Genomic DNA, 142503 nt, shown 5'->3' on the forward strand with positions numbered 1-142503 from the left:
TGTGGGGAGCAGAGTTAATAACGACATTGAGGTCAGAGGACTGGGGGGGTGGGTCAGCCCCGTCCCTCCTCTCTGTCCCTCCTGCCATCGACGAGCACAGCTCAGGGACATGGAGGCTCCCACCATCCTGGCGCCCTCCATCCCCTCCCAGGTGGAGAAGCTGGTGTTCATCTCCCTTCCTGATGGTCCTTCTCCCCAGGAGATCTCAAGCCCCTCTGTGTCAGGCTCCTGTTAGCACCAAGCTATGGGTGCCCTGTGCTCCCACCCCCAGGACCCAGGGCACAGATGAGGTCCCACCCGTCAGAGGAAATGCGGGAATGGCCCCATCTCCTTGTGTTCAGCAGATCCATACACTACACTATGTTTCCATTGAAATGCAGCAAATAACTGGTGTCAGTCCAGCCTGCCCACAGCTGGAAGAGCTGAGCAGACACCTCCCGGGCCGCTCAAGGGGTTAATCCCCAGCAGAGTTTCCTCCTGCTCACCCAGCTCTATTTCACGGGTAAACTGACATTGGCAGGAATCACAGGGATTGGCCTCCTGGTTCTGCCAGCACTAAGTCTTGAAATTGGGGAATGTTTTGCTTCAGTGAAGACTAAATAAAATCTGATAAAGGGTTTTAGATTTAGCAGCCTGGAGCAGCACAGGCTCACCTGACTGGGAACCGGATGAGATGGGTTTATTACCTCTCGGCTACTGGTTGCGGTGATCTCTGGGGCAAAATAATCCTAATAGCTGCACCTCCCTTTCCTCTCCCATAAAATGCACATAATAATAATAAAAAATACACCTGGAAAGATGTAAAAATTATGCTATGGAGAGGATGTTTATGGTATTAATGCTTTTAGTGATTTTTAATGAGTCTCTGATGAAACTATTTTTCTCAAGCTTTTCCTTGGGAGGCAGCTAATTTACATGCAGGTAAATTGCTTCAAGTTTTGTTTGTCTTGCTGTGCTTTAAGAATCCTGAGCATTTTGGGATAGTTTGTCAGCCATTAGTGCTGTGTTTGCCATGGCAGTCCTGCTCCATGACTCAGCACAGCACCAGCACTGCTGCAGAGCTGGATGTGCTCCCAGCCCTCGGCTGCCCCGCAGCTCCCCGGGCCTGGGCTCCACCACTGACGTGGGCACAGGAGCAGGTTTTTGTGGGAATGTCACCCACAGCTTTGTGATCCAGCTGCCCACACTCCAGCATGGTGGGGAGTCTGCAGGACAGGGTTGGTATTTTGATTCGTATGTTCCAGATGGAGAAGGAAAGCTAGTGACTGTGTCTGGAGAAAGCCCTGAGCTGTGGTGCTGCGGGGAGCGGCCGGGGCTCTGGTGCTGCCTGCCCTGCTGCACCACGGGCCAGGGCCAAGGATCAGGGCTGATGGATTCCTCTGGAGTCTTCATTAACTTTTAACAGCTTATGTATACACATATATAAGTTTTTGTCTTTTGTGACAGAAAATGCTTGTTTGCCTTGAAATTCAAATTTTGCATGATATAGGAGTGGGATATAAGCCGATCACAGGAGTGGGTGTGTGCTGCCAGGAACAAAGAGCTAATATCTCAGTGTTCTTATTGGACAAAGTGCCTCTTCCACCTGTCCTGGTGGTGGAAGAGAGACCGAGGAAAGACAAGGAGATGATGATGAAGCATCTTTGTTGCTTTGATGCAGAGTCCCTGATTTATTCCATGGGCTTGTGGCTGGCCAGGTGACAGGTCTGTATCCAGCACCTTACTAGTGTACATTCAACTAAGAGCTTTGAAGAAATCAGCTCTCAGACTGTTCATCTAAACAGTGCCAGGGCTGTGCTTTGCCAGCACGTGAGGGTAATCCATGAGGATTAGCCATAGTGAGACCAGCAGCTGAGGATGGGGTCTCCTGTGGTCACCTCTACTGCCCCCCGAGGGGATGTGAAGCAGGGGGTGAGGGGCAGTGGTGTGCAGCTCCTCCTGGGACAGACAATGTCCCTTGTCCAGGCCAGCACACCTGGCTCACTCAGGGTCACACACACCACGCCAAATGTCTTTTTTTTTTTTTTGTCTTTGGTTGACTTTTATTTATCGATAAAACAATACTACAAAACATGGGAAACATCTGCATTAAATACAGATCTGTGTTACTTTGCCAGCTTTTAACCTGCTGTATTTCCAGAGTTCTCCTGTGCAGCCCAAGGGGGAGGCAGGACAGGGCAGCCCCAGCTCTGTGGCCATGGGACGGAAGGGTTGAGCAAGGAACCAGTCTCTGCTGCCTCCTGCTCCTACATGAGGCAGTCTCACCAGCTCAGCTCCCTGCAGCAGGTTTCACCTTTGTTGCAGTGGGGAGAGGCTGGAGCTCAGGCTGAAGGGACACAGGTCTGTGTCCCCAGTGCCTGACAGCCTTCTCCCCTGGACGCTGTCGAGCTGCTGAGCTCCTCTTTTGCTCTGGTTTTGAGGCACAGTAATAATTCATCCCCCTTTCTGTTCAAGGCCATGGATGACTGGCAGTCACCTCACCATGCCTGACCACCGTGTCTCGTGGGGCCTGCTGGACTCAGCCAGCACAAAGGGTGACACAGGCACTGACTGGTGGCTGTCCCAGCCCAGACCTTCTCTGTACACTGAGAGCTTCGACAGCTTGTCCTCTGGGGCACTGGGGGGTCCCATCTGGGGGGAGAAAGAGAGAGAGTGTCTCCTTCATGAGGGGTTTGACCAGGTGATGCCTTGGGACTGTTCTTCCCACAGCCACTTCCCCAGGTGGGCAGCAGCAACACCCCTGGGTGCAGCAGCACCCAGAGCTGCTCTCCCTGCCACGGGCTGGAGCGGCTGTAACGCAGCCAGCAAGAACCACAAACATGCAGCTGTGCGTGTAGGTTGCTCTGGATAAGCTCCTTAAATTATATAGTTGTAAGGCAGGTTAAAATTATTGTCTGATGTCACCTGGTCTCAAAGGGCCTCTCGCCTGCTTTCCATGCGGCTCACCCAGTGAGATCCCTGTGGTGACTTGTGCTGGTGTTGCAGCCTGAGCAGCTCCTGCCCCAGGATCCAGAGCCTGGCTGACCCACCACCAGTTGTGCCCAGAGCCTGCAGCCCTGGCACCTCTGCAACCAGGCAGATTTGTAGAGCTCAGCTGCTCAGGAGCTACTCCCCCAACCTGACTTAAGACATAAAGTATTCTAATAATTAAATAACATTGCAAGAAGCACCAGAACAGGTACAGGGCTGAGCTCTGCTGTGGTCTCTTGAGCCACCAAGGGGAAAGCAAATAATTTTTTACAGAACAACCTTTGATGTTAAATTGATTTCTTTCATTTTGTCTTCATTTTTCTGCCCAGGGACTGGAAATAGTCTCAGGCAGCTGACTACACCTCCCAAAGACTCAGCAAGTTTAGAAGTTTGTAGTTTTTTTTCCCTGGGACGAAAGGGGATGTCCATGCTCAGGTGTCTCAGCTTGATGTGCAGCTGCCTGAGCACTAAGGAGGTGACACGTGCTGGCCAGGGGAGCTGCTTAAAATATTTTCAGCAAAATGTGCTGTTTGACAGAGTTCCAGTGTGTTTCAGGGCATGTGGCTCTTGGAAGGAGGGTCTGAGAGGGGTGAGCAGGGGCTGTGCTCCCAGGGGCTCACACCCAGCCCCTCGCCTGCCCGAGGTGCTGCGTGGGGGGACAGTGGGGGCCAGGATGGGGGAACAGGCTGTCCCCAGGTCTGTGGAAATGAGGTTGTGCAGGAATGCTGGGGAGCTGGGGAAACAGGCCAGGATGGGGGAAAAGCAAGCATGGAAAGGAGATATGCTGAAATGTGCAAAAAATGCATACATTGCCATTCCAGAGGTGAAGGATTTAAACTTTTGTTTTCAGAAGTTAAAACTTTTCAGCTCAAAACAAACATAATCCAACTAAAAAAAGAGCAAAAATATGGTTGCAATAAGTCATCATTAATTTCTTTTTTGTTTGAAGTGAAACATTTCTTTTCAGGTGAGACAAAGTCATGTTTGCAGTTTCACGTTAAAAAAGAAAGGTAAAACCTTCAGCTTTTTTTGTTTATTACAAACAGTCATTTAAAAAAACCCTAAATTGGTCAGCCAAGTCAAAGCCCATCAGTCACAAAGCTCTTGTCCACGCACACAAGGGCAGCATCCCAGCAGGGCTCTGCAGCCCAGCAATCCACAGGGACCAGTTCCTAAAATAACTCAGAAATAACCCAGCAGGGAAAAAAAGCCTCCCAGAGGAGTAACCTGTGCCATTTCTAATAACAATTGGTGAGAGCAGCATTGCTACTTGTTTTCTTTGTGTGATGATGAGGGCACGACCATGTCAGCTGAGCTCTGGCTTCATCCCCCTCCCCAGGCTGCAGTGCCCACAGAGTGACACTGCCGGGGATGGACTCGGGGCTTCAAATGCCCCCCAGGAGCAAGCAGGAGGGTACAGAGGGCTGCAGCCCCCTGAGATGGCTGGAACAGCAGCAGGACCAGCTCCTCATTCTGTTCTGGCCCTTCACCCCATCTCCTTGGCTCCAGCCAGGAGATCCTTAACGTGGGAGAAGCTCACCCGAGAGCTGTGATGGCAGTTTAGGGGCCGTGTGGCCCCACTGCTGGCCCCCCAGGTGTTGGGGTGCTGCCACCAGTGCCGAGGACAAGTATCTTCTGCAGGGCCACCTGCTGGGATGGGCATGGCCTCATCAGCTGGCTGGTGGCTCTTCCAGAGCTCAGCGGCTGCCAGAGCAGGGCCTGTGGCAGCAGTTGTGCCTGCAGCAGGGCCAGCATCCCTCCCTGCCACCTGAGGGGACCCAGCTGCCAGGAACACTTTGCTGTCCATGTGTCTGTGCAGACACCATGACATCCAGAGCCCTTCTATGGTGGAGCACCATTCTGCAGAGGCAGATCCTTCACCTTCTCCCATTTAGGAGCTGCTGGAAAGTGCTTCCTCTGAGGAACAGCCAAGTACCACGGACTAATAATAATAATAATAATAATAATAATAACAACCATTCCAAGGTTCTCAGCCCCACAAGAGAGCAATTCCCTGGGTGTCTGACTCTTCCAGCCCCTGTGGTGGCTCCTGACTGGAGCAGGGGCAGTGGGTGACATGGCTGGCAGAGTGAGGAGCACCTGGGGCAGCAATGTCAGCAGCAGCCAGACCCCGTCACCCCAACAGCTGTGTGCAGGGAAGGAGATAGGACAATAAACCCAAATTATATCTGTCATTGCAAGAACTGGACTGCTGGGGGAGAGGGCTGCACACAGCCTCTTCCCACCCCAACAGCCATTCTCCCTCTGCATCTCTGCAGCAGCTGCTGAAGCCTTCCCACCACCCGAGGCCCCCCAGGCCCTGCTGGGGATGGGTGGCATGGCCATGGAGAAGGCCCCAACTGGCTGCTTCTCCACAGCCAGGAGAGATATCCCACCTTTCCCTCTGTATCCTTCTCCTCTGTGCTTTCTCCATTTGTGGCCCAGGCACTGGCTGTAAGGAACCCGTCCCTTGCCAGGGTGTCTGTAAAATGGCAAGAAAATAAAAGTATTTGAAGTATTTTCAGAACTACTCTGGCAGAAAAACCCATGATGCACTGATGGCCTTTCCAGTGGCATTGCTCCTGGGGGACAGTACTTGCAAATCATGGCATCAGAAGCTCTCTGGCCAAGACAGGGAGGCAGAAGGATCTCACCCTGTGACCACTGAACTGTTATTTTCAACTCAACCTCAGGAAAAAAAGAAAAAAAGAAAAAAAGAAGAAAAAAGAAAAAAAAAAGAAAAAAAAAAAAAGAAAGAAAAAAGGTGGTGAAACCTCCCCCACAAAACACCTTCAAGGGAGAAAAATCTCCAGCCTGTGGGGGAGTGGGTAACATGAACCAATGCTGGATCACAGTGGGTGGGAAAGCATGTATGTATCTAGCTATACGTGTGTGTGTGTATGACAGTTGAAGGATACCAACGTATTCATTCTTGGCTGTGCTCTTGCAGTGCATATGCACTGATTTATTGGAATGGCAAGACACAAGTTAGCTGCAGTTTTCAGCCTCCCAATGCCACAACACCCACAGCTGCATTTTTCACCAGCACTTTGGACAACCCCTGACCTGCAGAGGGGAATGACCAATGTGGAGTGGCTGCCTTGGTTCCTCATCACCCCAACAAAAGGCCATCCCTCCCACCAGCAGTGACGCTGGAGCAGGAGGCACTAGCAACACTTCCCTCCACCACCCACCAGCCTCCATAAATAGGCTTTTTTTTTTTTTTTTTTAGCAGTTGGCCCACTTTGACCTGGCAGGTGCCACGGCAGGAATGGCTCCACACAGGTCACAGCTACAACTTGTTTGGCTCTTTCCAGTTATTTGTACCAGGGAAATACAGCAGGCTAAAAGCTACATGGGTTTTTTGTTTGGGTTTTTTTTTCTTTCTTTTTTTCTTTTACATACCACAGTAGAAACAGTTACTGAGTTATATTTGTCAGAGTCACAGTAGTTTATGCATATTTGCTATTCACAGACTGCAGAATATTGCCAATAACCTCACTGGTGGGGACTGACAACACGGAGTTACATGCATTCATGTGAGACCATAATCAATGATGTCTATTCTGTATTAAGCACATTCATTTTTTTTTAAACACCTTCCAACAAAATCGATTCCTTTAAATTTGTAGTTAAAACTCTTTTTTTTTCCTTTTTTTTTTTTTCCTCCCACAATTACGCACAAAATAACCTGTAAACAATTCGACATGACACTTATGTACAAGTGAACCACGTTGGAAAGTAGAGAGGTAATTCAGTGGGTGCCATTTAATCTACATCGTTGTGCAACAGACTGACTCGGCCTCAGCCAAGTCATCAAGTGCTGTATGAGGTCTGAAAATGTACCACGAGCAAGGCCCCCAGTGGACCACACCAACAACCCCCTCCAGCTCCTGTCTTGGCTGGGAAAACGTTGCCCTGGCAGCTCTGGCTGCTGAACTGTGGGGATGTCTGTACAAACCAGCCCCCTGCTGGGCATGGGTCCTGTGGACACGGGAAGGGGCCGGTCCCCCTCTCCCCTGGGGCCAGGGCAGGGGGTGTCATCTGGGCCCTCTCATCCCTCCGCTTCACCCTGGTAGGTTCTGTCTGTTGAATTCTGAAGTCTGCTTCCTCATCTTTGCTTTACCATTGCTATAGTTTAAAATCTGTAATATCATAAACTGATTTTCAACTAAGTTCTATCATTGCCAAGAAAAATAAAGAATGTCTTTTTATAATATAAATAATTTAAAAGTGCTCTTTTGTTTTGTTTTTTTTACTATTAATCTACAAAACCCCGTTGGGGCATAAACTATCCATAAGACTGGACAATTATTCTGTACCATGATACACATGGGGCCCACTGCATAAAGTTCTCTGAAAGTCAAGCCCAGGTGCATACTCACAATGGTGGAAAGGGCTTCGTGGCAGGGTGAGAAGTTGGAAGGGTTTCTCCAGCCTTTCTAGAGCAGCGTGAGATAGGGCTGGAGGTCTCAGTTACATTATGGCCATTGCCAATAGAAATCAACCTTGTTTTCTCCTTAATCCCTCAGCTTTGCAAATAAAACTGACAAATGGACTTGGAAAACTAGAGTTAAAACCCAAAATGTGTCTCCCAGAGAGCGGTGAAAGACCAAGAGGGTGTGTCTGGATGATCTAGGGAAAAAGATGAATTTGGTCCCCATGAGTCCATGCAAACTCACGTTCTCCCTTTGTCTCCCCCGACGCTCTGGGTCCTGTCCCGAGGCATTTGGGCATGTAACAAAGCCCCCTGGAAAAGTGCCATTTCTGACCTGGAAAGGCAAAAGCAGGTGTGGGTCACCCAGGCCAGTGGGAAGCTGAGCTGGGCTGAGCTGTGCTGAGCAGTGCTGAGCCCAGGGTCCAGCAGCTCTCGTGGCCAGGATGGTGCTGAGGGGCCCGTGTGCCTGCAACGCTCCTTCAGCCCAGTGTCCTGTGCAAAGCTTGAGCAAGACTACAAACAGCCCCCAGTAACTACAGCCCATCTGTAGTACAACCCAGCTACAGCTGGCTGTGCCAGCCCATCACCAAATGGCCAGACCTGCTCCTCCCACGCAGAACGGATGAACATCATGAGCAATGTAAGGGGATGTGAATGTTATTACATTTTAATGGCTTTCCCTCTTCCTCACTGATGCAAGTGCCCATTTTTCTTGAGAAAAGGTGTTTCAGGAGAGTCTCAGTCCCACTAAAGTCAGTGTAAGTTTTCAAACTAGTTTCAACAGGTCTCTGTTGTGCATGGAAAGTAGCTCAAAGCCCAGTTTGCTCCCCAGACACTTTAGAAAGAATAAAGTACCCTGTTAACTGAGTTTCATGTTGGCTTGCTACCAATAAGTGACCAGCAATACCCTAGGGGTAGACATGGATTCATTCACTGGAAGAAGGCAGAACAGAGTATTTTTACAGCTCACAACTCAGCTGCCCTTCACCATTGCCCCCCCTGCTTTGCAGCCATCTCCTTGTTTCCCTCATTGCCTGGTCTCAGCGGGTGGGCAGAGGGGGCTGCAGCCCCTTAGCCCCCCTGCCTGCTGGTGGCAGAACAAAGGGCCCGGAGTGTCGCTTTTTGGTGGAGTGAGGTTCTCACCACATATTGGTGGTCTGGAGGAAGCAGTGAGACAAGGAGGGAGAGAAAGGGACCTCGGAGCAGCTGTAGGGAATGCTGCACAGCATCCAGCAGTCAGAACCTCCGACGAGTCCCCACCACGGCCCAGGCTCCTGTCCAGCAGAAGCCGTTCCACCCTGAGCCTCCTAGCAAGTCCAAACAGTAAAGATGCTGGGAACATGCCCTTAACTCCCTTTTGCACCAAACCACCCTGTGAAATGCTTGCAAAGTGCAGCCCAGAGGAGACCCTGCAGTGCCACAGCAGGCAGTGCAGACCAATACGTGTGTCCCCACCTCTGGGCACCGGCTGCCCCTGCTCCATCCCACAGAGCCACCAGCACTGCCTTTCCTAGCAGGTTTGGCCTGCCTGTGATTACTGAAGTTTAAGACCTTAATTTCTGTAGCACAGGAGAGTAATAACCATTTCATCTAAAACTGAAGACGTGAAGGCCACATAAATCAAGCCCGTTGGGGCGCATTTCATTTGGTCTAATTTTTCTACAGTTATTAATCATCCTGCAGTCCTGAACACTGCTCTGGGAAAACACACACACATCCAGTGCCTGTTCTCCCACTCTGTCACACATATTCCATAGCCTAAAGATCTGTGATATTAAAGAGAGACAGGAAGTGGTCTGGAGCTGTGGCTGTAGTTGATGATCCATCCCGACCAGCGTACTCATCTGGAAATCCCGAGGGGGAGCCTCATCTGTTCCCCAGTTCTCTTCGCTTGGTGCCAGAGCAAGGGGGCAGGATGCAGGAAATGTTGAGTAGGAAAAGAAAAAAACCTAACAACAACAACAACAAACTAACAAAAAAGAACACCTAAACAAAAAGTAATTAAAACAGGAGGAACCAAATCTGTGGATCTTACAAAACATGGAGTTCCAGGTGAAAAACTGCCTTCTGAGCAGGGGAGTGCAGGGCTGCACAAATACCATGCCTGAACTCATGGCTGAATGAATGTCTTAAAACCTGAATTGGTTCTAGAGCCCGATCCCAAGAAGTGCTGACTTTCCTCACTGAGCTCAGCATTTCCCAGATCATCCCTTTATTTCACAAGCCTCCCTCTGCATTACCAAGCTACACTTTTGCTGAGACAAACAGCACCCTTCTTGTGTGCTAATCCACAGCAGAAATGGTGCCAAGCTCCCACAGCCAAGACCTGTTCTCCAAAGATTGGGAGATGCACTGCTGGGAGGGTTCTTTTGCCCCTCCCTACAGCTATCTCATGCCTAGGGATCACTCTGGACAAGTATCGCTTCCTTTTGCGCTGGTGAAATCCACATCCTCACCAATAAACACCTGCACATCATCTGCAACTGAGCAAGGGGTATGAACCCATGTGCTCCTCCGGAACTCATGATTCTTCTGGCAAACAAAGATGTCACAGCCAGGTGAACATTTTCAGCCTTGCTGAAACTGCACAAAGATGAATAGATATCACCTGGGCACACCTGACATCACCTGCCACAGCAGCCTCCACGACTTAAGAGGTAAGGAAGCCCTGGAACCTCCAGGTTGCTAAAAAGGTCAGGATCAAAATGCTCTGTGTTACCAGCACCATCACTTCCCATGGGAAAGGCTGCTCCCATCCTCCAGCAATGCATCCCCTGCCAGCCAGAGCACTAACCATGGCTTGGGAGGATAATCTCTGACACTTGCTCCTGTGCTGGACAAGCCCACAAGACCCCTGGCCCTGCCTGCTTCAGCCACCCGTGCCTGGCCAGCCTGTTGAAATCAGCCCCGCCAGCACGGCTACCACACTCCACCTGGAAGAATTCCTGCAGCTTTCCAACTGGGATCATCACGCTGTCAACCCTCTGGCACCAGGGAGCACTGAGAAATACAACAAGAGGCCCTGGGAGGACACAGGGGGAAGGAAATAATCAAAAACAAATGGAATATTTTGCTGACGGCAACAAAGCCCCACACACGATTCCCTGCTCTCCACTGAAATGTTTGCAGTGTCTTGGGAAAGGGGGAAAATGGATAGTGAGAGGGAGCTGGGGAGAGACAGCGAGAGGAGTTTTCTACTGTTCAGCCCTCAAAGACCTGAAGAAGAAACAGAACATCCACAGACTGCTAAAAAATGCTCTTTTCTGAGAAAGTGCAGTTACAAGGAGAGAGACAGAAAATCTTTAAGCAATATATATTGATATATATATATATACATATATATATACACACACAGAGATATATATATATACACACACATATATATATGCACATATATATATACACATGCTTAAGGTAAACTGTCATGGCATAGCTTGGCTTTCAGCTGTGCACCTCCCTCCAAACCAGCATGGGACAAGGAGCAGGTGGAAAGCAGGAGGCCCCGGTGTGCATGTCCCACAGACCCCCCAGACCCTGCTGTGCAGGTCCCACAGACCCCCCAGGCCCCGCTGTGCACACCCTCTCCCACCCAGGACAGGAGCATGGGTGGGCTTGCAGCCCCCAGCTGCCCCTCCCTGTGCAGCAGCCATCCCCGCTGTGGGAAGGGTTGTGCCCTCAAGGTGTTCAGCTTGTGTGAGATGCAGAGTTTACAAATAAAAGCATTTGTGCTTCCACGACTGGAAAAATACCCTTACCCTATGAGTATACATGTTAAGGTGAAATAGGCAAATTAGGCAGTACTATAGAGATGGATTTTTTTGATTTTTTTTTTTTGAATTTTTTTGTGTGTGTGTGACCTAACAAATAATTATTATTGGGAATTATTTTCATATGACTTAGAATGTTAATCTAAGGGTAACAAGGTCGTGTGCTCTCCCCACCCTGAGCCTATAGGTGATACTTCCGCAGCAGTTCGGATTGCCAGGGATGTTTCCTTTCCGGAAACCTGTCTGGGATTTTGATTTTGAGGAAATCCTGGATACACTTCTCTAGCTCCTCCTCGATGGAGAGCTTCTCCTTCACCGCTTTCTTCTTGCTGGAGTTGGACTCCCGGGAGCCGGAGGTGAGAGTCCGGAGCAGGTCGCTCTTCCTGCGGATCTCGGACTGTTGCAGCAGCTGCACCGGCCCCTTCTTGGCCGGCCGGTCCAGAGTCTGTATGTTGGGCTGGCGGGTGACGGGGCCGCAGATGACGGTCTCCTGGGGCGAGCTGGCCTCGGACTGGCTGTCGCAGCTGGAGGTGGACAGCTCGTTGCAGGAGGTGCCGCTCTCGCCCTCCTTGTCGCCCTTGCCGTTCTTGCAGCAGCAGTCGCAGTGGGACGAGGACCAGCGGGAGGGTTCCCCTGCAAGAGGAGCAGAGCGCCCGGGGTTACCGACACCTCCGAACCCACCCGACCCGCCAGCAGCCGCGTCCAGACTATATGCTTCATGACCACAAAACAAGCCTTTTAGAACTTAATTAAGAGCTAACAGATGCTAATTCCACCTAATGAATATTCACCAGCAATGGTCAGGCTGCGGGTGAGCCGGGAGGCAGAAATTCATCTACTCAATTAGGCAGAACAGCAAAACGGGGGGAGATGTGGGCGCGGGGCACGGCCGCGGGGTTTGGAGGCGCCCCCGGGCACCCACCCCGGGCACCCACCCCGGGCACCCACCCCGGGCACCCACCCCGGGCAGCAGCAGCTCGGAGCCCGCCGGGCTGGGCAGGAGCTCGGGGTCCCACAGAGGATGCTCTGGGTAGGCGGAGCGTCTCTGCAGCAGAGTCTGGCAGGGATCTCCAAACCCCAGGGAAAGGTGAGGGCCCGGCCGGGCTGCTGCTGCCACCGCAGGGACAGGTGAAACCAGGGAGCTCCTCTCCGCAGCCTGAGCGGCTGCCGCACTCCACAAAAAAAGAGCAGCAAAGGTGAACAGATTTCTTTTTGATTCATACACTTTTGACACCTTTAGAAGGTGGGAAGTCCGTCTGCACAGTTACACATGCTCTCAAAACCAGCAGGGCCAGTCTGGTTCCAGCCTGCCTCCCCCCTGCCCCTGCCAGCATCTCGCAGCCAGACCCAGAGGGGTGGGCAGGGGCAGGACCAGCCCTCTGCTTTCACTTGCAGCTGCAAAATGAGTTTAACTTGTGTGCTGGAAAGACCTTGATACAATCGTTACAAGACCAGAGCAACCCATTGACAAGATCTAAGGACAGAGGGAAAGTTATGGAGAAAACCGAATTGTCCTTTAGCATTTAATGAAGTAGGGGGAAAATATAATTTTCATGAGGCTATCTTCAGGTACCAGAGGAACAGGAAAGAGAGGTTCCAGTATGAAGCAATAATACATGAAAAATACATCTGTGTCAAGCAGGATCCAAGTCAATTACCATGCTAGGAAGCTGGTTCTGTTAGCTAAAACAGTTCTGAGCTCCACTTTGCCGCAGGTGCCCGAGGAAAAGCGGGGCTGCAGCTGCCTGGTTCACGCCTCACCAACTGCCCTTGCTGCGGGTGACAGGGTCAGACAAGGCTGTGACACCCTCTGCTCCCCCACGCTTTGACAAACAGCTCCAGACATGGGCTCAGAAACTGCCAGGGAGCCAGAGGACACGGGGTGCTCCAGGGCCAGAGTTGCCAAAGCACTTGCCATGGCCTGGATCTAAAGCCTGATCCACGGCCTGGTCACCAGTCACACGGATTCACCAGGTAAAGGGACGTACTGAGGATGCACTCATGGGGCCACAGAGTTTCAGAGACTGTGGGGTAAGGAGATACACCCACAAAGTTCTGACAAGGAAAGCAAGTTTGACATTCTAGATACTTCGCACTGGACCTAATTTTATAATTTTAAGTAACTAAATTACTCTCTGTATGACATCAATTAGTTGACATCCAAGCAAAGCAAAATGATTGGTCAGTCTGAGAGAGACTTTGACCACCTTGGGAATTACAGGTAACTGCATGCACCCAGTTTGGGGTGTTGTGAGGATGATGGGCAGAGCTGACAGGAAAAACAGAAATCTTTCTCTGCATTTTGCAGTGAGAGGACAACACCTGCAGAGGCATCAACCCTCACACGACCCCAGCCAAGCAAGGACAGGTGCTGAGACCTGAGACCGGCCACCATCCCAGCGGCAAACTGAGCATCATCCTGATTTACCACACAACTCATTAATTAACGTCTAAATGCTTTGAGATTCTCGGATAAAAGGGGCTAATTAATTCTGGCCTGGCTCTCCAGCTTTTTTCCCTGCGCTCAGCACATTTCTCTCCCAGTGCCCTAATTATAATTATTATTATTATTAGAAGCTTCTGAAGAAGCAGCAAAGCCTCTGATGTATAATTGACACACAAACCATCAACCATCCAGTTTCTCTCTTCTCCTCTCCCACTTTAATAACAAACACACTGCAAATGGGGAACAGGGAATCCCTGCAAAGAGGGACAGCTGGCATGCAGAAAACTGGGGAGGAGAGAGAAGGTTTGATACAAAATTACATTAGTCCAAGACCTGCAAACCAAAATCCATGAAGACTTCTTAGTGTGAGAAACTGCACACAGCCCCTGAGCCAACCCCTCATCCAGCCCCTCTCACGTACGATGGAGTTTTGTAGTGCTGAGTAAATTTACTGTGTAAATGCATCCATGTCTGGGACTGGCACCAGCTTCAGCCCCTACCTATCCCAGCTGATTCTCCCAGATTTAATAAATTATCCAGCTGCTACACTGGAAAGAAATCACCTCCCTTCCACTGCTCCCCAAGCCCCCCTGGGAAATGCAGAGGGAACATCACTAAATGTGTGAAACCTCTGGATCCCGGGAGAAAGGGATGAACACTTCAGAGGCAATTTTTCACTGTCAGATGCTGTTGTCTTGAAACAGAAATATTCTAAAAGAGCTTGGTGATGTTGATGACATTTGCACCAGGAGAGAGCTCAGCTCCATCACTTCAACACCTCCCTTGATCTTGACACCCACATCCCTACATTACAAATTTCTATTAATAACACACTACATAGAGTTAATTTTCTGTTATGTTTCAGACTTATAACAATGCAATGTTGTGATATTCCAGAATGAATGTTACAAATTACTATTCTAAAGGAAATTTCAAAAATTTTATTTTATTTTTTGCTACTGAATTTGAAATGAAAGTAAATGTTGATGAGTGAGCAGCTGCAGGGGGATGGAGGGGCCTTCCCAGGCAGCTTCGGCCTCACAGGCGGAAGAGCTCATTGCTCTCACAATGATATCCCTTTTATTCAGGTTCTCTAGTTTTCACAGACCTTTTTCCTGAGGTTTTGGGGGGTTTATGGTTGGTTTTCATGTTTTAAGGAGTGGGGTTTTCTGTGTGTTTTGTGGTTTTTTTTTCCCAGGGGAAGAGGGATGGCTGAGCCTGTCTTACAAAGTAACGAAGGGCAGGTTTGTTGCTACACTTATGGCCATAGCAATGAATTAGCAACAACAGGTGTCAGGGAGTCCCTTGCTCAGAAGACCCCTCAGCAGCTGCAGGGCACAGAGGAGACACACCATGCACTTGCTGAGGCAGACAGAGGTATTTTCAGCACCCAGACATTCATTGCCCTTATGTGTGTGGGCAGCACTAACCTTTCAGTCTCTGACCATCCTACTTTGAGCCATTTTCCTACCCTATTGTTCTCAATCCACTCTCATGCATTTATATTTTCCTTTTATTCTTTTTACTGCATCTTATACTTTAGGGCTTTGTTGTTGTTGGGTTTTTATTTCTATTTTTCATTCTTTTTCTTCTTTGGTGTCCCTATGACTGTTCTCAGTTTTTGCTGTCTCACACTTCATCTCTTCTGCTGGGGCTGATCCCCATTTGAGCAGGAATTCATAGCAGTGCCCTGGTAGCCAGGACCAGCAGCAGGTGGGACAGGGTAACCCCCACACTGAGCCAGCTCCCCATCACCTCCATCCCACAGGGCTCCCATCACCTGAGAACATGAGGGGCTGCTGCCTTCTCCTCCACACGCACCTTAGTTTCTAACCTTGTGGAGCAAGCATTCTCTTTTCAACACCAAAAAATGAAGTGTTGAAGCTTTTAAAAACATCACACATTATTCATATGGTAAATAAAAAATGGATTGCCTCTAGGCCTGAAGCTCAGGTAGTGCTGGTAAAGTGACAATTTGATTTAGATCACTCACTCATGCATGCACGGTGCCTCAGTTTTTTGCATCCATGCATGAATTAAAGGTGCCATGATTGATGAGAGACCAAGGCCTAATTGGTGTTTTAATAAATACATTCTGACTTGGTAATCGAGCTCGATTTATCAGCAGAAAATGCCCCTGTCTAAATAAAATTGCCAAGGTAAAGCTTAGGAACAATGACAAACGCTGTGCGAGTAATTGGCTCTGGGATCAGTGCTGGCAGCAGGATGGACGTGTGGGAGCTTTATTTGCATTTAGGATCAAGCATCTTCAGTAAAATTTTAGCAAGCAAACAAAACCAGGGAAGGACTTGACAGAAATGTTATTGGTTTGAACTCTGCCATATGCTCAAAGGCAGCAGGGAGGGGAGGGAATGGGCAGAGGCTGCAGCCAGGCACAGTCAGAAAGCTCAGCCCCTTTTTCACCCTTCTGGGTGCAGCTGCACAGCTGGGTGCTGCCTTGGCCAGGACAGATCCCTGGTTCCTTTCTAGTCAATTCTATTAAAATAATTTTCTATTTTAAAGCTTTTTCCATTTGAATGTTTGGAACTTGCCAACCCAGTGCAAAACCCCCAAAGGGTTTGCTCATCATCTCTCTGTCTGGGGAGGGCTACAGTTGGTGCAAGAGAATTTCAGCCAGTCCCTGTCCAGCACACACACTTGTATCAGGAGTCTCCCAGTCCATTGTTGCTTTACTATCACTCTTGGGATCTTTCCTAAAACACCCAATTCTGGAAATGAACTTCTCTAAGCGTATCAAATTTGTTTGAATATAAAAATAAGTTCCCCAAATGGTGGAGAAAATATGAGACTTGGTGTTAAAATACCAGAAGGCATATTAAATGAGCCAAAATATTTATAAACAAATCTTTCTCAAAGTAACATGGGATGAAGTTAAGATTCTGGGTGGAAAGAGATGCACAGGATGTAAGCAGCAGTACAGGAAAAAAGTGTTTGGAGAAACAGGCCAGCGGTGCTCACTGACATTGTCAGACTGTTTCTGAAAGCTGTGATGTATCCCAAGTCATACAGACTTCTTCTTGCACTTTATAACAGATGCTTTTTTTCTGAGGAAACCCACCTCCATCGTCAGTTTATTCTTTTGGGCATCATGTAACTCTGCAATAAACATTTTGGCCTCTCCCTGCAGCCCCCGTGCTGGCTCGGCCGCAGGCACAGCCTGTGCCCTGGCTGCTCAGCACTTGTCTGGAGCAGAGAATAGCTCCTGGGGGGACTCTCCAGCCTCCACACCCTCTGATCTAGGACATGTGGTGAAGCTTCAGCCCAGGGGTGACTCCAGGCAGTTTTCCAGGCAGGCTCTGCTGCAGCCCACGGAGCTTTTAAACAGAGACTGGAGCGTGGCAGGAGACCCTGAGCTCCACACACCTGACCCTGCACTTGGATATTGCCATGGTCAGGAAACTGTTCTGTCCCTGACTAGGAAGATGTGTGGTGATACATCAGCAAAGGTTTCCATCATTAATTCAGGTCATCTGTCAGCTTTCCATTGTTTCTGATCATGGTCTCTTCAAATCTACCAATTTTTAAACCTCCTTATCAGCCTAACCATAGCTGGCTGCTTAACCAGGTTCTCCTCTGGTGCCACTGAACAAGTCTTCCAGGCTTGCACAGCCCAGATCTCTCTGCTTTTCCACCTTGTAGTTCTCATCCACAAAGCAAAATCTTTGGCCAGACCAAAGCAAGAGCACAGCTGAGCAATACCTTTCCATTCTCACCTACATTATTCAATGGCAGCTTAGCAGGCATTTAGCCTGAAGAGAAGAGTGAACAGGCTGGTTTGGGGAGGAGCTGCAGAGGTCTGACTGCTCAGCATTCCCAACAGAAGTAGTAATTCAGGGAGCAAAGCAGTGCTGCTGGCTTACTTGTGTTTTACTCCCCTCTCCAAACACTGGGATTAGAAACACTATTTGGCCATCAGGACTGTGGCATTTAGGTATATCTTCCTCTGGGAAAATTACATTGATATAAAAAACTGATGCAGAAGTCTCTTCTGCCAATGGTGTTTGCTTTTCCTGTCCTGTCAAACATCATCAAGCTCATTTAAGTTTGATGCACAGAGAATTAATAGCTGCTACTACCAGCATCTTCCCTCCTCAAGTCCAGCCTTGCCCCCTCAAATTTGACTTTTCTGTCTTTTAATTTATTACTCCTGTATGAATACAGGACAGGAACCCTCTGGCAGGGGGACTAGAAACCAGGGCAGTAAATGCAGGCAGATCACAGATCCAGCTCCCACAGCTGTTTTGCCCTGACATATTCCTGATGTTTATTAAGAAAGAAATTCCAATAATCCATTAATTGAAACACAGGTAAACCCAAATTAGTCTGAATAATCAGAAAACTCCTCCCCTAACTCTAAAACTACTCACACAAGCTTGGCTGCAGATTCCTCAGCTGCTAAAGCACAGAAATTCAGAATTAGATGAGTGTCAACAAAACATTAACTCCTAAATGTGAAGCTTGGTCAGTTCTCCCAGCACCCTGACACCCGCCAGGCACCCAGCTGGGCCCAGGAGCCTCCCCCAGAACTTGATATCCATGACAACACAGCACTGATCTAGGATGAGAGACCTGGAGGTTCATATGCAGTTACAGACTTATATGTAAAAAGCAGTTTACATTCAAACTTGAGCCCCGTTTTGGAGACCTGTTTTAATTAGCAAAGCCACAGTGTGTATGACTCCTGCTTCTTGAAGATAGATATTATAAATTGGTGGCAGATGGTTATGGTAATATGGGAGCCACAATTTTTGAAAATTAGAACTCATGAACTAAAAAATGCTCTGGAGATATGGAGATATCATGTCAGCCTGTGTTGTTCCAATTAATTGCAATCAATTGCTAATTGAGAGCTATTTTAAGACTTGTCATTACTCTGAACCTAATGTAGAATAATTTGTGAGCTCCCCTTTACCCCCACCACAAATTACATTGATGCAAAGAAATCTCAGGAAACAGAATTGAAAAAAAAAGAGTAACAAGAACCAGATTCCTGATTTTCTTCTGCCTCTTTGGCAGGTATGATAAAATTAGGAACTGTAAATTTAAAAAATGAAAGAGACAAGGAATCTCAGGCACTTCTTGGAGCTTCATCTCTAAAACTTTCAAAAATGGCAGCTCTGACATTACTGAATAAAAATATTTGCTTCCTTTTTGGATTTCCAGACAGCACAAACATCTCATTTGTTGAAACCAAAGTGTTCAAAGAACACTGCACCACAAATCCAAGCAATCATGGTGGCACAGTATTAAAGGCATAAGGTGAAGTGGAGCCTGTTTTTTCTGTAACAACATGGGAAGGGCTTGTCCAGAGACTCTGGAGAGGAACTGCAAAATTTGGTTTTAGAAGCAGAACAAAGAAAAGCTTAAATGATACCTAAATGAACAGGTGCCTGCCCAAGGCACCGCCTCGAAACCCACCGTCCTGTTCAGCAGGCATTTTAGACAAGTGCATGTACTGATGGGGAAAGGAAGCACCTCTTGGAATTCATTTAGTGGGCAGCACAGCAGTTGGGTTTGTGCCTTTAGCTTGACTGGTTTCACAACAGCCCCCAGATCCTGGCACAGGTACTTCAAAATAAAAACCAAACAACCTAAATGACTGCCGAGTGTTCAGCAACAGGCTGGATGCTTCCTGCAAAAGCTGGTGGAGCCAGCAAACCCAGCAGGGGTTGGAGGCAAGAGGCATTCCCAGTAAGACCAGTGAGCCCAAAAACAGCAAGTCTGTCACTCAGCATCCACATCCAGACACTCACCAGCTTGACAAACTGTTTCATGATGTCAAGTAGAAAAATTCCCAGGCAAAGTGATAACTAATTCTTAAATTGGGAGTTTCTGCTAACAGTGGTGGTATCACCCAACCAGTAAGTCTTTTTTTAAAAAAATCAGTCTACAGTTCTGCTGACTTTTCATTGTATCTTGTTATGCTGACAGTTGGAGCAAACTCTGCTCTCGTTTTAAAAGACTCAAGACAAACATTTTTTCACCTGATTATTTAACTTCATACTCTCTTCCTTTCTATTTTCCATCTCATCCCCATATATAAATATACACTATCTACAAATATACATCTCCCTGGATTCTCTCAATGGCTTCTGTGGATAATTATGCTTGCCATCATCACATGGACAAACTCACCCCCTTTCACCTCTCATTTGTTCTGCTCTTTCAGTCTTCTCTGTTGCTCCAGTTTCTTCTCTCTCATCTTTTACTCTTAGTATCAAGTGATTTACTATTCTTGGAGTACCCTCCCATCACCTCTTTGTCTCTGCTCCAGTGCTGTTCACAGAAGTCACCCTTTCCATGAACTGTTTACAGGGGCTCCTTGGTCAGGTCTCCATCTGGACTCTGCAGTCCAGTTTGTCTTCTCCCTGGGGTCACCAACTTCTTGTCTCTTTACCAGTCCTTTTCCTTCACTTTACACACACACAGCACGGGGGTTTATGACACTATAAATTAATAATTGAGCTGCAATGCCAGGCAGTGAGCCGTTATAACGCATCACTGAAATGACTCAGTTGAAAAAGGTGGGAGGGAGATGATACGAATTTAAACCCAAGGTTCCTAAAGGTTAGTTAGCAGAGCCCTGCTGCTCACCCTTGAAGAGCCAGGTGGGCTGAACAGCCCGAGCCAGGAGCGGTGACCTGCTGGCTCCTGCTGGCTCCCAGGAGCGCTGCAGATGGCTGCAGTGAGCCTGGCTCCTGGCTCCAGGGCTCCCCCCTTGCTGGGACAACCACCCAGGGTGCCAGAAAACCCAACGCCAGTGCCGGATGCTGGATGGCACCCGCACAGGAGGAGCACAGAGTTACCAACCCCCCGTGAGTTTATTAGCAGCGCTTCTTTTCTGCCCCGTTTAGCCCTGATTGCTGTCACCTCCCCCGAGGCTGATGGCACCGGCAGAGCCAGGGGGAACAGCTGCTTTCCGGCTGCTGAGCAGTGACATGATGTATGTGGCTATTACGGAGTGAGATGAACCACGGCTGGAGCACCTGGACCAGGCGGCAGCGAGAGGGCACCGGCCCAGCTGAGCAGCAGAAACGGCTCTACCGAGACATCCAGCTGGAAAAATTGCTCATTTAAAACAATTCCTTTGGAAATGGCTTTCTCCTTCCCTGTTTAAAGCCACTCCTAATTGCCATATGGTTTTATTTCTGCCCGGGGCTTGCTGTACACGGCCTGCCATCCTCCACTTACCCGGTGTTGCGCAGAGGAGGCACACGAGCCCCCAGGGACACCTGCTGCCCGGGCAGGAGCTGCTGGGGCTGCTGCACCTCCCGCCCCAGGGGTGGTTTCCCCAGCCAGCACAGGTGCTGCTCCTCCATCGGAAGGCTGAGATCCCAAAGGAAGTCAGCAGTCACCTCTGGCTCCCTGGCACAGACACGGCCCAGCAGCTCCGGCGGCAGCAGGTGTGTGCGGCGTTCCCTGCACAGGGGGCTCTTTGCCCCACACTGACAACGGGCGCTAATAAATAGCTCTTGTTCTGTGCTGTAACAGAAGATTTCCAACAGCACTGAACCAACCCTCATTTTTCATATGGGGGTCCTTAAAACAACACAGCGTGGGGCTGGCCCTGCAGGCACTGGCTGCCTACTGGTCTGTGCGGGGACTGTGGGGCTCATTGCCCACCCCAGCCCACCCTGCTCTGCTGGATCCTGCTCTGCTGCACTGAGGGAAGGGCTGTGGCTGCCAGGAGAAGCAGAAGGCAAGGGGCTGCTAGACAAGGGACAGCTCTGCTGCTGATTCAGTGTTTAGGGCCTGACTGAGGCAGCGGGTGCCAGGACCAAGGAGGCAAGTGTGAACCCAGGCAGGGGCACGGGCAGTGCCCCAGCTCCCTCGGGGCTGTGGTTCTGGGAGTATCCAATATCCCTTCTTGTAGGGGCAGGTGCCTGGTTTTTTATGAGCTATTTAAGACACTCTCTCTGGAATTTTTTGTTCTTATTTTTTCCTGTCTGAACCTCATAAAATAGCCTTCTGCTCTATTGAGATAAATTTGGTTTATGGGAGACAAACACTCCCAGCCACCCTGGGCTTTGCCTTAAATCCCATATTGTGCAGTTTAATGCTGCCGTGGCTTAGCTTGGCTCCTTCTCTAAGTGGTGAATTGAACTTCTAGAAATGAATGGTTTGGTTTATCAATTTGAGCATCTCAACCAAAGCACTTTTGCATCAAATAAATGCATGCAGTGGGAGACCCTCCAGGTACTGCTTAAAAAAAGTCCAGCAGTATATTCCAAACATGCTTAGCACCAGCTTGAAGACAAACTAAGCTATCCATGCCTGAGCACTCCTAAATGCTGAGAGATCACAAGCTTTTCCCTCCCCTGAGGCAGAGGGCCTGCAGGGGGGTGAGGAGGGAGCTAAGCCACAGCAGCAGCCTGGCAGGGACAGCAAACCCACAGCTGGGCTCATCTCCCATGTCAAGACAGGTCTCTATGTAGGTCCCTGGAGCTCTCCAGCACACAGGGCAGCACAGATGGAGCACCCCACTATTTCTGTGTTTGCAACGTATACAGAATAAAACTAGAAAGCAAGCAAAGCCCAACCTGCCCCACCACTTCTGACTGTGAGGAAGGCACAGTGCAGAGGGGGGACAGACTTTGGAATCAGTAACATTTGTGAACCTGCTTCGTGGGAGTAAATCCAAGGGAAATCTGGAATAAGTGACCTTTAGAGATGGAGAACTAAACAAAACACAGCCCCAGTGCCTCAGTGAGAGAGGGGATGTGCTGGAACACACTGAGATAGAGAAGTCCTACTGGGAAGTGAGAGGGAGATGGGCAGGAAGAGCAGCAGGCAGGGACATGACATCTCTTGATGTCCAGAGCCACAGGATCCACCCAAAAAATCTTGAGGCAGTGACACCAGTGGCTACTGAATGCCAGCAGCTGCAGCCATCCTACAGAGAGGGTTTTCTACCAGGTTCCCTAGAGTTTTTCCCTAATGGGTCTAGAGGATAATTTTATTTTTTCAAGGTGGGCACACTGGTTTGGATTAATATGGGGAAACTAAACTGGTTTTGGCTAACTAATATACAAGCTCTACCCTGCATTTATAGAAGAAAGCACTTTTTGTTTTCTTTCTATCAAATGTAACAGATCACGAGATATATATTTCTACAGGAGAATGCAAAAATTCTTTACAGATTTTAGCCAGGAGTTCAGGTCCTCACCTGCTGCCCTAGGAGCAATCCTGCACCACAGGGGGTTGGGTTGGTGACAAACCAGTGCCCCCGGTAGCACCCTCTGATAGTGGGGACAGATCCCAACTGAGGCATCACCCTGCCCACGTATATAAAGACTTCCTAAAATACTAAAACACATATAGCTGCTCAGCTGAAGTGACAAATGGGCAACAATTATTTCAGCAGATACCAGATACTGCCTCACGGCTCCACAACAAGACACCAGCTAGTTCAGTTAGAGTTCCAGCAAACACCTTGCCATGTTTCTAAATATTTGGTATTGGAGAAAAACATACTGTCCCACGTGTGCCTGAAAGACTCAGAATAAAACAGGCACATTATGGTTGTTTTCATATTTTTTGCATATTTACTTCTGGCACTGTGAAAATCATTTCACCTGTTGTTAGAGCCTGGAAATGTCACTTGTTAACTCATGTAGGGCCCTTCTCTTTTTTTGCTATAGTCACAATAGATTTAATTGGATGAGTAGGCTGGGAAAAAATGCCATCAGGAGTATCACACACAGCTTGGGATGGCAAAACAAAAAACCCTCACAAGAGTCCACCTTGACTACAGCTGCTCCTTCAGGGTTTGTCCTTTGGCTCAGGTGAAGAACAGCTTAGCAGATCCAATGATGAAGAAACCAACTGCATTCTTTTGTTGCCCTCTGGAAGCCATTTGGACTTTGCAGGCTGCCCATTGCAGTGTGCTTGGGGGCAAGGGAGAGCCTGGCTTCCAGGGCTGGTCTTTTGGAAGTAAGAAACACTCTGTGCCCTGAGGAGCAGGAGCTGTGCCCCTGGCCACCTGGCTCCACAGCACCTGGGGACACCAGCCCCAGAGGTGCAAAATCCAGACACCCTCCTGACTCCTCTCCAGCTTGTGACTAAGCAAGGACCTCACCAAAAGTTGCTTTTTTTTGCCATCTTTACACCTCCCATCAATTCTGCCTTAGTGCAGGCTTATACTTGAACTCTTGGTGGGTGCATGTTGGGCACCTGCAGCCCCTGGGGATGGTGTCACTGCTGCAGCACGAGTGGGTCAGCTCAGGGCCTGGGCACTGCCAGCTCTGCTCTGAGGGGTTTTGCACCTTATAGACAGAACAGGAGCACCACCAGGACGGGAGGGACTGGGGAAGGCAGTGGCTGTGCAGGCAGCTGGAGCCCTCATGCCCAACATTCTGCACACTCCAGCCCACAGACCCCACCAGGCCCTGCCTGCAAAGGCAGTCTCCCATATAAAAATAATTATTACAAAACATGATTTCATGGGTGGTATCAAATAATGCCCAAGGAGTAAGACAACCTCACAAAGGCCTCTCTCACTACCCACAGGGTTCAGGAAAATGGGCCATGCTGGAAGGCTCCAGCCCCCACCAGCTGGAAGCTTTCATGCTAAAGCCACGCAGGCCAGGAGACAGTAAAACCTCCTGAGGAAGCAGCAGAGTTTCAGCAAAGCAGTGTGTTCAGCTGCTCTCATCATGCTAATTACTTGAGACATTTTCTGTCTTCCCTCCTGAACCCTCTTGGGCCTCTTTGCCTTCAAATCAGCTACAGAAACAAAGTCATTTGATCAAGTTAGAAGCTTATTAACACAATGCAGCTCAGCAGCACGAGAAAACACAGAACAACAACCAAAAAGGAAGGTCCATCCAGACCAACCCAAACACAGCAGAGGGGCTTCCTGCCACAGGAAAGGACCCAGTGGGGAGGAGGAGAAGGGTCTCATTCTGCCTTGAAGGGCTGCAGGACCCAGCACGGGCTCAGACAGCCTTGCTAAAGTGACCAGTGTCCCTCTCCACCTCCCTGGGGCCCAATGACTGACCCAGCCCAGCCACGGCCAGGAGGCTTGGAGCTAGCACAGACCCTGCATCAGTTCCCCCCTGCTTCCTCAAGTGTTCTCTCCTTTTTCCTCCATACTTCAGCAGCCCATGGCTTAAAAAAATCTCCCTCACCTTTCTTCTTCTCAACTGAATTCCCAGACACAAGGAAGTGGTTTAGGGATAGGTCTTAGGGGTAATATCCTTGTGCATCACTGACTGATGCTAACACGGGCTGGCTGCTCTGGTCTTTCCTGTTGTCTTATTTCAGCTTTGACTGGTGAAAACCAAACACTGCAACCTAGTTCTGTTGTTCAGGGAAGAGAAATTATATTCTAAATGCAAGCATGACCTGCTGCTCAAGAGGCTTGTTTCAGTGCTTTGTGTCTGTATCTATTGATCAGCTGGGAAACCCAAGCCCAGTACTAAGAGCTGCTGAGTGGGGCTGGGAGCCCTGGGAGGTGCTGGGAGCATCGGGGTCTCCCCCATGGCAGGGCCGGGTCCCCCACCCATTGCACCAGCATTTCAGCATCTCTGAAATCCGAGGCAGCGAGCAGGGGACCCAGCTCTCAAGTGGTGCAGACAACTAGAAACACAATCGTTAAACTGAAGATAAAGGCCCAAACTGTCATTTAAGGAGTCTAAACATTTCACATCAAACTCGGTATGTTCCCGTGTAAGAAAAGCTACAGCTCGCGCCCTTCTTGTCCTCCCCACGAGCTGCGGCTGCCCCAGCCCTGCTCCCGACCTGTCCCCTTGGCAGCCCGACGGCGCTGCGGGCAGGAGCGAGCCCGGGCAAAGGCAGCTCCTGCTCCCGGGGGGCCGATGCTCCCGCAGCTTCCTCCGCAGCCAGCAGAAGCAGCTGCAGCCCGGGGCTGGTTTCTGCAGGGAGCTGTCAGACCCGAGCTGCCAGGGAACACCGCGGAGCTCCCGCTGCGCTGCCCGGGCCGCCCCAGAGGCGCGGGGGGTCCCCGGACCGGGATAACGGGAGCAGCAGCAGGGCCGGGACTGCCCCATCGGGAGCCAGGAGCAGGGGGGTGGCAGGGAGGAGCTCGGAGCTCGGCAGCTTCCAGCAGGAGAAAGAACCACGGACACCTGGAAAGTGGCAGGAACCCCGTGCTCTCAGCACAGGCCCCGGGAAGCAGGATTGATGCCCTCTCAAGGGCTTGATATTGCGTTTCACACTCTCAGAGTTCAGCCTGTTGCCTTCAAAAAACGCAACGCACTCTTACTCAACGTGGGGGATTAATCCCTAACACAAAATATTTAATTAATACAGTGAAATTTCATTTCACGGGTACTTGCATTTCTGCCATGATAAGCAGGAGTTGAAGATCAGTGTATCACCAACTCCTGCCTAAGACAAAGGAATCATTCGTCTGTGTTGCAGTCAAGCGTGACAAATAACCAAGTAGGATTTTGGCACAGCTCTGTAATGTTTGCTGTATTAGTCCTTTACATGAATAATTTACAGCTAAAGGTCTGTCTCTTTGCCATCACCAAATCAGAAGCCATTTGCACCAGTTATGATATCACAGTGACATCTTGGCTGGAACAGTTTTCTCTTTGCCAGCCGATGTATTTCACTGAGTTTAATGGATTTCTCTTACATACTAAGTGAAAATAAAATCAAAACAAACATTGCCTGTATCCAAGAAAGATGCACAGTTTGTTTGATAGATGTTCAGCCTTAGTAAGGAGGGGCTTCAGTGCACAGGGACTGAGCCTCCTCACCCCAGGTGGTTTAGCTGCCATGGGGAGGGACAGAAGGAGCCAACCTGAACACAGCATTCCCCAGGGCAGAGCCAAGCAGGACAGATCTCCTCCTGCCAGCCTGGAGGCAAACAAAAGCAGGGACATGCATGTCCAGGACCTGCTCTGCTCCTCCACTGGTACCTGGCCCTTTGGACCAGCAGAGAGGGCAGATAAAGCACTGAGACCTCACCCAGGTGCTGCCAAGTCCTGTCCCACCACTGGTTCTCTAAGCAGGAGCCCAGATGAGCAGCATGAGCACAGATATTTCTTGCAGGACAGTCTGTAATAGCACCCACCAGGATGCCAGGGAGTGTTTTCCTAGGGAGCCACTTTATCTCCAGTGCTGCTAACTCAGTCCTCTCTGGTCTCCTGCCTTCCAGCATTAACCAGGCCCTTCTGAAGAGGTCTTACCAAGCTCAGGGGTTCAAGACAGACCTGTGTTCCCAGTCTCTAGGCACTGCTGTGAACCAGGAGGAGGTAACTCCATCTGTTTCACAAAGCACAGCTGGGGGGGGAATGCTGGACCTGTTTGAGGTTGTTTTACAACACAGATGTTTGGTCCTTAACAAGGGGGTGGAAGGGGCTGTAAGGAGCACAGGCTAATGATGTGCCAAGCCTAAAACCCACCCCAACTTGTACTCATTTTTAAGACATCGTTTGACAGCAGCAGATGAGCTGATCTGAGTCACCCTGCAGCAGCCCTGGGGTTACCCTGTCCTCCCAGCACAGCTGCTGGGTCTGGGGTCACCCCATGGGGGGCAGTGGGTGCCCAGCAGGGCTGGGGGGGCAGCAGGTGGGGAGGACCCTGGGACCCTGCCAGGCTGTGGGATGGGGCAGGGGCTGCTCTGCCACAGCACACGCTGCCTCTGCCCAAACTGCCCCGGCCCACAGGGACTGTCGTTGGGAAAGCTTCACAACTCCAGGAGCAGGGAAGTCAGGTTCTCATTTACACATTATGCCTTTTTATGCCTCTCTTACTACATATGAGGGCTGTAAAATAAGCAGCAATCTAATTTACTTGGGCTTCAAGGCCACTTTACAGAGCCAGAATGATTTATGGCTCCTCCGTGCACATGACCAACAGGCCCTTAATATTTAACAGCTGTAAAAATATGGCACAAATGTGATGCATTGCCCGTCAGGTTTGGCCCACAAACATACTAAGATAGCTCTGCATACATTGCAACTGGTCAAATATTAATCATTGAATAATTTATCTTGTGAATTTACTTTGTTTTAAAAATATCATTCAGCAGATACATTTGTCCACTCTAGTGCAAACACATATTTATGATATTGTTACTGGTCTAATGTATGTTTCCTGATATTGCCATTTCAGGATATACAGAAGAGTCGAATCCCTCCCCGGGAGAAGGAAGGGAGGAGGGCCCAGCAGAAGTTTTACACGCAAGGCTGCTGCTGGTGGAATGCTGCTGCCTGCATCCTGGGAGCTCTGGAAATGAGCAGTTGCAGCCTCTTGAAAAATTGATGGCCTTGGTGGAACTGTTATGAAAGCCCTGGCGAGAGCACTGGAGCTGATGCAAGAACCCCAGCACGTGAAGCAGAGTCCAGAGGAGCCCTGGCCAGGCTGTGTGGGACGGGGGCTGCCAGCACCAGCTGCCCCATGGCCAGGCCCAGAGCCCCTTCCTCCCTCCACCTCTGCACACATTTGTGCAAAAAAAGTGAACTGGAAATTGAAACAGAGAACAGGTACACATCAAAGTACCAAAAGGTATTTGTCCCCCAGCACCTGCACAAGAAGGACAGGGTTCTGGTGGTACCAAAGCACTCCTGGGGTAGGAAGCAGGCCCCCAGCAGTGCTGCCCCAGCCTTGCCATGGGACAAGTGCTTTAGACACTCTCCAGCCCTGCTGCCCCATGCAGAGTGTGGGTCCCTGGGTCCCTCTGTCCAGCACAGCACCCACAGCTCTGGCTTCAGGGAAACCCTCTACCTCCCTGTGTCCTGACCTGGGGCTACGCCAGGTCTCATCCAAAGACTTTCACCCCACACAGCCAGGCTCCCCAGGGCTCAGGGGAGCACTGCTCACACCAGAAATGCACCCACAGGCTGTTAGTCCTTGCCTGGAAGCCCCTGTTTACTACATTTTGAGGGGGGTGGAAGGAAAAGCCCTGTGATTTCAGCAGTCATTAACATCTGGGAAGAGCAAAACCAGCTCAGAGTCTGTGCTGGACTGCAAGTCTGTGAGGTCCCCTGGCACATCTGAAATGTCACGTAGACAAGCTCAAAGGGACCCACGTTCAGTCTTTTGCTGCAAACAGGTTGTGCAGGCAGCCAAAAGCAGAGAACATCCTCATGCCTTCTGTGTCAGACCTATGGTGCTACGTGAGTCTGAAAGCACGTACCCGGGTGCCCTTTAGGGAAAGAAGATTCATGGGGAAAGCAAGTGCTCAGCTCGGGCTGGGCTTCCCCCTCCTGGAATCCCACCTTGCCCCAGTGCCTTACAGTTAGGAACTGCAGGGTCATGCTTGGTAAATGCACGATTTGCACAAAGGAGCATTAGAGGAAGGCTACACAGATGACACGGCCTGATCACCCTCAGCCAGGAGCTGAATTCAGATCACCAGAAGTGGAAGATTTCAGCCACGTTCACACCAGACGGTTCAAAGAAAAGGTTCCTCATTAGAGCAAAAAAGTACCCTGGACGCAAGTCCCAGCTCCTCACTAGCAGTCTGCGCAGCTTTGATATTTAAATGGGTTACAACGTGAGCTGCGAACTCAGCCCATCTCCGGGAGAAGCTGCTGGGACCTGCCTGGTGCCCCTGCCGGCACCGCACGGCTGGGCGGGACCTGCCCCTGCCCCGCTCCCCGGAGCGGGAGCCGGACCCTGAGCCACCGAGAAAGCAGTTTAAACTTCTAGCAAGCCATGAGACGTCCTCCAGCTCTCACCACAGCAACGAGCCTGACCTCTTTCAAGAAAATATAAACTTAATTTCGAAACATCTGGGAAATTCCATTAAATGATGTATCATGCAAGTGATGAAACTGCAATTTAACTTCAAAGCCCTAAACAGCATTAAAGAGACTCATGTGTTCAGATTAACAGCAAAATATTTGACACTGAAGATTATTGTAACAGCAAATACTGTTGTTCTCTAATTAGCTGCTGCAGGAGCTGGCTGCCCGGGCAGGGCTCCCAGCCAGAATTCCCGGGGATGTGCAGGGCCAGGGGGCACAGGGGAGCCCGTGTCCTGCCCCAGCCCAGCTCCCACTCCTCACAACCTTATCCTCAGGGAACCATCTAAACGCAGCAACCATCACCTGGAGGCTGCAGCTCACCCACCCCCAGCCCCCCCTCTGTGGCATCCCGGGCAGCAAGAGGGGTTTTTGCAGGAGTTGAGGTTGCAAAAAGCAGCCCCCTCCTGCAGGAGCTGCTCCCGGGACAGCCCCTCCTGCACAGGGAGCCCAGGGGCAGGGCTGGAAGCATCACTGCTCAGCCAGCACCTGCCTCGTTAGCTTACAACTGTCTCTTTCAATAACGGCTGAGTTATTGATCTAATTAACAGCAAGAGAATTCTTGTTGGCAGTTTCCAGGTGACAGCCGAGGAGCTCAGTTAGCTCCATGCCTGCCTGGGTGGGCAGCAGGGGGGACTGGCCACAGAGATGGAGCATCTGCCTCCTCCAGAGCACGCGCTCCGGAGGGCTCAGCACTACCCCCAGCCCGGGCAGAGCCCACCTCCCTGCCCCATAGGACAGCCCTGCCCCAGGCCACCGGAGCCACCAGCTCCTCCTGCAGAATCTGCCTTGTCCAACCACCCCAGCCCTGCCATGGCAGAACCGAGCCAGCAGAGGAGACAAGTCTTCATGTCCACTCCTGAGCTCCTTCACGCCCTCCTCAGCTGCTCCCAGGGCTGCTCCAGTTGAGGCCACCCCAGCTGCTACACCCATCCCACCACTCCCACCCCAGGGCTGCTCCAGGGATCACAGCTGGGGCCACCCTGTGCAGGGCTGACAGGGAAAGCAGAGTGGGTGACTGATACCAGTTCCTGGAAAGGTTAGTTTCAAAAAGGGGTGAATTGAGGAGGGAAGGAAGAAGAAATACGTTGGTAGATTATACTTATTTATCTTCTGAAAGGAAACAAAGACTTCCCAGGACTGAACAGCTCAATCAAGCAGTTGCTGGTGTGACAGATATACTGCTTGCTCAACAAATACATTGCAAACCAGAAGTAAAACTGGGATGAGAGAATTAGCTAAGTGATAAGGAGAGCCTTAGATAACCCAGGAGAGAGGATCTCCCACTCTGCAGAGAAACCAGGAGCTGCTACAGAGCCAGGTCAGACAACTTTTGCAGCTTTTTGTCCCTCGGAGGGGGAGAATCAACCTGAGGAGATGCTGTGGCTCCCCAGTCTCTGCTCAGCTGGACAATCCCAAAGAATTAGCCAAAGGAAGGCCCCAACAAACCACCCCAGCCCCAAACAGGCTGGGGGATCCACCACAAAGGGATTTCAAACAAGATTTGCTCTATCAAGTTAAAGATTCAATCCAGCTGTCTCTCGTGGAGACAGTTTTCCCTAAAAACAATCACAAAGCAATTACTTGTTTTACTTTTCATTAGTTCTTGTGTTCACTGAGAGCCTGTGAATGGGGCTGTGATGAAGCTGTGAACACACCAAAGCACCACAGCAAAAAAAATGAGCTGAGCCCTCCTTCCCCCAGTTACACAGGGGGCAGAGCAGAGCCCTGGAAAGGCTTCTCACCTACACCTTGACAAATACTCTGGTAGTTATTTAAACCTCAAAAGTTAGGTGCCAGTCCTTCAATTTAACCTGTGCCTTCAGGGGTCACGGCAAGTGCTCGAGCAGTTCTCCTGCAGGAGCAGTGAAGTCTGTGCTCTTTATTACGGGTGGTCTGCTGAGCAACCAACTCCAGCTCCTCTGAGGGGATTGCTGATGAAGCCAGCAGAGGATCTCCTGCCTTAGTTAAGGTAAAACTGTTTCCAGCCAAGCTATCTGGCAAACATTTTTTATTTCAGCAAACCAGCAGCCATGGCAGGAATTCAAGATTTGCAGGTGCCCAGACAGAAACTGAAATCCTCCTATTACTAAACCTCGCAGCAATTACAGCAGACAAATCACTGCCCCTTCCTCAGTGCCCGGACTTAGGAAGGATTCATGTTTGTTCCATTTCAGGCAGATCTGAAAGCCACAAAAACCATTGTGTGTAAAACTGCCCATGCTAATCAATGTCATTTGGATCCTTATCAATCATTATGTTCTCAAAAATCTCACTTTTGTGATTAACATTGTTTCTTTGGCTCTCTTCTTGATTAACAAGAATCCCAGAGAAACAATCATGCATCCTGTTATTACTCTCTACAGGAGCTCCACAATCACATTTTAATCAATAATTCTTGTTAATTTTGGACAAACTTTGGGTTGAAGTCTACACTTTTGGTAACCACATTGTATCCTTAGCACAGTTTGAGAGCTTTCCTCCCCCAGCCTGGGGAAAAGTGCAAATGAACCTCATTCATGAACACTTCTCAAATGAACATTTTTAATTCTCACCCAAGACAAATAGTGATCTATTTCACATACCTCTGGCTTGCACAAAAACCTCAGGTTTTTGCAGTGCAACAAGTTTACATTTGCAGATCTTGGGGAGCTCACCATGACAACTATCAGAAGTCAACCATCAAAGACCTGCCACTGCACCACAGAGCACGTCTTAAGCTGGTTTTCAATTATGTGACGTGGGTCAAAGTGGATCTCTGTGGATCTAGGACCTGGTCTGGGTCTTGGCCAGATGTTGTGCTGCACTAACCAGGTTGCAGGAGGGAATCTCAGAATTGGGGTTTTAAAGCTGAGCATGGCCAGGACCTGTGATGTGTCACAACTCCCAGAGCCATCCTCTCTTCCCCCCACTTGGTCCACTCCCTGTCCTTCTCATCCTCCCCTTCCACCGCCACCTTTTCTCTTCAGCCTCTTCCTCTTGCCTTCCCATGGGAAAGCAGGGGATGCAGCCAGGAGCTGTGCCCACAGCCAGTCCCTCGGGTGTGGACCTGGAAGGGGTTCTGCAACCAGGGCTGGACACGGAGCAAGAACCCTCCTCTCAGCCACCTGGCCCAGCTCACCTGCCTGGCAATTGGCTCAGGGGTTCTCTGCTCGTTCAAGACTCTGATTGTACCAGGAGTTCAGTGCAAGGAACAGTTGCACAGAGCCCATCGAGTGTGAATCAGAAGCAAATTGTCCCTTCAACTAGAAACCAGACAGGGCTGTAACTTGCCTGGCAAGAAAGTCATGCACTCAGAAGCAAGGCAAGAAAGGAACTATTGTTAAAATAGGGGAACATTTCTGTGGGGAAATAGAACACACTTTCAATTTGGAAATGTCATTTTATAGCAAAGTCTCCCAGTGTGAAAATTATGGTCTTATCTCTGCTTATTCACATTTTACTAATAAAGATGACCCAGCACCAAATTCTGAACTGAGGATTGTCAGTGCTTGGATTTAGGATCCAGTTTGTCCTGCTGGAAAGTATCAGTCATGGGTTTCATTTTAGGCATCCCTAAGATTAAAAGATTTTTTTTATCCTAAGTAAGAACTAAGCCAAGCAACCAGGGAAGCTACAAGCAACTTTTGATACAAGCAGCCATTCTGCCACCAGCCTGCAGGTAATTTCCCCTAACCATGTCCCTTTGCCTTGGCAAACAGGCTCAGCAGCTGGGGGCAGGAGCTCCCCACCTCTCTGGGGTCTGCTGCTGTTGCTGCTCCTCCTGGTGCTCCAGGGTGGCCTGGTAGAGGTGCTGAGGCCTCCACTGAGCCCTCCCTGGTGCTGGGGCTGCTCCCCAGTCACAGCTGCCTCCCGTGGCATCCGTGTAAACACTGTGTGCCCCACGCAAAACCAGTCAAAAAGCCAAGGGCACTTACTTACTTGCTTTGATCTGTGCCCTGGTGAGATCCACAGAGCATAATTATGTTCTTGGTTTAAAAGGAGTGAAGGAAAAAGCCTTTATTTTGACGTTTCAGTGTTTGCTTCTCAGCAATATGTGCTTAAAGGGAACTACAGTAATCTATCTTTCCAGTGGCTGCTTTCTACATCTGAGGAAACCAGGAATAGCTGCTGTACATTTGCATCTCAATTTTAGCTCAAGCAACTTGACAAAGATTCAGCTAAATGAATCAGCAGAGTTTTCAAAGAAAGCAGCTGAAGTAAATAAATCCTCCAGGGATGCTGACAAAAAGAGGCATTAAAATCAAGATCTGCTCTTTCACACGGGAAGAAACCAGCACTTAGATCATGAGCTGAAGTTCACTGAAGTCCCTCCCCCAGCTCCAGGAGGCTGTAGATGGCACCCGAACGGTCTGGCCACCGATCGCAGCCCAGGGGCAGAGCCTGCTGAGGCCAGATTCCTACCGAGACCCAGGACCCGCCACGGAGAGGGTTGGGAGGAGAGGACAAGCCCCTGCCCGACAGGCTGGGAACGGCTGAAGGAGCAGGAGCGCAGAGACGGGCCCGGCCGCCCGCGCGCGGACTGCCCCGCTCCTCCCGCCCGGGCCAGCAGGGGGGCTGCAGGGACCACCGGGGGGGCCGAGGGACCAGCTCGGCTCCCAGCCAGCCCCGAGCTGCTGCTCAGAGCAGCTCTCTTGCAGAGCTCCATCCCAGAGCGGGAAAAACGCCTTAATTTTCAATTCGCGAAGGAAAACACTGAAAAGCCAAAAATACCGGCCGGCTGCGCTTTTTATGGGTAAGTTATGAGCGCTGATCTTTGAGAGCCGAAAAGTACGTCCCACTTTTGCATAACAGTTAACTTCCATGTTTTTCAGGAGGGCAGGTCCCTTCCCTGCCTCAGGCTGCCGCCCCAGCCCGGCTCAGCGCTTTGCCCGGGGGGCTGTTCCCTCCTAACCCTGCGGTGTCTGAAGGTCGCGGGGGCTCAGAGGGGGATGTTCCAAAAGCACCCAGGACTTGGCTGGCTCTTAATCCCCAGCTTCCAGGGGAGCAGAGCAAGCTGCTGCAGCCTGCTTTCAGCCCCTCCCGGGGCCCGTGGGCCCCTGACACGCAGCACGTTGGAGGCTGAAAGCAGAGGTGGGGCTGATGCGGCCGGTGCCGCGGGAGCGGAGCACGCCCGGCTAGGGAGCAGGGCTGAGCCCAGCCGGAAAGCTTTCATCCTTTCATACAGCGGAGAGGACGCAGAAGAGGCAAGTGATGCGAAAGGTGCCCGTGGCCCCAGGCTGGCTTTCACTGGGGACACTCCCTTTTGTTCCTGCCTTCCTTTCGGTCGGGAGCATTCAGGCGCTCACAATGGTTTGCTTATTTTATTTGAAAGAGCGGGAGGAAAGACTCCTGCGTGCAAGCCGGTGGTCAGGCTAGATCAGGAACAGAAGCAGCTCCCAGGCTCTGCTTTTTTCATCAAGGCTGCCCCAAAATCACCATCTTGGGGACAGCACGATGAGCTGAGGGCTCAGTGGGAAAAGCCACCACCACAGGTTTCGTTCCAGGGCAGAACAGCAACAGGCACGGCTTGCAAAGCCTCCGTGTAGATCCAGATGACACGTGGCATTACTCCAGCACAAAGCATCCACAGAACCCATGGCAACAGCACTCACTGTCCCTGCTGGTATTTATGGGTCCAGGCTCTTATTTTCATTTTATGAAGTATTCATGCTCATATACATGCAGTATTTTTGAGCTTTGGCAGCAAAGCCAGAGCCCTCCTCATGGGGCCATCATCACCTTGGCATTTCCAGGTATCCACAAGGAAAAAGAGGCATATGACCAGCCCCCCTCTTCCCTGTCTGCAGGAGCCCTGGGTGCCAGCATGGCTGCTTGTCCCCAGCAGCCAGGGAGCTGGCACTGCAGCACTTCCCTGCAGACCAGTGCAGGTGCACACCCAGCTTTTACTGCAAACACCGCTCAGAACAGCTTAATTTTATACTGTCTAGGACACGTGTCAGGAAGGTTATTGGGAAGGCTCAGGACATTACACAGTTAACCCAGGCTGTGCAGGAGCTGGATGTCAGCATCACCCAGCACTCCCTGTCACCAGGTGACACCCAGCTCAGCAGCAGGCTGGTAACTCAGGTCATCAATCTAGTAACTCAGGTCATCAATCCTTCACCAGCCTTTGATGATGTTTGTCCCTCCAGCAGATGTAAACAGCCAAGAGACTGGTGTCAGGCCAAGCTGCCCACTGTCCCTGCCACCCTCTCAGCTACAATAAAGCCTTCGTGTCTGTTGCAAACAGCACAAGCCCAACCCTACTGCACAGCTTGTTGTGCTGCCCATGGTAGAAAGAACCTAAGCAAAATTTTTGCCATTTTTTGAAGAGAAAGACAAAACAATCAAAGCATTTAGTTTTACTAAGTAAAGCTTCACACAGACAAAAATTACCTGCTTTTCCTTGGAACCACCTTAGGACAGTTGTTTCTCCAGAGTGTGGTGAGGCAAGTGACATGAGAAGCTATAAATGATTCTTTTCAGAGAGCACCTGTATGGCCACTTTTATCTGAGGCATGAGGAAGGAAAGGCCTCAGACATGGCATTTTCAGTGAAATATTTCTGGAGTGCTTTGAGCTAGAAATGAATACACAAGCTCCCCTCTAGCAACAGATTGCTTTCTAATTCACAGAATGCAAATGCAGATGCTGTCCTTGGCACTTCACCAAACTATTGCACAACAGGTTTGTTTCTAGAGTACCAGTATTTAATACAGTAGCAATGAAAGGGAAAATACCTGGTCTTGCAAGAATAAGGCCCAGAACAGACCCAGACCCCACATCTAGCACAGGTCCATCAGCATGAAGGACACAACCAGAGGGTTCTGAATTGCTGCAGCAGGGACCTTGCTCCTGCTCCCGTGTCCTGGGCAGCAGGACCCTGGTGGGACATGGGGGTGAAGGGACTGGGCTGCCCGGGGGTGGGTTTGGGGCAGGGGGAGCAGGGGGGAGGCTGTGAATGCAGGCACAGGGCTGCAGCTGCCCAGGTGCTAATGGGGCTCTTACTGACTTGTCACCCCCAAAAAACATCAGAGGAGAGAGAGAACAGAGCAGCACACAGGGATACCCTCCCAGTGGCACCAGCAGAAGCACCACAAGGTTCTTCCACACAACATATATGTCATGTATTTTATACAGGTTTTTTATGTATGTATAAACATACATACATGGAATATGAATATATTCTGCATTGCTTAAAAATTAAAACCTTTGGTGCTTGTGTTCACCAAATTAACCTGACTTTTTGAATCTTTGTGGTCCATTTCATGACCAGGACCTTGGGCCAATATGGCACCAGCTCTGGCTGCCACACACTGCTCAGGGTGATCACAGCCTCACTGCACAGTTCAGGACAGGCAACACCACCTTCTACATCTTCTCTGTTGGTTAATCATAAACATTATTTCTAGATTTTAATCTATTTAATCAGATTGATATACATACAATAACCTTATTTACCTACAAAGGATATTGCATAGACAAGTAAGCAAACATGTTACAAGTATTATCTGAACCTCAGATGTTCTCAGTAATAAAAATGTCAGCTTGAAAAATCAATTAAGTCCCATGGAACCAGATTCTCAGCAGAGATGAATTGGTTTATTTTTGTGGAAGTCAATGAAGTTAAACTAATTTACATAGCTGCTAATGCCATATAGATTTCTGAAGAGTAATAAATAGTCTAGTCTTTCCTTTATTTAAACAAAAATGCATTACTTGCTTAAAAAGGAAAAACCCTTGCTGTAATAGCAGGTTTTTTGTCTAGATGAGTTGCTGCCTTTGTTTCTTTTTAAACCAAGAAGCTAAAACTGTTTCCCGATTTCTTTGCCTTATATAATATAAACTACACTTTGCACAACAGTAATTAAATCAATGACAAAAAGGCCAACATGCATCCTGTTTTGGTCTCTGATCGATTTCCCTTTGTTCTCAGAAAATCCCACTTGCACCTTGAGCTAACAAAACAGTAACTTTTAAGCACTCCTTTCTCTGTGCTGCACAGGGAGGTGTCCTGCCTGCCCTCCTGCAGCAGCAGGGAGAAGTGACTGTGCTGTGGGCAGGTTGCTGCTGGGGGCTTGATTTTCATCTTGGGAAGCCCTTCACAGGAAAGAATGAAGATCCTTTTTTGTCAAGCTGTCCCTTTTCTAACCAATTTGCAGAGTCAGACAAGAGCCTCAGCTGAAGGAGCCTCCTTGGCAAGGGTTGCCTTGGGTCAGCTGGCACAGCCAAGGAATAGAACCAGGGTCCTGCAAGACGAGTCTGACAGACTATTTCATGTCACTAATTAAATCTAACTAAACCTCCCAAACTTTATGGCCCTGAGAGGTCTACAGCACAAGTATTTCTTGCCTGTTTTACTAGCCTGAGTTACAAACACTGACAATGTGATTTAAGCAGAGAAATGCCCAAAGCCACAACTCCTGATAAACTAGCACACACCCCACCCAACAGGAGACATTAAGAAGCAGGGCACAGCCCAGGCAGGCAAGGTTGCTGCCAGGAAAGATCTCTGTTCCTTGTTCTTCCTGGCAGCTGGGTTTGATTTCTTAATGCTCATGGCCCAGCTGGGCGCAGGGTTGGGCAGAACCCCCAGTGTGACAGAACCTTGGGCAGAGCAGAACCCAACACTGCCCATCCTCAGCACCCGCTCGTCCCTGGGGGGCCCAGGACCAACCCACCCATGTTACACCCCCCTCTACATCTCTATTAACCTAGTGCTCCATTTCCTGAAAACATGCTTCCTTTCTGCTTTCAATATTTTATAGAAATGTCAATATACTGTATCATAAATATTTGATTACAGGCAGCTAATGAAAACACTGAAGTTAATGAAAAGTGAAGGTAGGATGCACAAACACAGCAAGGAACATTTTCACATATACTGGGGGAAAAAAAAAGGCAGCATATACTCTGGGTAAAACATTTAATGCCTGCTTAACTAAACCCACTCAAGTTAAATACTTCCAAGACAATTGTTTGTTTCCTATTTGTTACGAAACACCTTGTAAAGCATCTTCCTCCGCTGCAATTATACCTACAGTTTGATAATTGTTTTGTCTCGCATGTCACATTTTGTTTAGACTTTCTAAACTCTTGCAAAACACAAAAGAGAGCATTGAAGTGTTCCCACATACGGCTTCCAGAAGCTGATATACTGAGCTTGGTTTAAAAGAAAGTGCAAGTGCAAGATGTGAAGTTTTTGTAAAGACCAAGTTTTACCGTTCATGCAGTTGTGAAACGTGATAAACAAGGTATTGGGAGATATAAAGCAAGCAAAATCCCATGTTTCAGGGCACAGAAGAGTCTTAACAAGTTACTTCCTGTGAATATCCAATGCCAGAGTCACCCATGGGAAATAAAACTACTTGCATCTGCCTCCAAAGCAGCCCCAGCCCCGCTGCCATCAGCCCTCCTCTTTCAGAAGATCCTGCATTTCTCCCCAGTTTTTTAATCCAAACTTTGTGAAAACGGGAAGTTCGGTTACGAGCAGAACATGCGGAACATAAATGAAGTTTTGCAAATGTTCTTCTCTGCATTTGACAGCCAAAGAAGCCATTAGAAGATGTGGCAAGATATGATGGTGAGATCAATCTCATGATGCTGATCAGGACAAATTTAATTTTCTCTCCCATCGGGAACCTGCTTCTGAAGATCACCAGGACAGTACAGGCATGGAAGGACAAATGGCCAAGGACCTTTCCAAACCAGGACCATTGGTGCTTGCACATGCAACCCAACAGTCTTCAAGGCCCATCAGCTTCTGTGCTCCTCAGAGCAAGCCTCAGCAGAAGGAAGAATTAAGCTCCTTGTTTCACAGCACAACAGCTCCAGTGAAATGGCATCAGAGCCCAGAGGGAGCTCCAGGTCTCCCTCACCACATTCCTCCTGCACTTGGCTGGAGCATCCAGCAAGGTTCAGTGCCTTATTGTTGAGACATAAGAAATTGGATTTTTTTTTTTTTTCCCATTTCACAGTTAGGGAGTTAAGAATAGGTCTAATTTTGGGAAAGAGTAATTAGGCATTTGCAGCAAAGCTTAGAGGCTGGTGGAGATGAGGATTTCTTCCCATTCATCACACCAAAACTTTACCTGGGCAAAGGGAGCCTTAAAATCAAGTTTAAACTTTTCTGTGGGCTACAGTAAAAGTTAGTAACAGCTCATACAATGAGGTGCTGCATGTTATTCATTATCTTTAAGCTACTATCATAATATGAAGCAATTATCAACACACAGAGAACAAGAATAATTAGCACATCATTGCTAATAGAACAGGGTCATGAAATAAAAGATTCAAGATAATTGCATTACATAACTGTGCAGTTAAAGAGGCCCAGGAAACAGGGAAGATTAGTTAAGACCAATAAATGACTAGGCTGACTGGAACTACAATGATGCAATTGCAGTAAAACAAAGCAAATGTCACTGTCCTTCCTCAGAGGCAGCAGGAAAGTCACTGTACCTGCACTCTGCACCAGGGCAGAAGTGGCTGGGAGCTCCACTATCCACCCTGCAGCAAAACCTGCTCCTCCCTGAGCCCATCACACAGAAAATGCTCATGGAACAGGATGAGGAAACTGGTATTTACCAGGTCCCAAGCTAATTCCTTGAACATGCCATTATTGCACCCTGAAACACCCAAAGACAAGTTGGAGAACAAAGCAGTTAATAGAAATGGTGTAATCAAATAATTACCTATACTGTAATCAACCTGCAGAAAAACCCACATAGGCAGGACCAGGTAGGCAGGATGTACCTGCAGAGCTACAGAGGCAGCAAACACAGGAGCCTGGCTCCAGAGCCACACACCAGGGTCACTTACCCTGCTCCTCCACAGCCCTGTGCCCACATCCCATTTGTTTTGCTCATTAGGGAGCAGCGAAGCAGGAAGTGCTATCAGCCCTCAGCCCCACAGCAGCAGGCAGGCAGGATTGCTGCTATCTTAGGACACGCTTCGCTGAAGCTGCTGCAAAAAGGAAACTCCACAGAACTAGCAGATAAATCCCTCCTGAGTGCAGGAGCCAGGAGAGCTGGCTGGGCAGGCCTCCCCTGCATCCCAGGGCTGCACCCACTGAAAGCAGCTCCTGGGGAGGGGGGATGCTGCCTGGGGGCTGGAGGGCAGCTGGATGAGCCACAGGGGCCAGGGACTGTTACAGGAGTGACTTTTTGAAGGAAAGGCAGCCAGAAGAGGTGGCACCATCAAGGCTCTGGCATGGTGGACCTGAGGAGTGCAGAACAGCAGTGTGACAGCACAACTCCATCCTCATAACAAAGAACGAGCTCCCTCCTGCAGCCTGGCATTTGCCCTCGAGGGCAGGGTGACCTCTCCCAGGCCACTGGAGAACAGCTTCTCATACCAACACCTACAAACTGTGACCTGGCTTGGAAGGGAGCTCCACAGCCCACATTTATCCCTGCAGATGCCCAGCCTGCCAACCTGCAGCAGCTCTGCTCTGGGGACCACCAGCCAAGATCAGGGACCATTCTGGTTGTCACTTGTCATCAGAAGCAGAGAGAATGGCAAGCTCTGAGACAGCTGACTTAACTCCCCAAAAATAGTATGGATGGGTATGGTGGGGGTGTCCTCACATTTATCCCATGCACATGGAAGGAAACTAAGCTCTGGGATTAAAGACATGTCAAGCAACAGGGGAGGAGGTCACAGGCTGCACTGGCTGGCTAAGGAGACCAGGAAGGAGAAAGAAGGAAAACTGAGAATGGCCAAAGGGAATCACAAATGTCTGATTATTGTAAAAATTAAAAATATTTAAAAAAAAAAAATCACTTCCAACACTGTTTTTGGACTCTGTGCTGTAAGCAGGCTCATAAACTCACCAGCTGCCTTTTTCTCTGCTGTCCCACTCATCAGGAAGCTACAGCCCCCTGGGAACAGCTCTGCCAGAAGTAGATGAGAGAACATATTGCCTGGTGCCAGCATTCACCTTTTTCCAAGATGGAAACAACCAGGGACATTTTGATTGTTAGGGTGAGAAAACTGTTTATGATGTGTTGATGAAGTTAATTTTCCAATACATTTCCTACAAACTGTTTCTTTAGGAATTCTCCCCAGAGCCCAGGAGGCAGCGTTAAAGAGCTGTTGCTAATTACTGACTGCAGCTCCAGGATGGTTACAGACCATGTGTTTGGGCAGGACTGTCCAGGGCAGGCTGAGGGGCCTGGGTGGTTGCTCTCAAGAGAAATGTCATTTCTGTTCTAACAAGAAGAAGAGGGAAGTGGGTCAGACTGAACTCGGTTGTTGTACTACACCCAGCAGCTACCACACATTCTGCTGAGGGGCTGCAGATCCCCTGATTTTTCAGGCCTCTTAAGCCCATAATGAAGAGCCCATGTCAGGGATTTGTTGCCTGCAGTCAGGGGCAGGAGCCGTTCTTCCTTGCTAGAAGGCAGGAAACACAGTTCTGCACTTGGGCAGCACATGTCTCTGGAAAATACAGATCTTGGCTGTAGATGAAGGCCCGTGGAGCTGTACATCAGCAACGCCTGCTCAGAACCCAGCAGCATGAAGCAAATGGCTCAATCCATCACACTCCAAGAGGAAGCTGGCAGCCCTGCTCTTCATGGCCCTGCTGTGGAGGGGGAGGAACCCAACCTCATCATCCCCAATCCTGTCCCTGGGGGGATTCAGCATCTTCCCAAGAGGGTGAGAAGCAACAGAAACCAGTACCTGGCTCCTTTACAGCCCAAAAAGCAGGAGCGGGGACAGACCTGGCTTGTGCTTGCCTTGCCATGGGCACCAGTGTCAAGCCAGCCAAGGCAAACACCAGCTGTCCCCCAGCCCCAGCTTATGATCTGATCTCCAGTTTTCCCCAGCACAGAAATATTTGTGATGAAGGGTGGGGCAGAGACAAGTAACCATGAATATCACAAGCTGAAATGCTTCCTTTTCTTTCTCAACTACTGATAGATGCCAGCTACAGCACATTTTGTCCTTCTCAAAATTATTTGGGCATGACATTTATTTTCATGTAATACAAACAGTATATGGAGGAGGGAACAACCAGATTCATTTTGTACTTTGGATTAAATTTTATTTAGATGATTCTGTCCAACACCTTTTTTTTTTTTAATCATCATTGAAAACATGGAAAAAACCCTTTTTCCTTTAAAATTAAAATTCACTGAGGATACATACTCAGCAGTAAAGTAGCTTGGGCTTGCTCATCATCATCAAGAAACATTTGAGTGACAGAGTCAAGTTAAAAGGCCCTGATTACAACATGAAATAACATAAAAGATAGACAAAAGCAGAGCTTCAGCTCCCTCAAATACAAATACCCCCAAAAACCCAAAACCTTGGTGTTGGCAAAGCTTGTTTGTGGGATGGCAAGCTCATGAGAGAAAACAATCCCCAAAGAGAAAAGCTTCTGGGGAAACTTCAGATGTTAGTGCTGCAGCAGCCACTAATGAAACCCAAGGCGACCAACTCAACAGGACCCCCCAGCAGGGTCCCTGTCCCCTTCAGCCCAACTAAAGCTGAATAAAGCAAGCCATTCACAAACAGGTGGAATAAACAGCTCGAGTCACACATTGCTGTTCCTTTTGGTGACACATGGGACCCTTCCTGTGCCATGACAGCTACTCTTTGCTCTCCTTTTGACACCCCTGTTTTGCCCATCTGCTGCAGGAACACACTGCTCCCAGCCAAGGAGCTGGATGGACACAAGGAGCAGGAGAAGTCCCAGCACCAGGTTAGGAACCATTCCTGGTGCAGGAACACACAGCTGTGCCAGGCATGGTGACAGCCTGCACCTCAGGCAGCATTTTCACCAAATCTATTGGTCCTAAATTCCTGGCACACCTCAATCTCATCAGCATCCTCCAAACCCCATGGAGAGCCTAGAATACAAGAGTTTGCTTTGAAAATGGCGCCTCTTATTTCTAAGAGAGTCCATGGACTGAAAGAAGCTGTAAGAGAAAACCAGTTTCTTGCTGTAGCAGCCAGCACTTTGCAGTCAGGGCAGCAGCTCCTCTGCTCTCTCCCTGTTTAAGAAGGCACTCACGCACTCCCCAGCTCCAGGTCACTTAGCAGGGACAGCAAAGCCTAAGGGGAAGCAGCTAAATAAATTCATAGAGGGGTGAGAAAGGACAAAAAGAAAAAGCAGCGGAAAAGCACCTTTTACTCCCCTTGAGTCTTTCTGAAGGAACTTGAGAGGCACAGCAGAGCAGAAGAAAAAAGGTCCTCATTCAGTTTTAAAGGCATTTAAAGCCTGTTGTTCCTAATGGATCATCATACTTTAAAATACAGCAGATGAGATGTGTTCAGCTGAGCTGTATCCCATAACACCAAGAGCTTTTAGAGCTGGCCTATTAAAATTCCATCAAATAATTAGCATCAATTTGGCTGGGGGTAGAGCTTTAACCTCAGACTGCATCAGTTGGGGGAAAATTCAAAAAAACCTAGCTGTAGCTTCTTACTGAAGGGGTTTCTCACCAGGCAGCTCTGCTGCCTCATGTGCTCCCACTTGTATTTCCTGGGCACTGATGAGGCCAAAGCTGCAGAGGCAGAGCTCAGGTACCTTTGCTCCTCACACGTGGATTATGTTGAGAATGCCCAGACTGGACAAAGAGGGGCTTGGTGCCAGCAGGGACTCTTCGTAAGAAACTCCACTAGTCCAGACCCATGTCAGGAGCTTTTGTCTCACCAAAGACAGGTCTGACCCCACGACATTCCCATGGTGGGACACAAGAGCCCAGTGACACACCCCACACAAGCAACATGTCCCACCCTGCCTCTCTTGCAGCCCCAAAGGCCAGACCAGCCCCAGGCAGAGCTGCCTCCTGAATGCTGCTGAAGTGGCTCTGACTGTGTGGAAACTTAGAAGGTGGTCCCATTTTAATTTCAGCCTGTGGATCAAATAATTGTTTGGATTTTAATATTGAGCCTACGTTTCAGTGATTTGCATTTAAATGTGTTGTCAGAGAACTTCCAGAAATCTTTAATAAGACGACTGATTTGCATTTTAATGTGCACTTAAAGGATTTCAAGAAACCTTTTCCTGTGAATAGTGTTATCTGAGCAACGTTCATGTTTGAGGGGGAACGAGAGCTGCTGATTTGCTAAGTGCAATTCTAACAAAGCCACATTTTAGAGACAGCCCAGCTTTGGTGGACTTTGTTTAAAAAAAAAGTCAACCTGAAGATGTGGTTTGCAGGAAAAGATGGGAGAGCTGGAACAGCAGTAGGTGGTGAGACCTGGGCTGGTGCTGGGAAGGGTGAAGAGGCTCAGCCCTCCTCAGGACTGGGGGCACTGGGTGAGCCCTGAGCCCGGGGAGAAATCCCCCCAGAGGGACCAGGAGCTCTGAAGGGCTAATTCTGAAGCTCCTGGTCCCTACAGCTCCATGAACAACTCAGCTGGGTGAGGTCTCACTGGAGCTACCCTGCCAGTTAAAGAACCAGCAGCTTGTCTTCTGCATAAAAAGCAAAAATAGACAAAAGAGACATTTCTTTCCCATTGTCCTCAATAAAAAGGATATTTTACCCTCCTTGGGACTCCCCCCATCTGTTCAGGGCATGATGTTTATTTAAGCCATGCTGCTACAGCTACACCTTTGGGTCACAGGGCAACCACCCTCTCTTCTATTCAATCCAACACCACTGACACCATCCAGACTATTGGGAAAAGGAAGCAGAGAGGCTGGAGAGAGCTTCTGAGGACAAAAAACCTACGTATTTACAAAAGCTAGTAACAAACACAAGCTAAGGCAAAAAATAAGAGAACAGGAAGAGAAAACCCCTCACAAACCCCAGAAACATCCCTGTCAGGGCACCCCCAGCCTGCTCAGCCAAGCCTCTCACCACCAAGGGACACAGACCCCACTCCCCAGGTTTGGGGAGCAGCTGGTGGCTGCCCAGGTGCTTCACCATCCCAAGCTGCCATCTCCCCAGAGCAGCCCAACACAAGCACGTGTCTTCCCTGTGTTAAGCAGCACTAGCAGTGGGGTCTTTGGAGCCAGGACAAGAACCTGTGCTGCTGTTTATTGGCTTTACCTCACACTCATTCCTAAGCAGAGCAAAACTCTAGACTGATGTGAAAACAAATTCTTTCTTCCACCTGTAACAGCAGCAAAGAAATGGCTCCTTTGGTTGGGGCTTTCTTATGAAACACTTGTACATGCCTGCAGAGAACCTGAAAATTAGGTTTCTACACTATTCAGGTTTTTACATTCTCATTAAAGCACCAAATATATTAAATATGTAGAATAACTCAGCTGATCATACAGTAAAATCATGCATTGAACTTTAGGTTTCACCGAGTTAGCTTATGAGAACAGACACAGGCTCCAAACACTCGGGTTAGGTTCATCTTTAAAACAGACCCATAAAAAAAAAATCCATACATAAATCCTGAAAGCAGCCAAGGAGCCCATACCCCGCAGAGAGTTGCAGTCTTACCTCCAGCTCCCGCACTGCCCGCACTCCTCTGTCCCGCACTCCACCCCACCCCTCGCTCCCCAGGTAAACAGGCTCCGTTTAACCTCAGCTGTGCCCAATCGAGAAAGTTGGGCTGCGAGTGCTGGGAGGGGCTGTTTCCAATCAAGAGGTGTTGATGGGCTCATCACTAGCAAGGGGTGGAGATCCTCGGATTAGAATCCTCAGGTTACAATGAGCTCCTGTAGCAACCAGAAGTTACTTGTAGTTCAGAAAATGCCAGTGGAACACAGGAATGCCGTCCTGCTGCCAAACAAATGCAAGGCTGAAGCATTTATCAAAAATACATTAGTGTAGGAACCGAAGACACTTATTTTTAGCAGACAACTCATTCCCTGCCAGGGCTCCATTCAGTTCACATCACTTCACCGTGCCCAGAGCTCAGGGTGTTCAGCACCATCCCTGCCTCTGGCTCTGCGAGGGGAACTGAAGAGCTCAGGTCCAGCCTCCCCTCCCAGCCCAGCTTTGCTGAGGTGCAGAAAGTCACTGTCCTGTGCACAGCAGAGACAAATGTGACCTGCCTATAGACACAGGTACATGTGCTGCTCCCAAGCACCTGTGCTCTCCCAGCAGAGCTTGCAACTCCTCCCTCTGCAAACCTGCTGGAATTTCACAGTGCAACCTAAAGTTGGAAAACTGCAATTAGCCAAGTGGAGACATATGCAAGGAGACAGCACAATAATTAGTGGAAAGCAAACTGGATACTGCAGAGCTTAATGTATCTAACACATAATTGGTAAATAAGTGAGTATATTTGTTTGTTGACTCTGGGGTCACCCACTGAACAAAGCTGTCAGTGACTCTCAGTGGAAGAGGCTTCTGCTGCTTAAGCCAATTATTTTCTCACTGGAGATCAGAGCATCAATAAAAATGAACAAATGAGCCATGTTTTGACCAGCTGAAATACTGGTTCATGCAATGAACATGAGCAGATACCACACGTGCCCCAGCACTGCCAGTTCTGGGCAGGTCTGAGGGGCTGGTGGCAGCGGGTGGGTGTCCCCACCCACCTCCTGAGGACCAGGCTGTCACCCCAGGGATGGGCCACACGGCTCCCTAGGGACACTAAATCCACCAGGGATATCAGAGAAAAGGGGCCTTTCTGTGTTCTTTTAGAGATCTGCTCATCCATGTCCCATTTCCAGATTTCCTACCTTGGCAGCCAGTGGTGCCCAGTCATGAGCTGGTGAGGAGAAAACGGTGACGAGGTTTTGTAGTGTCCTGGATCTAAACAACAGTTCCAAGCCCAGGGAAACCTTCCTGGTGGTAGAAGCTAGCTCTTATTTCTGGTGAATTTGGGAGGGTCAAATAAATGCAGGTGTAATCTGGGACATTGCTATCAGGGTGTGCAATACACACCAACTGACACTTCTGCTTGAAGGCTGAAAATAATGGAAATGTCTCACTGAAATCATGGAAAGAATGGTAGTGAATGGGCACAGCAATCCGGATCCCTCAGTCACCAAGAAGTTTATGCACTTCTGCTCAGGACCTTGTGATGAGTATGTGCCAGCTCCAAGAGCCCATCAGAGGGATTCAGTCTCCTTTAGGGACATCTGGGACGTGTCCCTGGCCTGCAGAAGGGAACTGCTTTAGGTGAGGTTATATCCGGGTGGACGTGTTCAGAACAGCTCAGTTAAAATGTGACTCCTGTACATCCAAACAGCTTTTGGCAACCTGTGTCGTGATGAGTTTCTCAGAGCTGAGCTGTCTCTCCCAAGTGCCCGTGTCACTGCAGGCAGGAGATGATGGAGCACGTTGTGTCAGGCAGAGGCACGGATGAGAGCTTCAACACACAACACGCCTCCCGGTTTGTGGTTTCAAACAGGAGTAAAAGAAAATGCTTTGAACTGACAACGCAGTGTCTGCTGAGGTCCATGGGCTCCAGCCTGCCTTCCCCAGCTCTGGAAGGGACAGAAAGGGACAACCCTGCCTGGGGAAGGGGATCGGAGTGGGATGGCAGGGCAGGGGTCAGGGTGCCCCCTCCCCACGGGGAGGACATGGTGGGAACAGCCTTTCCTGCAAGGCTCAGGAAATACCCTTCACTTGGGTCAGGCAAGTTTATGCATTTGGGCTTATGCACTGCAGTCAGAAAATTGATAACCATGCTCTGGCCATGAACAATGCTTACATGAGTAGTAAGAAACACAAACAATCAAGTATCTAATAGCCTTATGCAAAGCTGCTCTAAAGGAAATATGATTTTCCCTAACGAAACATCCTTCAAGGTTTAACTGAATCTGTTCTCTTCAGTTACTTCTTCCCTTGGGAATAAGCACATTAAAGGACTGACGATCTGTACAAGCAAGAAAAGGCATTACAATGCCATTATCAACACAAACCAATTTAAAATGCTTCCAATATTTAGAGAAGAGCTACAGCACGATTGCAAACAAAACCTCTGATCACTTTTTCAAACAATGTTTAATCTGTCCTATAGCCATGGCTCTGTAAAAGCTGCATCTGCAAACAAAAACACCGTGTGTCACTGAAGTTGTCACTGCAGCTGAGCAAACACATTCTGGCCAATATTTTACTTATCAAACTTCACTTTTTTCTTTATGGAATATGTTCAAAACCAGGTCACAGAACTTGCAAATATCTTCATCCCTGGTATTTTTTTCTGGGTTTCCCTGTGCAGTGGGGAAACCTGGCAGGGTCTGGTGCAGGAAATTCAGGCACAGGAACTTTTTTCTCTCCCCCGAGCAATGGTTTATGTCACAAAACAGTATGGTGGACACTTGGAACATGCTGTTTGAACTCGGGATTGGTTTGATGGCTGGGTAACGTCAGCAGATGCACTGACGTGGATTTCAAGCCCTGGTTTGATTTCAAGCCCTGGGGATGTGGGCGGAGCGGAGCGTGGGATGATCTGTGTGGGATGATAATCCTGCAGACACGGCTGGCAGGGAGCGGGCAGGAGGTGGGACACGTGCTGAGGGGACGTGGGACATCGTTGGCAAGGAGGAAGCATCCCTGTGCCAGGCTGTGCCAGCAGACAGCTTGGTGACAGCTTGGAAACAGCTTCACCTGTCTGGAGAAGAGCGGGTGGCAGCAGACCCCATGGCAGACTGGCCACTAACGCTCAGTCCCACAGGGACACGCCACTGGGGGATGGTCCCCGGGGTTCCCAGCAGGGAAAAGGGACACTGTAAAGCCAGGAGCTGCTCCCTGCAGCCGGGACCCAGCCACCAGTGAGCAGACCACAGCCCCACCAGCCCCAAGATCTCCCCCAGGGCTGGGGAGATGGGCTCATCGCTGCTGTGCGTTCCGGGGGCAGAGGAGCCCTCTGCCTGCCTCACGGACCAGGGGGGCTGTGGTTTTGAAGGCAATATTTCAAACATAGCATAAAGTGCAAGAAGTTAATATTTCAGAGCTCTGTGATCCCCTCGTTCAGCAGCAGCAACACAACCTTTCCCAGCTCTGTGCCTGGAGGGAGCTGGTGGCTGGCAGGAGCAGGACACTGCCTTGGGCTGCCACCGGCTCCTTCCTCTGCAGGTAACCAGGGAAAACCACCTTGGCCAAAGCCAGGAGGCAGCTGGGGGCTGCCATGGAGAAGGTTCCTGTACAGTAGTGAAATGGTTTTCCCCTGACACATTCATTACTATCTCCCCCCCCTTCACCTTATTCCCATTTGGATTTGGGCACCCGCGGGAGCGCGGAGCAGAGGCCAGTGGTGCCACGCTCAGCCTGCCCTTCCTGCTGCTCCTGGGAAACCCGGCTGCTCGACACCTCTGGCTGCAGCATGGCCTGCATGGTCAGTGTCATCTTATCCAGGTAATTATGGAACATACTAATTATCAGAAATAGGTGGGAGGGCAAGCTTTTTGTACTGCAGGGGATCCTAAAAGCCTTTTCTGCATCTGCACGGCTGCCCCAGCAGGAGGGGACGTGCCAGCCCGGCAGAGACAAGGCATCCTGCAGCCTGTGGAGATGTGCTCCAGAAGCATTCTGGTCTGCAGGCTGCTGGGGTGCCCCCAGCCCAGCCCTGAGCAGGGATCTGGGGGTACAGGGTCCCTGGGTGCCGTGTCCCTGCAGCAGGAAAGTGGCTCCATCCCAGCAGCACCGCGCTCCCAGCGCTGCTGAGCTGTAAGGACAGGAACAGTGTCTTCTCAAACACCGTGGGCTTGAAGGAGCACAGGGAGATGTGCACATTTGCATGCAGGAGGAATGAGTAATGGCAGCAGGCACGAGGGAGGCAGGAACGAACCCAAGCCTACCTACACCTGCCACTGGGGGTTTTGCCCTCATGCCACATGTTTGCATCGTCTTTTGCAGAAACCTTCCCTGCAGCCAACACTGCCAGGATGAACATGTGAGATGTATCAAGGACAGGGAACAGACTAAGATTTATTTTTGCTGGTCCAGTCACTTGATCACAGTCAGACCTCAGAAACCTGTTCCCTTGTTAGGAGTAAGCTGGATAGACACTAACTCAATGATTTAACCCTTGGGAAAGATTGTTTTCCCCAATCCAAAGATCTCAAATACCTCCAGCTTGTTTCAAGTGCAGGAGGCACTGGGACTCACCTGCTTTCTGGACTGGGCTCTAAATTACACACCAGCACCACAGGCTGGCACAAGCTTCCCCGTGCCCAGCAGCACACAGCAAACACCCTGCAGGGAGGGACGAGCAAGGAGGCAGGTCAAACCTCGCCCCTCCGAGAAGGTGCTGCCAGCTGCAGCCCCAGCAGGCACGAAGCCAAAGCAGAATCAAGGCTGGCACCCAAGAGACCTGCCTGGACCACGTGCTGCCAAGTCCATCCCCTGAGTATGTCACAGGGGGTAGAAGAAACAGTACGGAAAATGTAGCAGGTGCTTTCTGCAGAACACCAGAGTCTTTGCATGAAAATTAGTACCATGTATTAGGTGTAAAATATTCAGGTGGGCACTAATAATTTGTAGCAGTAGATTTTATTTTTTTCTATAAAAGATTAATTAAGTGAATCAATTATGATTAAAATATAACCCTGTATTTCACAACAGGATGAGACAGTGAGTATCAGATCCTTAGAGGTGTAAAAGTGGAGTCAATCCAAATTTATTCCAGTGCAACCTAGCAGGTTTCCCTGGGGGGAAACAGTAAACATAGAGAGAAAGGAGAAAGAAACAGACAAAAATGGTGCTGTTTTCAACCTGAAGTTACAAGGACAAGAGATTCTGAGAAGACTTGCCCAGGTGCAGAGACACACACGTGAAAGCACACGCTGAGAGGGGAAGGGAAACTGTCAAGTCGAGCAATAATAACAATAGTCAAAAAGTAATTTGTTTTTAATCTGTTCAAAATAAAAATAACTGGTGTACAAGTTCACTCCGTGGACCATCTGCATCTCATAAGCATAAGTTAAAATCCTGACACCATCTGTTCCCTGCTGTACCACCGTGCCAAACCCCACTCTGCAGGCGAGGGCCGCAGCCTCCGCAGCCACCCAACAACTCACTGGGTGCTGGGATGAGCTGAGCAGCCAGCTTGGAGCAGAACAACCCCACACCCTCCTGCCCAGGGGTCCAGGCCCTCAGGGGCCCTCCAGGAACAGCTCTCACAGCAAAAGGCAATTTGAGTTGGACAAACGAAGACTAAAAAATAAACAGAGAAAATTCTCCGGGTTCTCGTGGGATAAATGTTGTTCCCAACACCAGCAGCATGTTTTGCATCCTGCAGAGCTGGCAGCCCCAACGAGGCCCTTCCAGAAGGCAGATCCATCACTGCTGGGATGAGGTTCAGGTCCCCTGGCACCACCCCAAAGCTCTTTGTTGAGCCACGGTGGTGGCTGTGCCTGTCTGCTCCTTCTGCACCTCTGCCAGGCACCAGCAGTGCCCAAGGACTTTTGCTTGTCTCTGTGATGGACCAAAGAAGAGACACTGAGATCCCAGCCAGACCCAGAGAGGTTGGATTGTGAGTTCAGGGATGAGCTTGAATTGAATGGCAAAAAGAAAATAATTCTTGTGAAGCGTCTAAAAAAAACCTACCCTGTTAAATTAGCCTAGCAAGATTTATACCATCTTTTAACTAATTATTACTAGTGAGGCAGTTGAAAGCCTTTGCATGATTTTTATTGGTCCTAGTGGGAAAAAATCCATTTTAAAATGGAAATTAATGTAATATCTGCCCAGCCTTCTTCAGTGATTTGTTTTTGCTTAGCAATATTGTAGAGTTACAAACCATACATCATGTCCTGTGCTTCTTAGGATCAATTTCTTCATGAAAGAAACCCAGAAATGTGTTCCCTTACCACTGCAGGGTATAAAGTGAATGAAGCTGAGGGAGGGGAGGAAAGCAAAACTCTGTCCAGAGAGTAAATCTGACAGATGTAGCACATATCCATTTTTTCCTGATCAATGGAACTATGTGGGCATGTTCACAAAATTTAATTAAGTTCTGTTCCCCAAGAAATCTATGTGCAATGTTTCCCTGCAATAACTTATCTGCTACAGGGGCTGCTCCTGCAGAGACACTTCCCTGACACCCGGGGCTCCTGGACTGTGGATACACAAACTCAAACCTTGGTGCCACCACAGCCAATCCACCTGGGCAGGGCACAGCAGGCAGCACCTGAGCAGTGGGATGGGAACCACCTCCTGGGCAGGGCACAGCCCAGCCCCAGGCACGTCCACATCCCTGTGGAGGTGGCAGAGCACGGAGATGCTGGGGGAGGCAGAGGAACCTGCCACCTGCCCACAGGAACAGGACCTGGCTGCTGCTCCACCACCTGCCAGCCCAGCAAAACACGTGGGTGCTGCTGGAGAGGATGCAACTGGTGCGAGTTGCAAAGGGATCCTGTTTTCCAGTCCTTTGAGTTTCAGCATAGGAAAGCTTATGCTGATCTCTTAAACCCAGAAAATACTTATAAAGTAAATACTGACATTTCCTAGGTACAAGTCAAGTATTTTGAAGATTTAGAAGTAGAAGCAAGTTAGAGCAGGGTGGGATTCTCCCCATTAATGGCCTCGAATTGATCTGCTAAGTCTCCATGGGATGCAAACTGCCCTGGGCTGCCCAATCCCACACCTCGGAAATCCTGGTTTATCTTTGGGAGGTAGGTTCATTTGTATGCACTGCCCATCCTGCAGGCAAAAAAAATTTCAAACCAGCTAACAGATATAAAACAGGAAAAAACTACTTGTGACATCCATTTCTATTTTAAGTCCAAATACTGTGACAATACTGTCCTTCTGGGAGGGAGGTTATTTTATTTCTTTATTTCCATCATGAAGGACATCAAAACCAGTGCACAGGGCAAATACTATTGCTACTAAATGTTCATCTTTACCATAACATGTGAAAACATTAATTTGACTTCTGAAATCAGAAGCATCCTTGCCCGGGTTGGCAGAGGTGAACTGGCCTTAGCAAAAAGCCCCCCTGGGGGCTGCAGCAGAGGAGCTGGTGAGTCCACAGGAGGGACCTGAACTCTCCCCAGCAATGCAGATGTCACCAAGTTGTGGAAATTCTTCCCTCAAACCAAACTTAAACCAACTTCTCAATTTCTCTGCAAGAAATGGTGTCTTTTGGCTTCTGCCTTCACCTACAGGACTCTTTAAAGCAACAGGTTCTTTAATCAAATCTGTACCAGTGAAAGCGTTTTTATCAGCATCCTGGTTTAAATATTCTTTGTCTACCTAAAGCAAGGCAGCCCAGCTTTCTGTCTGCAGGCTCTGAGTTGAAGGAAGGGAATGATTTATTCCTCACATAATATAAGTGCATTGACTTGGGAGAAAAGAGGATTTGTTCTCTTGAATGCTCATAAATGAGTGAAATCAAGAATACCCAGAAACTGCTCTCCCCCAGGTAAGAAATGCAGGCTTTTGCATCTTGGTAATTGTGGCTTCACTGGGGAAAGTAAAGACACCCTTGAGCTGCACGTGGTTTAGGTGAAGCAACATCCAAGAGAATGAAAGAATTCGGTCAAGCCATGGGTACGAAACCTCTCTAACCTCAAGTCGTGTGGTTTAAGAGGTGATGGCAGGATTGAGAGAAGGTCACTCTACCCACAACAGGCAGGAGTGAGAGAGGTGAATCAGGCAGAAGAAAGCAGGTTACAGCATGTCAGGACCAGACCACTGAGACAAAAGGAACCCAACTTTCAAGAAACTGCCAACAACGTATTTCCAACAGCGACCTCCCCAGAAAGCCCAGCTGCACTGAAACCAGGTACCTTGCATACATTTGCTGTGCCAAGCAGGGAGATCTGCTCCACAGCAAACCTCTCGAATCAGCCAGCCCCCCAGGGAGCCCCCACGTTAGTCAGGGAAGAAGCCAGAGCAGGAAAATGTGCTGCAGGATTGGGCTTGGGCAGGTCTGCCCACGGGACAGCTGTTGCAGCTCTGCTGGGCTCAGCAGGGCTTTTGTCATTGACCTCAGCTCTTTGCATTTACTCTTCTGCCTATAAATACAACATACAGCTACCAATATCAACAATAAAGATAATAACATAATAAATAGTATTATTTATGCATAAAATAAATATTACTGCTAACCACTCTTGGGCCATGAATTCAGAAGCAGGATTCCCCCCCTCACTCCCCAAGAAGCAGTGCTAATTCCTTTCCCCCCCACAATGATGCTGCAACATCAAACCAAAGGAACAGCACCAGATGCCCTGGAGGACCAGCCTCCTGAGCTGGCTCTGATGACCACCTGAAAACCAAGAGTGCAAACCAAAGGAAACCGAAGCCAAAGTACTTGTAAAATAACCAGCAACTCACTAAGCTCCTCCTTGCTGATTTTTGCATGTTATCAGCCTGGGGGGTTAGATCTGCAGTGAAGCTTCTCCATTGCCCCAGCCTCCTGCCCTGCTGCCCACCACCCCGAGGCTGCCAGGGAAACCTGTTCCAGCTCCACATGGAAGCATCCATTAGTGATACAGCTGATATATTCAGTTTCCCTGATGATGACTAATCACAATTTCCTATGAGCACGCAAACAGTAAATTTGCAACAAGTCGTCTTCACTTCCCACTGCCAGGATCAGCCTCTGCCATCCCTCTGGTCCTTTGTGGAACAAAATGTTGGGCTTGCCCACAGTACCAGTGAAAATCCTGAGCTGAGAAAAAAATCAGTAAAATTCCCTTTGTAGGAGCCCAAATAAACATGTTTTCGAGCTCTCTGATGGCATGCTTTTTGCTCACTCAAGCTTTGCTCTGAGTTTTTGGCTTTGAGAATATTTAAAGTGCAAAATTCAGTCAAAATCAGCATGTTCCACTGGGTTATATTTCAGCCTGATTTAATTCTGGTGTAAAAATACACTCTGATTCAGTTTGATGGAAATTCAATCTGAAGTCTTGAAATGAGTCTCCTCCAAAAAATGCAGAGAAATACTTTTTTGTTTAAATTTGGCTTTCAGGCCCTGCCAGAGACTAATGCCCAAAAAGCAGCACTGGGTCTCCATTCCCACGCCCAGCCCAAGCCTGCAGAGAGGATGGGGCTGTTCCCCAGGCTGCTGTTCCCCCAAACACAATTCTGTCCTTCTAGAAGAGCACACCAAAACTTGGCTTTGTTTTCCTGTTTGAAATTGAAGGTTTGGGACTGTTGTATCTTTTCCCAACAGGCTCCAGAGCCCTGTGCCTGGAGCACAGCTGTAGAGATTTTCACATACAGACTTGGAGGAGTTTGTTTTCCAGGTTTGGGATGGATGGCCAGCCAGGGCTCTCCTCACTATATTTTCAGTAGAGGAATTTTTTTAGCTGCCTGAGCAGGTAATCAATGAACTCCTATAAATCACTAATCACTTTGTTAGTAGATTCAGACACAGCACTGGAAAATTGTTCCCACTGGTGATTTATGAACCAGCCTCCTCAGCCCAGCCAGTTGCACCAGCAGCAGAGGCTCCCACCAGCACAGGGCTCACGGGGGGAGAGGCATTTCACATGGCTGAGGGTCCAGAGAATCACACCCTAATCAAGCAGTTTCTATTTATGGGTATTGCAGCAAAGCTCCTACCCAGCTCTTGACATGTAGAAAGTATCCTCACAATTCTAGACTTCATGCTTCCCTTAAAACATTATTAAAACACTAATTTAACAAGATAATTTGGGGGTGGGAAAAAAAAAAAGGCAACCAGCCTCCATGGCACTCTGGTGCCCAGTAAACTGCTGCTCATTCTCCATTTTATCTCCCCAGATCCTCCTAGCAGAGATAAAACCAAGGGACCTGCATTCCAAAAGAGAAGTCCAGAGCTCCCTGCAGGGCCTCAGCAAGGACCACCAGCACAGAAAGCCCAGCAGCCTCCTACCCTGCACAGTGGAGGGAGATGTCACCTTCTGACTGAGCTTTCCCAGTGCATGTTGGCCATCAGACCCGAACCTCAGTGGACTTGAGGCACTGCAGGTGTGCAGCACTTCCCAAACCATCCCAATAACACACTCCCTTGCATCAGGCTTGAAGCTGAGCTCCACTCCTGAAGCACTTGGGTCAACATGAGGAGCCCTAAGAATGCAGCAATGTTTGATTGTGTTCCAGCGTGAGCTTGAGCACAGCTTCTGAGAGGAGCAGAGGGAAATCCCTGGAGCAGGGCTCTTTGGACTGGCCAGCACATCCAGCACTGCACCTTAGTGACAATTTAAGCAATTCTGCCAAGTCTCAATCACTTCAGGCTGTTTTCTTCCCTGACCAAAAAAAAATGGTTTTGAGCGAGCTTCAAAAACAGTTATTCCTGCTCCTTGCAAAGATGTAATTTAGATTTTGCTTCTTCTCTCCATATTTACTATATGTTAGCCTTGAACTTGAAAAGCTGAAAAAAAGGCGAAGAAACTGAGAAAATGTTGTGGTTACAAATCTAAACAAATCCAGGATGGCTGGAGGAAAAAACCTCAACCTGCTGCAAGAAAGTGTTTGTCTGCGTGTACAATATGTTGCTGGTATTTACTGGATGGCAAATAGCTGTGCTGTGCTTTCTTATTTACTCTCCTTTGCTCTTTCTGATTTTGTTTTCAGAAGAACCTCAACTAGGTTTCAGCAGATGTTGACTCAGGCCAGACTGCCCCAGGCTGGATAAAGCTGCAGGAAAGGGGCTGGTGGGATCCATTCCATGCCACCCTGCAGGGCAGCCCAGGACCCTGGGCCTCTTCTACCTGGGACTCTGCCATCCCAGGGCAGCAGACGGAGCATTCCCTGCTCCCCCACCTCCAGGACACCAGTGGTGAGTGTCCCACTGGCACACATCTACTTTTATTACAGCAAAACCCTCCTCTGATCAGTCTACTGAAGTGGTGCTGTGGGACCTCATGCTCGTTCTTCCTGGAAAACATCCAGCTGCAGGCTGCAGTTTAAAACATTGATTTTTTTTTTTTCCCCTAAATGCCTTCCTTGGTTAATCCCTGAGTCACTACAGTCTCTTTCTGGATCACAGAGTAGCAGCACCAACGCACTGCTCAGGTGAGGCTCTGCCTCCAGCCCATGCCTGTTGATCCCACAGCAGCAGCACTGGTGGCTGGGAGCTGTGAGGACACGGAGCCACCTGTGTCCCTGGCCAGGCCCTGCTCCACAGCCCCTGCACCACTATCTTCATTGGCCCAGTACCTGCACTGCCCAAAGCAAACACAGCCCTCCCGCCAGCTGGGAAAGAGAGAGAAGGCAAAACCCACCCCACAACCTCTCTGGCAGAAACCTCCTCCCATCCCAGAGGCCTCCACAGACCTGGGGCACCGGGGAGGTCTCTTCTTTGCAGGGTTCTGTCCAGCTGCTCTGTGGGGGCTGTGACAGGAGGAGGATTTTCATCACCAAGTGGTATTTTGGAGCAGCAAGGTAATGATCTGTGCACTCATGCTGAACATCAATCTGAAACATTCAAACTAATGAAGATCATATCCAAAGGGCTATGAAAGAACCAGCCATGCTGTGAGTACCAGGTAGAGGTCAGTGCCCAAAAGCCACCCTTGCCCGTTCCTGATCATCACTGTCCATACATTGTTGGAATGAACTCAGAGTCCTATATCCAACCAACTTTTTCTACCAATTTTTACTTATCCATTAAGCTGGAGACTTTCATACTGATCTAACAATCAAATTTGACACTATTGGTTTCCAATAAATAATAGTGTTTTTCCTCTATGGAATAACTCCTACCAAACCAACAAACTCTACAGGCTTTTCAGTCTGCCGTGCCAAACAAGGAAAAAAATGAACCATCACTCAAGTCTGACCAAAAAAAGCCAGAAGCAAGGTCCTTCTGCCATGAATACACCATGGATGCTGCCATGAAGCAGGCTTGGCTGATCACAGTCCCTCTACACGCAGACCATTGTCCTCCTAACTGAGCATTTTGCTTGGCAAGACGGACCAGATTCACTGATGGTGACAAAAATTACCTGGACACAGAAGCATCTCCTGTCAACAGGAAAGGAAGCTTGCAATATTCATTGGATTAGACTTCATTATGTTATCTTTTGGGTCATTTTGATCTTCAGGGATTTTAAACCAGATAGAACCAACTACTAGAGCACAGGAGAGTGTCATTTTAAAGAGAGGGGAAAAGAGGTGATATTCCTCTTCCCCATCTAACCCACCTGCCAGTAGAGCTGTGGGTGTCACTGTGCAAGCCTGTTCAGTTGTGTGAATCAAATTTTTACCACAGGATTAATTTCTGAGTCAGTGACAGGTGCACCATGATGGGATCTTTTAGCTCTGCTCACACATACCAAGTGACAGGTCGCAGCTGGCTGCATTAATCCCAAGTGGATCAGCTTGTATAAAGGACACTAGGATCATCCCAGAGACACGTGTCCAATGAATGGCCTTTGGAGCACATTCACAGAGGGTTTCACTGGGATTTCTCTCCCCTCCTGCACAGCCCACCCCAGGGGAATCATCTGTTTCACCCAGGATAATCTGAAACCTTCTTCACAAACTTCTCTGCACACCAGCCTCCCACCAGCAAGGGAAAAGCACACCCAGCAAGCATCTTCTCCAAAGAAAAGGTGAGGAGGCCACAATTCACAACTGTCCCCAGAGTGAGAGCAGCCAGCACACGTTCAGGAGGAAGAGCCTTGTTAATTAAAGTTTGACTTTCAGAGGTACAGTGCCAGGAATATCTCACAGTTTCCTTGGAGCACCTGCAGGTGCTTGAGCTGCCCCATGTGTGCACAGAGGAAGGGGCCAGCACAAGGCAAGGCTTGAGCAAATCAGAGCATTGTCCTGATTTTCTTGTGCTTTGAAACAGAGCCTTAGGAAGGGCAAGGACAGTTGTCTGTCTAGAGCCCCATACTCTTTTCTGCTAGTAAACCTGAAGGACCGTTTGCCCACCCCTCTCTGCCTGCTCATTGTGGGACAATATTGGGGTCAAATTCAAGGCTTGATGAATCTAACAAATTCTCCCTCACTGTGTCACCATGCAGTTCTCAGTACCCTCATCTTTCCCCTAGCTCTTTCTCTCCAGATCATGTGTGATATTTCTCTCCTTTTCCTCCATCTGTACTTCTATATTTGTTCCTTTTTGCCTCGCAGCTCTCCTCTCCCCCGCTTTTGTTGCTCCAGGTGAGCAGAGGACAACCAGCTCTTTGTGGTGCCAACTGTGCTCCTTGTCAGCACTAACCACAGCTCTGTGGGAGCCACGGGGGGAAAAGCAAGGGTGATAAATTGGGGTCAAGGTCCTCTGCACTGAGAGCTGCTCTGAGAGCCTAGTGCAGTCTTGGCCCCTGACAAGCAGAGACAAGGGATGTGGTATCAGGGGGTTTGGGCAATACTGATATGCAGACAGGGTCTGCCAAGGAGCTTCTCCCCACCCCATCCCACTGCCATGTCCCTCTGCTCCTCACTGCTCAGCAGACACAGGCACACGACCTGCCGTGGTGCTGACCTGCTGCCTGAGGCTCCAGCCTTCTCTGCTTCCAACCTGTTCTTTTGTTCTTCCAGCAACCACAGTGTCCACCTGCGGGACTGTCAGCACAGCACAGCACAGTCCTGGCAATGCTGCCAGCTCAGAGCAGGCAGAAAGGGCTGGTTGGTAGGCTAAGAGGGGAGGTGAGGACTGAGCTGTGAAGCCAGGAGCGGGGCCAGGCTGCAAGGGGCTGAGCCAGCCCATATGCTGCAACACCCCCGCCCCTGCCACAGCAACCAACAGATGTTCAAGTGCACATTTTTTATTCATCCCATTGTAAAGGCTGAAAACATTTAAAAATGAAGATCCAAACACAGGCTATCACCCTTTCCAAAAGTGAGAGAGTTCGAAGATGAGGTTTTACTTCCTGATCATCAAAACAAAAGAAGGAGGGGGGAAAACTCCACAAAATCGAGTCAGAAATCCAACCTTAACCAGTATAAAACTTCTGTAAACACCCTTGATATAAGAGAAAGAAAATGCATGAGCAGGACCTGACACCCTTAACTCATGCTCCAGGTGTGAGCCGGAGCTGGGCTGTGAGTCCTGCCCACCCAGGGGCAGGAGCTGCTCCCTTCGGGCTCTCATGGGTCTGCCCAGCCCGTCTCCAAACCCTGCTCGAGGCTGTCGTGGAGCCCAGCTGCTCTCCCAGGATTGCACTGTCATCCTGAGTGCTCTGCAGCCCATCCTGCCACCCACTCAGCAGAACAGCTGCAGCCCTGCTGCTCCAGGCTCTGCCTGCCCTGCCTTTCGGGAACACCTCCTCCACAGAGAACCTGGATCTCCCATTAGCCTTAATAGCACCTACATTTGGACAAGGGGAGAAAACCTCATGCAATATTAATCATGCAGTGCTGGTAACAGCACACGCTGTGCCCATGTGAGTAGCTGCACAGCTTCCACACCCCGCTGTCCATCTGAGCTACTTTCAAAAGGATTTGCACATGAAGAATGTTCTATATCTTCATGCCAACCACAGGTTTACCTTCTGAGTAGTATTTGGAGGACAGACAGTATCTGCTGTATCAAAAACCTGTCCCTCCCTCTACTCTTCCTCCTTTGGAAACAATTGCCCTTTCCCCACCCTGAAGGGTCCCTCAGCTGTTCAGCAGCAGGAGCTACCAGACCACTTCTGTGCCTGCCTAACCGTTTGTGTTAGACACCTCCCATGTTTGGGACCATTAACCTGATCACAACAGCTCGGTGAGTTAATGCTTACACAGGCACAGTTGGTGGCTTCTAATTACAGCCAGGCAGCCGCAGAGAAGTTGCAATGTTCCACTGGAAAGCCAGATGTCAATTTTATCAGTCCTCTAAGTTTCTAAGGGAATCTCCTCACGAGCTTCGGAAAGGGGTGTCTTTGGCTCCAGGTGAGTCCTGTAGAGGTGATGCCTGCTCTCAGGTGAGCTGATGGCAGCCAGACCCCAAGCACGTGGCCAGAGAAACTCAGCATCCCACCAGCAGCTCTGTCCCAGCAAGCACACAGCACCAGGGACCGAGATTAAAGAGAATGATTTGGCATCATGATCCCTGCTTTAGCTTTTCCTTAGGGAAGGGCCCTTTGAAAAATCCATCTTCAGGCTGTATCCGTGTCAAAATCCACAAAACTGATATGAGCCAAATGCAAAACCTGTTGAGCTGTATAAGAGTCTTTCCAGGAACTTTAATTGGATTGGGCCTTCCCTGCATTGGTGAGAAGTGATTCTGTGACACCCACTACAGACTTTCACTCTCCAAAAATCTGTAAGGCACCTCTCAGCTCGGTATCTTATTACTGCCAGGCTACAGTGATATGGAAGCAAGGAGCAATCCTTGAAGGTAAAAATTCCAATAATATCAAAATCAGGAGTCTGTGGTTGTTAATTTGTGCAAAACCCACCTTTGTCCTCTCTTCAACTAGCAAACCATCGTGCCTAGAAAGAGCTCACTTTTTTTCCTGGTCTTAAATAAGAATGCAAATAAAATTTCTTTAAATCCATTCCTTTAACTACATTAATTCTCCTCCTGTAACTTGTACAGGACACTATGATTTCAACCACAAGGAGCCTAATAACAACAAATCAACCATATGAAATGTAACCATGGAATATAAGCAGATCCATGACCTTAGAACCATTTTGCTAAGAAATCCAGTGAGAAAACTAATTTTAAGTAAATCTATGCATGTCAAGAATACAGATGGCTCCTCAGGATGCTAACTTAAGCATCCTTACATAAGCAGATTAGAGCTGCCTGTTGAGCCCAGACACAAGAGTGGATGGTGCTGAACGCAGCATTACACACCAACTATTCCCTTCCTGATCCATCTTCCACCTAAAACTTTTGTCAGCTCCCCATGCTCCCCAGCCTGCCAGCTGTCAGCACAGCACCCAGGGCAGAGCACTGTCCTTCTCCACACCCCTTGGCCAAAGCAGCATCTGGCTAAAGCCCATCTCTACAAATGGACCAGGGAAATGTTCCCTCCTTCACCCTCTTGAAACGAAAATGGAGGAAAACCAGCCTCATGAACCTCTCAAATGTATAAGCACAGTAGTTGTGGAACGATTTGCTGTTGCAGAATTACAGAGTCAACATCACCCTCGTGTTACTGTTGGTAACAGTGTCTCTACCTGAATATCAACTTAAAAAGCTAATGAGCCTGCTAGAGCTATCAGCTGAAATTACCACAACAGGAGGTGATCTGCTGTGATTGCAGTAAGCAGGGCAGCTCCTTCCCATCATGAGGATAGTTTGTTTTCCATAGCCGTGTTGCATAACAAGGCACAGCAACTTGCCTCCCCCTGCTCCGAGCCCTCATTTCAGAGCGCAGCAGCTGCCCCGAGGAGGCCCCTGCTGCAAAGCGGCCAGGGGGGCGGGATTTTGTTTTCCCTTCCCTCTCTGTGCGTGTGTGTGTGTCAGGTTTGTTGACAGATGGCTTGGCTGACTGTGCTCGACTATTATCAAGCAGCTATTACCTCTGCAAAGTGCATCCCGCGTGAGGATCCTGTGTCACCGCACCTGCAGCGTTTGCGAGCCCGATCCCGCGCCCCGCGCGCTCTGGGGGCAGCGGGGCGGGCGCGGGGCGGGCGCGGGGACCCCGCACAGCCACGGGCGCTCCGGGCAGCCTCTGCTGCCCCCTGCCCAGCGCAGCTCAGCCCTGCTCGCGCGTCCAGAGCTGAAACTGAAGCGTATCAGATCTCAGTAAAGCCTCGGTCCTCGGCAGACACAAGGAAATTTGCCCTCCGTGCTTGGAGAACTGTCAGTAGAAGAGAGAAGCTTAAAACAGGCAGTTGCATTTCCCTGGGAAATGTCTCGTACTTACGGTAGAAGACATATTCAGTGTAGCTGGACCAGACCTTGTCATCTGTGTACTGGTTGACAAAGGAAGCTGTCACCGAGGAGTTACAGGCCACCATGTGGAATCCACACTCAGACAACATGTCAAAAGCCCTCTCCAGGTGCTTGAACTTGAGATAGAACCTGGAGGTGTACCTCTCTGGAGCCCTGTCTGGGTCTCTGCTTTCATTCAGACTTTCTCCAAAGACCTCTTTGACCAGAGCAATCCTTCCACAAACCAAAATCCTCGGGACCCTCCTGAACTTGGCATCTGCTTGGCTCTCCCTGCCAATGGTGCAGGACCCCCGGTACCCGATGGTGATGAATCCCCACTTGCGGTCAGGCGGCAGGAGCGACGAGGGCGGGCATATTCTTGTGTCACTGCCCTGGGACACCTCCTCATAGTCACTGTGGCAATAATCGTCGGGGCTTTGCTTGTTGTCCTCAGGAGTCAGGAGTTTGACCAAGTCTGGGAGCTGGAAGTACTCAGCCTCCCTCTTGAGCCTCCCCTTCTCTGGGAAGTGGTCGGGTAGAACCACCTGCTTGTCCCTGAGATAGTCCAGAATGTAGCGGAAAAGGAAACCGTCTCTGTCAATGAAGAACCTTCCCTTGGAGTCCTTGGCCAGATCGTTGGCTGTGTCCCTCTTTGGGGTGAACATTTTCCAGAGCAGGGAGTGAGGGGTGCCAACCAAGGTGGAGTGGCGAGTGAAGTAAACCTGGCCACCCACGTTCAGCTCCACCACCTCTGGGAAGGAGAGCAGCCCAGTCCCCTGCTCTCGAGCAGGAAGGTAAGTCCTGCAGTTGCCACTTAGAGCCATTGTACTTTAAAACAGAAATCAGCAGCACGAAGCAGCAGGACAATCAGTCACATCAAAGTACAGAATAAGGCTCCCAATGTTAAGGAGAAATGGAGGGAAAGGCAAAAGGAGAAAAGTAAAATAGCCAAAAGGTTTGTTTTTTAAAAAAAATATCTGAATTGTCCGTGAGTGACAGTGTGGCAGAAGTGGCTTAAACCCTAAGCCAGAGGGGCTGGAGAACAATCACTTCAAGAAATGCAATCACATCACCAGATCTTCCAACAAAGCCATCAAAATCAAGGTCAAGCCAAGCCTATGGTCATTCACAGGTCTGTCAGAAGGCAAAACAAAATAAGACACAAATTACTCTTTTAAACACCACAGAAGCTGCAACCGAGAAAAGCAGATCAGTTTAGAAAGCCAGGCTAGGTCTCCTGCTAAATAGGTCTAATTTTTTGTCAGTTCTAAGCTTCTTTTTCACAAGTATTGATCAATGGAAGGACTAGATATGACTGCACCGTTTAAAAGAAAACACAAACTTCATCTTTAAAGAAACATCTAATTTAGACATGCACATGAGGGAACAGGAACAGCAGGTCTTACCTTGGCTACAGTGAATGCGTAGCTCTTGTAAAGGGAAAGCAAAATTTCAAGACACTCAGAGCACACAGACAGGCACCCCGAGTCCGGTTAGTGTGAAGTCCGATCCCAGCGAGGGACAGCGAAGGCGAGAAAAGTGCTCTGAGCAACATCCATGGAGATCTCAGGAGTTAAACCGAGTCACAGGAAAGTTACGCGTGGCAGGTGATGAGAAAACCCAACACATACAGCACGATGGGGGGGAGGGAAACACAAAAAAACCACCACAACAAAAAACCCCGAAGGAATCCGCTGGGGCTCCGGCAGCGCGGGGCAGGAGCGCGGGGCAGGAGCGCGGGGCAGGAGCGCGGGGCAGGAGCGCGGGGCAGGAGCGCGGGGCGCGTTCCGGCTGCCTCAGATGACTTGCAGAAACCCCGCACCGCGCTACGGGCGGGCGGGCTCCGGCGGCTCCCGCGGCCGCAGCCAGCCGGGCAGCGCGGCCGGCCGAGAGCCCATCATCTCCCCTCCGGGGCCGGCGGCGGGGCCGGGGCTCGCCGGGGCCGCCCCGCTCCGCTCCGCCCCGCTGCGCCGGGCCGTGGGGCCGCTCCCGCGCAGCGCTGCGCGGCTCTGCTCAGCGGCGCGGGCACGGGAGCGCGGAGGGCGATGCCGATTGCATCATCTTAAAGGAGTCGGGTCGGGATGGGCGCCCGCGCCCCGCGCCGGGACCGCGCCGGGGCCGGTGTCAGCACCGGGACAGCGGCAGCACCGCGGGCAGCGCCGGGGCCGGGGGGGCCGCAGCCCCGCTCCGCTCGAGTTCGGGGAAGTTCCTCCCCGCCCCGCTCCTCTCCTGTCCGTCCCCTCCGGCCGGCAGAGCCCGCGCCCTGCCCGGCTCCGCGCAGACACGGCGGTGCGTTCACCCGGCGACGCGGGCGGGCAGGGCGGGAGCGCCCGGCGGGTGGGGGCTCCCGGCGCGCACGCCCGTGGATTCCAGGCAGGACCGTGATTTTGTCACGCTGCTGGCACTCCTCATCTCCCCAGCAGCCAGCCCGGACAGGCAGGAGCCGGCAGCGAGGTGACCCGCCACCCGCGCGGGGCGCGGGAGGGACGAGGCGGGACCCCGCAGGAGGCTCGGCGCGGCGGGAGGAGCCCGCCCCTGCTTCATTCGTCGGGTCTTGAACGGGGGGGGGTGCGGAGCGGCGGCCGCGGCCCCGCTCCCTTCCCGCTGCCGCGGCCGGTGCCGCCACCTCGCGTCCGCGCCCGCGGTGCCGCAGGGCCGTCCCCGCCCCGCGCTGCGGGAAGCGGAGCCGAGCAGCCCCGGGACGGCGGGAGGTGCGGGGCGGGTGCTGCCCTGCTGGCGGGGGGCTCCGGGCCGCCACAGCCCCCAGCCCCGCACGCTGTGCTCAGCGGGACGTGGAGCAGCCTCCGGTTACAGAAGCCCCGCACAAGACGGCCGCGGAAATGAAGCCACGAAGCTGTTTAAACAACCCACCGAAGCGGCACCAGATCACGCCCCCGTTGCGGCTTCGCAGCCGGGCACGCAGCGCTAGCAGGGAGCTCCGGCTCCGTGTCCAGCACGCGCCAGGTCGGGCGAAAATAGGTTACACAGAACAATAAGAGAACGGTACAATGAAGCCTTTTACTCAAGCATGAACCAAAACCCGGGGGGGGCAGAGGGGGGACGCTTTAGAATGAAGAGTCTTTCTGTGAGGAAGTCACCACGTGCAGACTTTTTTGCTGACCACACTGAAGCTGCAGGTACTTGAGGGAGATTCTTCTGAAAACATGGCAATAGGTAGGGAGGTAGATAAGTTAACAGAACAGGCTAGTGTAAAAAGTACAGTTTTCAAGGCGAGGAAGAAAAATCCTCCATTTGTGCACTTACAGACTTCAGATTCAAACCTGAGAATGGAGCAGTTTATCAAACCCTCGATTTTTACCTTAATCAACTAATAAATTCTGAAGCGATGACTAGGCCTCTGAACCAAGGCTCTGATATTTCTGGATCTGGTTTCTAATGTTCAAACCTGCAGAGCATTCCTACAGAGGCTGTTCACCACAGCTCTGAGAGGGAAAAGACCAGGTATTGTGCAGTCCCACTAGACAAGCTGCAGAAGTGCTCTTGCCATGCTCCATGACCCTCACGAGGAGGATGTCCAGGTGAGATGTGAGCACCTTTACCCACATGTTCTGGTGGCAGGTCTGGCACAGGGATGCCTGTGTGCCCAGCCAGAGGAAATGGTGGCTGCCCTTGGGCTTTGAGCTCATTAGTGCTGCCCCTGTTCAAAGCACCAAGTATTGCATCAGCTTGTTCAAATACTTTTGTTATTAATGCTAGCTAATATTCCATTGTAAGATTTAACTCAATTTCATGAAGCCAGGGATGCCACATTGGCAGGGCTTGAAGAATCAATCCACTCTGCACAGTGAAAACTAATCTTGTTCGAGCAAGCACTGAAGCCATTTGTGATCACACAGGATCTTGAAGATCCAAACTACCAAGTCACCTGGGTCTCCTGGTAAAAGGTGATAATTTAAAAGGGATATATACATATATATATATATTCACATATATTTATATATATTATGTATAAAACCTGGTAAAGGAAACCTGGGCAGAAGCTCTGGGGGCTAAGGCTGATGTGCAGGTGCTTACAGAATGGAGCAGTGACAAGGGAGTCTTATAAAACATTGTGATTCCTGACAAGCTTGTGTGAAACACCCTGACACAGATGCCATGTGATTAGTGAATAAAGAGGTATTCAAGCTCTAAGTCTTTTTGAAAAATTATATTCAGAATTGCCCTTTGAAAAGAACAAAAACCTTAGAATTTTAATCACAACACCTTTAGAAATGCACCTGCACTTTTCAAATAACAAAAGAAAAATATTCAACTCTAGCTTTTATTTCTTTACAGGATGTTCCAGTAATTTTCCTGTAACATAATATAATTTCCTCTGATTAAATACTTCAGTAGTAAAAGCACCACCTAGTGCTTCCCAGGTAAGGACAAGCCATTGGTCAAATCCATCAAAACGCAGCCTGAGAAGAGCGAAACTGGGAAATCTGGGCCAAATACACGGGTGACCTAAATGTCAAATGTGTGTCAAGACCATGCTCAGGTTCTTACCTGTTCAGCTGCAAACTCAACACAGCTCATTTGAAGAGCAGCTACAGCTCTCGGATGGAAAAGAAAAGCAGCATCTATCAAAGGGAGGAGAGTGAGGCATGTTCCACTTTTAACAGCTGCCTACGTAACCTTCCATAGAGCTGGGGGGAAATTTAGCCTGAGCTTAAAGTGTGTGTCCCAGAAGTCCCAGCAGAGCTAAGCCTAACCCTGGTATACTGGTGAGGTGACATCATTCACAGGTTTGAGGTCATTGCTTACGGCAAAGCTCTAAATTAGCACCCAGGCTCTCAGGAAATCATGGGACCACTGACTTCATCAGATTCCACAGATGCTAAAAAAAGGTGTCTCAAAAGAAGCAGCAGGAGAGCTAGGAAGGAAGGAAGGGCAGTGTGGAGCCAGGTCTGTAGTAGCAGGGATGCGTGTCCGTGTCACCACGCAGCTCCCGGGGGGAACACACGAGCTATAAATACCAGTCAAGTCACCCACACATCATGAGAGATGTAGGAACTGTTTATCAGTATTTAGCAACACCATGCAGAGCTTCAAGGCACACAGAGAAGTGGCAATAATCTCTGTCTGAAATAGAAGAAGCAATTCTGGGAAGGAAAAGAAATCTCTACGTTGGATTTTGGGCAGATTTCAGCTAAAAAGCTACATGGGAACTTTCATCACCCCAGGTGGTTTTTACAAACAATAGTTTAAAAGGAAGAAAGGAAAACAGTACCAGTAGTTCTAGGCTGATGCTTTGATCCAGAAATTACTTCAAGGTACCACCTAAGGATCCTCCAGCCACAGCTCCTGTAACACTCAGTGCTCCTCGGCAGCCTCACACCTCAGAGCCAAGGCAGCATTTCCCCAGGGCAAAGCTCCATCGGGCCAGGGAGCAGAGCAGCTTCTGGGAGGGGTGGCACAGCAAAAGAAAGAGGTGTCTGGCCCCAGCAGATGTGTTGGGCCCTTTTCTGGCTTACTGATGGAGCACGGTGAAGGGACCGTGCTCCAGTGAGGATCAAACACTGCTCTAAAAGGGATGCATCCCTCCTAGGCTGGGGGAGTCTTTCTATCCCTCCAGTTGCTCTAGAAACTGTGTTCCCAAGAAGAGAGCCAGGCAAGGAAAATTATGATGCTGAGCTAAAATCACACATTTTCCCCTGATCCAGCAGTGTGAATGACACAGTGAAAATCTCATCCCCTGAAATCCAGTAGTAGGTGTGAATAAGCCCTAACAAATCTTTCACTTTGAAGAAAAAGCATAAAGAAACACTGAACGGCAGAATCTCCCTAAGAAAAGGACCCGTTAGCAAAAGACCCCAAGTGCCATGAAGTTGGGTTTATTAACAAGTTCATAGTGAGGCCTTATACAGATCAGCCCTTGCTCTTTTATTCCTAACTCCAGCACACGAGGTACTTTCATCAGAAAAAGACAAAGGGGAGGAACAGCTTCCACAGCTGCTCAGCACAGGAGCACGGGCACAGTGCAAGGCAGACAACTCAGCCAGGAGACACGTGAATCTGACAGGGTTTTTGCCATCCTGTCACATTGGGAGTGCAACCAAAGAGCGTGCTGCTTCTGGCAGGCACCAGCTCCATGGCAAAGGCATCACACAAGGTTCTAGGCTTTCAAAACCTGGCAGTAAGGGGAACCCTGTTCCACTGATTTAGATGACAGTCATCGTACCTCAGATAACATTTTGACCAAGAATTGATATATCCAGTGCTGACAAATCCTGCAGGGTTTCATGGACACTGTTCAACAAAGAAATCTACTGCAGAAACAGTCCTGGGGGTCTCTGGCACTTCAGTAGACCCAGCAGGTAGAGGCAGACAGGCCCCACGTGCCCTCCGAGCAGCACCCAAGGATTAAACTCATACAAAAAATGCTGTTTTCAGCCACTGTTCTGTCAGGGGATTCCTTGCCCCTTACAAATTCTGCCCCAGCAAAACCTGCTTCAGCAGACTCCTGCTCCCCTTCTTTGTCCTTTCCTCCAAAATCATTCTTTGAATGATGCTTTTATTCTCAGTGTGGCTCAAACTGTGCTGCTCTTAACACTGGTGTAATTAGATTGTGGTTTTTTATGTTACAGCTAAAACAATGTTCTGTCCTCACTAGGTAGCATTATTGTGACATCAGCACTGTGAAACCCAGGTACTCATTTTGTGAGTATTTTTACTCTTTCCCTCTTGGAGCCACTTGAAGGCCTCTTGCCAAGCCAGCTCCCCTGTTCCAGATAACCACAGGAGCAGCTGGAGCTGGAGCTTGCTGCCTTATGAGGTTGTCCCTCTGGGCACGCTGACACAGGCTCTTCACCTCATGTCCTTTCCACTTCATGCTGTGCAGTGTCCTGCCTTCCCTTGAGCCCACAGGCTGCACCCTGTGACAGGTGAGTGTGAGCTTGTCCTGCAGAGCTGAAAGCAGCGATAGCCCAAAGCAAGGCTGGGCGGCCAGCGCAGAGGGAGCCAGCTGGAGGCAGCGCAGCCGCGCTCTGAGTAAATGCTAATCATCCGAGCAAACGCAAATGGGTTTCTAGCCACAGAGCATCTTGCCAGCAGATCCCAATTACACAGCACACTGCCTGGGATTGGGGTCTCATTTCACTGCCCAGTGAGCTGCAGCGAAGACACCGAGCTCAGCACCGGGCCAGCAGCACCCAGCAGCCTGCACCCTCCACGGGTCCCCCAGCAAAGCTGGGAGCATCTCAGCCTCCGAACACTGATTCACCTCCAGTGGAAATGTGCAAGAAGCAGCTTGTAACACAGTTACTGGTCTCTGCGTCGTCTGGGGCTATCAGCCCTCCACCCTTCTGGCATTCTGCCCCACAACCACCCGTGCATCCTGGGGGGCTGTTCCCAGGAGGAGCCGGGTGCCCGCCCCAGACCCGCCCTGCAGGAGGGGCGGTGACGGGGCTGGACCTCCCACAGCCACCACCGTAGGACCTCACACACCGGAGAGTTTGCACCTAAATCCCTGTGATTGTGTCGGGAGCCAAAACGTTTTTTTCAAAAGAATAACGACGCACACGTGCTGCAGAGCAGGGACCGGTGCTTGCAGGGGCCCGGGAGCCCGAGGGGCGAGCCGTGGGTTCCAGCACCCTATGAGGAGTGAGGCTCCACCACGCGTGGGATTCCGACTGTTTTCCTTCTCCCCTGGCCCTGCGTGGGAAAAAGAGCAAAATGATGCAGCTAGAAGGATAAACGGCGTGACTGACACAGGGCTGGGAAAGAAAGGAACTCCTTCACACGAGCGTCTTCACAGTTCCAGCCACGTTTCTCTCAACTCAGCCCATTCCCAGCAGCCTGTTTGTGAGGGACAGGCTGGCAGCTGCTCTGTGGGAAAGATGAGAAGGTTTGTGGCTCTAGCAGTGGCTTTTGGCTGGCCTCAGGAAAATATTACCTGCATTTATTGCGGGCATATGGCCGGCTATGAAGGTCTAACATCAGACGACAGCAATTACTGCCTCTTCACTCTGCAGCCCCATCCCCGCCTCCACTGCCTCCCGTCCCCGCAGTTTCAGACCGACCCGCCCGTTCCTGTGGGAACATCCTGTTCCCTCCAGATCCCCGGGCGAGGCGCTGACCTTGCAGGCAAAACCACTCCATGGAACTCAGCTGTGGCCTGGAGGAAAAGCCCACAGCAAACCAAACTCAGCCGGCCTTAAATGCACAGCCCGCAAACAGTCACTGCGGGGGCGAGGTTTGCTTCCTTCCTGGCATCGATGCCAACAAGAATTCTGATTCCTCACGGGATGTTATCCCTACTCTGCTCCACACTTCCACAAGGACTCGTAATACCATTTATTTTTATGAGCAATAGGAAAAAAAAAAAATCCTGGAGCTTTTTTTGCCAACAATATTGCTTAGTAAACCCCCCCCCCGCGGCTTCAAATACATTCATACTAAATTCTGAAAAATCTTCCGGCAGGCAGCGCCTCCACGCCCAGAGGAGCGTGCACGGAACTTTTAAGCCTTGCGTGGATTTACAAGTTGGGGCGAAACAGTGGGGGAGAGAGGCGGGAGCCTTCCAGGCCTCAGCGGGACCGGGGGTGGGACAGGGCAGCGACAAAAGCCGGGCCCCAGCCCCCCCCAGACCCGGCCCCCGAGCCCCGCAGTCCCCCCAGCAGCGCCCCCAGCCCCCCAGGAGCCCCCCAAGCCCCCCCCCGGCCCCCCAAAAGCCCCCCACCCCCCCCCAGCAGCCCTCCAGCCCCGGCCCCCCCGGCCCCGCCGCCGCCATCTTTGCCTCCCGCGCCCCGTTCCCCCGGCAACGCGGCGGCGCGCGCAGCGGGGCGGGGCCGGCGCAGCGCATGCGCAGGGGGGGCGCTCGGCCGCGCGCATGCCCGGCCCCGCCCCGGAAGCGCCGGGCCCGGGGACACGTCGCAGGGGCCGCGGGCCGGGCCGGGCGCGCAGGTGGGTGCGGGCCCCGCAGGTGGGTGCGGGCCCCGCCGGGGGGACGCGGCCTGCGGGGTGCGGGGTGCGGGGCCCGGCGGCGGGAGGGGCCGCCCGAGCCGCCTCCGAGGGCGGCGCCCCCGGGCGGGTCCCCCCCGGGCGAACCCCGCGCTCGGCAGCGCTCCGGTCGGGGTCTGGCGGCCCGGGCGACCCGCGCTCTTCTCTTGCAGATCCCGGCGATGTCGGGGTTCGAAAGCTTCAGCACCGACTTCTTCCAGACCAGCTACAGCATCGATGAGCAGGGGCAGGGCTACGACTACAGCAGCAGGCCCTACGGCAGGTAATCCCCGCCCGCAGCCCCGGGGTCCCGCAGCCCCGGGGGTCCCGCAGCCCCGGGGGTCCCGCAGCCCCGGGTCCCGCAGCCCCGGGGGTCCCGCAGCCCCGGGGGTCCCGCAGCGCCGGGGGTCCCGCAGCCCCGGGGTCCCGCAGCGCCGGGGTCCCGCAGCCCCGGGGGTCCCGCAGCCCCGACACGCTGGTTTGGCGGCCAATCCCGAGTTCAGCCCCGGCCGGGACGGGGTGTTGGTGCGGGAGAGGGCTGGCACCGCCGGGTGGCCCCGAGCTGCTGCTGCTCGGCCTGTGGAAAGCTTTGCTTGTGCTCTCTGCCTGCAGGGGAGGCGGCTGGACACCTTCTGCCTGTGAAGGCAGAGATTAGAAAGTTGAAGGATAATTTATATGAGTAGTCATAATGCTGTGAACGTTCTTCACATCTATCAGTTCCTCTTCAGTCACTCAGGGAGCAGGAATTAGTTGCAGTGTCACATCGATGAGCCTGCAGAGTCCTGGTGGTCTCTGGGCTCCAGGAGGAAAGCGTGGTGGGCATTTCTAGGCCAGGGCAGTCCTGAGGAGAGCAGGGTGGGTGTCCAGGCTGGGGTGGGGGGCTCTGGGGGGGTCACCCCAGCTGTGTGGGCCGTGCCCTGCATGGAGCCCGGTCATATCCTGAAGGGGGTCACGGGGCTGTGGGGGGGGCTGAGCTCCAGTGACACCAGGAAGGAAGGGAGCAGGAGTTCTGGGGTGATGTGGGGTTTCCTTCTGGGTACTCACATTTCCATAGCTAAATAATCTGGAGATGTGTACTGAAACCTCTGTACTTGGACTTGGAACTGGTGAGTGGCAGCAGCGACTCAACCAGCATGTTCAGGAAGAGCAGGTAGTTGTTGTTGCTTTGTTAAAGGTAGCAATGCACAGTTTTGTGCAGATGAAATCTGTACCAGAGACAATATAGGTTGGTTTGTTAGTAAATAATTGAGGCTGTATGGGAAAAAAAGTGAAAAGTTGCCCTTCTTATTCCCCTGCATTGTGTCCTGCAGTTAGATGGCATCAGGTGTTTGTGTCCCCATCCCAGCTCCCCATGTGTCACAGTTCTGCCTGATGCACCTGGTGATAAAGCAGAGGGGCAACAGGAGCAGAAGTGTGAGGAGCTTTGTTCTCTAATAGTGTCCTTGCAAACAGACATTCTAAGTAGCAGATGAATACTGGCATCAAGTGAGGTATCAGTGAGGGACCATATTTACACGAGTCTGAGGTGTAAGATTTCCCTGCTCTTTTACAGGTCTGCAGCCTGTAGCAGCAATTCAGTCCATGGGTAAAGTTCTTCAGTCCATGGAAACAGCTCATTTCCCTGTGACTTCAAATCAGAAAGCCAAACTGGAGTATATAGCAGGAATGACCTGGTTTACCTGAGCAATCAGAGTTTGAACTGACAGATGTGGCTTCGTGCCTGAAAGGCCTGGGTCTGAGCAGGGCATCACCTGCTGTGTTTGCTGCTGGCTGTTCTGTGGAAGCAGCACACTGTTGTGGGGTGCTGTGGGCTGTTGTGGGGTGTGTGGGTAACAGGTCTGTTCCTTGCAGGCACTATGGAGGCTACGAGTACCCCCAGCAGAGCGGGCTGGTCCCTGCAGACATGGTGCAGCAGCAGCCCTACACCGGGCAGATCTACCAGCCCACACAAGCCTACGCTCCAACTTCAGCACAGTCTTTTTATGGAAGTAACTTTGAGGATGAGCCTCCCCTGTTAGAAGGTACAACTTCTGCTGTATGGCCCAAATCCAGAACTCTTCCCCATTTGGGGATGGGTTGAGTAGCAGGGTGTGCCATCCCTGCTTCTGGGAATGCACAGCTGATGTGGAACTCTCGTTAGTTTTTTTATTTAGCTGTATTTTGGTGTATGAAATACATTTTCTTGTGTGAACTTCTGCAGTTCTAAATTTGTGCTGGTTTCTGGTGGTGCAAGTAATGCTTGTAGTGTCCACTCTGAAACAGAAGGGTGCAGTTATTCTCAGTGGATTCTGTGGTTGGAGCTGCAGTCTGTGGTGGCTGAAGAGGAATGCTGAGCCCTGCAGGAATGGCTGTGCACAGGGATCAGCCTGGGGCTGTGCTCAGCTGGGGGTCCCAGCTTCTGTCAGTCATGGCTGGGTACCAAACCAGTGAAGAAACCCTTTCTCACTGGTGAGAGAGGTGTTGGTGATACCTGTCACCTCTGCCTGTCATACCTTCCAGCTCAGAATCTCTGGATGGAGACTTGGAATCTTGCCTAGCTGGAGGGAGTTGGGAAACTCCTTGTCATGAGACACTGGCTGTTAAGGGGTAGGTGGGGCTTTTAGTGGGCTCAGTGGCTGGTTTATGGAAGAGAAATCACTGAGGGGAATTGAGCACAGAGAAAGTACCTGGAACTAGAAATCCTTGAGGCATCAGTCATTGCAGACATGGGGAATTTTGGGGAATCTGCACGTCCTGTTCTTAAGCTGGTTTGTGCACATCTGCTTCTGGCCACTGGCAGGGACAGAGTGCTGGGCTAAGTGAACGTTTGGGCTCACCCAGAACACACAGCCTTGTCTTTTCCAAGTGTTTGAGAGCTGGAATTTGTGAAGCAGCACACTCAGCTTGAGGAAAGATGGAATGATGTGATTCTCTGGTCCCCACAGGGCAGGAACTGCAGGAGATTTAAAGCTGGAGAGGCAAGGAAGAGCTGATAGTGCAGCAAATGGGGGGAAACGAAATAAATACACATCATTCTTTCCATGTAATTTCTAGAACTGGGGATCAATTTTGACCACATCTGGCAGAAGACACTGACAGTGCTGCACCCCCTGAAGGTGGCAGATGGCAGCATCATGAACGAGACGGATCTGGCGGGGCCCATGGTCTTCTGCCTGGCCTTTGGGGCCACCTTGTTGCTGGTGAGATACCAACCTCGGTGTCCTGGGTGTGCATCACTATTCTTGGAAAAACAAGAGGAAAAGCCAGGTGACCTCTGGGTGTATTGGGAGTGACTCCTTGGCACGGAGGCCAAACAAGCACATCCTGCCCAAGGGTTTCTGGCTGGGTGGAAGAGGGGCTGGGGCTTCATGCACCACTGGGTGAAGTTAAGGAGTTCCTCATGGCTTTGCTTCAGGGAAGCTGGGATCCAAGTGCTTGGGTTTTGAGTGGCAGTTATCTAAATGTGATTCATACCTCCTTTCATCCTTTGCTTTTGAGGAATAGGCTCCCTTTGTCACAGAATGGGTGGGATGGATGTTCTCAGAGTTTAACCTGCTTGAGGTTTTGCAGAGTGAGATGTTTTACTTCCAGAATCATACCTTGTCCTTTTGCAGTCTGTTGTCTTCTGTCTTGGCAGGACTCAGAACAATGGACTCAGACACATTAAATATCTTAATACTTATTTCTTCAGTGAAGAGTTTCTTTTAATTTTCACTCTTCTTGTGTTAGGATTTGAGTCTCCTCTGTTTTGCTTCATTGTAGCTCTTTGCTCCATATTCTATACATTGTTCTTTAGTCAAGAAATAAGGGGACTCAGATTTCATGCATAAAAAGTGATTTCATAAGTACTGGTACATGAGATGTGACTTTCAGCATCAAGAGTCCATCTGCTAAGAGTAAACCTGCTTTCACATAATTATATTCATTAATAGGTCAGTGGTTGTTGAAGCCTCATTCTTTTTTGAGTTGAGCTTAATTGAAATAAGATTGTGCTTTAATGACTCAGAAGTGTCAATTAGGAAGTGACAGAGGAGCAGCAAACACTTCCTTGTCATTGAAAGTGCCAATATTTTTTTAATCAGTTTTTCCTCTACACGTCTTCAAGTGCTGCTTTGAATTTTTACCTGAATTTTTCCTTTGCTATGACACCTGGAGCAGAGAGTGTTGGTGCCAAGGGCACCTGACACCTACTTTAATGAGTGGCCTTGATTTATGGAAACTGGGCCAGGGGATGTAATGAGCATGTTTGCAATAGATACATTTGAATTTTCTTTTCCTAAGAAATTACCACTTAATCCTTTGTGCCTTTTAAGTGCATTGAACACAGTGAGAGAAAACAAGCTAGCCCAGCAGAGAGATGGAGGCAGGTCTGGTGGCTTCCAGAGGTGCTTGAGCAGGAGGGGAGCTGGGGTGAGAGGCAAGTCTGGAGGCTGCACACCGTGGGGCTGCAGGGCCTGTGCAAGAACAGTTTGGTCAAAATCTGTTTGTGGAGATACATGAAGTAAGGATGGATGTGCCTCTTGGGTGCCTAGAGGTGTCCTGGAATTCTGGCTGTGGGAAAATACTGCCTGTGGAATTTGAATGTGGGAATTGGGCTGGGGGACAATGGAGGAGACAGAGATACTCTGCACACATCCTTTGCTTGTGGGAGGTGGGACCTGTTCTGGTAACTAACAGGCATTGCTCTGCTTGCCTTCCAGGCTGGTAAGATTCAGTTTGGGTATGTCTATGGCATCAGTGCCATCGGGTGCTTGGGCATGTTCTGCCTCCTGAACTTGATGAGCATGACGGGCGTCTCCTTCGGCTGCGTTGCCAGCGTCCTGGGATACTGTCTGCTCCCCATGATCCTCCTCTCCACTTTTGCTGTTGTGTTTTCATTGCAGTAAGTACATAAACTTTTATCATTTGGTAATGGTTCCTCTCATGTGGGAGGAAGTTATTGAAAGAGATTTTCATATTCAGGGATGAAACTGTGTATCATTTGCACGTAGAATCATAGAACCGTGAAGTGGTGAAAGTTGGAAGGAACCTTAAAGATCAGGTTCCAGCCTCCCTGCTATCAGCAGGGATGCATCCCACTAGACCAGGCTGCACACAGCCAAATTCCATGACAGGAATTTGTAGTAAGTGTAAAAACACAGATCTTGGTGGTCTCCAGGTATTCACTGGGTGAAAGATAAGTCAATACTAGTTTTATCTATCAGTCAATTAAATACATAGACTCAAAGAACAGTGTTTGGTTTTAGTCAGAAATTTCAGGACCTGTAAAATCTGAAAAGAATTACAATTTAAGGTACAAATTTGAGTTTGACAAACAGAAGAAAATCAGAGTGATTCCTCATATCTGTGTGAAATTAGGAAATGAAAAGAAAGAACTTGTTACAGTTTGTTACCCACCTCTTCATGATTTATACATACACAGTTAACTTGGGGGGGTTATGCTGTCATACTTGAATGATAAGGGTCTGGAGTCTTTACTGGAGCACTGTGTCATTTTAGATGTCAAAGGTAAAATTGATCTCAGAATCTGTAAGAGGTGTTAGAAGGAGCTCAGTTGTGACTCCTGTAAGAATATGTACATGAGTCCTGTATGAACTCTCTTCATTTCTGTCTGTACAGGGGAATGATGGGGATTATTCTCACAGCTGCAATCATTGGCTGGTGCAGCTTTTCTGCTTCCAAAATCTTCATTTCTGCCTTAGCCATGGAAGGACAGCAGCTGCTGGTAGCATATCCCTGTGCGCTGCTCTACGGAGTCTTCGCCCTCATCTCCATCTTCTGAACAGACTGTCCAAACTGCTGGACTCCCCGTGGGCCAAAATGAAACCATCACCTGGGAACATTCACTTGGACCAGAAACAGCTGCCAACAGCTGACGGGTGTTGCTCTCACAAAACTTAGACCTGTTCTGAATCATTTGGAACAATGAAAACAAATGTCTTGTGTTCACTTTTTTAGAACTTTGGATACTGTTTTCAATTGACCTGAGGTGTCTATAGCTTTAATAAGTGTTCATGCTTATCAGGTTAATGTGATTTCTTTCCCATTCCTCTCTCTTCAGAAAACTGAACTTTTGGTTGAGCCTTGGGCATTTTGTTTGAATTTTTTTTTTTTTTTTTTAGGGGGGGGAGAAGGTTTGCAGTTATACATTTATAGATTTTTATCAGCAGAAGTTAACAACTGCAGGTGCTGCAGATTTGGGGCACTATGAAGAAATCTGCAGTAATAAAGAACCTGTTTCCTGTCCCCTCTTACCAAAAGTAAAATGCACAAATGAACACAGGCAATTGGAGTATTTTCTATATTTTAACAAATATCCTCTTAAGCTCCTTGGTCTCATTTATTTGTTTATTTGATGTGATAGTATTTCAGGATTTAAGATAATTAAATTATGAATTAGAGAACAGATACATGAAAGTTAAAGGGATCTGCAATTCTGTCACACTTGAGATACAAATACATTTGGATGTCTCAGTAGCTCTAGGTTAACTTGGATTTCTGAAGATCAATTAGTTCCATTTCCTAATGGTGCACACACTAGTATATGAAGAGTAATCTCTTGCAGAACTTCCAAGAAAAACACCATTTTCAAAATGTTATGCTTGTCAGTATTGTAGTTACTGTAAAATAATTTAAGGCATATTGATTAAATTTTCCTTAAACTTTGAAAAAATTGTTTGATTTTTCTAATTATTTTTTAAAATGGAGTTCAGTTACTAAAACAGAAACTTAAATTCTTGAAGGGAAATTGTATTTAGAAGTGTGTTCAGTGAGTGGGTTTGATACTTGGCCTCAGTCAGGAATACTTGTCTCGGATGAGGAGTGGAATCTCCTGGATGATGACAGGCACTTCAGGAAGTCTTAGCAGCGTAAGGAGGGGGGAAGCAGAAATCATTGTTCTTCACACAAGCACTTGCTAATTCTTCAAATAAGCCAGAAAAGGGTACAGCCAAATTGTAACTGGTGCTGGGGAGGGGGTGCTGCTCACACACAACTCCCTGGGAGTGGGAGAGCTCGGACCAAGTGGCAGGTTGGAGCTGCCACTTCTTCAGCAGTTTGATCCCAGGGCTTTGGTGTCACTGCCTTTCCCACGGGTGTTGGTCTGATGTTCATGTGTGGTGTCTGTGGAATGATCTATTCATGGATGCCAGGAGCTGATCCCTGGTCAGACGTGTTGCCTGGACACCTGGTGTGACTCTGTGTGTGAACACCCCCCCGGGAGGGAAGCAATCAGGGTTCATCTCACCCATACAAGGTGAGTCCGTTCAAAGGTTCCACACTTTTTTGTTCACTTTTCTGTGAGTTCTGCACCTTTCCTAAAAATTCCTTCCTAGTGCCACTGGTAGGTTCTTTGTTGGCCAGAGTCAGCTTCTGCTCATGTCCCTGGGAGTCGTGGGAAGTGTCACACGAGTGTCAAGCCTTGGAGAGCCCAGCCCTGGAGCACCAACCTGCTCTGACTCCTGTCAGGTGCTCAGCTGGCTGGTACAGAGGGGCTTAGAACTCTCACGTGCAAAACCTTCGGTTTCCTTCCACCAGTGAATTCAGGAGCCCAGGTAATTCCCTGCCTCAACAGGTGACTACAAATGATCATCCTGAGCAGAAGTGGTGAGTTGATGTTACACAGCAAAATGTTTTACTCTGTACTTGGTGGCTCTGGTTTCTTTGGACCAGCAGAGCACGTCTGCCCTGGTGCTGGGAGTTCCTGCTCCTTTTAACGAGGAACATTGCCTGCTGATGGAGCACCACGTCCTGGCTTTCTGCAAATAAATTGCAGTGATTACTAATGAGGCCTAATTAAATACAGAATTGTTCTAGTGAGAATAAAAGCTCACTCACTTTGTTGAGCACATCAGGTTCTAATACTCAAATACTGTACTTTTGTGAAGGGGCTGATTGAGCTTACCTTGCATACACCAGTGTGGGTCCTGCCTCAAAGCTTGCACTGACTCTGGAGCTTCCAGGGTGATTACTTGCATGTTAAACTGTTGTAAATAACCCTTTCTCTCACCACAGCATGGGCAAACTAAGTGCAGAGGAAAGACATTAAAATGAGCTCATCTCAGGGTAGCACTGGCAATACAGACCACATGAGAAGGTATTTATTCAGATAGGTAAGTTCACAAAGTCCTTGCTCTGGCAGTAGAGGATGCTGCACGTTCTACCTCAGCAGACAGGTTTTACCAGGGAGGTTTCAGAACAATTTTATATTTTTCAGCTCACATTGTGGAGAATTTATCAGTGAATTTCTAACTGGTCTCTTGGGGGCAGAAGAGAAGCAGATGGGAGTAGAAGATCAAACACTTTCATAGAGGACTTTATAAAAATGGTATGTCTGGACTGGTAGTCTTAAATATCCCTCATTTGGGGTAATTTAATTAATGTGATTCCATTGGCTCTGCTTATTGCCTTTCCAAAATCAATTCCATTGATTTTCTGTAATAATCCTTTGTCCTACATCTTCCATTTTAGTTACATTTCAGATTATTTAATCTTGCCATTACACAGAATGGCAGGATTGTATGCCTTACTTCTTTAGTCCCACATATTCCTTTCAAATTTAGTAGGACCTTTTTTCTTTTCCCTTTCTGAAGCAGAGTGCTCCCCCACAGTCTGTTGACATCAGTGCTCTCATCTAGTTTTCAGATGAAGTGCTGCTGCCACCCTGCCTTGCCTCCTGGTGTTTCCATGTCACTCAGTTTACAGCATTCAGACCTGAGCGCTGGTGTTTCTTTTCTGTCACACCCAACCTTGAAGTTACTTCCTATTCCACAGAATTCTACTTTTAACAAAGTTACCACTCCCGGTTGGTTGGTGTTTTGGCAGTGGGTTTGTTTTTTCAAGTCACTTGTTTTGCTGGGAGGCAGCTCAGTTTGTTTTTACAGGCGAAGTTTCTCTAAGTATCCACAAACCCCGGGCACATTAGCTGAACCAACAAGATGAATATTTGGCCAATAACTAAGGCAAATCTGGACAAATATCCTCATTTACCAATAAACCTGGCAGGCCAGGACACTTGGCTGGTCCCTCTGCTCCAGTCAGCATCAGGGCCAAGCCATGTCCAGCCTCCAAGCTGCACATCCACAGAGCACAGAGTTTCCGTGTCGACAGATCAATGCCAGCTCCTCACCTCAGAAAAAAACCTAAACAACAGTCTGAAAAGTCTACTCATAGTTTTAGTAAAGGATACAATCTTCAGAAGCAAAAATCCATCTAAAAAACTTACTGTATTGGCCTGTTCATGTTCAATTAACCAAGGAAGTTGAAGGTCATTTTGTCCTCATACTCCAAGACAAACAGTAAAGACTCATGACAGGTTATGAAAGATTTTAATGAGTTCAGTGCCTTTTTATTTCTTTGTTCAATCTTCACTTTATTAATATGAGTAAATCTCCAGATTGTTTTAGCAGCTAGTTCAGATGTTAATTGTCAGCAGGAGAAGATAATCTCGCACCTTGGCTCTGTGGTGAGGTGGCTGCTCTACTGAATGGCAGAAGGAAGCATTTAAATTCAGGATGATTTTTCTCATTCCAGTGTTTTGTCCCAATTAAAAATCACTGCTTCAGACAAGATTAGGAGACCTAAAGGAGGTGCTTAACTGAGGCCAACAGCCTCACTTTCTGAAGTGAGGCTTCCAAACTGATCTCTGAAAATCATATGTATGCCCCATTTCATCATTCTCCTGGGAGCACCTAGTTTGGTCCTGTCCCCATTAGGGGCTGGGCTGGGCACACGGGGTGAAGCCCCATTTCTCCCCCCCAGGAGAGCAGGCAGGACCCAGCTGGTGGGGCTGGAGGCAGAGCTCTGGCTGTAGCTACCTGTGGAGGCTGCCTGTGCCCACGTCCTCCCCTGCTCTGGCTGCAGAGGGTCCAGATGGCAGCTGGAGAAGCTCAGAACCTGCTGTAAAGGCAAGATGACCTCGTGTCTGATGGACAGGTCTGACCTGGCCTTCAAAACTCCAGCTGGAGAGAAATGGCACGATCCCCCTTGAACACTTTGTCAGGGCTTTGCTAGCTTTGTGATTAGAAAATGGTTCATGATGTCAGGCTTATTTCTCCCTCCCTTTAATGGACTTCATTATTACTATTCTATCCACGATAGACATGAAAGACAGCTTATTCTCTGCCTTATGGCTGCAGCCTCTTGCATAACAGTGAGCTCATTCTAATTTCCCCTGTCATTCCCTCTTTTTGTGAGAAAACCTGCTTCACTCTGCCCTGCAATCCCCAAACCCACTTCTACAGAAAGGCTGCTGGTTGTTACCCATCTCGTCCAGAGGCACTAATGTTTCTTCTTTAAAATGGCATTGTACACTCTACTGAATTCCATCTTCTTAATTCAGATAATTTCTCCATTTATATAGATCAATTTGAGCTCTAATCCCATCTCCAAAGTGATTGCAATGCCTTCCGTTTCATTATCTTTAAATTTCCTCTCCCAAGTTGATTAAAGTGGTGACTAGTGCAGATCAGGGTGGGGTGTATGACCTGCATTGAACAGGGATGTAGTCACAATCCTCTGCTTACATTTCAAACGATACAGTATTTTTTTCTGATCTGTGTTTGTTGTAAGTCACAATATCCCATCTGCTGCTTCCCTGTCTTTCAAAAGACCAGTTACCTGTGGAAGAAGATAACCAGGCTTTCCTAACCTGCTTTCTCCCTGCAGTTCTGTATTGGCTGTTTTTCTTCTATACCTCTTCTACCTAATTTTCTTTTCTATATTTACAGACTGATTCTTTTAGTCATTTCCCAGCCTCCTTACAGGTATTAACAGGTGTTCCTCAACTCCCCCTCTCAAAAAATGCTGTGTGTTGCTCCGTGTGCTCTCTGGAGGAAGGCAGGAGGCTGAGGAATCGCTCTGTCCCCTTTCCTCAGGATCCTCTGGCAGCTTCTAATAAGCCTCCATGGACCCACAATTTACAGGAGCAGTCTTAACCTTCTAAGGGCTGAAGCATTTGGTCAGGGCTGGTGTTTTTGTGAGGGGTCCCATAAAAAGGGCCTGTTAACCTCCATGTCGACCTGCTTGTCATCAGGCAGCACTTGCTTTCCTTCCCTGCTAAGAAATGGTCATGTACTTCACTAATCTTTTCATTAAAACATTGATTACTCTTGTTTCCAGCTTTGTTTATTGGTCACTTATTACTCTTCCTTTTACCTCAGCATAGGCTGCTTATTTCTTCATCATCCTCACTAGAAGAACACGCATCAAATTCTCTTTCATGGCCTCATTCACTGTCATCAAGCACTGAAAGAAGCTGAAATAATCAGACTAGAGTATTATAAAAATAGAGCTTCATATTCTAACCCTCTCAATGCCTCTTTCAGACGTACAATTTCACCACTGAACACTCTGGGTCTACTTCAGTCTTTAAATACATGCAGGATGGTGGCTTTGAGTGCTTCTGGGCTGCATCTTCTCAGTCCTCTGCAAATCAGGGTGTTGATTCTAGCAGCCAGCCTTGAGTTAAACTAATCTGGGAATTCACTGGCCTGAGTTCAGTTAATCAATTATAAAATGGATTTGCTAATTCTGGAGTGTCTGAGGAAGGGGGTGGTTTGAAGGCAGCTGGGGCTGGAGGAGCACAGCAGAGCAAGGTCATGGTTGGGATGGAGGCTCCAGTGCAGCTGCTGAGGGTGTCGGAGCTCATGGCTCCACCACAGCCAGGTATGGAGTGGGATTGCATTTTCCACATCTTACTCTTGCTGGTTCTCCTAAGATTAGTTGCAAATAAACAGTGTTTAGGGAATTCCAGGAGGGACTAAAGACACAAAAGACCCCAGAGCCTCAGAGTGAGGTGAAGAGTGGTTTTTAATCTGTTGAACAAACGATCATGAAAACACAGGAAAAGAGGAAAAACACATTGCCTGGCTATGAAGTTGTCTAAATATGAGAGTCAGGAGTCTGCATCTGTAGATAAGATAAATGATAAAAAAAACCAAACCCAACCAAAACCTCCCCTGAGTTCTTGTTTGTGCTTCCTGCACTCAGCACCAGATGGTTTTACAAGACATTCAGAATTTTACCTTCTAAAAGACTCGATTGGTTTAGTTAGGGAATGTGGGACAAAAAGAAGAGCAAAGCTTTTCCTTTTTGCCTGCACACAAATGGCAAAACAACTGATTTTAAATGTTGCTGTAGGTTCCTTTCATCTGGGATTGAGAAATGGATGCCAAAAAAAGAGCTGGGCTGTCTCCTGCCTTCCCAGCTGAAGTGAAACAGGTTTCCCGTCAATTCCAAGGACATTTTCTTACAGCAGAGCTACAACAGTGACACATTTTAGATTAAAATCTGGATCTGGCACGTTTAGCCCATTGTCATTTTGTGTTTGGGCAGGAAGAAGGGTCCATCCCATGGTGCCAGGCCCGGGACATTCCCCCAGAGCTGGAGCGAGTTCCCGCGGTGCAGATCCCGCTCGGCAGCTCATCCACAGCTCCCAACCCACCCCCTGCTCCCACAGCAAAACCCAAAGCCTCCCGAGCAGGGGAACCAAACCCAAGGAGAGGAGCAGAACCTCAACTTGTCCCTAAATCAAGTTGCAGTTGTGAGCAGCTGATCAGTGGCAGGTCACAGCCCAGCAGCAGGAGTGGGAAAGAGGTGAACAGGCAAAGGTAAAAAATGTTGATTGAGTGTAATTAAGGTGATGAGCTGCTGAGGGGAGAGGAGGAAGAACTGGCAGGGAGCTACAAAAATAATTATTTCCTACTGAATCACAGAAGAAGTAAAAACCACTATCAGCCCAACTTCTGTAACTTAAGTAATCATACCAAATATTCCTTCTTTCACATTCTCAAATAATAAGTGTTATTAAAATAATTAATCTCATCATGAATTATGCATAATGTGGTAATTATTCGTAATCTATTAAAGTTATCCCATTTTGAGTGGCATGAAAAATATTCAGATTATTTCAGATCATGTTTTCAAAAGCAAGGAAAACTTGCTTGTTTTGTCATTAAAACACCTCCCAGCAATACTGCACAGCACCTGCAACTCAGACAGAAACGTGCCAAGCTGATGTGAAAAATGTTGGTTTTCAATAATGCAGTAATTCTGCTGCACAGTTACCTGCTGTTCAGCCTGGAGTCCAGCTCTGGGTCAGAAAAGTTATTTTACTGGCCTGGAGAATCTCACTAGTTAAAAAAGCAGAGTTTGATATCCTGAGGATCCCAACTGACTCCAAATACTAGGGGTAAGGAAAAGAGATCTTTACGTTCACAAGGTCCTCTCCATGCTGCTGCAGAGCTGCTCCTCTCTTATAATCCAGGCTGCTTTCAAACATGGCAATGACTTCCCACTGCCTGGTGAAGGGGAGGTGATGGCCCCTGGGCAGAGGAGGTGTCTTCCTTCAGGTCTGATGGGTTCCCCCTTAACCAGGACACTTGAAAGCATCTTAAATACAACAGAAATAAAACAAGATTTTTGTCTTTCTGCCACAACTGGTTTGTGGGGCTTTTTGCTCCTATTTCTTTCTGATTATTTTGCCTCTGCCAGGGAGCCTTCCTGCTCTTTGTGTGTGCAGCATTTTTGAGGAGTCTCTCCTGTTTTCCTGCTGTCAGTAGCTCTGCAGCATTCCCATTCAGCTCTCTCCTCACTCCTACTTCCAGCACATTTGTTTGCTTGTGTTTGCTCTGGATTGCTAAGCAGATGACTGAATAACTGCAGAGGCCATTTCTTGTTCCTTCATCATTTTCAGAGCAAATACAGGCAGAATTCTAGACCCTGGAGAAAATACATCTAAGCTAAATTTTTAAATTGTAAAGTGCTGCCAGCAGCCAGATAATGCTCATTAAAAACATCAAGCTGAAGCTCTAAACCCGCTCTTCAGTTTACACAATAATCCAGCTGAAAGTATGTTCTATGGGAGTTTTTTCCATGGAAACCTGAAGTGCAATCCCCCAAACAACTCACTTCACTCTAATGCGTCCGGGCTGTTCAGCCCCCACCCGGCTGTGTTGGGCTGGTTGCCATGGTCCTGTTTGCTTTTCCATGTGACCCTGATGGGTCCCCTCAGCGTGGCGAGGAGCTGGTGCCTGCCCAGCCCGAAGGCTGGAGCTCTGCTGGTGCTTCCAACAGCCTCTGGCAGCACCAGCAGCCTTGGCCTGGCCTTGCCCAGGAGCCCTCTCCCCACGGCAGTGCTGCCAGGACTTTTCACGGCAGGTTTCTTCCAGCCCCCCCCCACCAGCCCATCACTTGGTGCTGCAGCCTGGCTGGCTGGCCCAGGGTTTGCAGCCTCCCTGGCTCCCACCCCTCACCCCACAGGGCTCAGGCTGCTGGGGACTCAGGGCACAGCACCTTGCTGCAGGCTCAGAGCCCCCTCATGCCATCCAGTATCTTTATGTTCTAACTCAGCTTGGGCCCTTGCAGCTTTTTTTTCTCTGTTATCATCCAGTTCTTTTTGTTTCCCGGGTGCAGCTCAGCAAGGTGTCAGACCAAGAATATCCTGTGAATGCAACACTTGATGAAGCTTAGAAAGCCAGAAAAACTTAATGGATGATAATTCTGCTCCATTTTTCTCCTACTAAAAAATGCCTTTTCCCTTTTGCCAGTCTCAGACAATCCCCTTTATGAAGATGTTGGTTAATTATTCTCATCTCTATCACAGAGGGAGAAATTGAGACGTGAAGAAGGGGAACTGTTTGCCTGGAGGACACACAGCAGGCAAGGAAGGACCATGGTCCATGTCCCCGGTTCTGCTGAGAAAACAAGACCAGAACAAAAGCTTATCTTTACTTTTCACTCATAAATCTAAACCATTATCAGCACCTTGTCTGCATTGCTCTCTGAACCAGTGAACTGTCTGTAACTGCTATGTTTCTACTGCTGTGGTTCTCAGCACTTCTGTTTCCAGCCTTTATCTCAACCCATCCACCATGGGATCCATCTGATCAGGCAGCTCTCTGTCTTGTAGAGGTAGGTATGAGTAAATCATTGGAGGCTTTACAGGCAATGGAAATAAATAGTCTCTGCAAGGCACTTATCTTCAAGTTGGCTGCCAGAGCAAGTGGGCTGTGTCCCAGCCTGTGTCTGTGCAACCAAGCACAGCCCAGACCTTGGGGGTGAACCCTTCCGGAGCAGGAGGAGGTCCAGAGGTATCTCCAGGGGTCAGTGGGGCTGGCTCACATGCAGCACGTGTCCCGTGTTCCTCATGGGAAGGAGCTCCTGGGCCATGCGGACCTTCAGCCATGCCCAGCAGTCCAGCAGAAGCCCTGTGCTCCCAGGGAACTGGGGTGGACAGAAATGTGTGAGCCATTGCTGAATCCAAGCTGGCTGCCTGAAAATGCAGCACCCAAGGTCCCTGCCCACTGGCCAGGTGTGAGGGTTTTGACAGGTCTTCCTAAACCTCCTGGTGTAAGGAGTGAGCACAGCCAGAGCAGCTCTGACATCCACTCAGTATTTCAGCCAGGAGGAGCAGCATCCACAAGGAACCTTCTTCCCAAAGGCACTCTTGGGCCTTACTTTCTAGCCAAATTGTCCTGAAAAATGAAAATACAGAATCAACACAGGAGGAAAGCAGAGCAAACCCAGCCTGACCTCCTGGCCTGCTGGTGGCAGTGGCAGGGCACGGTGCAGGCAGCGGGAGGATGAGAGCAGCCTTCCTGCAGCCATCAGCATCTGCTCTCGGCAAAACTCCCGTGGACAAAGTTATGAACCTCATTTTCATATGCCACTAGATGGCAATCTGCGAATACCAACTTTCCTTAGCGGCTAGAGCATCTCCTAAGTCATGGGATCTGCTCCCGCGGCTGCTGGATTCCTTCTCCTGGGAAGCACCAACGCCAGGGTGAAGGGCTGGGGGAGCTGGACCCATTAGCTCCTGCAAAAGAAGGGTTCGGTTGTAGCTTGATTAGGTTAATTCTCAGCTAAATCAGCTCCCTGATCTTTGACTTGTAGCTGGGCCACATGAGCACTGCAGGAGGGGACAGAAATCGTGTGTGGGGGGGTCACACCAAGCCAGAGCATCCTCTTCTGCAGTGCTGGATGCCAGGGTGGGTCCAGCAAACAGATACTGGAGGTTGTGGTGCTGCCTTAGGAATCCTCACTGTGAGGTTGGAGCACAAGGAAAGAAACCCTCACTTTGATCTGTGAATTATCCAAAGTTTCCTTCTGCTGTATGGCTTTATTTTTTACAACAAAACTCTGTTCCCCTTCCACAGGGGGTGGAAGGTGTTAATTGGTCCTGGACTCCTGTCCTGGCAGCAAGGCCCAGCAATGCCCCAGGCAGCACCACGTCCTACAAAAACCTATTGGCCACTTGAGTCTGGGCTGATTTCAGATCTCACAACAAATGTTGTATGGTAGAGGGAATGCAGCCCTGCAGCACTCTGGGGTGCTGTGGGTGTTGGGTGCACTCAGCTTCTCCTCGTCCTTTCCAACAGAAGCTAAAAATTCTGTGTAACAATGTTGGAAAGAAGAAAAAAGAAAAAGGGGGGGCGAAGGAAAAATCATGATTGTTTGGCCAACAGTCACTTCACTTAGCAGGGAAAAGTTAGTGGCTGTTCTAGTGACCTCCACAGTCACTGTGCTCACTTAACCAGTTACACTTAATTATGCTGAGTAATATAAAAATTCCGTATGTTCTGGGAGCACATTCCTCCTTGGCCTCTGGAAAGCAGCAACCCAGAGGAGGCAGGAAAGTGCCTGTGCCTGACAGCACAGTTCTCTAAGCTATTTTTAACTGAATTTCTTCATCTTCTTTGTAGAGGAATAACACTTCTTCATTGCCTCTGGGCATAATGAACGTGCCATAATTCCAGTCCAAGTGACACACAAAACCAGACTTGAAGCAGAACATTAGTTTTGAGCTGAGAAAATAATTTTGGAGAAGAGCAGTGTTTTCTGTACTCAAACCACTTTTCACTGGTTTTAATTTAAGTCCTTCAGTGGCTTGACCATGGGATGTGCTTTCTGCAGCCCCACACTGGGTCTGAGCGTGTCCATCTCCAGCAGGGCCGGGCGCAGGAGCCTGGTTGGCTGTGGAAACCTTGCCAGGCTGACCATGAAATGTCAGGAGCAGCCAGGAGCATGAACCTGCTGTCACTGCCTCTGGTTTACTGTTTGTTTGGGTTTTTTTTTAATAATACTGTCATTTTCGTAGCAAACAAGGTATAGAGGAGAGTAACTGTTTGAGAACATTGGAAGACTGTCGGTAGCAATCACTCAGGTATCTGTGCAGGGCTCAGCATCCACTGCTCCCTCCTCCAGTTCCTGGGTGAGCAGGCAGCCCTGGGGAAGCAAAGCACTGCTGGAGCAAAGTGAGGCAGCTCAGCTGGGACATGTTTGGAAGCAACAAACAGTTTATATACAAGACTAGTGCCAAGGAGGCTCTGCCTGCTGCCTTGGGCACTGCCCATGTCTGGCAGCAGCAGAACCCACCAGGGCCCTCCTGTGTTCACTGCCCAGGGGCAAAGCAGACAGGGGTTTAAAGTTCCACCCTCCCTTCCCCAGCTCTCTGCCCAGCAGGACAAACTTTAACGAGTCCCTCAGCCCCCAGCTGCAACTGGCATCAGCACAAGAGGCATCTTGCATCTCCTCCTCCCTCGCTTATGGTCTTAGGGCACTGGGGCATTGGAGCTGCAGCAACAACACTATTACCAGCAAAAAAAATATATCTATTTGAAAGGTCACAGGCAGGCAGAGCAGGGAATGGGGCCCAGGCAGGACAGTGGCAAGGAGACCTTTTGCTGTGGCTTCAGGCCCACCCACTGCAGCTCAGCTGGAGGAGACCCCTGGCAGGGACTGGGGTGCCTGGGGCTGCCCTTGATCACGGGCACGTGGGGCACCCAGCTTCCTGCACTGGGGCTGCTGGGTGGGCAGGGGGCTGCAGGGCTGCCCCAGCCACCCCGTGTGTCCCAGCCACATAAGAAAGTAGCGTAGAAAATAAAAGAGTAGAACTTTTGCAGTTGGAAAGGACCTGCAATGATCCAGTTTAATGGCTGACACCACAGGTGTGCCCCAACACCTCAGGTGTGCCCCATCACCTCAGGTGTGCTTCATCACAAGTGTTTCCCCACCCCTGCAGGTGTCCCCCATCTAGGTGGGTGTGCCTCATCACCACAGTCCTGCTTATCTGTGCACTCAGCCTAGGGCTTCACTTCTCTCTTCAGTCACTTTGCTTGTGGACATGGTGCTGGATTCAGGTAAGAGCTTCTCTGGGGAGCAGGGCTAGGAGTGAGGGGCTCCTTGGAGGTTGTGCAGTAGTTACTGCAACCCTGAAAATTGCTGGGCTGCAGTATCTGCTGCTCTGGCTGCTTTTTTCTCTGTGTGCTGTGTGACCAGGTTATGGTGACTGCAATCCTGGCTCTTAGGGCTGGTCATGCTGTCCATGTGCAGCACCAGCTGTGGTGTTGGGGCACCCTGGGGGAGCCTCCTTCCCCTTTAGGGTACAGGGGGTGGTCAGGGCTCTGCTGTGTGCCAGCAAGAAGAACAAACTCATTTTGATATATATGATACAGTAAAATACTTTATGTTGTTATGGCAACTAAAATTCTAAAAATAAACTGAAGAAAAAGAGCTTATGTACATCAAAATGACCACATTTTATTTCAATTATGAGGGTTTTTTTGTTAAAAAAATACTTTCTATGCACAGAATTCTGAAGTTTATTTTTAGACTTTCCTTCTCTTCATGACTTGCAGCCTAGAAGGAGTCAGGTACTGCAAAATGTTTGCAGGAGCTGCCAAGTGCCAGCTCCAATGTGTCTGTGGCAGCTGCTGTGCTGGGATATAAAGGAGAGGAGAAGAATCTATTTGGGTTCCTGCTTAGAATTTGAATGTATAGTCATAAAACTCCATTTGAGGGAAAAGAAACTGGAGCTACATCTTTGGGTGAACTTAAATCTTTCTGAGCAGGTTCTCACAGGCGTGTGATGTGATACCAACCAGAGCAGCAGCAAGAGCTGCTTTGTGGTTATAAAGCTCTGCAGGGTACAGCTTCTGGATGGCAAAGAGGAGCTCTTACTAGGCTAGTCCAAATAATCATATATTGGCACTATAAACAAGTGAACTTACAGGTCATCTTCATCCAGATACGTTGTTCTGCATGTGCTGTGTCTGTCCCGCGCTGCCTGCCTCCCCCACCCCTTGTAACCCAGGCTGGGAGTGTTTTATTTCTTTGCTTTTCCCACTAGTTCAGTGTAGTTCTTGAAACTAAATATATTGTTTTCTCTTAATGATACTAATAAACACATTCTTGCCTTGGTGGACTCACTAAATGCAGCTGGCGTGCTCTGCTCTGCCAGGAGAGTCCCTTGCTCCTGCCACTGGGTGCTGCTTGGGAGCTAATGTTCTCATGGCAAGGAACAGTGAACTTGAGTCATTCTTGGAACGACTGGAGAAAGGAGTTTTATGATGTCAAAATCCAAGCTGCAGCTGCAATCCTTTTATTAGTCATAATTAATCTTTGATGAAGCTGCCCAGGGATGCTCTGGCTGGGCAGGTCGGCCCCCTTGGGATGGGCTGCAGGGAGGGCTCTGGCTGGCAGCACATCCACAGGGAAATGTGGGAGTTCCATCATATCCCAGCAGGCTGCAGGGACCTGGGTGGGAAGCCCAGGGTTGGTGCTGCTCCTGATGGTGCTCCCCATGGCTGAGAGCAGCAGCTCCCTGCTGCAGGACGTGGCTCAGCCCCCTCATGCAAGTGCTGGGCTCCAGCCCTCCAGGTTTCCCCTTGGCAGGTGCTTGGAGAGGATTAGGTACTGTGTGTTGCCTGGCTTCTCTCTGGGCCCCAGCTTGGTGGGTACGTGTGGCTGGAGGCAGGACCCTCCCCTGGATGGCTCCCTGGGGAGATTTCCCCGGGTTTCACACCTGTCCTTTCTGGGGGATTCAGTGCAAAAAAGGAGAGAGGGGCTGAGTGCTGCTGCTGGGCTCTCTTGGCTTGTGATGCTGTGATTAACCACCCCTGGAGAGGGGGCAGGCAGCAAACCCCTCCTAGCAGCAGGATGTCCCCCTGGAGACAGCCCTGGTGCCTGGGGACCTTCTGCTCTGGGAAAACTGTCACAGTCCCCAAGGAAAAGGGGGCTCACCCCCTGCTGGGGTCAGAGCTTGGGAGGGAGGTTCCAGCCTGGGGCACTTGCCTGCATGGGAGCCCTGGGGGTGTCACAGCTCTGCCCCTCTGCTGCCTTCACCCCCCTCCCCAGGGTGTTTGGTGGCTGGGGGGGGTGGGCTCAGGCCCAGCGCTTGCCCCCCCTGCAGCTGGGTTAACCCCTCATCGCTGCTGGGAGGCAAACATCTGGAGAAGGGGCCACAGAGAGGAAATTTTCCTCGGTTCAGGGGGAGAGCTGGGAGTGTCAGCTACAGAGTACGTGTGCATGAAAAGCGGCGTCTAATTAAATAAAGATAATGTAAATAAAAATATGTGCTAGCTCCATGTGTGCCACAGAACGCAGCACTTCCAAGGACTGGGGAGGCTGTGCACATGGGTTTGCTGCTGGTGCCCTGTCCTGCCTTCCAGCAGGAACAAATTAACTGCCAAGGCCATGCTGTTTCTCTTTATATGTATAGACATATAAATAGAGTGCATGTGTGTTTACTATGCTCTGTAATTTCTTAGGTGCTATAAATTTCATGCCTCTTCCAAATATTTGAGCACTACTCTGACCTTCTAACCAAAACATGAAAAGTAAACGGTATGAAATCTATATGTACAGTGGCTGTCATTGAAAGCTAAGGTTTACCCATAGTCACTGCTGTTTATATTGCAACAGCATGAAAAACTGCAAATAAGGAGGAGAGAGGCTGCTCCTGAGGGGAAGTGGTTCGGGAGCTGCAGTGGCCTTATGTGCTGTGCTTGCAGACCTTGGGCTTCTCCCACCCTCACTGGGAGTTCTCCTGGTGCAGCTTGTGCCACCAAGGGGCCCCTCCTGGATCTGGGCTTTGACTCGTGCTTTGTTGAGGAGCCTTTGAGCTGTCCCTGGGGCTGTGGCTGCTCCATCACTCCAGAGACTGCAGCAAATGGCTCTGGGAGCTGTTCCCTTCATCAGGGCAGGATGAGGCACCCAAGGGTAGTAGGTGGTGAAACCAGTGGTTTGTGTGGGTCTGTCCAAGCTGTTACAGCTGTCTGTGGCATTTGCAGCTTCATTTCTACATGAGGAGTTTGTCTACAGGGATTTTGCCACCTTTACTGGATGACAGATGAAATGTATGGCATGACTGGTGAAGCAACCTGCTCTTCAGGGTCTCCAACCTTGTACTTCAACTATAAAGCTATTTTTAACTGATAGCTTTACTCTGTTAAACCCTGATAGTAAATGCCAGCCCTTAGCTTATGGAATTGTCCAGAGGTAATTTTAAAAGGAAGCAACATAAGATCCAGGCACTTGGTGCACCAGAAAGAGGTCAATAATGCCATGGTCTCTGCTTTGTGGTGCTGTGCAGCTCCATCCACAGCCAAAGCAATGGCAAGAGAGCCACAGCTTCAGGCCTGTGTGGCTCTTGGTGCTGCATTGCAATGTTTGCATTTTGTGCTGAACCCGGAGGCTGCTTGAACTATTGCCCCACTTACTCCATCAGTCTTTTCTATTTGGCATGTTTGCTCTCTGGAGCAAGCCTTGTGTCTCTGTGTGGTGACCCCTCTGTCCTCAAGTGCCCTTGCTGGACACTAATACACAGATTGAAGATAGAAAACCAGTTGGATTTAAAATTAACTTTTGGAAAAATGTGATGTTACCTTTAGGAATACTTTGAAATACAACAGCCTGATGGATGAAGTGTCATTATTCAGCAAACAAATGTGCTGTCAGACCTGCCTGGGCACACCCTGTGGTGCTGAGAGTCAATACCCTTGAAAGTAAAGCTAAACTATTGAAAATTGGGGCGGAGGGGGCTGAAAAAGTCCCATATCCAGGTGTTTCAATCAGTTGCTGTTCTAGTTTCATGTTGCTGTGATTGATGCTGTGATGAGGATGGGGCTGGAAAAGCAGAGCAGCGGGTTACCAGTCAGGTTTTATGGAGGCTGTGCATCCTGTAACCTGGACTGTGTTTCCATGAAGTTCAGTGCATTCATCTAAATATATTCATATCTTCCTTTGACTTGCATGGTGTCCTCAAGCTTTAGCCTGCTTTTGCTGGGAATGTTGTGTAAATGCCATTATCCAACAGACCTGGCACAAAAGGCACCACCGCTGCCTCCCTCGAGAGCGAGCAGCACAATCTTACTGGGTTTATACTGGTTTCAAGAGAACGTTGGCTTTGTGTGTGATCTGGACGGACTCAACAAGACTTATTTTCTACACGAGAGGAGTATCTGCCTCCCACAGCCTGGGAAGGGAGTTTGGATGCTGTACAGGCTCAGCTGCTGGGGACAGGCAGGGAAGAGCGTTGCTGTCAGGTGCTGCTGGAGCTGCTGGGACAGCACAGAACAGCATGCTGTTAAGAGCTTGAGGGAACAGCTGACAGCAGTCATTACGTTTCTAATTAGCAAAGCAATCACAGCATTTACTTTGTGTATGGCAGTGTCTGGAAAATTCTGAAGACTTCATTTTCCATTGGAAAATATTTGTTTATAAAACAAAAACTGTTCATGAAAAGGGTATGTTTCTTCCCAGGCTTCTAAGTAAAGCTCTTAGAGGACCTTTTTCAAAATGACTTGTTAAGCTGGCAGTAACGTCTTGTTTGAAACCACAGTTCACCTATACTTGTAAAAAGAAAAAAGGCTGAAACTGAAGAAAAACATTTAAAATGTTCACAATGAGACATTTGGGTGAGTTACCCTCTTGGCCTCTTCATCAGAAAAAGGTGAACCAGCTTTTTTCACTGTGATGCCAAATAATGAGTTACTTGTCTTTTACAAAATCAGTCCAGACACTTGCCTGTTCCAATGCTCTGGAGGTGTGCTGGCATTCTCTGCTCTTCTTGTGGTGTGAGCAAATCCTGTTTGATAGATCTCCTCTTCCCCTAAACTGAAAGAGATGATATCTGATTGAGAAACACTTAATAGGCATTAAATTAGATGCTAGACTTTTTTTTCAGAAGACAGGACATCTACATAGACAGCTGTGGGAGGGAAAAATACTAGCTTTGTTGCCAAGTGGGAGTAGGTTCAAGCAAGTTCAGTATTATCCACAGGCTATGCCCAAAGCACTGCTTGGAAGCCTAGGGGCTTTCCTAACTATACCTTGCTTTCCTTTGCCAGCTCATTGGCTAAATCTCCAGTAACTTTCAGACAAAAATCATGGTTTTTCTGTAGTTAATGGAAATCTGCATGTGCACAGTTGGGTTTGTCCTCCTCTGTTGCAAGTTTGCTCTTTAACCACTTTTCTTACTTGTGTCCCTTCTGCAGGCTGGCACTCCTAAGTGTATTTTCTGTGACCTGCAGGTCTGAAACTGCTAGAAACTTGTAAGATTTTGGAAACTTGTTACTTTATCATTCTCCTGACTTCTCCCTCACCACTTTTTATTCCCTATTCTCCTTTACTTCTCCTGCCACTAATCCTGCTTAAATGAGATCCATCTGTTGAGTGAAGTGAGGAGAGCTTGAGGACCATGAAGAAAATGTTTGCTGAGTGCTACAACAGCTTACTCAAAGATGAGAGATAACACAGCTGGGTCTCTGCAGCCAATAAACAGATATTCTGCCCCCTCCAGCTCACAGGTAATGAGAAAGGGCTGGGTTATTTTTAAGGAAATGACAGAACTGTTTTCTCACTCCCTTTCATAATACTGGGGATGAAATACTCATGGATCAGAAGGAATGCTGTTAATCTGTGAAGAGCTGCCAGTATGCAAATGAAGCTGCTCTTTGGCAATAGTTGAAACCCTTGGCTGGATGTTTCATTTCCCTGAGTGTTGGCCCAGAAGGTCTCATGGTGTTGAGGTTGTGGTGAAAGTGCTGGTATGAGTAGAGCATCACAGGTCTGGGACACCTTGGCCAGGAGGAGGTGACTCTTGCACAGACTTTGTTTTTTAATGTCCTGAGCATCTTGTTTTAGTTGAGGTGGTGAGGGGAAAGCAGTCCTGCTGTGAAACGAGCATTTCTGTGTTGCTGCAACCACCTGCCAAGTTCTACAGGCCCCAAGGGATGATTGCCTGGTGAGGGTTTAAGCTTTTCTGGACAGGCTGAAGTCAGCTCTGGGGTAGAGGAGCACCGGAGCTCCCCTGTGACTAGGATGTGGTACCTGGTTACTAAGGTGGACACCATCTTAATACTCACTGATCCTCCAACAGTTGAGTTTCCACATGTATAATGTGTCTCTCAAGGTGTGGCTTGACTTCCCAGCTAGGCCAATCCAAGAAGCAGAGTTGCCCTCAAGAAAGCCCTTTTGGCCCCAGCCTTCCCTCCGGGCAGAGCTGCATTGCCTGTTTGCTGCTGCCAGCCCTTGCAGGGATTGAGGCCTTGGAGTGATGGAGATGCTTCTAAAAGATGGAAGCCTCCAGAGCTGTGGCTGTGGCTGGGTACCAAACTCAATCTGAAGCTGGTTTGTAGTGTTTCCCAGCTCTCCTGGACCAGTGACACGCTGGAGATGCCAGGGCTGGGGCATGGTGTTGTCTGGGAGAGCAGGGAAGGCTCAGGAATGATGGGAGAGCACAAACTACAGGAGCAAGACACAGTGACAACAAAACAAAACTGAGTCGTTATGGTAAAGATTGTTTTAAAGCTGATAACAAATCTTTAGTTCTGCTGAATACAATGATGATGAGGTGCCAGAGGTTAATTATCAACACACTCTGCTTCTGGGTGTATTTTTTGACTGCTGTTTCAGTCAAACAGCTTTGCTTGTATATGCAACAGAAACAAGAGATCTGGGAGGAAAAGTCACTGCAGCCAAGCTATAGAAATAGATCACAGGCAGCCTGAAGTCTCCACCAGCTAGCAAGGAAAGCTTTGGTCCTTGTCCATAAGCACATTAAAAATATGAGATGGCAGAGTCTGATGAAACAAACTCCAGCCGTTTGTTGACGTTGGCAAACTCTGTGTCCTTCAGGAATGGGGGTTTCTCCAGCTCTGAATGTGTGGCTTCCAAATGGAACACAGAACAGGGAGAGATGTGGTAGCTGTAGACCCTTCTAGAAGAATAGACAGACTTTTAAAAGGAAAAAAGAGACTGCCCCTTTCCTCTGCCAGCCCTGGGAATGGGGAGATGCCAGAGCCCTGCTGAGTGTCAACTTCTGAGCTGCTGCCAGAGCCAGAGGGGAGAATGAGGCTTCTAAGTGAGATGGATTAAACACTTTCTATTTGAGATCTGAGTCACATCGTTACCTCCTGCTTTCCCTGTCTGATTTCCTTGTGCCACCTCAGAGTGACAGTTGTACTGGCCTTTCCTCTGAGTGGGCTGTAGAACTGCAGCTTGAGCATCTGCTCCAAACTGGGGTGGCAGGGACCAGCAGGGATCCCATCACCAAGCTCTGGAGTTCCCAGGATTATGTTTCTCTCCACAAGTTGCCACCACTGTAGGCTCTCATGTTGTCTGGTGGGTGAGGTCAGCAGAGGTGATGTGGGATGGCACATGTCCCCCAGCAGGACCATCAGCAGGGGCTTGTGCAGGAGCTGCTCCTGTTACCTAATACTAACCTATTTTAAAACAAATAACTAAAGTGTGGACCTCACCTGGTGCAGGCTGCCATGGGTTCCTGAAGGCCTGGGGGCATTTACAGCTCACCCCAGGCACCATCTGTCCATCCCACATGTTGTTCTGCCATTTGCTGCATCAGTGTGAGGGGCCAGAGGGATCAGGCAATGTGTGACTCAAAACAACTCGTTAGCAGACTGATGTGTAAAAAAAAAATGTTGTCTTGGAACAGTGAGGATCAGTCCATTTCAAATGATTTGGTGAGACCCATGAGCCAGCTGCTCTTGCCAGCTGAGGGCACGTGTCTGTGCTGCCCCTGCACTGCTCAGGGTGCTGAGCTGCCCACCAGCTCTGCTGGGCTGAGCAGGGGCCCCAGCTTTGCCCGTGTGCCTCTATAGCCCCTTTCCCTCCTGCTCTTGGCAGCAACGGACCATTCTTTCAGACTTCTTCCTTGTCTGGCTCATTCTCTACCTTTGCCTGCCTTTCCTTGTTTCTAGCATCCCAGAAATTTGTTGGCTTCATTCCACTGCTGTTGTGTAGAGCTTCACCCAAGCCAGTTCAGCTCTCCCTGTTTCTCCGTAATTAATGAAAAATATTACCTTGAATACACTGTTCTGCCTCCCTGTCCAGCAGACATTCCTTTTCTGCATTGTTTTACCAGTTTCCTAATCCTCCAGCATTGCTTGCTGTTCAAGTTCTGCCCTGCCCTGTGCCCCTCTCCTGGCACACGGTGCAGGGTGATGCTCCTGCCTCTGCCCCCTCCTCAGCTGCTCTTTCCGTGCTTGCACGTGAGCTGGGCAAGGGTGGCTGCCTTGGCTCTGCCTTCTGTCCCTGCTGCCTGGAAGTCATCGAAGCTCATCCCTTCAGGAGCACTCTCATGGTAAAGAATTCTTTTCTGTCAGGAAAACCACACTAACTCTTTTCTTCCCTCCCCTGCTTTCGAGTTTTGCCTGTGCAGATGTAGCTGCTGCAAGCAAAGCTGCTGCCTTCCCCACTCCGTGCCGTGCCAGAAGAAAGCCAGCCTACCTGAAAGAACATACCTGAGAGGTACTAGAGGTGTTGTGGCAAGCTGGCAGGAGTGCTGGCCCGGGCTGTGTTTTGAATTAATGAAAAATAGACAGGAGTACATTTTGTGCATGTAGTGTCTGCTGATGACTCAATAGTTCAGCTAAACATATTTACCTGAATATTCATAGTCACTCAGGAGGTAGCTGGATCTCCTGAGCTCAGCTAATTATTTAAATTCTGTTAACTACACAGCTTTGCTCCAGCCCACAATACTGCTACTCTTAAGCTATTTACTAGGTATTTTTAACTTTAAACAAAAAAAAGGGAAAACAACAAAAGAAAAACAAACAGCCCTGGGGCCTCAGGGCTGCAGGGGAGGAAGGGGCTGACAGAAGATGCTCTTCTCTCTGGGGACACGATCCTGCTCAGGGACTCTGGTCCAGGGTGCAGAGAGCATGGGGAGCCAAGGAAAATCAGGTGCCTGGTCTGTCTGATCTCCTTCTGAGGAGATGATTCACCCTCAGGTCAGGATGGGCAGGGAGGGAGAGCTGCTGCACAAGGAGAGGTGGTTGGAGCATTGGCTGGGAGAGCAAACCAGCTGTGTCTTTAAATTGTGAGGGAATGGTTATCTCAGAGTGTTTTCCTCCAAGAGCAAGGAACAATAATTCTGGGGGGTGCCTTCAGATAAAAGTGGAGTTTGTCCCCAGGAGCAGCTGCAGTGTCAGTGGCTTTGTGGCCCTTGCTGGGGCTGATCTGAGCACTGCCCAGGGAAATCAAGGAAGACTTAGGGTTCCCCTGAAGCTGCAGATATTTCTGATGGAGACCCTGCAGTCTGGGGAGAAGTCCCTTTTCCCAGTGGAGGCCACAAATCCCATTTGCTGCTGAGTTCTGTGGTGGGGGAGCAGGTGGGCAGGGCTGGCCAGGGCCAAGGAAGCTGATTTCTGTCTTTTTTCCCCTGGAGGAGGTCTTATCAGGGAACAGGTGGTGCTAAGATGCTGCTGAATCTCAATGTCACCTCAGTTAATCCTCTGTGAAGTTTTGAGGTTTCTGGGAAAGCTGTGGCTGCCAACTTCAGCTGCTGTGCTGAGTAAGTCCTAGTTTGGCAGGAGGTCCCCTGGATAAGAGCTGGGAGTCGTTACAGGGCTCCTACAATAGCAGACCTCAGTCCTGAGGTCTGGTTGGAATATTTTTGTATTATAAAGGGAACTAGAGCTCTTCAGAGAGCAAGAAGAAAAGTGAAGTTAGAAATTAAAACAAAAAATTACAAGAGGAAAAAACCCCACAATGAGTTTTTTCTTCCATTCGCTGGCTTAATAAGCTGGAAGATGACAAAGGAATCAGACCTTGCTGAAGAGTGTGCTGTGGGAAAAAGGGGCAGGGGCCTTCCCAGCTGCCTTCCTGCAAGGGGTGCTGGGGTCTGTATGGGTACTGCTGCCCCATATTTGGTTGTTCTCATCAGCTGGGTGATGCCAGTCCCACCTGGGACCTGTGGGATGAGCCCCTCCTGCCTGACCCCCTTCCCATCCTGCAGAGCTTGGCTATGGGTGGTGGGTGAGGGGGGCTAGGGTGGGGCTGCAGGGTCATGCTCCAGGCATAAACAGCCCTCTGGATAATGCTGTGTTCATACACAGAGCAGGGTAGACACATGCTGCTCATTTCTGCCCCTGTCCTGTTCCTTGGTGAAGTGTCTGTGCCCCAGGACATCACCAGGTCAGCACAGCCCCTGCTACCCTCTGGTCAGGCCAGACCAGGCTCTGGGACATGTTAATGAGGAGTGGTGGTTTAATAATGGAAAGATGTGGTCAGGAAGTGAAGTCTTTAATCAGAAAGATAATAGCATGTTCCTAAAGAATTGTGGGAACATTTAATACATTCAGCAGGAGCAGATGAGAGGTTGCCCAGGAATGCTGCTGTGAAAACATCTGAGGTGCCATGAGCAAATGCAGGAAGACTTAGGGATGTTTGCTGGGGGGAAAGAGAAGGTTAGGAGGTGTTGCCTCTGTTTTGGGGGTTTCCTGACCCAGCCTGGCTGCAGTGGGCACTTCACAGCCTTGTGTGCAGAGTATTTAAAAACTTGTGGATCCACCTGCCTGCAGAACTTCACCCTCCAGTGCAGGGTGTGGTGGGTCCCACAGTTACTATCATAAGATTCATTGAGGGGTCTGAGCTCAGGTTTTCACTCTTTTCTGTGAAATCTCCATGAAGGCACTTACACTTGAGGGAGGACAAGGAGGGCAGAGCTGTGCACAGCCTGGCCTTGTTGCTCAGGACCTGGGTGTGTTCCTGGAGCAACCAGTGTGCACAACTGCACAGCAGAGCCAGCACTGACACTGAGGTTTCAGTGTTCACTATTAATAATTTATAGTGTACAGCTAAAAAGAATCCATAAATAAGAGATCTATAGGTACATGAGAGCTGGGATTTCTCTGGCAATAACTGGAGGCCCTTCATCTGGGGGGAAAGGAGGAGTAATTTAATCTCCAGGACATCCATTTGCATGAATCACTTCTATAGCAGGTATCATTCTTCCTGTATAGCCCATCCTGCAAAGACAGATCATCTTAGCTCCTGGCTCAGGAACAGGGGCTTCTGTATGTGTGCTGAGACTTTCCTAGAATTTTAAAAACAGCCCTGAGGAGCTGTCAAAGTAAACAATAATGGCAGCATTTTAAACCTGTGTTCAGTGTTCGAATAGGAGCTGATTTCCACAGGTGCTGCTGCCTTCTATCATCCCAGCTGGACTTCAGGTTCTCCCAAACCTTGAAATGAAAGGAGATAAGTTTATGCTCCTTCTGGTATTCTTCTCCTATAGTTAAAAGCTGTAAAAATCTGTGCAGTTTGTGACTAAAGACTATTTAACTATTTGGGTTTTAATTTTTTTTTTTTCCTTTAAGTCATTGTCTTTCCAATAGCTCCATCCTAGTAACTGCTAAGGAAAATCTTGTTGTAGTCAACATAAAACTGCTTTGCAGCAGAGCAGAACCAGGACAAGGTGTCTGTGCCCTGTCTGAGCAGTGGGGCTGCTCCTGAATCCTCACTAACACCAGCTGCAGCTCAGGTGCTGCCAAGTGCCTCTGCTGTGCCTGAATCCACCAGAGCAGCTACAGACCTGGAAGTATTTTCTTTTTCAAGTTAGTGAGTAGCATTTATGTAGTGAACAAGCATTTATGTTTGTTCTCCATAATTAAACTTGGGTGCTACTGTAATAATGTGTGTAGAACAATGTCTGGGGAACCATGTTCTGGCTAGTGTGGTGATGTCAGGTCATAGGCTGGACTTGAAGATCTCAGATCTCTTCCAGCCTCAGAGATTCTGGACTGCTGAGGGGAGCTGGGGTGGGGAAATGCAGTAGTGATGAGCTGCGAGGTGTTCAGACATCAGAGAGCAACAGAAATAGAAACCAGAAGGTGGATACAATTTTGGGTGTATTGGCCCTTCTGTTGAGTTGCTCTGAGCACTGGGGATGCTTGAAGGTTCTCAGACCTGATGTCATTGAGTTAAAGATGAGCACAGGGTGTGAGCCTCATGTGGTGGGTGTTCTCTGGGTGCAGGGGCTGTGTGTGCACCCCTGGGGCAGTGGGGCCTGTAGCTGAGCTCAAAGGGTGGAAGAGGCTTCACTCAGCACTAACAAGAAATTATCATCACAAGGAAAAGCTAGATGGACTTGCCTGTGTGAATTTATTGGAAGTAATTTGCATTTTTACTCATTAAGAGCTGATTATTCTGATAATAAAGAATAAACTTTGCCATCAAGCATCTCAAGTAGCTTAACAGTTCTTAATTAAACATCATCATTTTCTTTGAAGCAGGTAAATGTTGTTGCATATCTCAGGCAGGAAAGTGGGGACTGAAGAGCAAACAAAGCTCATTGTGTAGAAGCTTTGCTGAAAATTAACATTTTAGGATCTGGATATTTTCAGCAGAGGATAGACCTTAATCAAGGGGACTTAATTTTTCAACTTCCTTGTGCCATTTGTAGTTTCTCCCTGGAAAAGAGGGAATGTCAAGTAGCTTGTCTGCTTGGCCTCACTATTCGTCTCAGTCTCCACATTTCATGTGCAACTGGCATGAGAATAAATGCCTTTATGGCAAAGTACACACTGAAGCGCCTAAATGAGTAACTGAAAAGCTAATGGTGCAGTGGTGGAAGGCAGGGTATGGAGGAGCCTGGACAGTGTTGTTCTCTGGAGAACAGCTCCAGCTGCACAGGAGAGCAGATCTCAGTACTTTTCAATAAAAATGGCTGTTTGTAAGAGGCAGCTTTGAACTGATTGTGCAGAAATCCCTGCCTGGGAAGGAAGAGGCAAGCTGTTTGTTTCCTTGTACCATAATATTTCTGCTGCCCACTCTTCAGAAAGATGAGAAAAATGTCACAGGTCACCAGGCAGTTGTATTCAACCTGCCCAGAGCCCTCGTGTCCCAGCCCTGCCTGCTCGGCTGGGATCCCGCCTGGCTCTGGGGCTTTCCTGCCACGAGGAGCTCCCAAATTAAGCCCTCTGCTCATTGCTTTCTTTGTCTTCCTGCATTGAAGGTCTTGGCTGAAACGCAGCAAGAATTCCAGCTGCATTACAGGCTGTTATGACCTAAAGAGGTAATACTGCATCTCCATGACTGCTATGGCCATCAAGTGGAAGAAAATCTAATTCACAGTTAGTGAGAGAACAGAAGAGAATTACCAGGGCTTTGACTGAAGGTTTAGTACTTACAGTAAGACGTTTGCAGGTCTGGCCCCAGAGAGGAACACAGCCTTCACCACAGCCACTGTTTTGGCATCCTCTGGCTGTCCCTCTGTCCTGGCAGAGAAGAAGCTTTGCTCATGGGTGGCTGAGCTCCAGCTGCACTATCAGCCCTGCTCCACCAGAAGGCTGGGAGCTGTTAACACGCCTAAAACTGATCCTTTTAAATATTAAACCTGAGGGAGGCTTCAAAAAACCTTAGTTGTAGGAGTAATTTCCTCCTTCCCATTTAAGAAAAATTCAGCTGCTGAGGGGGTGCCCTGGGGTGGGAGTGAGCCCCTCTGCCAGGCTCTCCCACCCCAAGCCCTGGGTGCCCACACTGGTATCTGACTTGTACCAGTTGTAGCAAGATGACATTTGGTTCTTTCTACCCATGTGCAGAAATAACTTTCTGGGGTCACTGTGATTACCTGAAAAGGTTGGACCAGATGATCCTTGAGGTCCCTTCCAACCTGGCATTCTATGATTCTGCATCATATACAGAGCCAATTAATTAGAGTGCTCCACTGATCTGCAGAAGGGTCACAGTCCTATTTACTCTTTCTTCTATTAAAGTGGGCAGGGAAAAGCTGCTCTTGGGTGCATCCATGAGTGAGTTGACCAGTGAGTTCCAGGCCCGTGTGCCCTGCAGCCTCTGAGGGCTGAGCAGGTGGTTGTTGCTGTGGTTATCTGCAAACATGTCACAGCAGCATCCCTGCTGAGTGGCTGCGTTTCAGATCCAGGCTTTCTTAAGAATGTCTTGAAGAGCAGAGATGCTGGTGTGTCAGGGCAGCCCTACCTTCCCTGCTCTGCTCTTTGCCTTGTTTTTTTCCATCCAGCTCTAACTTCTGACAATGACCAACTAGTGAACAGTTTGTTTGCAGCAGCCATGTGAGCACTGGAGGTTAATACCCACCAGTAAAGCTTGTCTTATGTCAGCAGCTTACTGGCTAGTGGAAAAAAAACCCCAAACATTCTGATGTAAAATGTGATTATTAAAAGGTTGAAATAGACAAATATTTTTCTTCCGTGCATACTGAGCATTTGTGATCAGTTTGTGTTAAACTGTGCTGCTCATTCTGCAGAGGCCCCTGGGTTTATTTCCATATGACAGTCTATAATCCACTCTCCAGTTCTGTTCTGAATTAGCTTTAGCATTTGGTAAGGCCTCTAACCACAAATATCTAATTTCTTATTCAATATTCAGATTTCCAAATGAAATAAGTGATCTATTTACATGCATCAGCAGACCATCTGGTTCCATAGGAGAATTCAGCAGAGAATCTATTAATTGTCACACATTTATTCATCATTCTCAATTCATAATTCTTACAAATAATTAAATCAGAGGATCTTTTGCAAATAAACAAGTGAAATGATTATTTTGAAGCTCCAGCTTCCATAACTAAAAGAAAATAGAATTGATAGCTCATGTAAATATCCAAGAAAAGGAAAACATACAATGACACAAATGCAGAAAGCACTAATTTCCTGCAGCTAAGTCCCTTTTATTCTCGAGGTTAAAACCATAATTACCATCCCCAGCAGAAGAGGCAGGAGACAAAATGTATGGATAGGAAGTGTTCAGGTGAATTGTGTGAAAGCATCAAGCTGTTCCAACTGGGCTCTGTTCCCCTTCTCTGTAGCTATCTCCTCAAGGGACAGAGGAGCTGCTGTCACCTCCCTGGCTGCCTGTCTGTGCTGGGCGTGGTGGTAACTGAACAGGTGATGTTTTGGGGTGGAAAGGTGGGGTTTGGGGGGAGGTTTTGAGGTACATCTAAGCAGCATCCCTGGAGCCTTGTGTTTTCTCATAGCATTATTTCTGGAAATGAAGAGTCCTTGGGCACATCGTGCTTTCACTGTGAGTGACTTCAGGCTGGAAAATGTGATTCATTGGAGCTAAAATGTAATTTCCAGAACAGTCATCTCTCACAGCTTATCTGCTGGGGAAAAAAGAAGACATTTCGGCATGTCAGCAGGTGAAAAGGTTGGACACCTGCTGCAGCTTATGGATAGTGTTTTATTACTTTCCCATTTCTTATTTTAACTTCATTGCCTGACATGGTCATTACCTTTTCAAGGACATAGTTTTTAAAAGTATTGGGAGTCTTCTACCCAGAGTACACTGAAACTCCTTAATGTGAGACATAAATGTCCCTAATGCATTTCTCCCTTTCAGGCTGAGCTGGGGAAATGACATGGCTGGGTTCATTATGTGCTGATGGGTTGTCTCCAGTTTTTCCAGGTTGCTGTAATTTTAAAAATTGGTATCCTTATTCCTACAGCAAAGAGGGTACAAAATTGGTAATGATTTATGGGTGTTGCCCTCTGATTTAGTAATTCCAATTAGCATAGCTCCGTAATGAGGGAGATTGTTGCTACCTGACATTTTTTTGAGGGTTCTGCATGGGTGTATTTGGCTTGGAATTTTCAAAAGATCTAAATCCCTTCCAATATTAGGTGAGTCTAAGCCTCTAACAGGATTGAGAGACGCCAGCTTTGAATCCGAGGTCAAAGGCTGGGCCCTGGGAAATGAACACCCTGTCCTGAAGTCTCAGTCCATCCATCACACTGGTATTTCATCTCTTTGTTCCTGGAGTGAAGAATAGGCACTTTTTTCATCCAAAATTGCCAGTTTAACAGCTTTCTGCTATGATGTGTAAAGGCTGTGTGCTGTGGCCCTTAAAGCTGCAGGATTTGCTTTCCCTGTGATTGTCCTGAGCAGAACTGCTGGGAAGGCACCAGGCTCCTGCCCAGCTTGGCTGAGGGCAGAGTTCCCCTTGGATAGTGATGGTCCTGGAGGTTGGGAAGAGCCATTGGCCCCAGAGCTCCTGGGCCAGGTCTGTACCCGGGAACCTTGATGAGCAGAGTCACAACCTGGCTGAGCTGCTGTCAGCAGCATGAGGCTTTTCTTCCCTCAGGATGTTCACCAGGAGACATGAGTTTAGTCCCTCCCTGACTGTCCTTCCCTGCTGGAGGGTTTCCCTGGCTGTTTGTGTAGTCCTGTGGGGGGCCCTGAAACAGAAAAGTGAGTTCTAGGTTCCCAGTCTTCAAACTCTCAGGCTCAATTTCAGTTGTACAGAAAAGAGTGTCAAACAGGCAGAAGTGAAGGCCTGACACGCTCTGCTGGGCTTTGGGCTGTAGCTGCTAATCACTTTTTCCTCTGCTTGCCTGAGGAGGGTCCCAGCAGGGCTGCTCCAGTGGCTGCTGAGGGACTCAGGGAAGCTCATTCCAGGGCATTCACAGGGGTGTGGGGCTCAGGAGTGTCTTGTGTGTTTTACTGCAGCCAAGAGACGCTGTTGCAGCATTTCAGGTGTTAGGGTTAGAGAGAACCTGGCCCAGGTTTAATAGATTTCTATGGCTTCCCAAGACAAGCCAGCACGTGCTCGGAGTTCTTGTTCACCTGCAAGTTTGTTGAACTCTGACTCAGTCTCCTGAGTGACAAGTATAAACTTCTGGGCAACTGTTTTCCCCTTTTTTAATGAACTCGTAGCCTCTTTCGTACGTCAAATGAGGAATCAATGCAGTTGGATCACAAGAAGCAGATATTCCCTGTAGATCAGACCATGAGATTTCAGCAGCTGAAACATTACCCTGTGCATTCCCTCATGGTGTATGGAGGTAATGGAAAATATTGATTTCAAATACCCCAGCCAAAATATGAGCACATGTTTTAAAACTTGCCAGTGCTTGGGATTTCATCTATCAAAAACTTCTTGAGGATGCCTGAAAAAACTGCTCTGACACTAGTCTTTTCTCTTTTAAACCTGGTTAATGAGGAAGTGTCCAAAAATCAGAGAAAGATTTTTCTGGCAGTCTGTGATAGAGAAATAAGTGTCACTGGCAAGAACTGATGAAAAGATAAGTAGTTGAAGCTAAGGAATTGAGGTAAATCAGGAACTTTCATTGCTCAGTAGACACTAATGAAGTGGTTTGGTTTTGAGGAGCATATGGTTTGTTTAATGATAGTTTTCTTTCTGAAGCTTCTCTAATAAAATCTCCTCATTGTATCCTAACAAATAGAGGAACGATGCATGAATATTTCAATGATGTGGACATGTTTATGGCACTTTTTGTCGTCATGCGTGTGAAAGCCTGTGCTCATGGACTCCACAGAGCTCTTGCCCAAAAGCTGGAGATGGAAGTGGTAATAGATTTAGGAGTAATTGTTCTCCGTACAACATAGCATAAAATGTTAAAAGCCACCTTGGTGCTATGTGCAGAGCTAGCTGGAAAAACTGATGAACAGCTCTGTCAAAGTGCAGCTCGGTTGAAATGAAGATGTTTCGTGTAATCGCGTCGTCATCGCTGAGAACTTAATTTCTGAGAGGGTGAAGGCAGGAGATGAGACATTGGGGTAATGTCAAACATCCTATTTTGACGTTTTTTTGGAATGAAATGTTTCCGTACTTCCTTTCAAAGCCTCTTTCTATTTTTGTAAGACTTTTTTTAAGACTCCTTTCTTTATCTCTCTTCCCTAAGCAGGTGCCAGGGGAGGTTGGTCAGTCAGGTCAGGCTCCCGGCGCCAGGCAGGAGGGGCACCACGCTGGGCAGCTCGGGTTTAACCTGGAGTGAACAGCTCCCTTTGCAGGAAAACCTCCCCTTGCCCTTGCAGAACTCAAATGTTTGCCATGGCAGAGCTGGGAAGGTCCTCTTTGTGCAAGTGTTACCACAGTTAAATAAAATACACTCTGCCAAGCGTGCAGTGGTGCCTTGGGCTGGAAGCCCTGGAACGTGAGGCTGTGTGTTCAGTGTCTGCTGGTGCAGTGATGGTAACCAGCACTGCTCAACAGGCCATGGGAGAGCAGAAAGGGAACACATCAGCCTCCAGCAGCTGCAACTGGGCTGGGGCTTAGGGCAGTTCAAGGAATGCAACATGAGAGTGTTTTCCACAGGTGGGAGAAAAGCTTCAGCTCTGGACAGAGGAGTGCTGGCAGGGGAGATCATTGTCTTGGTCTAACTGGAGAAAACCTGGTTCCTGCAGGACTGGAGTTATTCCAAGGGCACAGCTGGAGCTCTGGGTGGCAGGCAGGGGGCTAGGGTTTGCTCCTTGGCCAGGGATTCTGCTGGAGGAAAAACTAAAGCCCTACCAGAGCCTTTCCACTTGTTCACAGGAACCAGGCCTGGTCTCAGCTGGTAGGAAAGTCACTGAGCTGCGGCTCCTGTGGATGCTGGGGTCCAGACCTGTTCCCCTGCTGTGGTGACACCAGTGTGGTCTTGCTGCTGAGCTTTTTTCTCTTCTTGTGCCCATCCAGAGACAGGTGGAAAACGGGCTGTGGTCTAACTGCCCAGCAGTTTGGGTTCCTGTCTCGCTGTCTGCTGCAGTTGGGTTGACTCACTTCAGGGAAGCTTTCTGCAGAGGCTTGGAATATAAAACTGAAAATATTCAGATTGTGAACTGCCTAAGATGATATGCAGCATTTTGTAAAAGTAGGTCCTGCCTGTGCAGCACTAATTCCACAACTGCAAAGGCCATCGTGGGTGTTAAACGGGTTCCTGCTACCACATAAGAGCTTTTGGTAAGTGCCAAAATTGAGATTCTTATCACAGAAAATCTATAGTCTGCCTTCTCTTCACATTTAAGTTCTTCTGGTTGAAAAACAGACTTTTAGTGCCTTACTTCTGGATGTTTCAGGTATTTTCTCCAGGATTCTGACAATCTATGAATTTCATAGATGAGGGTGGTTATAAACACTGGCTTGAAATGTGCCCTAAAGCAGAAAAAGAAGCCAGAATTGGTAGTACTGGATTGCCCTGCTGCACCGTGGGGAAGCTGCTGTCTGAGGGGTATGTGGTTGTTGATTTGACATTAAGTTGAAGAGACTTCAGCAGGACTGGGGGACTCTTTTTGTGGCTTTGACCCTTATTTCTCTCTTGTACCCAGGTCCTTATGTTTGGTTTCCAAGATGCAAATGATGACTGAGCTTTCCATGGTTAGGTGACTGCACCCTGCCCTTGGGAGAACCAGGTCAAAATGGGATTGCTTCTCCTTTAAGGGCTAAATTACCTGCTGGAAGAGAAGGTTTCTATCTCAGAAATTGTGGTCTTCAGTTTGAAAGCCTGGGGGTTTTTTATTGGGTTTTTTTGGGGGGTTGTTTTTTTTTTTTTCTTCCTGCTAGCTCCTGGCAATGTGAAGAGCTTTAAAACACAAACATTTATGGAGGAGGCAGTGTTTGGATCAGGGAGTGAAGAGCAGGGTCAGCTATGTTGCTTATCCTTTGAAGAGAGTGGCTCTTCCACAGATGGGTATGCTCCTTAGGTAGCATCTCACACCTCTGACTCCACAGAACGTGCTCAATTAACGAGCAGCCTGAAGAAAGCAGAGGTTCATTTTACAACCTCCTGTGAAGATACAGGGCTTGGCACCAGCTCCCAGTTCCTTGGCACCATGACAATAAAAGGTCATGAATATACAAATGTGTAAAATAGTGTGATTATTTCAGTGACACCTGAACGGCCCCAGCTGGGGTGGGCTCTGAGAATCCCAGAGGCAGGACACTGGCCCCTTGCTCAGCCATGGGGAGCTGGAGTGTGGGATTGAGCCAGAGCTGCTGCTCAGCTGGGCACTATGAAGGGAAACTGTTCTGGGGCCATATCCCATCAGAATCCAGCAAAAAAAGCACCTGTGCTTTAGGAAGGGATTTGTTTCTTCCCTGGGTAAATGGAGTTCTTTACTGGATCTGCCACCCCAGACATTTCAGGCACAGATTAACTTTTGGAAAAATAAAAATAACAGCCCAGCTAATGAATGCTTTAGGAATTCCACAGAAGGCCTTGTGACACCTGCATTAATACCAAATGAGTTCATTATGATTAATGTTATTAAAATAAATGTCGTGGGAATGAATAATGGCTTGGTCATAATTTTGAAGTGTTGCCACTGGATCTATAAAAGCTAATGATTCAATTCTGGGGAAGTATTTCTGCCTGTTCATGTCTAAAACCTGCGGAGAATGCAAACTTTTCTGCAAAATGTGGCCCTGAAAGTAACGTGTGTATTATTTGGAAAAGAGAAATATCCTGGCTTCAGGAAGGCCTGGCTTTCCTGTGCCTGACAGTTGGGAGGTCAAACTTTCTGACTAGGGCCTTGTGCTGGGCAAAGATTTCAGAACTGTTCATTGTGGTTTGGGTTTTCATTAGGCCAGACTGTTTGGGGTTTTATTCTGTTCGTTTTGTGTTTTTTTTCTAAAGGAGAATTTGGGCTCTGTCTGCAAATTCAGCAGTAGGTGATTTCTCAGATCCATTTGTCCTAACATTTGTCTTTGCAAATCTTTTTAGAAATGTGTGAAGCCTTAGGAGAGATGTTCTTTAGGAGCTTGGTTAAAGTCTCAGCTGGAGTAAAATATTTAGCAAAAAGATGTTTCCATACTCTTCAATTACTCCTTGAATGAATCATCTTTGTTACCCTACGAGGACACATCCTGTTTCATTCAAGGTCTACTTGTAATTTCTCCTTTTTGGCTTAGTATAATTCATGTAAACTCATTTTTTGGTTGTATAAACCAATCAGGAAAAAAAAAAGAACAAGAGCTTTGCTGCCACCAATAGCTTGGTGAGCTCCTGCCCAGAGCTTGGCCATGCCATGAAGCTGGGGGGACACTGGCCTTGGAGGGTGCAATGGAAAAGCTAGAGAACAGCAGCAGAGAGATCAATATTTGATTTCAAGTATTGCCAAACAGTGCAGTAAAGTTTAAGAGGCAAGGCTTAATGTGAAGTTAAAATCTCAAGGGGTGTATGAAATGTAATAAGGGAGAAAATTGATGTAGTTTCTGTAATTATTTTTAAAGCAACATGTTTGCCCAGTCACAAAACTGCTTCAGCTGTGGTGATGTGAGGCCTAATTCACGGCCTGACCCTGGGAGCAGAGGTGCAAATCTGCAGAGTGTGTTTTGCTGCTGCTGGTGGGATGATGCTGCAGCAATGGAGCAGCATGTGAACCCTGGCAGTGCCACTGGCTGCAGGTAGAGGCAGAAAGTCCCTGATGCCAAGTGAGCAGGTGGTGGAAGGGCAGGAAGAATTTGGTGTAAAGAAAGGGGAAGTCAGTGTAAAAGGGGAAAGAAACGGAGTCACTTGCAGAAATACAGTGATGGGATTTAGGCTGACTGGTTCCACTGTAGGACCAGATCTCAGGGCTGCAGTTGTAGAAGGTTTTACAAAAATGTCACTCTGTGCTCAGAGGTGCACATAGAACACACAGAAGAGCAGGAAAATTAGGGAAGGAAAAGAACAAGAAAACATGGTTATTCCATTGATGCACCCTGAGTACTCCTGTGTTAGATAAGAGGCTCTGGAAGTAAAAGAGGTATGGAGAGAGTTATTGAGGACAACAGTTATATTATTTGTATTTAATTTTTTAATTAACATCTGGATAGGCTGAGGCTTTTCTGCCTTGAAGAGTGATGACTGATGGGTGGGGAATACAAGAGTGGCCTATAAAATCATCAGTCTCACAAGTGATTGATAGGAAACAAGTGTTTGTAGAACCAAGAGCGATGGTATAAAACGAGCAGTTCTGGGCAAACCAAAGAGTGTTTTCAGATCATGCTCAGCAGCTGTAGAGCCCTGCCCAGAGGCTGTGGTGGAGGCTGAAGGCTGGCAGGGATTCAGGAGAGATCTGGGAATCTTGGTGGGAGGAAAACTCTAGGCTGTTTCAGACAGACCTTTGCTCTGGCTCGTGGTCCTGTCTCTGTCCAGGTTACCTGGGGATGTGGGCAGGTTCCAGCCCTGCCACCCTTCCCTTTGAGAGCAGAGCCTTGGTGGCACCAGCAGTGGTGGTTCTTGGGCTTCTGCTGTTTTAGGAATGGATGCAAACCTGTTAGAGGGGCTGGAGCAGCAGATGGGTTGTCTCAAGCTCTGCCTCCTCTGCCCAGCATTTAGCCTGAAGGTGCACCAGGTCTCCCAGGTGGAGATAGACGTGAGGCTGCAGCCCTGCCAGGAATTCCATTGACCTTCCTCTATTTCATAAAATCCTCTTCTGGCTATAAAACTCAAGGCTCCTTTGAACTGAGCTCAGAGGAGGCTCAGGATTGGAGACAAGTGCTGGGAACTGCCCGGAGGAGAGCAGCTGGGATCTCATCCCCATGAGTCATGGTGCTGCTGGCCCTGCCCCTCCTCAGGATGGAGCCCAACGGCTTTTAACATCAACATGTGTCGTGTGCTTTGTTGTTGCTAGGGCCTAAAGCCTTCTAATTTCTGAGTAGGTGTTTAATTTATTTTCCTTTTAATTCTTTTTTTTTTTTTCCACTTTAAGAGACATGAATCATTCTGTTACCAAAAGGGCTTTGCTCCTGGGTTTTGTTTCTGTGGATATTTGCAGCTGTTACCTACAGTGAGTGGGATGCTGCTACTGCTGTGTGAAGGGGCAAGATGCTGGTAAGGGAAGCTGAGAAAACAGATTAATTTGTGGGCTGTAAACACAGAAAGGAATCCCACTTATTGATAGGAGTGAGGGTGTGTGTACCAGTAGAATGAGAGCAAGAGGTGTAAGCAAATGAGGTTTGGGATTGAGCACTATGTTGTGACTGGGGCAGCAGCAGTGGTGGGTGCTAGCAATAAGCTGTAATTTCTTTCCTTGTGGTTTCTTGACTGTGCAGAAGCATTAAACATAACTAAAGGATGTGGCAACCCCTCTTATCTTCCTGGTCTAAATATCTTCTCTTTGTGCCTCACCAGGGAGGGCTTATGTCTATACAGTCTTGGGCAGCTGTGGGTGCTGTGCCCCCAGCTTGGCTCTGTGAACCAGAGGGGGGGAAAAGGACAAGGAACAAATGTTCCTATTTCTGATATATTGCCAAAACTAAAGGCTGATAATTTAGTCTGCTGCCTGACAGCTTGATAGTCTGTAAGAAAACCCCAAAATCCCAAGTTTTTTCCACACATCAATGGCAGAGCACTGCCACAGGTGTTGGGGAAGCTGAAGAAAAAAAATGGGCTCACTGTAGCTATTAAATATGATGGTTGGCATCCAAACCTAGGTCAAATACCTCATTTCTCAGGTTCAGTATTGTAATATCTCCAGTTATTTCTGTGATTTATGCAGCCATCAAACACTTCTGTCCATGAAAATCTACAGAAGGTACATTAAGACTCTTACAAACCTTTGAGTAAAGCCAGAAGTATTTCTTTAAGATGGGGCTTTTTGGTGGGACACCAGATCCCTTTATGTGCTGCCTCTGGAAATGTTTTCTCATCTTGCACCTGAGCTCCCACCGTGCAGGTCCCCTGGGCAGAGCTGATCCCACCAGTGCTGTGCACAACGTGTCCTGGGTCCCCACTGGTGTTGGTGGGTGCTGCTTTCCCTCCCTGCTCTTTGTGCTTGATGGCCGGTCACCTAAGCAACAGGTTTCAGGTGGTTAATGTGGAAACAGCTCTTTACTCGGGGTGGAGCAGCCTGTGAGCTGTGTCTGAGGGCAGCAGGCTCAGCAGGGGCTGTCCCTCCCCAGCAAAGAGGTGCCCTGCAGGTACCACCATCCTCCCTGACCATCACCCCTCGGGTGGCCAGCAGAGTTCCTCCAGACAGGCTGTTTTCTGCCTTAGAACAGGGCTTAAAACACGGTGCTGGCTGAGTGTGTTTGTGCTGCCTGTCCTCCCTTACATGGATTTCTTTACGACTTCTGGTCACGCAGAGAGCTGCATCATTTACAGGCAGGATTCACAGGAATGTGGCTCTGCTGCTGAGGAGCAGCTGGAGGACACACTTAAATAAACCAGGAATCCTCCTCACAAGCTGTTTCATGTTATCATGAAGGTTTATAGATGGAGATAAATCTTTCCTGACCTATGTGACCCAGCTGGCAAGCAATGACAGGTTCCTGCTGAGCCTGGACCCAGGTTCTTTCAATATTTCTGAAACTTCTGGAGCATCCCTCCCTCCTCATGGACATGACTAAGTACAAAGAGAATTCAATCTCCTCCTCTTGCAGCTCCAGTCTCCCCAGGTCTGATTCTCTTCCTTTCTCTGCAGCCTGTGTCTGCAGTCTCCCTGCAGAAGGGAGCCTTCTCTGTACTCTGAAACTGCTCCTAAATCCACTTGGTAACAAATCCTGGTTGCTTTCCAGTCCCTAAGGGTCCTCCTCATTCCTTGCTGTTTGGTTTAATGCTGTGCTTGTGGGAAGCAAAGTCATTTACTCTGCAATCAGCCCTGTGAGACCCGTGCAGGACACGACAGATTCCCTGAGATCCCCTCACTTGTTTGGAGCTCCCTTGCCTGCCAATGTTTAAGGACATTTTTTTTAGGAGTAGCTTTGTGACTTTTTTCCCTTTTCAGGGCTCCCAGACAGTACGTGCCTGACCTCATATTTCTATTACTGAACTTCTGTGGGATGCACAAAGACATTTTACAAGAGACTGAATTAGACAAGGTGTTAACACAGGTATTCTTAATGTTCTCCAAGCTGTGTGTGAGACCATTGAAGCAGCTCTGGGTTCAGCTCTTGGAGAGTTGCATTACTGGAAGAAAATAATAATGAAGAGATCACAACATTCCAGATGAAGAAGAGTATGTCCTACTATAGGAGTTAGGAATGAAAGACAAGGAAAACAAAGCACTGAAATGAAGCCACCTGACAGAATGCAGGCAACAATGCTCCCACTTCACCAGCATGTGTGGTTTTTATAAACAGACTTGAAAAAAATGGAGTTTAGTAGGCTCTGTAATTTAACACAGGCTGCTGCTGTTGCTTGCTGAAAAACCTGCCTGGAGCTTGGGTAGGATGAGGGAGCAGGGAAGGGTGTGGAATAGATCCCTGTATCTTGTGTACGTGTGTAAGCAAAAATAGCTGGATGGAGAGTAGCACAGCTGAGGGAGCACTCCTAAGGAACCAGTGAAGTAGCAAATGCTTGTGGAAGTGATTCTGCTGTGTCCTTGGCCAGCAGACGAGCTGGGGAACAGCTCCAGCAGCCCCAGTGCAGCAGGTATGCAGACCCCAGAGACTCCCTGGTGTTTGCACAGGGTGGGACACAGCCCTTTGAGCTCCCTGTGGTGGCTCAAGCCTTCCTTCCTCCAGCCTTTCTGTTCCCAGAACAGCCAGTAACCATCCCTGTGCTTGATCTTTACCAAATTACAGTCATGGGTGGATTTCAAACGTTCTGCTGCCTGCAAACCCCTTCACACACCTCTCGCTGCAGGACAGCAGGGCTCTTAATGAAGCATAACAACTGAGTTCAAGCATTTTGGGAAGGCTGTTGCTGTCCTGCTGCCAGCCAGGGCTGACAGCAGGTTGTGGTTCACAGGCTCAGTCAATGCTGCGATCACATTTCTTGCAGGAACTCTCCAAGCAGGCTGTGGCAGTTTCCCTACAGGTTGTATTTCTGCTGTTCCCCATCTTTGTGCAGAGCCCAGCGTGCAGGGGCTGCTCTCTGGGGCGGCTGTGCCAGCTCTGCGGTGGTGGGGCTGCTGGTGGGCTGTCTAGACACCACACCAGTGAGGAAGCCAGGTTCTTCTGGGTCGGATTTGATCCCGAGCCTGGCTTTTCCATCTGTAATGTAAACATGCCCCTCAACAGAGGAAAAATCTGCTGTGGCATTTCTTGTATGAAAGCCCCTTTTTTTTGAAGGGGTGATTTGATTCCTGTATTTCCATTCCCCACTGCAGATATATTTTCAGCTTTCCCACACAGGCATTGGGTTTCCTGAAAAAAAAGGGTGAGGTGGAACTGCTGAGCCCCTCAGAAAGTGCTGGCGTGTAGCACAGAGCACAGCTGTGCAAACATGAGGCTTGGGTGGGACAAGGGAGCTGAAACCCACCTGGTCTGCTCTGCTCCCTCCTGTCCCTCTTCCTCCTCGGGCTCTGCCCCAGGGGCAGCAGTGAGGCTGGGTCAGAGCTGGCCTGGTCCTTGGCCATGACAAGTGACAACTTGTGCTGGGCTGCAGGTTGGGCTGGGTCTGCACAAACTCTTGCAGTGGGTGATTGCTCTGGGCAGTGTGAACACACACATATATTGCCTTGGCTATGAGGAAATTAATCCCAGTGGTGAGGAGGGTGGTCCCTAAATCAAGAGACCAGGCTTTGTACAAGGTTTTGCTGCTGGCCACTGCTGGTCCATCCACCTGCCCTGTGCTTACCCTCTCCTCACCCATCTCCTGCTCTGGGCACAGGGTGCCCTTCCAGGTATCTTTGAAAGTCCCCTTACTGTGCTGTCATGTATCTGAAGTAGAATCAAACCAAGAGGCCAGGTCAAAGCTACCCATGAGGTTTTGCATTGTCCCAGAAAAAATGGATGTGGAAGTGAAGTCTTCTCCTTGCACCTCCTGCCAAGATCCTGTGCCTGACACACCTCAGTGACCTCTGGAGACATCCCAGCAGTGCAGAAATGCAGGCCCTGCAAACCCCTTGCCCAGGCTGTGTGCTCCTGAGCCAGCAGCCAGCTCCTGGGAATGCTCCTGCTCCCAGAAAGGGGACCAGACCCCTGGGTACACTCGGCAGCCTCTCTCCATGGAGGGTTGGAAGTGGGGTCAGGGGATGCATCAGCTAAAGAAACAAGTTTTAGTTTGGGGAAAATCTGTTTTCTGTGGCTTTTCTGAAGACTTTCTCTGCCCTTCTGTTGACCATCCTATTTTTGTTTATGAAATTGGCATGGTGTTGAATTTCGTGTTATAGAGTTGTTTGGATCATGTCTTAGCCCTAAGCAAACATGTGGCAATAATGTTACATCGGAGCCAAGAAAAACACAAATTATGTTTGTGTCAAGAGGGGGACAAAACTCACCTTGCTGTGTTTTTAGGAGATAGATCTCCAGATGTTCCCATCCCTCTCCAGCACCAGCCTGACCCTGTCTCTGGGGGTCAGATCAGCAGGACAATGTGTCACAGGCTTCAGTGAGTTTCCCTTTGTTCATCCAATCTAGGATATAAAAAGACATGCTGTGAGTTAGCTATAAATCCAAACCTTAATACTTTTGTTGAGCAACAAAAATAAATTAAGGTTACCAAAAAAACCAGAACTTTAAATTAAAAAAAGCCTCCTGTCTCACCAAAGGGCACGAAGGTGTTTTGTCAGCTTCATAACATACCGCTCCGAAATTGGTATGACAATTGAAATGCAGCACAACAGCAAAACTGCTGCAGGTGTTTTTCATAAAAAACATGTAGTTATTGAGTTCTTATGTCTGATCTGAAAGGTCTTTAAAAATATTTGTTTTCTGGTCCTACCTGCAAAACGGAGTGTTGTCATTCAGTGTGGCTAAATATTTGTTTCCTTACGCTGCCCATGTTCGTGTCAACAAAAACTAAATGAAGTTAGCTGGCTTCCTGCAGGCTTGGCAGCCGTGCTCCCCTCTGAGGGGGCTTTGCATCTTTTTATGGGTCTTGCAGAGCTCACTGGAAAATCTGGGGTTTAGATCTCTGGTTTTAAATTATATATATATATTTATTTTTTTTTGGTGGAAGCATGGACCTCTGTTGTGAATCTGGCATCACTGAAAAGAGATTTGCTGTCTTTTGTTGCCTTTGGTCCCCTGCAGGGTAACTCCTGAGCCAAAAATGGTCCTCAGGTGACAGCTCTGGAGCCATGAGGTGTTCAGGGTGATTCCAAAGAATGCAGTAGAAAATTATGTGGCTTGATAAAATCGTGAACTCTATTAAATTTATATGTTTTTTAAATAAACTTCTGTGGGAGCCTGTTAGTGTATTAAACTTTATAGGACTTCCTTGCAAGAGCTGCTCCAGGGGGCAGGCATCTGGAGGGACGGCTGGGCTGCTGGAGCAGAGGATGCTGGTGGTGTGCTGCCTGTTAGGGGGTGCACACTGTCTATCTGGGGGGGAAACTGGGGCTCGGGGGTGTACACTGCTTGTTAGGGGGTGTACATTGCTTGTTTGTGGGGGAAGCTGGAGCTCAGGAGGTGCGCCCTGCCACCCACCCCTTGGAGCCAGGTAGGTGGGCCACCTCCAAGTGGGTCACTGCCCTGGGTGCAGCCCCTAGCCCCCCTGTTCCTGTCCCTTCACAAGAAAGGTTTTAATCCCCAAAATAACAACAGAGGCAAATGACACCAAGGCCCTCAGCACGGGCATGAAGCGTGCCGGGCTCTGCCACCAGCAGCGACGCTGCAGGGAGGAATTAACTCCCCAAGTGTACTTGCCCTTTGATTTTAATCCCGTGTATTTCTATCAGTTCTAATAAGTGGATTTATATTGGGCACTAAATGTTGAAATTACCTAAACTTGAAAGGCCTGCCTATGAAATGAGTTGGAATAGATTCTCCATGGAAGTTACTGAAGTGCCAATAAGGATTAATTAAAACTCAAATGTTCTTCATTGTGTGTTAACTGAGGCATTGTTATTCAGTCAACCTTCTTGATTTTTCTCTGTGTTAAATAATCATAAAAGTATTTTACTAGGTCTAACTGTTTATTTAACCAATTAATTAAGGGAGGGGATATTCTGCATTTATTAGTATTTTAATTGGAGATTTTCATTCCCAGTGGCCTAAACATCTACATATGTTCAGGTTTTGTGCTTAGCTTTTTTATCTTTTAAATGGCTAATGTTCCTGATTGTACACACAACAGACTAAAATAAATAAAATAAATCTTTCAAGCACTCTGTATTTTGAACTTCATTAGAGCTTGAAAATGAGGGACCAGGCTTTAATCTCAGTTGTACTCTTGTCCAAAGTAATTCCCTCCCTATAATAATGGATTTAATTTAAGCTTGATACTGGGATTGAGAGGAGAACCTGCCCTCTGTGATTTTAATTATTATAGTGCACATTGTATGATGATGTTTAGCAGTTGCCAGTTTAAAACTTTGCATTTAACGGTAGCTGACTTATAAAAGTTGACTTTATAACATACATTACAGCAGGCACCACAAAATTCACGTCTCCATGAAGGGAGAGCCCTCTTGTAGGCAAAGCACCAGGTTTGGGCAGAAGCAAGGCCAGGAAGCTGCCATTTTATTCAGGTGTTTTAAGGGAGAAAGTCTGTTCTGGCAAGGAAAGAGGAAAGCTCCTTTCCACACTTGACAAGCTTTTTGGGAGATGCTCCAGGTGTGCAGGACAGCCTGGAGGAGGGGTTGGGGCAGGATGAGCTCTCCTATGGCATCTTTCTGCTTGTAGGGGTTATAGTTCTTTTTTTACACCAATAAGTAGGAAAGGAAAAATGAAAAAGAAGTAAAACTATGCCCTTTTAGAGCTTTATTTCCTCTGACTGTGTAGCTGAGAAATAATAGATATTTGTGGTTCAGAAACCAAACCAAAGTACTTCAGCATTTGCCTGGTGTCTCCTTTTCTCCCCAGTGCTTTGCCACAAATCAGAGGGCAGCACCAGCTCAGTTTTCATGCTGAGAATCCATATCCTTTGTGCTTCATTTCTTATTTCCCTCCTTACTGTTCTTCAGGAACCCTATTGATACCTTTTTCCTCCTGACTTTAGCAAACTTTTATTTCATTGGGAAGATCTAGGGAGAGATTATTCCAAATAAAGTAAGACTTTATTTTGCACGGAATAATATGAAAAACATGGAAATGTGCCCAGTACCTTCTTGGTTTTCCCCACCAGTGATGAGTGATGTACAGTCCCAGTTCTCATTTCCCTGACGAGTCAAGTGGCTTTAGGCTACAAATTCAGCAAAACATGTATTTTTTTTTCTGTAAATGTTAAGGTTCTCTAGATTATTGTAAATTGTTTTAGAAGTCCATATTCCAATCCTAATCCCCGGTGTAGCAGTGCAGTTGGTATCTAGTCACAGGTAAAAGCATGAACAAGCTGCCCTCAGTGAGACGCTCAGCACCACAAACGGGATGCTGCTCTGCTGCAGGTACAACAGGCACCACCCTCTGATGTTGTAGAATTCTCTGAACTTCTTTTTTGTTTAGGATCATGTTTGTGGGAAGGGAAACTTGTCTGTAGTTCTTGAAAATTAGTCCAAAAAGAGCTGGGTGACAGAAAACTGAGAAAGTGAAGACCAAACAACAAATCACAACCAAATTTTGGAGGCATTTTCTCAACTCAGCTGTTTATGACACCATGGGGAGCCACAAAGGCCTGTGCTAATGTTTGTTGACATTGAATACTGGAAAATAATCAGAATGGGAAATTAAGGTGAATCACAATTTGTGATTTCCTAAAAAAAAAAAAAGTCCTGTTATATCCATCTACCACTGCTCATCCATCCAAACCTTCTTGAAGAAGTTCCCTGTTACCCAGCCTTGCTCCCTGGGGTAATTGCTTTTCCTACAAGAGCCCTTTACTGTGGAGGAACTATCAAAACATGGGCAAGTTTTAGGTCTGTCAACCTTGACAGTGTCCTCTGACATTATTAGCTGAATTCATCAGCTATTAATGACTGCAAGATATACAGGATATACTCTGTTTAACACTTGGAAAGATTTTCAATTCATTTCTAGCTCTATTTATTCATTTAGACTAAATGGAGATCTTAAAGGTCATGACTTCATTTCCAAAGTATCAAGTGAAAATACTTTTCAGTTTAACAAATAGAGGACACTCCTTGCAATAAAATTAAATACCATCTTTAACAGCTTCTTTGATTTTAAAAGCTATTTCCTACAAGTTTGACTTGCATTAGTTAAGTCCAGGTGGGGACTAGAGAAATGAATGGTGGTGCACAGTGCTCAAAGCAGAGTTGTTGACTCCAATAATGAATCTTGGGACTCTGGGTTATCAGAGAACAGCAACAAGATTTCTTGGCCTTGGCACTGAATGACAGAAAACCTGGGATGTATTAACAGTGCACAGAGCATCCCACAGTGCAGTTCTCACTCTCATTTTGTGATCTGAGATTTACCTGCAAAGCACTGGTGAGTCTGTCATGGCTGAAGAAAGAGTTTTCTCTGCTTTTATGTTCCTCAAGGACTGTCTACACTAAGTGCCTTTTATCCATGTATGTTATTGTCAAAGTGCTTTTGATATGGACATTGCAATACCAATTATGACACTGCTACATTAAAATTTTATCTCATTTTTTTTCCCCTGGCAGGAAATCTGAGAAGCCACCTGCAACACTGACTTCTTCCAGAAGATCAGGGTTCACCTTTTCCATGCCCGACAACTCTCTGTGCTGTGCCTGTGCTGTGGTTGTGCTAGGAAGCCCTACGTGGAGATAACCCAGCCAGGTGGGCTCTGTTGGAAATGTCCTCCCCACCCTCAGAGGGGCAGGTGCTTCCTGGCTGGATGTGGCTGGGAGGGCAGGCAAGTGGTGGCAGGTCTTCTCCAGGAGCTTCCTCAGGGAAGACAGAGGAAGAGCAGAAGGGTTTATCTGTTGACCCCCCCCAGGAGAGAGGATGACAGACCCAATCCAGATGAAGACAAGCTTCCCAGCTAGAAAGAGAGGCCTGTGCCTCTAGGCAGAGAGGGAAAGGACCTGAGGGGTCCTGGGAGTGCTGAACTGACAGTGTTCAGGAGCCTGGCTGTGAAACTGGGAAACATTCAGTGCATAATTTTGCTTAGGCTGTTCAAGGAAACTTCAGGCTTGGAGAATGGGAACATGGAAGAACTCTGATTGAACTTCTATTCCTGCCCTGATCAGGCAGCTGCACAGTGCACTGCCTTTTGGATGACAGGATCCACAATCCATGGGGAGGCTTTAGCTCTGCCTGCAGAGCCTCACCTGCTTCATTCCCTAGCAGCCTAACCAATGTTTCTGCTGCTGGGAAACGCTTCTCTGAGAATGACCAGGCATCTGTGCAAGGCCAGACATTGCATGTGTTGTATCAGGCTGGAATAAAAAAGGTGCTTTCAACAGCAAACAGGTGTGCACAAGAGAGTAATGCCAAAATAATAGAAAGGAGCAAAACCATCCCTTTGTGAGCTTTTATCCGGCAGTCTGCAGCTGTGCACCTTTGTTGGAGCTATATATTCAGTTCTTCAAAGACTGTAATAAGAAAATCCAGCTGTAATCAATCAGCTCTCTGTTCTGGAGTCCTCTCTTGTTATTCCCCGTGGGGAAGCTTTGCTGTTGTGGGAGCAATTAATTCATTTGTGGAGATGGTGCTGGTCTCAGAGCGTGTCTGGGCATCAGGAGCAAGAGGACACCAGATGAAAAGTAATTCCTCCAAGGTCCAGTTTAAAGATGATGTCAATCAGAGTTAATTAAAGGTATGGGTCAGAGCTTGTCCTGTGGCTTCCAGCAGGACCAGCACAACTGCAGAAATTTGAACTATGTCAAAATATTTGCTTTGTGTTGTTTGTTTGCAATCTATATGGCTTGGCCAAGTGACCTGGCTCCCTTGCCTTGGGTGCATGTCTCTAACTGCTCCAGCTGGGCTGTGGGCACCAAGGTCACAAGCCTCTTCCTTACAGCTTGTGGGCAGAAATGTCTGGGGAGCCCCAGAGATTGTAGCTCCCAGGTGGTTACTGGGGAACAGCAAGATAATGGGAGGCAAACCAGAAGGGAAGGAGTTGGGTCTGAGCATTGGTGCCTGCTCAGGGCAGTGCTGCAGCAGGACTGCCCCAAGGGCTCCTTCCCTGGGGCCTGGCACTGATGATGCCTGGATTGTGTAATGGTTCTGTCTTAGGAGCTGGCAAAGTGACTTAGAAACTGGGGATGGTGGTTTTGCTGGGAGCAGCTGGGGCACAGTGCAATGCCTGAAGTTCCTCTGGAAATCCAGCACAGAGCCTGGCATAAAACCCCTGGGGTTTGACACACTGCAATAATTGTTGCTTTGTGGAGATCCAGAGGGATCTTTGCAAGGCACGAGTGACCAAATGTCCTTGTCCCACAGCAGTGCCCTTGGGGAGGGTCCGTGCAGAGCTGGCCACCCACCCCCTGCCAGGGAGAGTGCAGGAGGTTCCTGAGCCTGGGATGCCTGTTTTGGCTGATGGAAAGTCTCATGGAGGATTTTTGCTCCAATATGCACCAGATGCAGATTCACTTTTCACCTGTAATAAGTTAATAAGTAGCAGGACCACTTGGTTAAACCACTTTTTAGGCAGCTCGGTGCTCACCACCTTCCACAACCTCTCCCAGGGGAGCTCTGCGGGTGCTGCTGCCCCTGGCTGCCAGGATGGGCTCCTCCTTAGGGATGTGGCTTTCTGTCCCCTTTAAAAAGGGAACATACATTAACCCCATTTTTAAATTGCAGACTTAATTTTCTCAGGCTGCTCCAAAACCTCCTGAAGATGGTATTACCGGATTTTCCTCCTAGTTGCAGTCTGGCCAGTGAGGTGGTATGAGTGCTTTGTATTTGCTGTGGGACAGGTACCCAAATCAATTGTATTTTCCTTGGTCAAAGTTGGCAAGAGCCTCAGGAAGGCATCCTGCTAATGACACCTTTACCAGCTGTTGACAAGCATGAACTTCCTCTATTAGGAAAGGATTATCTAAAATCCAGTAACACCTAGTAGTGTTTACCAGGAAATAAAGGCGTGGGCTCCCTGACCCGGTGGAAGGAGAGAACTGGGGAACATGTGCAATATTTTTTTAGTAATTTTTACTGAAGAATTTGAAACAATGTCCTTATTATTTTTGCATTTCAGACTCCATGGGAAGTGGCAGAGCAGGCAGTAGCCTGGAATGCAAAACACTCTGAAAAGAAAACCTGGGAGAATTCATTGTTACCTCAGAAATAAAGGTCAGGGCTTCTTTCGCTACACAGAAAAAAGTTCAGCTTAAACTTGCCATGTTGAGGCTTTTTTTGCTTTCTGTGGGACTTCAAGGAGCAATTACTGCAAATGCAGTCAAGGCAATAAACCAGCCAACGCTCAGGGGTCAAAATAATTCATCAGATTAAGGGATTATAAGATTTCTAGAAGACTGGCTAAGGTCATTTCAAGGGTTTTGTGGTTTTGTTTTATTTTATTTTAGCAGATGCTAAAATGAAACCAATGAGTGGCTGTGCTTGTGCAGCAGCCCAGCATCCAGCCCCATGGGCTGTGGAACTGGACAATATCCACTTGGAAGTGTTTGCTGCTCGGGAGGCAGGAGCAGCCTTGTCCCTCCTGCCAACCCCAAAGGAGTGCCGGGTGTCCGGGGGGGCAGCGATGGAGCCGAGCTCTGGGACCCCAGAGCCACCCTGGGGAGGGAGCAGGAGGCAAAACAGGTCGTGGTGAGAGGGATGGTGTCTGGATCCAGCCCTGGGAGCAGGAGAACCCCCTCTCCTTCTCAGCTCTGCTCAGAGTTTCCTGCCAGGGGAGGCTCAACGTGCGAGGCAGGACGGGAGGACCCTGTGGGCAGAGGGGTGTGGGGGGTGCAGGCCCCCCCGGGCTGTTGATGACTGCTCTTTAGTTAGGGATTAGCTCTTCATTCCGACTTCCAGCTATGGCCAGGAATACACCTAGTTGCTAATTAAAGTAAATAGATGCATGAAAGGAGTGTTGAAAAGTGGCTGGCTGCTTGCCAAGGGGATGCTGCGATTGCAGCGAGTGGGTGAATGCCCTTTGCTGGGAGCTTCCTGGTCAGTGGTGGTTTCTAACGTGCTTTCCCAGTAACCCACTGGTTTGTGCAGGTTGGAAAGGAGGTATCCAAAGAGTGACTGTGTGAGCTAAGGCTGAGAGCAGAGCTGAGCTCTGGGCTCTGTGCCCCTTTCAGGTAGAGGGTTTGTGAGCATGAAGTGGGTTTTGTTTGTTGTTTTGGGTTTGTTTTTTTTTTCATTTAAAAGCACATTGTGAAAGATTTAGGCGCCTTTAGGCATTATGATGGGAGTAACTGGGTCTCCAGTGAGCACTGCCTCTGCCAGTAGGAGGAGATGTGGCCCCTCAGCAGCATCCCCAGGCATGTGGTGCTGGTTGAGGCACAGGTTGTTAGCAGGAAGAGTTGAGCTCATCCCTGGAAAGAGCCCAGAGGCTCGGAAATCCCAGGAGCCAGGACACCAGGATGGCCAAGCACTGGGAGAGTGGGAAGGGCTCCTGTGCCTTCCCCCTTGCATGTCTCTTGCTGCATCTCCACTTTGCAAACTGGTTGGGAACTTTTTGCAGATCGATTGGCTTTGCCTGAACACATGGAAAAAGTCCTCCAAGCATGAGAGCAAACCTCCAGGAGCCAGGGAGAGCTGACTGCCACCCAGGGTTGTCCCTGATCAGGTCACCTCTGCAGCGTTTGCCCCAGAGTCACTGGGACACTGACTTGTCACTGGTACTTTGGTACTGCTGGGAGTCACTGTGCTGGGCTCTATCCCACCAAACACATGAGAAATCCTGATTCCCACCTCAGGACCTTGCTAGGAGCCTCACACCGAGTCCCCATGAGAGTGGGGGGTACTACAGACCCCCCAGCTGTTGGAGGTTCTTCAGTTCCACGTGCAACCTGGGTTAATGATCAATATACTCTAATGATTTCCATGAATCTGAGGTGCCTCTGAAAGCACAGACACCTGTTGAACTGCAGATACTTTTGCATGACACCCGGGACAGAGAATCCCATTTTCCATGCAGCCAAGCCACCCTCCTGCACTCGGGGACAAAAGTGATATCTGAGCAGGAGACACCAGGTAAAGTTTTAGCTCAGAGTCACAGAAAACTCAAGTTCAGCTGCTTTCAACTGTGTCAGAGTGGGAGTCTGAATTTATAACATCCTTGTAAGTACTACTTAGCATTTAAATTTAGGATTTTCTCTGTGGGTGATGCTAAGGACGACAAGTGTCAGCAGACCTCCTGACACTGAGTGTCACCTTTCAAGAGCTGTCCCTCAGCAGCCACTACCCTGACCAGCCTCGTGCTTCCAACTTCAGTGGGCTCTGGGCACCAGGGACACCTGCTGGATGGCACAGTGAGGTGAGACCTCAAAAAGTGGCTGCTGAGAAACAACTGGGATGTGGAGAACTGAGCGCTGTGGACTTTGACGCCCCTTGTTTCATCACCTTTATTGTGAAACACGTAACCCAAAGTGCCCAGGCCAGGCCCCTGAGCTGCAGCAGCCTGCAGATTGCCTGGGAATTTTCAGAATTCTGTCCAGGGCCACAAGACTGCCCAGAAAACCCCCTTGCTGCAGAGAACAGGGCTGGTTGTCTGTGTCATTAATTGCTGCTGTACAATATGTATTGACTGCAGTCCAAGAGATCTGAATAACTGACCTGGGCAGAAGTCACTGTTTGCATGCTGTTTTGTTTTGTTTAAATAAGAAAAATGAAAAGCTGATGACTTTTGGAATAATTGGCTCAACAAATCTTTGCTGGGCAAACGGACTACAAGGCAATTTGTTTCCCTACTGATATGGGAGTTCACAGGGCTCAAACTGACATTTAAATCCATTAGGAGTTGTGTACAAACTTGCCAGGAGAGAAGCTTTACTTATCTTCCTCCTGGCCACTGAACCTTCTTTTTCATTTTAGTTTTGTTTTGTTGAGCTTCCTGTTCCCTTTTTCATTTCAATATCCCACGAAAGGTGGCATTCATATGCAGTTATTGTGCTGAACACTTACGTGTAGATATATGAACTTTGTATGTTAAAATATGAAGTGAAAGAATGTGGATTTTGCTGCACTCTACTAAATTGCTGTTTTCTCCAAACCAGCCTCACAGCCTGTGAACCCCAGCAAACCTGGTCCCTGGAGGATGCTCAGTCTGGTGCCCTGGGAAAGGAGCAGACACAGAAACCTCAGCTGCTGGGCAGAGCCTGGTGTCCTTCACCTCCTGGGGAAGGTCCAAAGCTGAGACCAGTGCATCTGGGCAACATTCCACCAGCACCCACCACGTCCTGGGACAGGAGCAACACAACAGTGAAGGTGTGTGTATGTGAGTTAGGCATTAATTTATTGCTGTTGTGGCAGGGCCTTTTATTATGCAACTGTGGACACCCAAAGATGTAAGAATTCACATGGTTTTGCTTATAAACTCAGACATCTGAGCTAAGGCCATGGCTCCACTTGTGAAAGACGTTTGAGGTCCTGTGAAAAATATCAAGCTCTTCTATTTCCCACGTGTTACTGTCAAAAGTAAAGTTGAGAATGACAGTGACTTCTTGAGCCTTAAAACAGAAGAAAAAACAAGAAAGTGATTGCCTCATGGAAGGTGAGAGGTTTTGGAAAGGGAGATGAGCTGTAGGCTGGAGAAGGTGAGGTAATCAGGAGTGTGAATGGGCTGTAGGAGATGTGTGCAGATTAGGTGCTAACGCACCTTAATTTATGAACTTTGGACAAAACCCAGAAAGGAAGAAAATTGCTCATGGGATTGAAATGCCAAAGCAATAGGAAAGAGTTTATGTCTGAAGTCTGAAAGCCTCCAAGAGTGATACGCAGAGAAACGAGCACTGACTAAATAAATCATCCTCCATGTGGAAGGAAACTGAGATCATGACCAGTCCCTGCAGGGAGAGATCCCAGCTCTGAGCAGAGCTGAGGACACCTGGCCATGGTCTGCCTTTGGGGGTTTGCTCAGGGAAAGAGCCTGAAGTAAGATCCTTGCAGCCCTTGTGCAGAGTTCATGGCATGATGGGTCTGGCCCTGCTGCTTTGGCCTGGGCCTCCTACAGCCTCAGAAGCAAGAAAAAATGCCCTGGAAGCACTTGTCCAAGAGCTGTCCTGCACCATAACGTGGCTTTGAAGTGGCACAACTTGATCTTGGGCTTCTGTCCGAACCAGAAATGGCCTTGAAAATAATTATTTTAATTTAGATCTCATTAGCCTGGTTACATAACTAAAAATACTGTATGGTAAAATATGTGAGAGCTGGAGTGAGCCTGCTTGGCAGAGGGAAGAACAAAGCCTGCATTCTGCAGCAGCCTGCTCTGACTCTTTGACATTAAACACAACCAGCTATTTTCCATCTCCGTGTAAAGGCTTAACAGATTGTGGGCACTTCCAGCTCTGGCTGCTCCAGCAATGTGGTCTGACCCACAGTCAGTTGTTACAGGCAGAGGGGCTTTCTGCCTTTTTCCTTAAAAAAAATAAAATTAAAAGAAAAAGACAAAAACACCCAGTTCTCTTACACAGCTTAAATAGGATTTTATTCCTCTTTTAGAATGTGTTTCATTTCTCTTCATTGCTGGGACATGTAAAGCAGCAAATCTGCATGGGGTTAATGCCTCAGTATGCTAAAAAAAGCAGAGGCTGGCAAGGAGGAGTGGGAGAAAGTAGATCAAGAGAGAGTGCTGCTTTGTTCCAGTTCAAGGCTTGAAGTAGAGGGAGCGACTCGTGCTGTTACTGGAGACTGAAAGAATTTTGTTAAAGGGATGGGATCTGATTTTGTTTCAGTTTTAAGTTTATTATCTCTGGTGACCAACCCAGCACTGTGGACAAGATCCTTTCCACAAACATTCTCGGGTGCAGGGACTTCACCCTCTGCCTCGTGCACCATTTCAGGTGGTTGCCATAACATTTCGTTTTGCAAAATTAAAACTTTCTGGTAACACTGAGGATATTCAACACTAGGAAATCACTAACGTCTCAATCCTCATTACTGTGGACGTCATTAACAGCTAATCACTGATGTATTTTGCAGATAGATATATTGAACTTTGTCAGCTGAAGTATTAATTAAGTTCCCTCCTACTCTTGGGAATAAAGCAGTGCTGGCACCACAGGGGAGCACAGGGGTTATTTCTTGCTTCTCTTATGCTTGGCCACCTGCCTGGCAGGTCTGCCCTGCCCAGGGCCAAGGAGGACTGGGAAGTGGGCAGCAGCTGAGCAGGACACAGCCCCTGTGGATGCTGCAGCAAAGGGAACCAGCAGGAACAACAAGGCTGACACTCGGCTGCTGAGCAGGGACGTGAGGCAGAGGGAAGGATGAGGGATCTGGCATCTGTAATGAGAAAATTACCAGAACTTTCTCAAGAGTCAGATTTGGATTTGCTTGTTCATCGCCGGGGTTGGGGAGCAGTTCAGACTTGGCAGATCAGGAGAGTTGTCATCTTCTCATTTTCATATACTTCAGGACTTTGTAATCTTGGCAAAAGGAAGGTGCTGAAGGGGGTCTACTCTTGAGTTTCCAATTCTTGCATTTCCAATGCTGATTAAACAGGAAAATCTCCTACAAGCCTCATCTTGTTAGATTCTTCAGTCCTATGTCAAGATCAAATAGGCTTTAAAACAGGTCTGGATAAGCTCACAGACTTAATATGCTTGAAAGGCAGAGATTGGGCAACGCGAGACGTGACAATGGACCATGGCGAGTCGCAGGTGCCCTCCTGGGTAACTCTCATCCTCAAAGATTCCCTGGGCCACAAATGTTCTGCAACTGGCTGCACGATCTGCACAGCACAGTTGTACCTGAAGGCAGTTGTTTAATGGCAACATCCAGCTTGCATTTTCTGCCACTGATAGTTGAGTGGGATCAACATTATTGAGGCTAATTAGAATTCAGTGAGAACTGATTGTTCATTAGAGAGAGGAAGAAATGTTCTGTGGAGCCCTGGGTTTGGTGGAACTATTTCATATAATTAAGCAATTCCACTTCTTGGCATTTTATCCCTCTTGTTATCATTGCACATTGTTAATAAGTTTTTAATTGCAAATCATCTCTATGACATAAATTACAATGTGTTTACTGATCAGCAAAAATGCCATGATAACCTGCTTGGGTGCCAAGGCTTTTGCAAACACTGGCTGCCAGCTCCCCTCATTCCGTGGTTTGGCTTTAAAACTTCTCCAGGTTACTTAAAATATATTGATTTTCAGTTTGAAGTGTGATGGACTGCACAGATCCTTGGCCAAGGCTCCAGGAACAGAAGAAAAGCTTTCTTAACCAGAAGAAGTTAATTTCTGTATTGCAGACCAGCAAGTTCATCCGTGTTTCCCAGATGTTCTGGTTGATATTCTGCTTTGTCACCACGTGTGCTGTGCATGCCTCAAACTTAGAGAAAGTGGCTGTTAATACAATTATTTTAGATAGTTACATGTGCACAATTACCTGTACAGAATTTGTGCCAGGCTGAGCAACAATAATTCAGCCTAAAATGTATCGTTTGCTTCTAGTGAAGTGTCTGGGCTGACTGAATTGCTGAGAAATGTCTGGCTTTTCTTTACAAGGAAAAGACTCCAAAAGTTGAACACAGAAATGTTTTTCTTGCTTGCAAATACAAATGGATACGCCTGAAGTAATGTTTAACTGGTTTACTCTATAACATATGAAGGAAATACGTGAGTATCAATTCATGTCTGAAGCTTCTGTTGAAGTGACTAAAAATATTTGGGACTTCAGTTAGCAACTATTTTCATTTAAAAAATTGGATAAAAATTTCAGAAAAAACAGACACTTGTATTTGGTTTAGAGAGGATTTTAGCTTCAGGGTTTTGGGGTTTTTTATATGCAAAAAATGTTTAAAACTGTTTTACTTCAAGAGTTTATAGGGCTTTAGTTATCACTCAGCAACTGAAGCGAAAAGTCACTAGAAGTTTGAAGTCAGGTAAAGCCTTTAACACAGATTTCCCTTCTAGCCAGGGTGAGAATTTAGGGACCAGTAGAGCTGAGTTGTCCAGTCAGGTGGGGAAAGGCTGGGATCCCCCTCCCTGCCCCTGAAATAACTGCAACCCAGCTCTGAAACCTGCAGGGGGTTAATTGGGATGAGCTCATTAGCGTCGGACCGTGGCACGGGTCCCGGAGCACTGGCTGAAGCTGAGGTTGGGATTTCTTTGATCCGGGAGAGTGACGACAAAGCACTTGGGAAGACCTGAATTTTTGCCCTAATCTGTTGACTTTTGTTGTGAGATCTCGAGCAAACATGTATCCCTCATGGTTAAGTGACTGCATCTGTGAAACATTCAAAGCTGGCTCACCAGAGCACTCAGGGAGCTGCACAGCCCCTCTCCCCTGCCCTCAGCCAGGCTGCCCGTGGCCCGTGCCTGGATGGAGCACACCCCAGTTTTCACAACGAACCTTTACAGTGTTTGAAAGCAAATTAAGTCGTTCCAGTTGTAGCTACCCTTCATGTGTCCGTTTCTCTCTCCGACTATAAAACTACGTGCCTCGTGCGTGCCTTTGAACATGGCAAGTGTGCTCCAAGTACATGCTGATCCACTGCAGGGGGAATTACAATCCCCTGAAATAATTTCCAATTATCCTGAACTTCCAAAACACACCACTGGGTCTCACGCTGTTATCTGAAGTAGCCTTATCAGAACATAATCTCTTAGTTCAGATCAACAGAGATGCCAGATGTGCAAAACACTGCTGGATTTTACCTTTTTTGCTACTTCTTTTCCATCCCCTTTATTCTGGCTGGTGCTCTGGCTGCATCCCCCTCCCTGATCCAAAAGGACACAGATGTCTCCTTCAGCCAGGTTTGCTTGTTCCCCTTCTCCAGCCCTCTTGAGAGAGCAGGACATCATGTCACGTCACCAGAGGCAGAACTGCAGCCCCTGGTGCTCACTTCCCACCCAGAGGACACACTCCTGACTGGGAATGGGGCGGGTGTGGGTGCAGGGGAGGTGGGAGCCCTGGGAAGAGCCCCTGCCCATTTCAGCCCATACTCCCTGCTTTGTTGCCAGGTTGGTTTCAGTTGCTCAGCCCTGCTGGGTGACCCCCCAGCAGACACACGCGTGGTCGGGGCTGTTTCATTTCTGGAACAGCCTGGGTTACTCCTGTCATTCTTTCTTACACTTGAGAAGCTTTTTTGTTCTACCACTCTGATTTAGGGAAAACTGCTGTTTTCATTTTGGCTTTGCCATGTGCTTCTCTGCATTTTTCCAACTCACAGATGCTAAATTACATGTACTGGAAATAAATGTTGGAGTTACCTGAGCTGCTGCTGAGGCTGGAGTGTGCTTTGGCCTCAGTCACCACTGAGCAGGGAAAGCTCAACAAGGCTCCACTGTCTCCACATGGTACTTCATGTCCAGGAATGGGTTTCCCTAGTAAAGGTTGAAAACATCCCTTTAGGAAACAGGGTTTGCAAAAGCTGTGTACAGGTAAACTTACCTCAGTTGCTTACAAAATAAAATCATAAAATACTGAAAACCAGGGGAAATAAAAAAACAACAACAAAACACAACAAACAGAGGTATAGTCTCATTCAAAAATAAAGTCTGTCAGTCCTCTGGCTGGGATTATTCCCTGTGGGTTAATTCTTTTAAAATCCCAGGCTTGGAAACAGCAGCTACCTCGTGTGAGAAGAGCTCCAGAGCAGGTACAGGCAACCAGCTCCACATTTAGTATTCCTAGAGGTCAAATAACTGGAAGTGACAAATGCAGTGTTGGAGTCCCCTTTTAACTGGATACAATTAATTAGATCAGAAGTGAAAACAGTTGCTCAAGTACTGGATGCGAGAAGAGGAAGCACACCCTGCGCGTCGGTAGCGTATGCCCAGAACAAATTCCTGTAGCAGTGTCAGTCTGAGAGCTTTCAACCATGTAACCAGAGCATTAGTCACTGGCTGCTCAGAAAAGGCTGTGCTTGGAACAGGGAAGGTAACCACCCGTAAGTGATCTTAAAGGACTGCCTTTGTTTTCTCCATTCTGGGGGGAGCAGAAGGAGAGCTACATGAATAAACAGTAAAAAAACTTCACAGAGTCAACACTCTAAAATGTGACTGTTTATAGAAACAGCAGATTAATGCAGCATCCAGCCCAAAGACCCCCTAATCTTGTAACAAAAGTTGACCCAAAGTAAAATACCAATTCTGGGTGTTTTCCTGAGGCTGCCTTGCACCCCAGAGCAGAGATGCTGCGATGGCTGCCAACGGACCTTCTTGCACTGGGGGCTCCAATAGGAACCAGTATAATGGAAAAAACTTCTCCAAGGCACATCTCTCAAAGAGAAGTGGGGAGTGTGTGTTTCTTGGAATGAGTGGCCATGTTATTTTGCCCCTAGTAGTAAAGACAGCAATTATTGTTGGCATAAGGCTTGTTGCAGTTCAGGCAGGATTTCCTTGGTTGCCCCTGACAGGCTGGCAGCTGCCAGGAGGCACCCAGGCAGGGCAGGTATTTGAACATAAACCTTGGGAGCAAAGCTTCTAAGAACAAAAATTTTGAAACAGTTTTTGTGACTAATCAGTAATCAAAGAAGTTTTCTGCCACATGAGAGCACGTCATGAACATCCCTGGCCTCAGAGGGGGCCTGCAGCACCAGGGCCAGCAGAGCTCCATCCCCAGAGCCACCCAGGGCCAGAATTCTCTCTAAAATAGTATGTCCATTTATCTTCCAGTTAGGGAAAATGTCATAGCCTTTGACTGGGAATGCTGCAGCATTCTGCAGCCCAGGGTTCCCCAAGGCGTGGGGGTTTCTCAGTGTTTCCCATGATGTGGTTTGAAGGAGAGCATTTGCTGTCTGCTCTGATAAGGATGTAGATACAGGGGGTTTCTTCAAGGAATATTTTGGACTGAAACATGGAGGGGATGAGTCTGGACTCCAGGAGCCTGCCAGTGCTCAGGTTCTGGATTTCTTTGAATCTATAGAATTTATTACGTCCAGACAACTACAAGTGGTGCAGCAGGAACAGGCTGTTCCTGGTGTGAATCCATTTCACTAGAATGCAAAAACTTGCTACATGCAGATATGGTAAGAGCTAAGTTTAAATGGAAATTAATAGCAATGATCCATGGAAAGCATTTATTAATTGATATGTAATGATATGTTAATACTTACTCCAAATTTTGCATAGAGGTTTTAACCATAAACTGAAGCTTTAAATAACTGTGTTGTCAAGAGAAGTGGAAGAAGAGCAGCAGCAGCAGGATTCAAAAATTAATACCATGTAAAAGGAGATGAGTTCACCTAAAAATGTCTCTTAAATAAAATCTTTTCTGTTATTTTTCATGCACTACCACCTTATTTCCATCCAAGACTTGTAGTCATTCTGATCATGAAAGCTGCTGCCACTGCTCTGTGAGAACCCTGGGGAACTGCACTTCCACTGTGCTGGCTGAGAGAGCAAGAGATTTGGGCAAAGAGCCTCAGTTTTGGTTAAAGGCTTGTGCAGACTCAGCTGGCTCTGGGCTGCACAGGTGAGGAGGTCTGGTGTTGGCGAAGGAACACGTCAGTCACACTAGAATTGCAACACAAAGCTGTCCTTCCAGTGTGAATCTGGGATCTAGAGCAGAGCCCAGCACTGGCCCCCCTGGCCGGGCTGGGGGCTCCGTGCCCGGCTCAGCCACAGCCCCAGGGGTCCTGCCAGAGCAGGCTCTGGCTTTCTGAGCAAGCAGCTCGGCCCCCACCCACCAGCTCTGCTTCGCTGTAGCTGTTTTTCTCTGTTTCAGTGGCAGAACAGAGTTTTTTCTCCACACCAAACTGTGCAAGTGTGGTGAGATTACACTCCCTGCTCTGCTTTCTCTACTCTCACGACTCCAGGCAAAGTGCTGACATACTTATCAGGATGCTGCAGTTCTTTTCTCCTTCAGTCCCCTCTTTTTTCCAAGGATGTACATCAGACGTTTATCAGATGTTGGGAGCACATGGATTAAACCAAGCTTTATCACACAATGCTAGTTTTTTACTCATTTTCAGATGAGTGGAAGTATTTTTCCTCCTTTTCTTACAAAATCATGAGGCCACAGCTTCACTGGGAAGTTTAGGAGTTTGATCGTCCCTGTGCAGGGTTCAGTGAGAATGAAATGCAAATGTACTTGGTGTTACCCACATTGCTGATGTGCTGGGATTTTGGCAATCTGCAGCTGGAGAGCTGGAGGAGGCTCCCGATTTAGGGCAGACCCCAATGTGCCCCATTGCACCACTCCTGACCCAAACCCCACTCCTGCTCCTCAGCACACCCAGGCACAGGGGGAGAAGTCCCCTGGGCAGAAGGGTGGGCAGAGCAGCAGCTGCAGGCTTTAAAAGAGGATGCTGCCTCACATGGATCTGCACGTGGCATTACATGAGACCAGTTTTCTTCCTTCTGCAAAATTGATTATATGCCCATTTATCACCTCCTACATTCACACTAATCTCATTCCCTTTGCCTTTTCTTACTCTTCAGATGTGCATTTTACACCATCAAAAAAAGATGGAACACTGGAGTGAATAAATATCTCAGTAAAACTCACGAGTTTAACTCACATCCTTGGACCCAGTGGATAAAAGAGGAGAAGGAAAAGAGGGGTCAGATCTTTAGGTCTTGCAACACCTCAAGCTGGAGATGTTCAGTTTTCCTCTTGCCTAAGGAGTTCAAGGATTTCTCTTCAGGAACCAATGGAATTTGGTGTGATTAAAAATGGAAACAGTCTGTCTGAGTTATAAATGGCACTTGCTGCCAGTAGAATAAAAATCACGTGGAAAGGAGCTCCTACCAGCAGGAGCCAGAGGAGAGGAGCAGTGGAATCGAGAGCAGGGAAGATCCTCCTTCTTATACACGTTCCACAGACAGCATTTGGGGCTTATGTTTGGTGGTGTTTATTTGTGGGCAGGACACTGGAGATTTCCAATAACAGGTTTCCCCAGGTAGCAGCAGACCTCCACGGTGGCTAAGAAGTACTTTTATGCCTTGTGTAGAATATTTAAGTGTATAATATGTGGCAGGTTGCTGGGGTCTGCACAGGGTGACATACCAGGAATCACCAGCTCTCTGGTGCTGTTGGAGTGATGTCTTGTTACAGGTGGAGAAATGTGAATTGTCTTTCCCAGAATGAAAGAATGGTTCCCTGTGACTGGGCAAATGAGAAATGTTCAAGAGTTGGCACTGAAGATATTTTAGAAAATAAATGGATAAAGAAAATACATGTCCTGATTCTGGTAGAGCTTCATGTTATCAAAAAATAGTTGTGGTTATTCTCTGAAGGGAGAGCTTGTTCCAGCTGTGCTTCGTTGAGTTCCTCTCAGGTGAACACACACACATTAGGAGCTTACAGCCCATTCCCTAACGAATTGCTAGTTACCAGCTGAAGGTGAGCTGATTAAAGCGTGACTGCAGTTCAAGGCCAGGTCTGCCCCAGCACCTGGACTGGATTGTGTTCCTTCCAGAGGGGCTGGAACAGGCACGTGGTGGCTGAAGCTGCGTGGGCACTGGGCTCGTTCTGCTCTCCTGCACCAGGGACCCCTCCATGAGAAGAGTCAACTCTTCAGCCTGATCAGAAAAGGTTTGTCTAATTGCAGCTAAGAATTGGGATTTACTGTTCTAGATTGTGATAAGGCCATAGAAACCCCACCCCTGCTGCCCGTGTGTCCCTTGGCCTCTGCCTGTGTTGCTGTGTGTTTAGCGACTGAAGAGTTAGAGCAGGGGTACAGTCTGTTCTGTCAGAAAAGGCTGTGTTGAAGGTTTGTCCACCTTATTGCTGGCTCTGAGCTTTGGAAAGGGATCTTTGAAGGCATTTTTTATACTCTGGGAGAAGGGGAAGGGAATCTGATGCTCCTGTGGAGCAGGTAGTGAGGAGGCTGTGTAACTTCAGGTCACTCTCTTCAAGCTGTAAGACTCTCAGCCTACAGGCTCTTGGGTGAGTCTTAACTTTGTTACTTCCAAAGTAATGCAACCAGTGATGACAGAAAAAATTAAAAATGCTTGGGAGCATTCAAAGGTGAAGCTGCTGGGTTATTTTGCCAGGTTGGACTCATCTGGAATATTTGGTGGTAACAGACCATGAATTGCAGTAGTGACATTTCATAATAGAGAGTTACAACTAATTATAGGAAATAGTTTTTTGTTGTAATGGTTCTAAATACAAGCATAAAAGGGTTTTTTTCTAGAAGACAATGTGGTGAATTTATGCCTAAAAGGGGGAAATGTTCTGTGGGAAGTTTAAAGAAATTGTTCTGTTTTCTGTGGAGCTCCTCCCCAAAGCTGACACCCACACCGGGTGTGCATTAGTGGCTCTAAATTAACAAAGTGTATACAAAGTTGTGGACCCCGAGAGATGTAAATGAGCCTCTGTTGCAGGAGCAACATATTAGATATTAGTAGAGCAGATACTAGTAACAGCCTCTCCGGGAGAGGTTATTTTATGCTTTAGAAGTGGTTTTGCATACCCACATGAGGTGCAGCAATGCTGTTCTATTTGCATCCATGTGGGATGACTTCTGTTTTTAAAACCATTGACGTTTCCCTGGCTCCGAGCTGTTCCGTGTGGATGGAAACTCTGTTTCAAAACCTGAGTTGAATTAATGCTGTGATATGACCAAACATTCGCCTGCTGCAGGAGGCAGAATATTTTGCCCAGTTTGTAATGAAAATACTTTAAAACAGCACAGATCTGCTTATCAGGCACGAAAACTGAGGAAGAAGTTGCTAAGAGAAGATCCAACAGAGGGAGCCCACAAAGCTGCTTCTGTCTGGGGGGGAAAAAAAAAACCAACATTTAATCATTTCATGGCAGCAAACCTGGCATTTTTTACTAGCAGCACAGAACTGTGGTTCTCACTCCTGAAGGGAAAGTGAAGCACACCGGGTGTGCCAGTCTGCCTGCTTCCCTAAAACAGTTGCTCAGAAGCTCTCCTTAATGTGGAGCTGTTAATTGTCTGACCATTAAATTACTTGGCTTCTACTCAGTCTCCACTGGGGACTAATTTTAAATTAAATTAGCACAGAGTTTAAAGGGATATAGTTGGGGGATTGTAGAAAGCTACAGAGATATGAAATTGTGTCTGATAAGATGCAGTCAGGAAAGAGAAGCTTTTAATCTCAATTTCAAGGTTTTAAACCAGGAGAAACTTCAAAAGAGAAATTAAATTCCCTTTGAATACACAAGCACAAAGAAGATTTCTTTATGTGAATGCGCTGTAATTCCTAATTAGTTTGTAATTTCAGACATACTATTAATCAGCCAGAATTTGAATCAACCAGGAAACCTTAAAGAATTAAAAAGTCAGGGGGGTGTATTTGTAAGTTTACACGTTGTTGAATTCTTTAGGTCCTGGCTAAGACTTCCAAGTGTCAGAGTGCCACTGCCAGCCCTTGCACTCAAGTAAAAGCAAAACAGAGGAGAAATCCCATTAGGTGGCCTGGTTTCCAGAGGACTTGTGCAACTGCAAGAAATTTAGGTGAGCCCTCAGAAGTGAGTTAGGAGACCAGCTCTGCTCCTCTTGCTGCACACAAACACAGCGGCTTTTTCTTTTAAATGTCTGGTGGGTTTAAGGAGGTGGAGAGAGATTTGCAGGGTGAGATGTGGCTCAGGCTGGTCTCTCTTGGGGACAATATTCAGCAGCCCCACCAAGAAGCTTCTGTGACTTGTGCCACGTCTGCCCTGTGTTTGCAGCAATGATAGCGACGTTGAGATACTCAAGCTACCCTTAAAATTATATTTTAAGATGTTGTGGGTTTTTTAAGTGGAAGTTACTCTGAGTGAAAAGCTGCCCTTGTTGGTAGAAGAGCCAGTGACGCAGCCCTCGTGCGGAGCGTGAATCCTGTGCCAGGCTCCTGAGAAACCCCTGCAGCAACGTGGGCAGCTGCCAGTTCTGTGCTAAAGGACAAACGCAGGGAGAGGGCATGTGCTGACGGGGCTGTGCTTTCCCGGGAAGGGAACGGGTCAGGCCATGCTGTGGGGTGCACTGGTGGCAAACCATCGTTCAGGGAGCCACACCTCCCCCCTGCTGCTGGCACTGCCCTGCTGCTGGCACTGCCCTGCTGCTGGCACTGCCCTGCTGCTGGCACTGCCCTGCTGCTCTGCACCAGCACCCCCGAGAGCCTCGTGTCCTGTTGGGCTCGCAGGCAGGGTTTTCCAGGGCTCGGAAAGCCGCGGGGCTCTGCTCCCGCTTGGGCATTTACCCCTCGGAAGGTGCAGCCTTCCCGCCGGGGACGGGAGGGGAGCTGCCGGTACCTGGAGAGCTGTGCAGATGAGCTGGGAGCACGGAGCCCCGGGCCGGGGTGTGTGGTGCTGCCACCAGCCCAGGGCCTCCTGACCCTGGGGGGCTGCCTGCCCAGCCCCCGCCCTCTCCCCCCTTCCCTTCTCATCCGCTCTTTGACACGGCAGCCGCAGCTGGTGCTGCAGGCAGAGCACGCAGCTGAAGGCAGAGCTGTGCTGTTGGTTTGGCAGGGCGGTGCGTTCCCTGCGGAAGGAGCATGAGCCCTTCTCCTCCTGCAGCGGCTCATCAGCTGGAAAACATTTCACAGCTTGAGCTGGGGTGAAGCACCCAAAATACTGACCCCGAAATACCGCCCAGCCCCTGGCAGGGGACAGAGGGGCCTCTCAGGTGTGCTGGAGCAGGTGGGCTCACGCCATGTATGTGCTACTCCTGTGGGACCTTCGATATTTGCATTTTAAGATGGATGTTGCTGTAGGTGAAGGAATTGCTCAGAATCTGTATGTGAATGGGCAGGAGCTTTTCCCCAGCTGCTGTCCCCTGTGGTCTCCATCACAGCTCTGAGCTCAGCCCCAGCGGGAAGGGCTGGAAGGTGTTTTGTGAGCAGATGGCAGCTTTCCTGTCACCTTGCCCCTGAGCCGGGGCACTGCCCGCTGGATGAGGCTCCATCCACACCCCGTGTGCTGGCTCCGGAGTGGAATTCAGCCTCGGGCTGGGGAACCCACCTTTGGCATTGGGGGGAATCCTGGCAGCACAGGGCAGGGCCCAGAGGGGGGCTGGGGGCTCCCCCAGGGCTCCGGGCAGTTGATGCCCGTGGAGCGGGAATGAGTGAGCCCAGCCCAGGGAAAACGTGGCTGCAGAGCCAAGGGGACACTGAACAGCCCGTGAGGTGGACATGGGTGACCTTCCTTGGAGAGCTCTCCCATCTGCTCCCAACCCTCAGCCTTGGTGTCACAAAGGCTGCAGTGCCTGTGCAGCCCTCTCCTGTTCTCCAGCCCCTCATGGCCTGGTGCTGTTTTGAGGGATTTATTCCCCTTAATTTTTCTCCATTCCATACCACTCGAGTTGCCCACGTTCTCCTGTTTTGATGTCTGCATGCATTTTGGGGAACAGAACCCTCTTTAAAATGTAGGGAGGTTTAATTAAAAAAAAAAGACACACAACAAAGCAAAACCAAATAAAAAAAAAAACAAAACAGCAAAATAACTACAATTAAATTTAAAACTTTTTTAAAGGATGCCAGTTTTATTTTTTTTCCTTCATTTTTCTGGCACAACTCCATTCAGAAACAGTGCTTGCCAACTCATCTTAATTTTGGATAATTACATTTTTGCAATTTCTAATTTGCTAATCTATAGCAATTCTCTTCCAGAAGGAGGAATAAGGAAAAGCTGATTTGTGATCAGAGTTCTCCCTGCTATAATTAACTGCATCTAAAAACCCATAATTGATGCTTATATAGCTTCCCAATAGCATCTCCTGGGCTGGAACACGCAGCATTGTGTGGTGTGCTTTCTGCTCGGCGAGGATTGATTCAGCAGCCACCATCAATCTGTTGCTAAGCGCTCGGTGACGGCACCCGGCGAAGTCCTCAAGGACAATACAGAACAGCCAGAATGTTTTTCTCGGTATCAAACCTTTTCCTCCCCACCTCTCTCCGCCCCCCCCCATCTCCTGAAATATTGCATCAATTGCTCCTTAATCAAAGTACAAAGCAGTGTTGCCAAGGCAATGCCACAGGAGCGGCCGGGGATGGCAGCAGACAGACCCACGGAGGTGGGTTTGTTGGCGGTGGCAGCTTCGTTTTAAGCACAGCTCTTCTGTAGGGGGGTTGTTGTTTGGGGTTTTTCCACCTATTTAGGTAAGCTTAGTGAACAGGGGTAGGAGAGGCGAAGCCTTGTTTAGCTAAACCTGGTGAATTTGGCTTTCCGGGTCCTTTTGGCCCAGCTGTGGAAGCAGCCCTGGCAGGAGCAGGGTGGGCACCCAGCTTGTGTCTCGCCTCTGCTCCTCTTAGCAGCAAGTTTGTACAGAGCAGCAAGAAAAATGTTAAACCCAGCCTGGAAAGGAAACACTCTTTTTCAAGCCTGCTGTTCCTGTTCGGGCCGAGCGGGGAGAGGCAGAGCGTGTTCCCGCGGCAGCACCGCGCTGCTCGCACCAAAGCGCTGCATCCGTCGGGCCACTGATCTGCTCGCATTTTGTTAATGCACTTACAATCCGCATGCATTTTATTAATGCACAGATGCAAGTTAAAAGGCAATCTTTTAACAGATATTCTTAAACAATTGGGTCAGAAAAGGAACCAAATGCTAAACTCTCTGTCTGATCTCCTTTGTAATGAGATTTTAATAAAAAGGCAGAGAAGAATTGCCAGCTGAGCTGGCACATCTGACATTTTGATAACCTCGTCAATGATACAGTTATTTTATTGGCTTTAAGCAGCTGCAGAACTTTTCTTTATTGTTTAGCTCTCTGCTCATTCTATTCCTGTCTTGTTGATAACAGCAGAGAGAAGATGAGTAACAGTGGCAAATCAATAGGAAGGCATGTTTCTTCTTATATGACCATGAACCCAGCTCTTCAAATTGCATCTTAAAATTCCAGGCTCTTTATTTGATCACAAACAGATATGGAGAGGAAAAAAAAATAATTTTTAGTTGTTGTCTTTGGGTATTATGGATTTATTTGTTCCCAGGTTCTCTCTCTTCTGAACTAAGCTGAATTATAGGAAAAGCAGAGCACAATGTTTCTTTTCGGTGAGGGACAAGCTTTTAGGGTTCATTACAAACATCTGGTGGATGGGTGACCATGAAGTGAATTGCCATCAGCACAGAGCCTTGTGCCAGCACTCCAGGCCTGGCTGCTGGCAGGAGGTTGTGCTCCTGCTGGGAAGGCAAGAGGAGCGTTTCTGCTCCGACCTCTTCTGGCTGGGCCCTGGGCAGAGAGCTGGAGGTGAGTCTGCAGGGGAAGTTGTTATGGCTGCAAAAGTCGAAATGAAAAATGAATTTTTAGGAACTAGACACTACTTTCAACAACTGAATTTTAATCGGTGTTGAGGGTATGAAACTCCAGCAGTGATCGTGGAAGTGCGAAGTTCAGGACCCACAGGGGATCTCAACTCTTTTCCCTATTCACAGAAGAATGAGGCATGCGTTATTAAAATGCACCATTTCAGAACAAACCTTGAGTTCTTGTTTTCTAAAAATTTTTTATCAACAGTGACAAAAAAGGACATTTACCTGAGCAGGGGGGCAGCACTGGATGAACAGCTGGGCAGGAGCTGCCCTGGGTTCCTCCCAGTCCTTCCACTGCTGGCTGGGAATGGTGTTGGAGACTGGGGCTGGGGACCCAGCCAGCCTGTTGTACCCCTCTGATTCTGGTGTCCTCAAGTTTAAAGTGATGTTTAACAATCTAGAAGCAACGTTGGGAATAAGAAACTCGCTCAGTCTGGCACAGTCCTGGAGAGGCTCTTTGGGTGCAAAGCCCCAGCCCCACCAGTGGCTGGAGCTGGAGCTTCCAGAAGCCAATGAGGCAATATGGATTATTAACCATTCCTTGATAAAACTTGAGGCTTTGCCATTGGACCAGATCCCTTGTTAGGAGAAGCCCCAGTGTTTCCCTCTAGTCGTGAGCCAGATGGGCCATGCCCAGCACCCGAGATGTCCCCACTCAGCGCAGGGCTAGACAGGACCTCACCACCCCTTGCAGTTCCCAGCACTGGGAATTGTGCCCAGGATCCAAGTCTCAGGCATGTTCTCAGGGCACAGGGGGTTGTTCTCACCCCTGGCTGAAGCAGCATGACTTGAAGCTGCCTTGTGTGCCTGTTGGTAGCTCTGTGGTGACAGCAGAGCACCCACCACCCACGGGCTCTTCTGGAACTAAGCTCCTTAGGGCTGAGGAGTCAGAGCTTCCCAGTGCACCTCCTGAACTAACTGGTTTCTGAGAAAAGAGGATAATCACAG

The 142503-nt window shown here is 48.5% G+C and overlaps 2 protein-coding genes across 2 annotated transcripts; one reads left to right on the top strand and one right to left on the bottom strand.

Moving 5' to 3' along the window:
* Positions 1 to 10978: 10978 nt before the first annotated feature.
* KCTD16 (potassium channel tetramerization domain containing 16) lies at positions 10979 to 64642 on the bottom strand. Its single transcript, XM_051631522.1, has 3 exons — positions 64322 to 64642; positions 62908 to 64049; positions 10979 to 11808 (listed from the first exon to the last, which is right to left on the bottom strand). Exons 2-3 carry the CDS (start codon positions 63737 to 63739, stop codon positions 11357 to 11359), a joined length of 1284 nt encoding a protein of 427 aa, XP_051487482.1. The 5' UTR covers positions 63740 to 64049; positions 64322 to 64642; the 3' UTR covers positions 10979 to 11356.
* Positions 64643 to 71764: 7122 nt separating this feature from the next.
* On the top strand, positions 71765 to 78510 carry YIPF5 (Yip1 domain family member 5). The gene is made up of 6 exons (XM_051631450.1): positions 71765 to 71822; positions 72032 to 72141; positions 73710 to 73879; positions 74892 to 75037; positions 76538 to 76719; positions 77457 to 78510. Exons 2-6 carry the CDS (start codon positions 72041 to 72043, stop codon positions 77617 to 77619), a joined length of 762 nt encoding a protein of 253 aa, XP_051487410.1. The 5' UTR covers positions 71765 to 71822; positions 72032 to 72040; the 3' UTR covers positions 77620 to 78510.
* Positions 78511 to 142503: the final 63993 nt, after the last annotated feature.

Source organism: Apus apus, chromosome 13 (assembly GCF_020740795.1).
Source record: "Apus apus isolate bApuApu2 chromosome 13, bApuApu2.pri.cur, whole genome shotgun sequence".
In the NCBI taxonomy this organism is placed as follows: Eukaryota; Metazoa; Chordata; class Aves; order Apodiformes; family Apodidae; genus Apus; species Apus apus.

What these genes read in the sequence shown, in the direction of transcription:
- YIPF5 (XM_051631450.1), top strand. Translation starts at nt 72,041, where the DNA reads ATGTCGGGGTTCGAAAGCTTCAGCACCGACTTCTTCCAGACCAGCTAC. An exon ending in AGCAGCAGGCCCTACGGCAG is followed by an intron (nt 72,142 to 73,709) that starts GTAATCCCCGCC and finishes TGTTCCTTGCAG; the next exon opens with GCACTATGGAGGCTACGAGT. An exon ending in GCTGTTGTGTTTTCATTGCA is followed by an intron (nt 76,720 to 77,456) that starts GTAAGTACATAA and finishes CTGTCTGTACAG; the next exon opens with GGGAATGATGGGGATTATTC.
- KCTD16 (XM_051631522.1), bottom strand. Translation starts at nt 63,739, where the DNA reads ATGGCTCTAAGTGGCAACTGCAGGACTTACCTTCCTGCTCGAGAGCAG. An exon ending in CACTGAATATGTCTTCTACC is followed by an intron (nt 11,809 to 62,907) that starts GTAAGTACGAGA and finishes CTCCTCTTGCAG; the next exon opens with GGGAACCCTCCCGCTGGTCC.